The sequence below is a fragment of the Candoia aspera genome, chromosome 5 (assembly GCF_035149785.1).
Source record: "Candoia aspera isolate rCanAsp1 chromosome 5, rCanAsp1.hap2, whole genome shotgun sequence".
Classification (NCBI taxonomy): Eukaryota; Metazoa; Chordata; class Lepidosauria; order Squamata; family Boidae; genus Candoia; species Candoia aspera.
The window spans coordinates 63,366,133-63,476,363 of NC_086157.1; the positions used below are offsets into that span (position 1 = coordinate 63,366,133).

Genomic DNA, 110,231 nt, shown 5'->3' on the forward strand with positions numbered 1-110,231 from the left:
CATGCAAATGTGAGTAGATTAATAGGTACCGTTTCGGCAGGCAGGTAACGGCGTTCCGTTTAGTCATGCCAGCCATATGACCACGGAACTGTCTACGGACACATGCCGGCTCTTCGGCTTTGAAACGGAGATTAGTACCGTCCCCTAGAGTCGGACATGCCTGGACTTAATGTCAAGGGAAAGCTTTACCTTCACCTAACCTATAAACAATGGCTTGCAAAACATAGTGTCTAGGTTCACACAATATGTTAAGCCAAAACAAAGAATAGTAGTGCCACTTAAATCAGTGCGACATTAAACTTAGATTGAATCATCCTAATAAATGTGCATCTATTCAAGGCCGCAACCGGGGTGGGGGGCAACTGGGGCATGTGCCCGGGTGTCACACTGGTGGGGCACCAAAATGAGCACTGGTGGGGCGCCAAAATGTGTGCGGAATCCATGTTTGCCCCGGGTGACACAGACCCTAGTTGTGGCCCTGCATCTATTGATAAATAAGCTTGGGATAATAGATACTCTAGTACAAATCTTTCAGTTACATATTGTTTCATAAAATAAATGTGATAATCCATTAAGCTGTGCAGTGAGGATAACAATTAGGATCAGTAAGGATCTGAGGTTAGAAGGCACATCACATGAAACCTGCCAATATGTGAATGTGTATTACTGTACAGTATGTTACTTCCATAAAATTGGGTAACTATCTGGAACTCAAGTAATTTTCAGGCTTTCAGATAGCCTTTACAAAAAGTTAAGTTTGTAAATTCTGAACTCTGAATTTGTCTGCAATTAATAATACTTTAAATAAGTGTTTTTCAAACTTGGCAACTTTAAGATGTGTGGACTTAACTCCCAGAATTTCCCACCCAGCCATCCCAGAGAATTCTGGGAGTTAGAGTCTACACATCTTAGAGTCGTTAAGTTTGAAAAACACTGCTTTAGATAAAGATCTTTGATTCCCCCCACCTCAAATATAACTAGAAACAAGTGTATTTATTTTTCTTCTTTATTAATTTAAAAGTCCAACGGAACGAAAAGTAGTTTTTCCTCAGACATACAGGTTTGACTGCAGAACTAGAAAACCTCAGCTTGCGAACAAATATATATTGAAACCGCAATAAATTACATCATCTTTTGCTCCTTTGGGCAGCGAGATGACCTCCGCCGATGCCCCACAGAGCTCAGTCCGAGCGCCTGCTTTACTCAGGCTAGGAACCCGTCTCAGTCGTAGTTTCGCGAGGGGAGAGTAGGCGAGCCGGACCACTTCCGGCTGGGACAGGCAACCCCGCGAAGGGGAATCGAGCTTTCCTCCGCTCCGCCGGGCGTCACGGCGAACCGTGATCGCCCCTGGATATGGGCGTCAAACGCAAAAGCCCGGCCTCGGCCAAGCGGCAGGACCCACCCCCGGCGAAGCGGGTCCGCAGCACCGATGCCGCGGAATTCACCGGCGCCCAGTTCAAGTTCCTCCTCCGCGACCCCAGCGCTGCGATGAAAGGTGAGCCAGCCACCGCGCCATGCCGCTTTCACGGGGCCCACGTGCTGCCCAGGCCCGGTCGAGTTGATCTCTCTGCAGCCACATGTTGCTGATACGCGTAGCTGAATATTTAACGCAAATTAAGTCTGTAATGAATGTGTTACGGACAACTCCGTGGTGTCCAGAAGCAAGAGACAAGTTTAAAAGGAATTTTCTCTCCTTCGGTCCTGAGGAAAAGGATTCTTCAGTTGTACAATGATTATGAATTCTTTGTAGAAAGATCTGTTTTTGCGAATTACACTTGACAGACGATTACCTATTAGTATAGATCAGTATTTCTCAACCTTGGCAGCTTTAAGATGTGTGGACTTCAACTCCCAGAATTCTCCAGCCCCATGCTGGCTGGGGAATTCTGGCAGTTGAAGTCCACACATCTTAAAGCCACCAAGGTTGAGAAATACTATTGTAGACTATAAAAGGGATTATAGAAGGGGATGGAAAGGTTACCTTTAATGAACCTGGAAGGCAGGTAGTCTTCAATGATTGATTGATTGATTGATTGATATATGTGTGTGCGCGCGTGTATATATATATATGTATCTATCTATATCCCACCTTTATTATTATTTTTTAAATAAATAACTCAAGGTGGCGAACATACCTAATACTCCTTCCTCCTCCTATTTTCCCCACAACAACAACCCTGTGGGGTGGGGTGGGCTGAGAGTGAGACTGGCCCAAGGTCCCCAGCCAGCTTTCATGCCTAAGGCGGGACTAGAATTCTCAGTCTCCTAGTTTCTAGCCCATTGCCTTAACCAATAGACCAAACTGGCTCTCTCCAGTTTGATTTTGCAGCTGGATCATTGGTATCATGTCATAGTCTTACTAGAGGTTAATCCTACATTGTTCTAACACACATTACCAACTTTTTCTCCTTTGCTCCTACTATGACGTTTATTTTGTCAGCCTGCATTTGAGGGTTTTTTTTAAGCATCTTATTTCCCAAAGGCTATATTGGTAAGATATTAATGATAGCAAGAAGGAAAGAAAGCAAAGTACACTTTCCAGCTCTGCTATGGAGAAGGGGGGCAGTTATTAAATTGGGAACCTGAAATGCAAATTGGTACTTGAATAAAACCGATTTACCTATTTGGCATGCCAATTATACCTTGTTGAAGTAAAGAATAACATACCCAGCATGATTTGAAAGAAGAATCAAATGTATGTTTTGTTCCAGGTTTGGAAATGTTCATAGCCAAAGCTAAACTACTACCATCAAATGAAAAATATGATGTAGTGGAAGGATACATAAAAGTTTCTGTTGAATGTGTAGAAATTTTTAAACTTCTGGATGGTGAAAGGCGTCCTGAAAGTGAGGTCAGTGTTTCAACTGAGTACCAATCTTGTAAATTGTCTTTATGCTATTAAGACTGCATATGCATTCTGCTGTATGCCATTTGTGATTATTTTATTCATTTAAAAGTATCCTTGCACTTCTGCACTCACTAGGGAGTAACCCTTAGTGAATTTTATTTCTGAGTAAATATAAGATTGAATTGTTAGTAGTGGTTTACTCTGTGCAGTCCTTTCTGAAACACTCATGCGATGTTTTAAAAATATTTTTCAGCTTATGAATAATTAATTTCTTAGCTGTTTCCTACAGTGCTCAGATGCTTGTGCAGACATACTTTAATTCAGAGATGGACAGCGCATCCAGATCTTGCTGGACTGTAATTCCTGTTATCCCTCAACACTGGCCATGTTGACTAGGCTTGTCACAGGTTACTGTCCCTGCAATACAGTGTTGCAAATAGCAGTGTACCTTTGGGGGTAGAGGTAGGATATTACACTCCTGGGACTGGACTTAGTATAGGTACTGAGGTAAATATAAATGTGTGTTCTAAATGAGGTAGCACAGTTCTTCATGTATGGAAAAGAAGCAGGCAAGGATGAGCATTTGTCCTATCAGAGGAAAGGTTTCAGGATGCGTTTGTACTCTGCTAAACCTGCCTGTCAGCAACATCCTTTCTCAACCTTAGCAACTAAGATGTGTGGACTTCAACTCCCAGAATTCCCCAGCCAGCAAGCTGGGATAAAGGATAGTAAACAGCTTGATCTGAAGCTTAAATGGTGCAAGTGTAGAGCAAGGTGGCTGTCCACTGACTGGACGAACACTTTCCATGCCATCCTCTAGTAGTAAGTAGGCTAAGACTAGAAAGCCATCTGAGGAGGAGTCCCTTTGAGAATGAGGATTAGTTTGGCTGTCACTCAAGCTCACTTCAAATGGAAGACTGTCCAGTACCTTGTTTAATAAGGTATTTAAAGCGCTGATATAATTAAACAAAATAGGCAGATAGGTTTCCCATCCCTCCTTTAAATGAAAGCACAACAGTAACTAAATAGTAATTAAAACTTTGACTCTATGGAAATCTTCATTAGGATCATGTAATTGCAATCCAAAGCCCTTTCTGGGTACAACTTACTTTAACAGTAGAGGGTTGCAATAGGGCTAGAACACTGCAAAGCCTGTTTCCCTGTTGCAATACAGTTCATTTAGAATGTGGTTGCTCAGTTCCATTTGTATCTTAAAAAGAAAGTTGGGATGTTTGAAATTTTGCAGATGCTGCTAATTTTTGAAGCTCTAGAAAACATTTTGCTGCGAACAGCAAGTGATCTGTCTCATTTTCGTGTTGTGGGGATGAATATAGTAAAGAAATTGATCAACAGTTACATGAAATTAATTTATGCTGCCTTGTATTCCGAAAGTCATAGGTAAGTTCCTTGTTTGAAACAAAACTTGGTTTGGAACCACAGTGGAATAAAATGTTCCTTGCTCAGGACTGTGCTTATGCTCTGTTACCAGGACTAACAAAGCACTCTTTAATTCTGATTTAGAACTACCTCACAGAAAAGCTGTGGTTGCATTCTACATAGTACATCCTATGTTCAATCTGGAGACTGGATTAATAATTTCTTAAGTCCCTTCTGTCTCTGTTATTCTAGGAACATTTTTATTTGTATGTAAACATCTTCATTTTGCTTCCTGGTTCACTTATATATGATGATTTCTTTATTCTCCATAAATTTTGAAAAATCTAGATTAAACAATAATTTAAAATATATAGTTCAATATTTCCAATGTTCTGCAGGTTCTCAAATTATTTTTCCTGAAGTTACAAAATCCAGATGGTGCACCATTTGTAGAATTGCAAATGGTGTTACTCCAAAAATCTGCTATGTTCTGCCTTGTCATTTTCATATAGTAGGATCTGTCTTAAGATCATAATTTAATGAGTTTTAACCAGAAAAAAATATTTAGACTACAGTGTTCATGCATAAATCTTAAAGTAAAAATTCTCTCTCTCTCTCTCTCTCTCTCATACATACACAGAGGGAGAGAGAGGGAGAGAGATTTATGAAGCATCACTATATCCATGGCATAAAGTAAAAAAGAATCTGTGACAGGGTTGTTAAATTGTGGAAATTATGGATCCTGTTCCAAAGAGCAGTGGGCTTTACTTTTTCAAGTTTCAGTCCTGAACAGCTTTTATCAAATCTGTTACGATGTATTGTGAAAGCTTTAGGTTGTGATAGTCAAGATGCCTTCATTGCATGCACATCCATCCATCCATCTTTCTTCCTGTAAAATGTTTGGGAGATACTTTAAATGTAGAAAATAAATATTCCAGTTAATTTACCTAATAAATGAATATTAACATCAGCAATGCTGTTGGGGAGATACCATTCTCCTGTGTTATTATTTAAACTGGGCATATAACTGGTATATATGTGTTTTCATCATATACAATATGTACTCTTTGTAGAGCAATACTTATTTTTGTTGCTTTTGTGGTTAGCATATGCTTACATTTATACATGTAAATAACAGGAAATCCGGCTTGCTATAGTTAAGTTCCCTTGAAATTTTCTTGGGCTGGTTGGCCAAAAGTGACACAAAAGTTTGTAAGCTTATAGTCTTATTAGCAGCATACATGAGAAGAATAATACTTTATTGCACAATAAATTAAAGTACTTGTGTTTAGATTGACTATGAATGATACTAGGCATCTGCTGCCTTAGCTAACTGAGTTGAACAAACACCTTCATTTCAAAGGTGCCTGTTCTCACTTTTTAATTTCTCATTCATTAGTTTGTTTGCCTGTTCGTTGCTTCAACATTGCTCCCTGTTCTGATTGTCTCTCTTTACAGAATGTCTCGTCTGTGTCTAACCTTACTATCAGCAATGGTGACACAGGGACCAGATGCTGCAAGAGATGTCTATAGCCACTTTGACTTCAATAATAAATTCCTACCTAATTTAGTGAAAAAGAGAGACTATAAGGTAAGATAGCAAAAAAGTCATCCATGAGGGTTAAATGATGGCTTATGCTTTTTCTCTTTATTTTCAAAGTAAAGCTGGGGTTAAAAAGAAAAGCTCATATTTTTATTTTTGAGACTAGTACTGTTTGTTTCTTTTTTTTCAAACATAGATATTCATCCATATGCAGCTCAGAAGAAAGGAACTTGTGGTCCTCCACATGATTTATTACATTGAATTTAGTACAATATATCATTTGTACATAATAGCCCCCTTGTTTTTTTAAAAAAGTTGACAGCTACCGTTATGAGATAAATCTTATTTTTTAAAAAATCTTTTAAAGTAAAAAGATAATGAAGCAAAGTCATGATGAGATTTTCACAGCAAACCCATTGACACATGTAAATTCAGACACTGCGTTCATCTTTTTAGAAAAAGTACACAGTAGATTTTTGAAAAATGCAATGCTTGTCTGGAGAGATCACATTGAATACTGCTGAGAAAAGCTATCACTTCTAGAAAAACAGTTTAATCATATTCTTGATATGCTAGTTTTCTGTATGAGGGCAGAATTTTGTTCTGAATTGGTTGTCCCTAACCTTTGGCCATCTTGGATTATGAATATTGAAGTCCAACGTATTTGGATGACGGGCAATTAGAGAAGGTTGACTTAATACATGTGATGTCCTTGGGAGTTGTGTTACTTGAGTATTATGTAAGCATAATAGGCAACCAGAACAGTAGAAACTTTTACATATCTAAACCATTGTGGGCTCACTGCCAAGAACATGATTAGCAGACTGATACAGAAGTAAGATACTGATGAGTGCAAATCAAGAAGGTCAAGGCACTTTATGAAATGTACAATAGATATACAAATATTTTTGTCAGTTAATATATTGATAACTCTATGCTTAAATCTGCAAATACATATACGTTTATGTAGGATCCCATTTTTGAACCATTGTAACCTTGTGGCATTTAGGCTTCTCATACATACTGAACATTTCTTAATATTGTTTAGGGCAAGCCTGATATCCGTACAGCATACATCCAATATGCCATTTCCTTTTTAATAGCTGGGGACCACTCAATCCTTGTGCAAGTTCTGGAGTTAAAAGGTATTTTACAAGTATTCTTAAGGGTCTTCCTAAATTATTTGTTGTATGAATAAAATAGGAAGGATATAACTGGATCTCATAATGCCTGGACCAAAGTTCTGGACAATCATTGCTTATTTCCGTGTGTTCTAGTTTTGTTTTCCCAACAAAACAAAGTCGGTTCTTGAGGTATACAATGGAAAAGCTTTGGACAGCCTCTGCTGCTATTAAAGTGGTACGCTTGGGGTTCTGGGTCAAGCACTGATGCCACTTAGCAAAAGAAGTAGGGCTCCTTTAACTATAGAGTGTGCTAAGGGCTAGGTGAGCACCTGCCCAAGAATTGTAAATATTTCTGTAAGACACTATGGAATTAGTTCACAATATCAACTTTCTCTTTGCTGCGTTACATGCTCACTGTTTTCTTTGAATCTTCTCATTTTGGTTTAAGTTGTCAACATAACGTATTCTTATGTAACAGCGGCATAGCTTTGCAAAATTGATTTAATTAAAAATGTTTATGGTATTCCAGCTGTAATGTTAACCTTTATAAATATTTTTTTAGATTTCATTCCAGATATTATTAGGACAGGTTTAAAAGAAGATAAAATTTCTATAATTAACCTTCTGCTTTCAACCCTGGAAACTAAGGTATACTCTGCAAATAGCTTTATTTTTTATATCTTCTTTGATTGCTGAAATGGCTTCATTGTGGTTTTCTAGACAGTCTCTATTACTATTTTATTATTTTGCTGTACTTAAGAACTTATCAGCATTTCTGTTATAGAGCTTTTTGTTTGATTTGCTTATGCTTCTAAGTTTTTAAGTAACCAAAAAATTAAAGTTGTAAACAAATGCAACAGTGGCATTAGAATTATTTATTATACTTCTGACAGTTCCCATAAGTGCAGACTTATGGTCTCATTTAAGAATTTTTGGACTATTGTAAGAAAACAACAGTTTTGTGCCCCCTTACAATTGTGTTATTATATTGTATTATTTGTAGGTGATTCTCAATAAAAATATCAGTAAGACCCAGAAAGTGCACTTTTTTACTTCAGAAATATTGAACCACATTGCTTCACTCTACCGCTGGAATGGAATTACTGATGTCAGCACAGAAGATGTCACGGTATAATGTCCTGTCTCCATCTTTTTCTTACATCTAAATAGTGTTTAAGATGATCAGAAACATACTGTTACATGTCACCACTCAAAGGAGGAAAGTGGAAGGCCATACCAAACCCAAGTAAGGTGAAAATATTTTGCCATACTAGGAATAGTAATCTGGGCTATTTGTGGGAAAATGGCATCCAGTTTGGGCCAATGTGAGCAGCCCGCCTTATACAAGCAGGCAGAGTCTACACCAGCTTTCCACAATATGGTTGCCTTCAGATACATTGAGGTTGCACCACCCAGTACTCCCCAACCAGCATGGGGAAGCACTAGAAACATTTAAGAATAGAACCTGGGATCTTCTACTTTGTGCTCTGGAAATACTGAATAAGCAAACATGATAAGCCTGACTGTTTTTCTTCAATTTGCTAATTTTATGCAGGCTTCCCAAGATTGTGAAGAGCCAGGAAAGCTTTTAGTGAGAGAACTGGTTCATAAATTTTTAATGAACCTTTGTTGTTCTCTGAAACATGGCATTAACTTTTATGATCCAAGTCTTGGCACGTCTGGCAGGTAAAGCATTCAGGTTGTTCAGTGTTAAAGTCTGATTATTTTTTGCAGTTCTATTTAGGTTAGAGCTAAATTGTTTAGAATATTTTCTTCAGTGTTGTCTCATCTTTCGTGAATGGTAGAGTGTTGGTTATTCTATCGTATGGTAATTCTACAGAGCAAGGAGGTAACAGAACAAGACTTTTATCTCTTGGCCTATTTTAGAAGCAAAGCTTCTACTGGTTTTGGTCAAAAAGTCTTCATTGATTCCCATCCTTTAAACATTAGGTCTGGCAACTCTCTCTCTCTCTTTTTCCTTTCTCAAAAGCTTTCTGGCAACTTTTTCTTCTACAGTGGGCAATGTCTGAAGTCTGCATATGAAACCAATAGGATTCAGTTAATTAATCTGCATGTCTGTATGTAAATTGCAGTTACCATATAATAGTACAAGTAATTGAAGGTTCTATGCAGTATTAGTAAGAGATTTTAGCAGGAGTTGATAGCTTGTAAGAATTTTTTCTATGGGAAATCCTTATGTATCTTACAGTTGCAGATAAAGCAATACAGTGCTGTTCAGGTAAGAAGGCTAACAAAATTAAGTTTGAAATACATTATCTTTCCATTCCAAAGCTCATGAAATTTTGTTAGTTTAGAGGTTTGTTGCATGCCTTTCACTGCACTTGACAATAGAATTTTAGTCACTGAAGGTTCCTTCTGGTTTGGCATGATTGATCACCTGCTATTAAAGGTTGCTGACTTGCTGAAATATAACAAAATGATAATCATTTTCATACACTTCAGGTTAATTTTTGTTCCATTTCTTGTTAGACAAAAGTCTGAAAAACAGTTTATGAAATGGGTGGAGTCAGACTCCAAAAGGATACAAAAGTAAAATGTTTCATTGAACAGGTTCAGCACACACACACACACACACACACCGTATGTGTTTGTGATAATGTTCTTCATCCTGCCAACCTCCAAAATGGATGAGAAAGGCTGACTTACAGTAACTCCTGCCCACTGATAGCACTTGCAGAGTGAATTCTGATCACTGATAGCACTTTTGTTGATTATGTGCTACATAATACATATTCTGTCAAAGTGATGCTTCTTTTAAACTTTTTTTTTTATTAGAGGAGGTAATTTGGTACTGCTGCGCTTTCTTCTGAGTCTAAAAACTGCTGCAGAAGATGAGATGGTTGCTGATCTTATGGTGAACATTTTCAAAGTATGCCCAGATTTACTGAACAGATACTTTAAGGAATCCCAGTATTCTTTTGTTCCCAGGCTAAAATCTGCTTGGCTAGACAATATGAAATTGCTGAGAAAGGTAAGAACTACTTGAAAAGTATGTATTTAGTACATGAAAATGACCCTTATCAGCATTTTTCTTGTTATAATGACAATCATCGAAGTGCCTCTGTGTGAACATGACTATATTTGATGGAGAGTCAGAAAGAAATTCTCTTTAATTAAGGGGTTGCTCAAGCATGGATAAATGGCAACCTTGGGGCTCTCTTGTGCTTCTCTCAAGGCTTTATACAATGTGAGTAAATAACTTCTGATTCGAATTAAACTACATTTGTTTCAATGTTTCTGTCGGTGTAAATAATTCAGGGATTTTTGGTTGTTGTTTTTTTTGTAATTTTCACTGCAGTCAGATAAAATCTGCAGATATTATTTAGAAAAGGGAGGAGAAAGGAGCTGTCACAGGCTGAGATTTTGCCATAAATTATACTGTACTGTATTTGAGTAACTCTGAAACTTCTGAATTATGTTGCCATTAATTACTTTCTGTTTTGCTGTAATGTATGCAGGATAGTGCAGAGGAGATTGCAAGCTTGTATCAGTTTTAAATATGTAAATTAATATTGTGATCAAAATGCAAATGTAAAAGATCTGTATTCCTTGACCCTTTGGGATTATTTATAGTCCAGTTGTATAAATTTCTACTTGGAAAGAATTCTCAGTGAATTCAGTGGGGCTTTCCCCCCAGTAAATCTATAGGATTGCAAACTTAATCATTTAGCTTTTGTTTATTTTTGAAGGGGAACAAAGAGGGCCCCCCAACTCAGTGCCATTCCTATCTCTGACCCCACTCCCCCCCAAATCAGCATGGTCATATCCAGTAACTATGTATTCAGCCAATTAAAAGATCAGTTAGGCTTAGAAGCCAATTGGTACATTGTAGGCATCATGTGATTTAATAAATGAGCCCTCTCAAATATAGTACAACACCTGTTGAGTTTTACAAACTAACTTTAAAGGCAGCTCCTTGTAGAGTCCATTATAATAATCCTGCCTAGCTGTCAGTAAGACATGGATAAGCCATGCTGTGCCAACATTTGCACTGTAATTTTTTAGATTTTTTTCCCCTGTGGAAGAAGCTTCTGTTTTAATGCCTTTATCTCAGGCTATTTAGGAATTTCTTTATAATTTCTTTTTGTGATGTTTTTGAACTTTTATTGTTTAAGGATCTGGAGAGCATCGCTATTGCTATTTTCTGTTACAGATCTTCCCATCTTGCAGATGCCTCCCTGACTGCTGAAACTTTCCAACGGAGGAACTATTTTATCATGATGTTCTCCTTCTCTTGGGATTTAGTTGAAGTATGGGAAGCCAGGCAGGCTGTACAACAGCTAGAGAGATGATTTTTTACAGTGAAAGACAAGACATCTTTTGGCAGCCTCTTAATTAAATACAAAAATGCCACTCTTAACCCATGAAAAATTCATGCAGATTCTATTCTCCTTTGAACGCATTTCAAAAGCATGCTGTTTTTCATCCAACTGAATGAGAACTAAGAGAAAAAAATTCAGGGATTTTTTTCAGCACAATCCTATAGAGCAGTTTGCATTGCAGTTCGTTCATTTCAGAATTTGAAATGAAAAGAGTCAGAACAATAAACAGGAAGTGGGATTTTAATATGTGGCCAGCTAAATTTATTCTTGTGTGTTTTCAGCGCTTAATTGCTGTTATCTGCTCCTAGTCCTTTAGAAGGAGTGCACTATTAACTCAGGAGGGGTGATTAAATACAGTAGCAGCCAGTGTATGATTATCTTTCCCTGTATTTACTGAATTCTTATATCACTGTACCAGGTCTTCTCTATAGATTGACTGGTAAGCCTTTGAACTGAAGATTATTAGCTAGCATGTTATTTGGTGCTAGGTGTTACTAGTTATTTGTGGAAAATGTAGTCTGTTTCTTAAGCATCAGCCTGAAAGGTATTAGATCAGCCTTCCCTTGTGCGTCCTACCATAACTGATCACCATAATTTTATGTGAGCATGGTTTGTGAGGCACTGGCCTGGGAAAGGGTGATAAAAAGTGATGGAGAATGTTTGGGAAGGATCAGTAACAGAGGTCTCTCTTATTTGAAAGGTGCCATAATGATTTAGCTAAAATCTTGAAAATCGAGTGAGAATATAATTAATATGAAAGGATTTATATCTTTATTTCTTCTCCCCTGCCCCCCCCCATGCAAATACATTTTTGGTATACATTGAGGAGTTCTGTTTTTTTGTGTCTTGTCTCTTATGCTGCTGCTCACTGGTTTATGATCATCTGACAATTCAGAGAATGTATATGCAATATATTGAGAGATTTTTGATCAAATTTGTGTGTTGCTTATATGGCCCAAACAGAAGTAGCTTATGACAAAATCAGTTAAACACCATAGTAAAAGGCATAAACAACCAACATACTAAGTAACAAAACCAGCAATAGTAATATGATTACACATTAAAGGAGCAATACACTGTTTTGGCATATTACAGTGGCAAGAAAACCCATGTGTGTTCTGCAGTGCTGAGGCCTATTTTTGCTGATGGTTACTTTTTCTCTGACATATACAGTAGGCCTAGGTTGGTTTCTAGTGCAAAGGAGAAAGGAGGAAGTCATTTAGAAGTATAGCATTTGAATCCTGTGTTTGCAGATCTTGTAGAATATTGTTTTTTCAGCACAATACAGCAGTTGTTTTAGAATTGGGCCTGGGCTTCCCTAATTACCTTAAAACTAGTAAGAATTTTTCTGCTTCAGTAATGACCTCTCCTGCCAATTTTTTCAGTTCCACATTTTTTTCTTTTCATAAGCAGTTGGGCAATTTAGACCATTATGAATCCAGCTGAATTGATTACAGCCACTATTGTGTCATTTGGGTTTGTGTATGTATATTATATATTTATTTGTATATATCTGTGTGCTTTTTAAATTTCAGATCTATGAGGCTCAGCCAGAAATCTCCAATGCTTTTAAAACGACTGAGTTTATTCCACTTCCTAAATTGCTTTCTATGGTGAAAGTGACTACAGTACCTGCAGTGTGCAATAAAGCCATGCTCACCCAAGGTTTAAATGTAAGAGCTTAGCCCATACTCTGTGATCCTTCTCTCTCCTACTTCGCCTCCCACACTGCATGAGCAGAATTATCTTGAAAAAAAATTCAACAGAATTGCATTATGAAAACCAGTCCATGCAGTCCTAAGCTCATATTCTCCCATTTTCTCCTTCAGGGTGGCCAGAAAAGGCATATGAAATTTTTGTCTTCATAGCATTAGAACTGCCCAGCAGTTAATCTTAACAATGGCTTATTAGAATAAGGGAACTTTAAATTGTAGCATATTGTTTGTTTTATTAATCCATAAATAAGATTAACTGCAGGGTTAGAGTATAATGCTAAATGGTGATGAATTAAGAATAAAAGTCAAAGCTTCCAATTTCCTTTGAATAGCACCAGTAGAGGATTTCATTTTTGAACATACAGTGGTAAGAGTTCATTGTTAGCATTGTTACCGTAACTGGGTAAGGTCTACTGTATAGGGTTTGCATATTTTGAAAGTTATTTGGAAAAGAGTACTTCTGAACACAAGTGTGGCACTTCTTTAGAGCAGCTGCATATTTTTGCAGACTTCTGTACGAGCCTGAAAAGATACCACTGTTTTAATAAGTTGACTCATTAAATCAGTGCATCATTTTACATCCTTCCATGTATTCAACAAGACCTTTTCTGAGTAATTTTTGAAGCCTGCACACCCTACTGCTATATCAATGAAAAGCAATAAGTGGTGTGCATAAGAGGGGCATCCCAGGTTCATATACTGTAGTTCTTTGGGCAGTTTGAGAGCACATTCTCTGCTTAATCCACATGCAGGATTGTTGGCAAGATAAAATGGGCAAGTAGGAACTAAGTATGCTACCTGAAATTCTTGAAAGAAGCTAGAAACAGACATGTTTTTAAAAAGTACATTATTGTTAGAGACAATACATGTTACGTTTAACAGGTTAATCATTTCGATATTAGCTGAGAAGGTAGGTAGACAGGAAAGCTTATTAACTAAATACATACCCTCCCCTGCTTTGTTGTTTTTGTAAATTTCTATTATCCTGGTATCTGTGTCCATCATACAGCACCCATTTCTTCCCAAGTCTATCTTTACTTTCCCTTAAGAACTGCGGGTATAAGAGCATGTATGCTTTCAGATTAATATGGATTTTTTCATTCAATATCTCCCATAGCAACCTAAAGCATTGCACTGCATCAGGACTTTTTAAACCTAATTTATTGAATAAGCCCAAATGATCTGGTTCACATATTGCAGTAAGGCCATAAACAAACAAACCACATTATGGCATAGCACAGTGTAATCTAGCCAGCATGTCCAGTTCCCTGCTTTGCATCTTCTTTTTATTTTAAGCAGCAATTTATTGTAATATTCCATTTGGATCATACTGGCTGGGGATGATGGGACTGGCAGTCCAACATATCCAAAGGGTACTACTTTGCAGAAGCCTGGATAATAGCTGATTTCCCTAAGAGACGCACTGTGTCAAAACAGACTGACCATGCTACTTTTAAAAGTTGTTTTATTTAAAGAGACATTTTGGTTTTATATCTCTTTTTTATATCTCTTTTTTTTATTCTCCTCCACTTGATGCATCCATTTTTTTGTCTTTCCTCTTGCCGATGCATTGAGTTGACTTGTTTTCCCTTCATGTTTGTAGATTGTTTCTAGTTAACTGTAGAGAGCATTGTTAAAATGTGCAAGATGAAGATAAAGCCAAGTAACTGTTTCCATGTTTTTAAATTTTAGATACCCAATAAAACAGTGAAGCATACCATTTTTTCACTTATATCAACTATTCTGAAAAGAGCACTGAAAAATATTGACTATTGTCAGAATGAGAAGTTATGGGAGAAGTCAGAAATCTATACTCCACTTACCATGAAGGAATTTGTACAGCAGTACAGAGAAGCACTTAGTAAGGTACAGTTTTTCCAGAAAAGAAAATAGGCTTCAATTGCAGTTTAAGGAACAAGAAATGCTTCTGTCTTTTGATTCTCTTTGTTCTGGCAGCTGTGGATATAAATATCTAGAGGTATTTTATTGGGTGTTTATATTTTTCAGTATATTGGCTGATATATTATTCTTGATTTGGAAGAAACTGTAAAAGTTCATTTGTTTCAAATTCATTTGTTCATTTGTTTAATATTTAAAAGCTTTTCACAAATTTAGTTCCATGTTTATATTAGTGCTGAGTTAGGGTTCTTAGAATAAAGACTTAGTGGAGAAGGTAAAATAACATTTTCTTAATTATCCATCTGAAAGATTTGAATCTGAAGTTTAACTGGGATGAAGAAGCTACCAGATTTCCAGTTCTGATGAATTGCTGCAAGTAATAAAAGATAAAGCAACAGACATAGGCTTAGATCCAGTGGAGCTAACACACATCTTCAGTTTCCCCTGTTATGACTCCCTTATCCTAGCAGCATCTGCAGCAAACCTTGATGATTATCAAAGTAATGACATATGTCCTTGTGTCCTAAATCTGACATAGGTATGTGTGATAATGTCACACGTGGGTCCTTCATATCCCTTGCCTTCCCACCCCCACACCCTGGCCACAGATGACTATGCTTCAAGCCTTAGATGTTGTTTGGGAGCTACAGTGGAATGAATGTAAAAAACAAAAAGGAAATTAAATGGCAGAAGTCAAGCTTGAATAGGAGAACAATCATAACAGATTATAGTAATCTATAGGGAAAAAATACAGTCTTTCTTGTTAATACATTCAAAATGGTAATAACCTGCAAATTTTTTCATGAATGCAGATTTCTGTTTTTTTCTCCTGTTCTTCTGCTTTGTACAATAATCTTTAAAATCTAGCTTTTACCAGATATGACCAACATAATTGCCATCTGGCAGTCCTTTCTAAAGCAAGATAAGACTCAAGAAGGACAGAAAGAGAGAGGAAAAGATGCTGCTGCTTTTGTGAAGGAAACAAAAGAGGTCAATGAAACAAACAAAGAGCATGGTAGGAAACTTTGGTTAGATCTGTTTTTTTAACCAGTGGCTGAAAATACCTGATAATTCATAGTGCTCCTGAGCTGTCCTTTGATAGGTCCTATTTAATGCAAGAGTTATATTTTAGTAGCATCTAATAAAATTATTAGCTTTTGAATATTTCATCCAGTAGCAGTTATACTAGTACAGTTGTATTGGTGTTGGATTTGAATATAGAATTCAGCATTCTTGTTGTTTCTGAAAAGATTTTGCAGACTAAGTTACAACCCAGTCCTGTGCATAATTCTGAATGAAAAGATTCTTGCAGCAAAGTAACTAAGGAAGTTTTCTATAAAAGGCAAGCAAAAGTGTCCTAGCTCACACCTCACACTCATTCCTGGATGGTGTAAACCATTGTTGAATAAATTACAGTTGTCTGGGTTCATAGAATTCACTATGCAATAAACCATGGTTTATAACCCCACAGGGGCTGTGTTGATAAACCATGCAAAGTTACAAACTAGCAAACCGTATTATTTAGTACAATGCAAGTATCACTTGCCTCTTAAGACATACAGCATATCCCTTAACAGTCTTTCATTTTGCAAATTTTGACTTGGCACAGAAACAGTCCTGCCAGTGTTTTCTCCCTCCTCATATAGACATCAAAGTCGTATGCATCAATACTTTGTAATTTCTTTCTTTTTTCACCGAACAGTATTATAACAATGCTGGCAGTGATTACTGACCCAGAAGAAGGGGCAGAATCGGTTCCAAGCACCAAAAGGAAGAGCCAGGATTAAACTGTTAAATCTTTTTTTTTTAATAAGAATTTTATTAAGTTTCAAACAAAGATAAAAGCTACAGAAAAACAAAAAAAGTACAAAGAAAAAGAAAAAAAAACTAAAAACGTGTGGAAACACAAGAGAAAAATTTTTTTTTAGAGTTACAAAAAGAGGTGACTTCCGACTTTTAACAGAAAGGATACACAACAATTTTCCATAATCAATCCCTTACTCTATATTAAGCCAAAATCACATTATTTCTATAAATCATTTCATTGGCTATTAAACTGTTAAATCTTATCATTTTAATTGCCTAGATATGCTGTCAGTTTATTCTTTTTTAAATTACATGTATTGGTGGCCACTATTTTTCAGGATTGAGCTATGTGTAGAGAAAAAAATTGATATCATAAAATGGGATTTGATTTATGGCAATATGGCATTTCTTTGTTTTTTAATATCTGTCAATCTGTGATTTATCTAGGCTTGGATGATGTAGAGACCACTCTTCTGAAAGCTGTTTTACTTCAAGTTATATGCCTTTATCAACAAGTTGTTCCCCACTTAGTAGCACAGAGCAACTTTGATTTTAGCAAATTAATAAAAGGTAATGTTAAGTATACTTAGGATAAATGGGCTAAGGAATACACCGAAAGTAATATTTATAAAAGAGGGTCTTGTCCAGAGCTTTATTGAGCAGCCAGCAAGATGAGCATACTTAAGTCGCTCCATGAGATGGGCAGCTATATAAATTAGATAGCTAGATAGATAATAAATAAATAATGCCCAAGCCGATTATTTGTGCAGGGTATTTCTTTTTAACGAAATTTCCACATGAGCTTTGAAAGACAAAGGAAAGTGATTGGATGAAACAGGAAATGCCAAACATGTCTATCATTCAGGAGACCTGAGAAGAAAGGGAATAGGGTAATCTTGCAAAGTAGCTTGATAGAAATACTGCTTTGCAACTTCATGAACCACGGTCATGGTTGAGAGATGCAGATAAGTACTGAAAGAGTTGATTGAACTCTTGGGTTTGGTGCCCTAAAACTTTAGAATCTTCTTCCTAGGAAATCTTAGATTTGGTGATTTCAATCCCAGGTGCAGACTTTTTAATTTTCCAATTTTTAAAAAAATTCACATTAACATCAATATGGTGATGGACAAGAGGAGATATAATGGGAATCCTTTTAGTCATGTTTTAGGCTGGGGCATAGCAATAGGATGGCATTGATTGCATTGGGATGGTGGAGCTGGGGTGGGGGTGGTGTCACCATCCTGGCCCTTGTTGATGTCTTGGTGGCTTTTGATACAATTGATCATGGTATCCTTCTGGACTGAGTACAGGAATTGAAAGTGGGAGACATGGAGTTGTGGTTGATCTCCTTTTTCCACAGCCAGTTTCGATTGATAATTGGCGGGGAAGGGGAAGAGGTAAAATACAAAGCCCTACCATATGGGGTGCCTCAGGGCTTGATGCTCTTCCCCCTACTGTTTAATATCCACATGGAGCTGCCAGGTGAGGTAATCTTGTCAGTTTGAGTTCAGGTATGGTACACTGATGATAGGTCTTCTCCCAGTGCCTGGAGGCTGTGGGGCCTGGGTGGTGAGAAACAAGCTCAAACTCCACTAGCAAGAATGAGAGATTGTGGGTTCTTGGAACAGCATCTCCCCAGAGATTCAAACAGTACCTGCATTGCCTGCCTTTAAACAGCCTTGAAAACCTGGCTCTTCCCCCAGGCCTAGGGTGGTTGTCAGGCTCCTTTAGGTTTGTGTAATATGGGAGAGAAGGTTTTTATTGTTTGTCTGGGCTACTGATGTCTCTTTTGATACTGTGTTCTTTCTCCCTTTTTTAATTTGTGAGTGACCCAGAGTCATTCTGGAGTCAGGCAGTCCTAGGAATGTGTGAAATAGATAGATAGATAAATAAATAAATCTATTAATAAATAAATTATAATGTGATGCTGAAAAAAACCCCGTTAATATGTAATGCTGTTCAGTTTTTAAAATTTCATTTGGTGGTTTTATCTTATTTCTTAACTTTAATCAGTAACAGTACTCTTTTCAAATTATAGGTATTTTTACTGAAAAAGGACTGCAACAGGAAATCCCTCCTGTTCTGCATTATCATATTCTCAAATTGGCTCTTGAACTGCCTGCAAATAAATTTTCCTGGTTCAGAATACAGGTAAGAGTGAGATCTGTGATGTTTGGATATGTGATGTCTTACCCTAGTGTGTGAAACAAGCCATTGTGAAGAGCACCTCTTCCTGATTAAATTAACGGTAGGGTGGCTTTATCATCTGAAATGTTGTTTTTAGAAGATGATTTTGTGAATGTGTTTAGGTAAAGGGAATACCCCTACTATTCCTTATCTGCTTATTTTCATTTTAATGATGACTGTAGGTATTTTTTTTTCTCATTTTCACATGCAGAACGGATGAGTGCTAAATGAAAGAGCATAACAAATAAATGAAAGAAAAATGTTTTCCTCTTTGTTCTGTAAACTAAAACAGCTTTTTTGGGGGGGGTCACAGATCCATTAAGAAGAATATTCTTTAATTGACATTTTGAAATGAGAACAGATGTAATAAGAATACATTATGTGGATTAAAGGATTAAAAAGTTTAGCCAGAATGTCACCAATAGTTCAGATTTTTCATTTGGCAATAGGCTTTTAGGGAGAGAAGGGAAAAATTGGTTCAAAACTTCAGAGATTGCATGTATACTTTTGAAATGTAGATAGAACCGCAGCTTTGATAGGATTAGGTTGAACCAGGTATTATTCTGGTTTTAGATTGCATTTGGGATGAGGAAGCATTTACCAGCTGATCCCCAAACTAGCAGCCTTTACTTGCTCATCTACCAGTACTAGATGTAATGGAAATCAACGGAACATCAAATAGAATCTAATCCTATTAAACATGTAATTTCCATCTGCCTTTTGGACCATGGTCACATTTGCATCAAACAAAGATTTAGCACATTTTTTATGAAAACAGAGCAGACACTGGACTTTTGCGTTCTTTTTTTCATCTTTCCTTTTCTACACAGGCATGAGGAGGAATTGAAAGGCAGTTGCTTTTAATTACACTTTCCTATGTTGTTTGGATTCAAACCTGTGGTTAATGCTAGCCCTAGTCTGAAGTTCATTCAGAATTCATAATAGTTGATTGATTGATTGATTGATTGATTAGAGCTGGGCTGAGACAGAATGATGAGCCCAAAGTCACCCAGTGAGCTTCCATATCTGAGGTTGGACTTGAATCTGCGTTTCCTGGTGTCAGTCCAACTCTTAACCATTATACCACAATGGCTCTCAATAATTCAACCTAATTAAAAGTTTGCCCCCGCCCCCTCCAGGTCCTGCTGTGCTGCCTCATTGTGGCAGGTGGTGCTCCTGAGAGGATGAGCAAAGAACTCTGGGAGTGTATATGCCAAAAATGTATACTCCACCAGTGTCACCCAAGGTATGAAGTTCATCCTGGGTGCCCAGTTAAAACAAGCAGGCACCTATATTGGGCAGCAGTGGTATTGCCATGTAGGGGGAAAAAAACCCTTTGAAGTTGGGAACATGGAACATAAAAAGCATGAACATGGGAAAGCTCAACATAGTGAAAGATGAAATAAATCATCTACACATTGACATCTTAAAAGGTAAAGGTAAGGTACAATGTGTAAAGGTACACATTGACATCTTAGGCATCAACAAATTGAAATGGGCTGGTGGGTCTTTTTCAGTCATAAGAACTATTTACTACTCAGGATATAAAACAAAGAAGGGTGCTGCTTTCATTGTTGGAAGAATATAGTGAAAACAGTACTTGAATGCAATGCAGTCAATGCAGAATAATATGAATTAGACTTCGTGGGCAGCCTTTAATATGGCAATTATCCAAATTTATGCTCTAACCACTGATGCAAGAAGAGGAAGTTGATGAGTTCAGTTTGAAATCAACAACACTGAGAACATGCAAGCAAAATAGGCTGCTTGCAGTTGGAGTTTGGAATGCAAAGTTGGAAATACTGAGAAAATGTAGTTGGACTGTATGGCCTAGGAAACAGAAATGAAGCAGGAGAATGACTTACTAATTTCTACCAATCTAATGATTTCTTTGGTTCCAGCAACCAAATGATGTCTATGTATCTGGACCTCACCAGATGGAGTACACAGGAATCAAATTGACTATTGATACAAGGAAGTGGAAGTTACAACAGTGAAGATATGGCCAGGGGCTGACTGTAGAAAGCAGATCACAGACTGCTTATGTGCAGGTCAAGTTAAGCAGAAGAACAAAGCTAACCAGTCTCTCTGTGTGATCTTGAACATATACCCACCATTTTCAAGGAGAATGTTTTAAATTGCTTCGAAGTCATGAACATTATTGAGAGGGAACCAGAAGAACTATGGAATGTAATCAAATAAGTCAGGGATGAATGTGAAAAGAGATTGTAAAGAAGAAATTTGATCAAATTAGATGTCAGAGCAAATGGTGGAAATTACGTGGGAGAGAAGAGAAACCAAGGCCAAAAAATAAAAAGATCTCAGGAAGAAACTTAACAAAGAATGTCAGAGGGCTGTTAGAAGAGACCAGAAGCAAGCTCTACAACCACATGTAAAGACAATGAAAATGACAACAGATAAGGAAAAAGCAAGACTTCCAAAAGATGATTTTGGAATTCAGAAGGTGATTCCAACCTTGAATTGGTATATTAAAGGATGCCCATGAACAGATAGTAACTGATTCAAAGGGATCAAACAAAGGGGCATGCTGAAATTCTGTACAATAGAAATGTCAAAATCCAAGATACCTTAAAAGATATTCCAACTTACAAGAACTTTTAGTACTAGAAGATAAAGTTAGATCACTACTCTAGTCATTTCCAAATTGGAAGACTACAAGAATTGATGAAATCTTTACAAAAATATAACAAGCAACAGCGGAAGAATCTGCAAAGGCTATGCCAGCAAATCTGGAGAATGATGCATTGGCTTATAGACTGGAAGAGGTCAATCTACATACCAATACCAAAGAAAGGAGACCCACCAGTAGCCTACTCTATGCTGATGATGCTACTCTGATAACCTAAAATGCAAATGTCCTACAGTTTCTAGTAATGAAAGTCAAGAAGTGCAGTGAAAAAATTGGACTAAGATTAAATATGAAGAAGACCAAATTAACAGGTATAGCAATTGACAATGAAGATATTGAAGTGGTAGATAGCTTTGCCTTTTAGATTTGACTATCAACAGTAAAGGAACCAGCAGTTAAAAAACATGCCACAGACTAGCAATTGGTAAAGTAACCATGAAGGCCTTAGAAAGTATATTCAGATGCTGTGCTGTATCTGTATTTACAAAGATCACAATCATGCAGACAGTGGTCTTTCCTGTAAAACGATGGAAGCTGAAGTTGGACTTTGAAGAAGCAGGATAGAAAGAGTACTGATGCTTTTGAACTTTGGTCTTGGAGAAGACTCTTGAGAATACACTGGATAGCCAATGGCGAATGGATCATCAAACAAATCAACCTAGAATTCTCACTTGACGCACAAATGGCCAGGCTCAAATTATCATATTTTAGACACTTTATGCGAAGACCTAGCTCTCTTGCAAATTCTATAATGTTGGAAAGGTGGAAGGAAAGACAAGAGGGAGACAAGTGGCAACGTGGGTGGACTGAGTTACAGCAGCAATGAGTACATTACTGGAAGACCGGAAGAAACATTGGGAAACTGTTCAACTTGGAGGAAATATATCTATTTGGTCACTAAGAGCTGACACTAGCTTGATGGCACATAGCCAAGAGTTGGCAAGACTTGCAAGCTTCTTTTCTGTCTTGTGACATTTTGATTGGTCTTATAAAGATATCGTCACATTGTGCATACTGCATCGTTTTAGAAAACAGCACATACTTTGTTGCTTTCCCAGTTCAAAATATGGAATATTAAAATACTGATTCATGTTATGCTTCATTATTTTTTTAATTTGGTACTGCTATACATTGCCTTCTTTAATGTAAAATATTAGTTACAGGGTTTTAATTTCTGTGATGAGACATAGAAAAATTCACCAACTATAACCAATACAAATGTGTTCTTTAGGATGAAGCTGGGAAGGTTTGTGGTGAAAGATCTGTATTTTACCTACTGATGAAAATGTTTGTAACCAGCCACCATTCACAGCTCAAAATATCAACCAAGAAATTGATTATTAAGGTGAGTTATTATTTACCTAGTGAAAGCAGTTGACAGAGAACATGCCATAGAATAGTCTTTCCTTACCAGGTACTTTCCACATACATTGGAGTATAACTTCCATCATCTGTAGAAGTATTTGTAAAACCCTGGATTGGGAAATGCTGCTTTAGAAGGTTGGATTTAGAAGTTAGCAATATATGTACCCCCACCCAGCTTTTAATTTTCTGAAGAACATACCACTTGCTGTTTGCTTGTACTGTTCCGGGAAGAGGGTTCATTAAGCACTTTTAAAAATTATTATCTGGGTTGGGTTTTGTTGTTTTTTTTGCTTTTGAGACAGCCTTGACTCCTGGACAACTCCATGGAGTTTTCTTGGCAAGATTTTGGAAGTGGTTTGCCATTGCTTTCTTCCTAGGGCTGAGAGAGAGTAACTAGCCCAAGGTCACCCCGCTGCCTTTTTGCCTAAGGCAGGACTAAAAATCATAGTCTCCTGAATTCTAATCTGATCCCTTTAATCACTACACCAAACTGGTTTATGAGGTTAAAATATGCACATCCTGCCTGTCATGCCAAGCATCTCCAGACAGTATATAAGAGGCTTGCATTCTCTGTAGGTGGCTGGCTATAGGTAACCTCCAGACGTCTTTTTTGCTTTTTGCTTAACCAGTGGAAGTAGGCAAATATGCACTGGACTGTAATGTCTCCCCAAGTGATTTCCTTGATTATGCTTCCCATCCTAGTCTTCACTACAGCAGAGCTGTTTTGTATTTTCAATCCAAATCTGGCTGAGATGATGAAAGTAAAATTTATATAGTGTTGCCCTGTTGCTGCATTCCCTAGTTCTATAGGAGTCCTGCTTTGTCCTGAACAACAACAACAACAACAAAAATCATGGTCCAGTCCTACCCATAGAGATTGGCATATTGTAAAAATGTTGTTAAATAAAGTAGGAAGCAAAAACTCCCTTAAGCTTAACTCTGCTGTATAGTTGTCTTGACAATATACAAGTGGTTTGCCATTGCCTTTTTCCAGGATTTTTTTCAGTTTCCCACTCTAACCCATAGCGATGGATTTTATGGGTGATCTCCCATCTCAGGATCAGCCACTTAGTTTTGTCAAGATCAGCCATGGTTGGCTAAATGCTTCCACTTGCTGTGAGCTGGTTTTATTAGAACTGAAATTTCAGACTATTAACAAATAAATTAGATTATTCAGACTAAATAAAGTTTTAAAGAAACACTTAAAAAAAACAGGTGTCCCTCAAAAACCTGTTCTTTTCTTATTTGTTCATTCTGTTGTTGTTATTGTTGCTTGTAGCATATCTTCCTGATAAGCTGATTGCAAAATCAGGCTTGTTTTCTGCTGGTTGTCATCTTGTGGTCCAATGGGCTCTTGATATTGCCCACTAGTTTGCAGACTTTTTTTTTCCTGCAACTTCAAATGGAAGTTCAATTAAGAAGGATGTTCCACTCTTCTCCCTCTGTAGTCTCACAATTGGCTTCTTTTTTTTTTTTAAACAGGAATAGTTTTTAAATATAATTCTGATTTGTCCATTTCTCACTTTTAATGGTTTAAAAGACTTTCAAATAACATTTCAGTGTAGGGCTTCTTGATTATATTGAAGGAAATATAAGTTCTTAATAGAAACAACTATTTGTTTGAACGGTAAGGCTAAATTTAATATTTTTAGCATCTTTTGCACGTTTATTCAGAAATAAACTTCACTTAATTAAATGGTATCCCATTTTAAAAATACGCTGAGGATTGCAGCCTTAGAAAAGGAAGCAGCAGGGCTAAAAACAAACAGGACAAGTCAGAGCTTACCCTTCTTTTTTAAATCTGCAATTTTCTGGCCTATACCTAAATAAACTCCAGTGAAATCTGTGGAACATACATGGATATTTAGGATTGTTAACCTACTAATTAAATTGATAAATGTTTGCAGCCTTAGTATAACAAAAGTGACATATTGTTGGGACTGTTTAAAAGAAAAGACTTTGCCTTGACTTTTTCAATTAAGACTTTTAATTCAACTATTTTTGGCAAAGAATTAGTTGGTTACTTTTATTGTTCCCAACCAGAGTCCATAACCATTGGGACAGGATATAGTTACCAGCTGGGTTCATATATCAGGCAAATCCATAGCTTATTTTAACTGTGGTTTGGTGAATGATCAACGGTGGCTAGGTTCGCACATTATACTAAATCTTATTTATTTATCATTACAGTGGCTGGGTTCACATATTGCAAAAAAACAAATAAATTACATTATGACTTAGTTTGCTATGTGAAGCCAATTATTTATGCATCTAAGCAAGTAAAATTTATCCAGAATAATTCAAGTAAGGCATGTCCCCGAATTTCTTCCAAATAAAACTCATTCGACATAAAATATTTCCTTTATAAACTATACCTGTCTTTATCACCTATCAGCACATGAAAGCCTTGCATTTACATTTTAGTGAGCAATCACAGCCATTTGTGATAGGCTGTCTCGTCATCTGTTCTATCCATGTTAGGGACAAGTGGATTCCTTAATCTGGGTTTCTCTCAGCAAGTGAGTAAAAAAATTAAATAAGGTGGGAAGCCTTCCACTCCCCTGGCTTCATAGATGCCAAGATTGGTTTCACATACAGTGCTGGCATGCCATCCTTTAGGAGCCATTGTTTGCATAACCTGAAAGTGGCAAGCTGTGAATGCCTTCCTTAGCTTGCCAAGGGTAGTTTCAGTTGTATGGTGGCATTGAGACCATTTAGCAAATCTGAACTGAACATTTGCACAGAATATACTGAATGTTCTCTAGGGCTGAACTAAAACTGGAAGATGCATTTGTGGTGAACCTTTGGGGTGTTGGGTATTCCTTTTCCGCAGCATCTGGATGTGGAGGGGAGATGGTTGTTATTTCCTGCTGCCTGTCATCTAATAGATAGATGCTGCAGATAGGAGCTAAGTCCTTATAAACATTCAGACGGCTGATTTTGTAAGCTATCATACTTTAAGCAAGTAAACATTGGTTGCTTAACATTCATCATCTCCTTTGCTGTGAAAAAGTAAGAGTCTGGATGTAAGCACAACTCTTGACTATTGAATTGGGCTGAAGAAATGCTTGTGCAGGACCTATCTGCACATATGATCCTCTAATAGAGATGCATGTGTGAAAGCTGTATGCGTTTAGACAGATTGTTGGTGAATACCATTGCTTTTGTGTCTGTCTTAGAGATTTCAGTCGTTGCAGTTTGCATTAATCATGGGTAGAAACATTATAGAAACTTTTTGAAAGATTAACCTTCTGAATCAATATAGGTAACTCAAAATGATGAGAGAGGAGAAACAGAAGGCTTTCATAATTTTTAAATGGAATCTTTATTACAATAAACTGTTTTTAGCGAGGCATAGCAGACCTTTATGGAAAATGAATGAGATATAGCCATCTGGATTTTATTTATATTATTAATAATATGTAGTAATATAATGTATTTTATATATTTATTGTTTTACTGAGGATTTTGTTGTAAACCACCCAGAGTCCCTCCAGTGGGAGGAGATGGGCGGTGACAATTTGATAAACAAACAAACAAACAAACCTGCCATCAGCTTTTGTTCAGCAGCCAGTGTGAAAGTTGCTGTACAGAAATAGCAGCTAAAATATATGTATGATGCTTGTTTTCTTAATAGGTTTTGCACAACAGTGGAGTATTTGAGTATACCGGGAAGGAACTTGAACTGTGGCTCAGTCATTTGGATAATACAGTTGAAGTGAAAAAGGAAATCGTGATTCAGTTTTTGGAAAGGGTAAACAATGTGCTAATTGATCAGTTCAACAATGCCAAGAGTAGCATTTTGCTAATAGCAAAATCTTTCAAAAATTATGAATGAATTATGAGAACCTGACATTTTGTAGTCAGGGAAGATGGAACAAAGAAAGTGAGATTATAAACAAAGGCTTTTGTTAGAGATTTCCACTGTAGTGGCAAAAGTGTAGGCTCTCTTTCACTATCCATGTGATACTGTTATGTTTGGCAAAGTGAGCAAAGGACATTGGAAAGAATGGCAGGTTACATGAACCTTGTTTTAATTCTTCAAGTTAAGTTTTGATGCACGTATTCCTTCCTCTTGTGAAAGCAGTAATTAAGTTTGACATGCAGGAAAGACATAGTATGGCTCTGAAAAATTAGTTCTCAAACAGCTCACTGATTAAGAATAATAATACTCTGGTTTCTCTTCAGATCCTATAAATCTTTTGCCTTTTACTAAAGAATAATAAATAATCTGCTTAATTCCTTCTTATAGAACTAAATGATTAAGGATGATTAAAAAAATAAATTGCCATCTTCAAAGATAACTCAAGGTATTCAAGAATAATCTATTTAGAAGGAGGAGTGGGAAATAGTAGTAGTAGTAGTAGTAATAATAATAATAATAATATACAAATATATATACTTAGTTTTTATTCCTGGAAATATATTTAACTAAGACTTGAAATCACCAGAACATGAAATAGTTTTGAGTATGTAGTACCATTATGGCTCAGGATATCACACTTAACCATGTTTTGTTTTTACCATGGCTTATTAAATATATTTAACCTTGATTTAAACTGACTCAATTCACAAAACACAGTAAACCATAACCAAGCAATTACCTTATGGCTTAATATAATGTGTGAACTTGTATCTAATTATTTTTTAGTAATTGCAGTAAAAAAATCAAAACCTCTCAAAGTGACATATGGGCATTTAGGCCTTAAAGCGCCACAATGCAATTTAGTTTGTCAGTTTTACCTTTCTGGGTTGAATTGTGTTCTGGCAATAAAAATATATTAGGCTGTAGAATCACTCAAAGGATTTTCAAGGAATTACTTTGGTTGATGTAAACTTCTGCAAGAAATTCTGCAGGATGCATTACAGAATCTATTTGAAGAAAAGAGTTCATACAGATGTGGATTTCTGAAAGTTGGCTGCATTCCTTGTATTTGCATTCAACTGAGTTACATGTGTATGACATCAGTGGGTTTTACACACAGCACACTTCTACAGTATTTTTTTTATGTTGCAATTGGGGATTTTATTTCTTTGTTGTAGAAAAAAACTCTGGAGGATAAAAGAGTTTATTCTCTATAATACCTTCATTCCAAATGCCTTATTTTCTATTAATCTTGTATTTAAGCACTTTTGATAAATACTTGTTCTCCTTCCTAGGTCTTGTTAAAACTGGTGACCAACCCGTATCCATATACAGATAAGGCAGCTGACCTTGTTCAAGAAGCAAGCATTCTTCAAGTTAACTTATTTAAACAAGATGTTGATAATATTAGCATACCCATTTCTCACATTGATGGTATGCCTGATTCTTTCAAAGTAATTCTGCCAATCTTGCACTAATATTCTTGGAAATTTACAAAAAGCAACAATTTAAAAAGAGGCCATCAATTACAAAGTCTTGTATAAAATTTAAGCCATTAACTAATACACTGTATATCACTAAAGGTTGTTTTAGTTTCCTCTTCATGCTTCTGAGCAATTACTGATACAGATTTGTAGGATTTCTGGATGGAAAAAAGATGCTTGTGTATTAGCTTGTCTTTGCTAACATACATCCCAGGAGTTTATTTTTATTGGGCTTTTTCCAAACTTTGCTAAGCAACTATAATCAGGTTTCCATGTTATAGCTGATGATGAATCATAGAATGCTCTTTTTCCTGTTGCATTGTTTTTGCACCATCAGGAACAAACATGCATTGGATTTGGCCAAAGCAGAGCATGATAAATTAGAATAGATTTTCATTTAACTTAGGTGGATCAGATGGCTCTGAACAAACTTGATTTCAAATCTGAGTTTCCATGAAGCTTCAGTCCTAATCTATTCTTGTTGCTCTGTTTGTCCTACAACAAGATTTCTAAAAGATACATTCTTTCTTCATTTATGTAAAGTACCATAATGGGGAAGGGGAGTATTAATTTGGTGATTAACAGGGCTGCCTTCAAATCAGAGTGACCCTTGTGATCAGCCCAGCTGCACATCAATCACAGTGTTATAAGGAGGATCAAGAAATCTGGAAGAGAAATCCTTTGTTTGATCATTCACTGTGTTTCACTGCAGTCCCATCATTCTTCCTAAGCAGTGGTATGATTATGTTTAGCTCACAAACATTCTTAATAACTTGATTAGTGTAATGGAAAAGACTGGTGATTTAATTTCTTTATAAAAGAATTGAACCCTGTCATTCCCTGGGATTTTCCTTGTGATTATCCCTTTCCTTGTGCAACCTCCCATCAATTTTCGGTCTAAAATTTACCCCAGATATTCCTGTCCATTGGCACTAAGGTAAAGGTAAAGATTGCCCTTGACATTAAGTCCAGTCGTGTCCGACTCTAGGGGGCGGTGCTCATCTCCGTTTCAAAGCCGTAGACCCTTCCGTGGTCATGTGGCTGGCATGACTAAACAGAACGCCGTTACCTGCCCGCCGAAGCGGTACCTATTGTTCTACTCACATTTGCGTGTTTTCGAACTGCTAGGTTGGCAGGAGCTGGGACTAGCAACGGGAGCTCACCCCGTCACTCGGATTCGAACTGCTGACCTTCCAATCAGCAAGCTCAGCAGTTTAACCCGCAGCGCCACCGGCACTATCACTATTCAAATTTCATCATATTCCACCCAAAATAAAATACTATGGCACCTCAGTCAGATTTTAAGGGAGCATAGCTAAAAAAAAGTTTCCCTGAAATTTAATACTCTTTCTCCCCTCAAAATAATCTGATTTTTCTGCCACTTTGACACCATTCATGTGAAAAATAATTACAGCTGTTTTATTTTTCCAGTTCTAGAATATGAAGAGAGGAATTAAGTTTTTTCCAGTTCCAGATCAGATTTCCCTTTCCTCCATAGTACATGTATGGGATAGAAATAAAAAGCTGAAATTATCCTAGAAGGACCTCAAATGGCATATTGCATGTTACTATAAAATAATTAATTGTAAAATAAAATTTGAATTGTTAAATGTAAAAAAATAAGTTTGCCATATTACTTTACAATATTACAGACAGAATTTACAATTTTAAATTAAAAGTTTTGTAAGATAGTTGTATACATTCCATATACATGTTCCATATGTGCATTTGCTAATTGTCATGTTCACATTCTAATGTCTGGTTAACATTGTACCGTTTCACATGTCATTCTCTGTTCCGTATCCCTTCACCCGGGGTTTTTCCATTCTGTTGCCCTCCCTTGTTTTGAGGGCTTGGAATGCATGTTTGGGTTTGCGCTCCTGTTCAAGGTTACTTTCCCAGGCGCATCTAACGGCATTCAGCACCTGGGAGGGGGAGCGTCATGACGGGCGACCGGGCGGGACCTGCCCACAAGCAAGGCTTTTAAGTTTGTATTTGGCGCGCTTTTGCTCATTCTCAGCTTTCTCTGTATTTGCATACTATTCCTTTAATAAATCAGTTATCTTTAAGCCCGAGCTTGTGAGACTGAGTATTTGGGTTTAGGCAATCATTACATAAAGCTGAGAATCATTTTTTCCATTTTCCGCTGGCCCCATCCAATCCTTGGATAAGAGGGAACGCTAGCGATGACAGAACCTCAACTTCGCGTAAGTGAGGGAGGCGAAGAAGAGCGGGAGGTGGTCAAAAGCCGGCCAGCGCTAACCTCGAGAGCGCAAAGAGCAGCACGTCGGGAGTTGCGAGATACCCAATTGGACGAGCTGTTGACATCCATACAGGAGAGTCTCAGGAGTGAACAGAGATCTGTTATGGAAAGAACCACGGGGAGGGGGTCTCCCCAATTGGCCTGGGAGCACGAAGTCCCTCTGTCACCGAAGGTGGTGATAACCAACCAACCCCCGGAGGAGCCGGTCACTCCGGCCCGTATGAGGGCATTGGAAGATAAAATGGATTTAATAGTGACGATCCTCAAGGATCTACCCAGAGAGGATCAGCCCAGAGAGGCAGAGCCCACCCCGGAGGATTGGGAGGAAGAGCCGTCACAGTACCCCAGGCACAGCACCCTGTCCACCCGGGGGAGAAGTAAGACTCGATCAGCCCATCAAAGGGGAGAGCGAGAGGCAAGACCTCCTAGGGATCGACCACTTGTGGGGGCTCGGCGCACGCTGTCATTCGCGGCACCGCCACAGCCAGCTGAGCCGGCAAGAACCTTCCCACCATTTGGAGTGAAGTTTGATGGGGATCCCGCAACGCTCTCCTTCTTTATTACGAATGCCAAGCATTATATGGAAGATTGGGGTCGGAACTTTCGGTCTGAACACGGCAAGGTCAATTTCATTGCCAACAAGCTGAGAGGAAGGGCAGCGGATTGGTATGTGCAACTATGCCAAGCTGAGGCAACCGAGTTAGAGGACTTCGATGAATTTTTGTGGGCACTTAAAGAGCATTTCGAAGACCCCCTAGCTCAAGAAACGGCTAAAAATGACCTGCGGAAACTTTACCAAGGGTCCCTCTCAGTTGCCAAATATGCGTTGGAGTTTAAAGCTTTGGCAGGAAAAGTGGAAGACTGGTCTGAGCCAACAATCATCGAATTGTTCAAGCAGGGGCTTGAACCCGAAATCCTTCGATGGGCTCTGGGCAGAGATGATCCCAAAACGCTATATGGGTGGATTCAGTTGGCGGGAAGCGCAGAAAATGCCCTACGAACCTATGCCCATACCAAAGAGCTTAGACAAACACGTCTCGCTAGAGGAGCGCGCGCATCTGGACTTGCCAGCCGCCCCAAACCGAAAACCTGGGAAGAAGAGAGGGAGCAACGGTTCTCCAAGGGTCAGTGCCTCCGATGTGGGAAAGAAGGGCATCGAGCCACGTCGTGCCCGAGACGCCGTCCAGAGGAACGACAGACGAAACCCGCGATAAAGACGCCTGCTCCTGCTCCACCGCGAAAACTGAAGGCAGCCCTCGCGGAACTGGACCCCCCCGACCTACCCTTTGGAGAAGAAGAGGAAGAGTTGCAATTCGAGCAGCCGGCGGGAAAAGCCTACCACCTGCCCTAAAGGGCGCCCTAGGGCAGGTGGAAGAAACCGGGCGTAACCATGATTCGCTTACTCAAACCCTGCCTGTCATCGGACCGTTGGCACCCACAACCCACTCCTCCACCTCCCCTCATGATCGACAACCAGCAACACTTCGAGGTGGCATCTATTCTCGATTCCAGACGCCAGCGCTCTACTCTACAATACCTCGTCCGCTGGAAACATTTCCCTCATCCTGAATGGGTTGCTGCTCCAGACGTGCATTCTCCTCGTCTCGTCGCCCAATTTCACTCTGCCTATCCTGACAAACCGGCTCCCTAATTTCTTTTGAGGGGGCAATATGTCATGTTCACATTCTAATGTCTGGTTAACATTGTACCGTTTCACATGTCATTCTCTGTTCCGTATCCCTTCACCCGGGGTTTTTCCATTCTGTTGCCCTCCCTTGTTTTGAGGGCTTGGAATGCATGTTTGGGTTTGCGCTCCTGTTCAAGGTTACTTTCCCAGGCGCATCTAACGGCATTCAGCACCTGGGAGGGGGAGCGTCATGACGGGCGACCGGGCGGGACCTGCCCACAAGCAAGGCTTTTAAGTTTGTATTTGGCGCGCTTTTGCTCATTCTCAGCTTTCTCTGTATTTGCATACTATTCCTTTAATAAATCAGTTATCTTTAAGCCCGAGCTTGTGAGACTGAGTATTTGGGTTTAGGCAATCATTACACTAATACTATGTGTTATTTTTGTTCTATAAGATTAATGATTGCAATCTCTTTCTTTAGACAGTTGACTCCTTAATTCTTTTCAAACCCCATATAACTAGCATTTTATTATTATGTTTTCCTTACTAAACCAGATGTTCTGGATATGATTGATGTCCTTGTGGAAGACAGTGAAGGCTTAAATGAAGAAATTGGATGTACTTTAAGTGAAGACATGATTGTAAATACTTTTCCATTCAGTGCAATCGTCCCAGCTTCTTTAGAAGCAAGAAATAAGTTGCTTGTTGATGAAAACGCAAGAGGTATTTTTGCTTGTGTTGTGTTTGTTTAATTTCTACCCTGCTTTTCCACAAAAATAGTGATAAATGTGGCTTCCACATAAAATGCAGAATGAACATATTAAAACATCTTGTAAAAAAAACACAAAAAGGGAACTTGCACATAAATAGCAAAAAACCTAATGTTCAATTTGATTCTTATTATGCAAATTGAACATTATGCTTTTTTCCACAGATAATCATGCAGTTGTTAACCTTCCTGATAGAAGTTTGCCATAGATATCTCTGAATGAGGCTTTGAATAATCCAGTTTCAGAAGCCACAAGAATTTAGTTTGTTTTTGTTATAATTGTTGTTCTGTCTTTGTAGAGGAAAGCATAGTGGACTATCTCATTGCTGTATTCATTGACCTCCTGCATTCTCAACGAGATCCTTTAGCTCTTTGTCTGATGTTTCAACACTATGATAAAGAACTCCAGTCTGTCAGTGCACAGCTTTGTCAGTTCAACTATTACTATAACCTTTGGATACCACAACAAGCTAAGGAAGCTTTGGTAAGCAAGCCAAAATGTACACTAAACAGCATAATTTGCTCTTAGTTAAGATTATAACATATAGGGAAATTACACATAGCAAAACATGCTCTCCATTAATTTGGTTATAAAATTTGGTTATAAAATTTGAAATCCAGGCATCCTGTTAGCTTGCTCTTTTTTGATGCCTCTTTTCTAATAATCAAGCAGTGTTCCAGTGGAACTGCATGATCAAAAGTGGACCAATCTTTGTTCTATTTTTCTCTAAACCTTATTACGGCTGAGCTTGTGTGTAGTATAGGTCTGGTAGCAGGAAAAACAGGCTAAATCAGTCCTGGCTTTTTTCAGTAAACAAGTCTCCTTGTCCATGGACTTGCTTTTAGATTGTTTTAACTTGTATTTTTAATACCCAATTTTCCTAGCAAAATAATATTCAAAATTGTGTAGGATAAAAACAACAAAATGCATTTTGTTACAGATTTTGATGAAAGAACACATAATTCCTTTAAAAGTTAATTGGAAAAGAAAGCTGCCTGAAAAGTTAACCCAAAACAGAGTCTAGCAACCAAAACTTAATATTTATTTATTTATTTTTCTATCTCTCCTTTATTATTTTTATAAATAACTCAAGGCGGGGAACATACCTAATACTCCTTCCTCCTCCTATTTTCCCCACAACAACAACCCTGTGAGGTGAGTTGGGCTGAGAGAGAGTGACTGGCCCAAGGTCACCCAGCCGGCTTTCATGCCTAAGGCGGGACTAGAACTCTCGGTCTCCTGGTTTCTAGCCCGTTGCTTTAACCACTAGGCCAAACTGGCTCTGTCAAAAAATCATAACCTTGAAAAAAAAATCACATAACCTTGACCTTAATTTCAGGAGTATTTTGGGGAAGCAGAGAAAAGATGATCAGCTCCACTCCTTTGGTATACGTTTTGTAACATTGCATGCATGTACACAAGTTGTAAAGCTTGTGTTTCATTTCATTTTGACAAAATCCTTCAGTTTTGCAGAAGTCTCTGCCTAATTTCAAAAGTCTTCTGCAGGCAGCTTAGCTCTCTGGCAAGAGGAGTTGTTTTATCTTCTAAGCTCCTTCTGTTTAGGGAAAAGGTGGTGGAGGACAAGCAGTAGATAGCAGAGAAAGAAAAGAGGGATGTCAAGGAGGAATCAGAGAGAATGGATAGCCCTGCCCACTTCGGGCTTTGGTTCCTTTCCCTGTTTGATTCAGCTATGCCCACCACTGGCATGTGGCTTCCTACAGATTATGCCAATATGACTCTCCATAGAAAAAGAGATTGTCCAGACCAGTTTTAAAATCTAGTTAAAAGACAGAAAACGACTGACAAATCACTGGGCAGGCATCCCATAATTATGATTAAGATATTGAATCTAGTGGTGGCTTTTAGCAAAAGCATGTGGAAAACAGACAAAGTAGGCCAGTGGAGGTCAGGTTGGACTGAAGGTAGTAGATGTATAGTTCTCATTAGTTTCATTAATTTGGCATAGATTAAATCTTGAGTTTCCTTTACATACATGTAATTGTGTTTTTCTTTTGTTCTTACTCAGTTCCAGCAAGACAGGAGCGAGAGTGTGGATGAGCTGTGGTCATCAGATTCCTCCTTTTTCACCCTGCTAAAGAATAGCTATCAGAAAGGTGTTGCTGTTCTGCTGGAAGAGGATATTCAAACAAAGCTAAATGAAGCTATTTCCCAACTCCAGCCTCAGCAGCTCCCCTTGGCTTTAAAACATGTTCTTCTGTACCTAAAAACTAGCGTGGAAAACTTTGGCAGTGTGAGCTATTATTTTTTCCCTATGCTTTGAAAGCAACTTTAATAGTTATGTACAGTCCCTTTCATTAAGGGCCACCGCAACTTCAGACGGCAGCAAACATGCATTTTCTGAAGCAGGTGTACTGTATGTAGTTAAAACAATACATATAATCTCTTGATTCAGGCCTGTAAGACATGTACTTGTAGAAGGGTCCACTTGTAGGCCTTGATTACAGTGTTGTATGGATGTACAAAGCATGTTGCATGGACTTGCAAAACAAATAAATGTAACTTATATGTGGTGGTTAATATGTCCCTTTGATAAAATACACAATTGTTGTTTCATTGCTCAGTCTTCTGTTTTTTTCTCCTCACTTAGAACTCTGTATAATTTTTTCCAACAGTTTGGCAAAAATTCTGGCCTTTCCCTTCTTACTGTCTACATGGATCTGTTGAAGAGCTTGTTGCACCGAGGTGATGATATAGAGTTGCATAGTCTGCATGAACAGAAAACTACCCTGATTGAATCTGACCTTTTCATGGAAGCAGAAATTCTGATGCAAGACCCTGAGAATGACAAGGTGCTAATTTTTCTGGGTGGATATTCTGGAGGAGAAAAACAATCTTTAAGCATACTCTTTACTATATGTTTACATGGGCAAAAGCCATGAGAGAGAATATTTTGCTTAAAATTCCTGAGTACAATGTAAATTTCCTGAGTACAGTGAGAAAAAAACATTCCCTCATGCATAGGTTTTCTTAGATGCTGATTTGAAAAATGAAAGCCATGATCTGGTACTCTCCAGATGTACTTAGCTTACAAATTCCAAAATGGATGATGGGTGTCCAACACCCATCTCAGTGTAGAAGTCCAAGTTAAAGCATCCTTGACAGCTGTTTAGATTCTACTTGAACACATCCAGTGAAGGGGAGCTTAGCACCTCCCTTGCAAATTGGTTCTACTGTAAAACTTTTACTGTTTAAAAGTTCTTGTTTCATAGAACCATTTTCCCTCAATTTTTCATTCAAAATGGTTTGAGAAATACTCTTACAATTGTATCTAGATTACTCGAGCTGAATGTACCATCAGGTGTAAGCTTTCAGATCCCATTCCCTTAATCATACTGGGGAAGGTTGTTGCTTTCTTATTCAGTAAGTGAATTTTCCTAGGGATCTAGTTAGCCACTGTGGAAAACAGGATGCTGAACGGACACTTCATCTAATCCAGTAGAGTTCTTATGTTCATTGGACTAAGTCTTTTATTGCAACTGCTTCTATTGCAGATCATGGAAGAGATGCTCTCTTTGGTCTTCAGACACCCTACACTGGAAAATTGGTTCCTGGCTATAGAACAACATTCCCTCCCCCCTCACAATCTAAATCCAATTAAAGTAAAACTGCTTTCAGGTCATCTAAATCGCAACATTCTTGACTTGTTGAAAATGAGTTGCCCGTTGTTGCAACTTAGGAATCAGTTAGATGTACTCTCCAGATATTTTGAAGCCATCACAAAAACTGTTTTGGAAGAGCTGCGTGCTGGTGCAAAAGAAGGATGCAGAGTATCTCCCAAAAAATCTGTGCAGATGGAAGCTTTACAAGAACTGCACATTTATATGAACGTGGACCAACTGAAAGAAATCATGCTACAGTTTTGCAAGGCAAACCTGGCCACTTCAAAATCTGAAACTTTTGCTGGAAAAGAAACCTGCCTGACTATTTATGGACAGACTTTGGTGCAGCTGCTCACAGACGGCTACCAAAGAGGTTCCCTGAAAGGAGACTTCTTTTTTTCAAGAGAGCACATTCAAGGAATGAGTATTTTGTTGTCTGCATCCATCACTGAAGAGTTGGAAAAGGTCTTCATATGTGCGATACAGAAGGAACCTATCTTTGCTCAGGCAGTTGACATTGATGTGCAGCTTTTGTGCCTTAAACGTTCAACAGAAATTTCCCTTTCTATTGTAGCTTTGTTGATTCAGTATTGTCAGACTCATTTGCTACATTTTGAGCTTTGGTGTCTGAAATGTGGTACGGCCAAGTTTCTAAAAAAGAATGCAGCCCTTTTTATGCCTCTTGTCAATGTGTACTTGGACTGTCAAGAGAAGCAACATTTCGCATGCCTATCAAAAGGTAACCTTGCCAATTTTGATTTTTGACACTGTACTCCAGCCATGTTATGAATGCCTTTGGAATAATACTTCAGGCTTTTAAGCCTAACACTGTTAAAGGAGTGGGACTTTGAAGGGTTCAGACATTATTTTCTTCCTGATTCATTCATTATTTGAATGTTTTGTTCTGCATTACTTGCTTTGAAGCCATCTGCCAGGCTATTACATGCTTTTGTAATACTGCCTAAGATAACTGATGCAAGAAACCTGTATCTAGGCCTTATTCTCTGAGCTTCTTGATGTGGTGGTATGAATCTTCTTTCCAAGCATAGTAGATAAGCATTTCTCCAGAAACAGTGAGGTCTGTCTTGGCTAGAAATCCTACTCTTGTGTTGAGTCTATGTTTAAGAAACTCTTCCTAGGATTTAAGTTTGTTACTGTGGGTCCTGGTACATACATACTCCTCTGGATTTTGGACTTAGGAAATGTTGACCTGACTTGTTCCTTTAACTTTGTATATTTTTTTCAGCTGTTAAGTCTGTCTTGAGAGAGGCTTTATGGCCAGGACTGCTGAATAATCTTCTGAAAGTGGGTTCATCACAGCCTTTTGCTATGGAATATCACATTCTTTCCAAGTTATTGCCACTATCAGATACAGAGACCTTCATTGATCTAACAGAAAAATTAACTCTAACTCTTGAGAGACTTGGAAATCATGAACAGTAAGCTTGTATAATTCTTTCACAGCTAGAAATTATGTACTGTATGTCAGCCATTTAGTGTTTGTTTTTATTTCAAAACAAGAGTAGACCTTCAAATTTTTGTAGCCCAGCATTTTGAAGTGGAGTGTGGATGAAAACTGTATTGTAAAGTTTAACATAGATATATCACAGCTAAACAAATCAAGCCCACTTTTTTCCTCATGTGGCCCAATCCATGTTGCAGCCCTCTGCCCCCTCAATGTGATAAGAGCAATTCCTGACCACCAGAAAGTGTCTCAGCCTGCTTCAAGAATAATCATGCCTGCAGATGCAAAAGGTCACAAAAAACCTGAAATCTAAGAGAGTGGGTGAGAATTGTTTACCATGGAACTAGAAATTAGCAAAACTATTATTCTATGGAAGGGAGAAATGTCAGGGGAACAGTGTGTATAATTAAGACTGGCAAGCAAGATTTCAGAAATGTCTGAAATCATAAGATAGATCTGACTCTTACGGGGACACAGATTGAGAGACAAAAGTTCTGTATAAAGCAAGAAAACTGGAAGTTGCTGACTAGAGTGAACTCAGACTGTTTTATTTATAGATCTTTGAGGATCTAGTAAAGGCTTAGATAGTCTAGAAAAGGTTTTAGATAGATATTCATGTGGTGATGAATCCAGAAAAGATTGTTAGGCAGCTTGCTTACCTTTCTTATTTCATAGGCTCCCTCATAGTCTGTGCTGCGATCCCTGTAATGCAGTAAGTCATAACTTGGTTTCTTTGGTTTTGATTTAGTGCAGCTTCTGAACCCAGCTATGTAGTGTGTGTGTAAACCATGTGATTTAGACTATCATGAATTATGAAACAAATGTTTATCGAACAAACTATGGCTTGATCCAGTGTATAAACCTTACCAGCACATGATGTATTATCCAGCAAAAATACTTTCTGAACACAGTTTTACTTACCAGACACAAACAAAAAGGGCTACCATTTCCAAATGTCTGGCATGTTTTGTAGAAAATTATTTATTTATTTATTTCATATGGCATAGCAGAATGCAGCATTGTTGCATAAAAATCACAGAAACAATATATAAAAATGTATAAAATATAGGACACTGGGACAATAAATTATTTTAAAAACATGCAGTACAAATGAATAAAATTATGAATAAATTAAGTTATGTATGAGCAGTTACTAAAGTATCTGAGCCTATGGCTGGATATCTAGATTTAGCCACTGGACAGCAGTATCCTCGAGATGGTGGAGTTCTTGCAGGGAGCCAGGAAACCTTCTGAGGGGACATTCCATCGCGACTTGATATAAAGTTTGCGGGACGTTCCCACAGTCACAGTTAGGATTATCAACCAGCCCCCATTTATGTTTCCAATATCGGCACCTGCCATGATTAGTTGAAATCCTATTAAGCACAGTCCAGTTTTTCCTTGGGAGATCAAAGCCGTAAGGGCGTCGTGCTGGATCAGACACTAAATTAAACAGGTCTGGGTTAGAAGTTGCCCACTGCTGGTGCCCATGCTGTCTCAATGTCAAAGTCTTTTCTGACTAATTGCGTCCAAGTTTCCACGGTGGGTTCTGAGATTTAAGTCTAAATATTTGATCATGGCAATCCTCATGTATAGGTAATAATTGCTTATTAGAAAATATTTATAACATACTGAAATTTCTAAGGAGCACCATTGGAGTTCACCATTGAAATAATACTGTACTTACATTGAGCTTGTGCAATGGGGGGAGGATTGGGTGTGTGTGGAGAATTGAAATAAAGACATTGCCTCTGTTCTGTTACTCTTTTCAAACCTTTCCAGTTGGATAATTGCTGATGCTGTATCAAGAGCTCTGGAGGGCTCGGCAGAAAAATTGAATTCATGGAGGAAACATCTACTAGTTACCTGTATGAAGTGGTTAATCCTGTCCTACAGTACTAGCCAAGGGCAAGAAACACATTCAGAAATGGAGAGTACCATGCTATTGAAGCTAGAAAAGTTATTGGTGAGGACTGAGATTTTTCCACCCATTTGTGGTACATTGGTTTATAAAAAAATAGTGATATTTTTCAGACACTAAGGATGCTGAAGGGGGCAATGCATTTCAGGGTTCTTTTTCCCATTAGGAAGTATATATCCATAGGTGAGAGCCAGTTTGGTGTGGTGGCCACCCTTTGGTTACTCCAGACCAGGTTTCTGAATGTTGCCAACTTCCTCTATATCTCTGCATTTTGTTTCAAGGAGAGAAGTTACCCAATACTCACCTTCTGACTTTTCATAATTTTTTGTTAAGCAGCAACTACTGAAATGTATGTTTGTTACTGTTTTTAATTATGAAAACATGAAACTGAAAAAGGTAGAAATACAGGTTGTCTGCTATTATAGTTACATCATTTGTAATCTTCATACAGTATTAAAATTCTCTACAGCAGTACTTTCCATATTAAAAATTTGTAATTATGGAAGGAGATCTAATTCACATGAGACTTTATTTTAAATGACAGAAAAACCATCATAGGAGCCAACCCACACCTTTTTTGAAAAGTGTGGTGCCATCATGGTTTTTAATATTTGTCAATTTGCAACATTAAATTCATGAGGAAAGCATGGGATTATTCTGTGCATAGATTGTGATCCAGTAAAGAGACCCCCTTTTAAATGATCTCTCTTTCTGGCTCAGGCCAATCAGAAAACAAGTTCTGAAAATTTTATTATATTGCAATTTGTGTTATATTACTGTTTCTTGTCTATCCAGGATTCTGTAACTGAAGTAGTTCCAGACGACTGGAATAGTTTTGTGAAGCTGGGGCTGAAGTAAGCATATTTATGTTTATAGCAATGATGCATTGTCACATACCCTAGTTGCAAAAATTCTGAGTTAGAGCACACTTCTTCAATGTTGTAAATAACTCCCTGCTTCCACAGAAATCAAGTATTGGTGATGATGCAAGATACTGAATTATCGCTCTCTTTCTATCTGTGTGCATTTAGAATAATTTCTGCATAGATCATATGCAAGCAGGGTGAGAATTCTATTGTTTCCTGATTCTTCAGCCATTGGATGAAGAAATAGATTATTCTATTTCAGTCAACCTGAATAAAATACAGGTTCCACTAAAATTAGTCACTTCTCTACTAATGTGAACATGAGATTAAATATCTATAGAAGTGGCCTTGGGATGCATTGGTATCAATTGCTATGAAATATTATGATTGCCTGAATGCACGATTGCTTCCCAATCATGGAATTTCTTTTAATTTAAGAAACTATATCTGATACACCACATGTTATTATCCTTTAAAGCAAAAACACACAATCTGAACACCCAGAGCCTCTGAAAGCCCTGGATACAACCTCTGTAGACCTGCAAAAATTGCTATCAAGTGTAATTGCTAATGTGACAGGCAAGAACAATTATGAAATGATTGTAAAGGTAGTCCTCGTTTAGCATCTGCCTCATTTACAGTTATGATAGTGATAGAAAAGTCACCTTATGACCAGTCCTTGCATTTATGACCTTTGGAGGTCTGTTAAGCAAAGGAAAGCTGAAGTAAGATCATAAGCACAGTCACAGTTTCACTTAGGGACCACTTTGCTTAATGACTAGCCAGTCCCAATTGTGGTTGCTAAATGAGGACTACCTGTAATCATATTAAATGTTTAATTTTAATTAAATGTAAATTGAAAAAGTTTGGTTTTTGTTTTGGTCCAACCCACTAGGGAGCCCAGCATGAAACTAAAAAGCCAAGTTCAGGAAAAGTTGTTTACTGGATGAGTTGGATGATGGCTGTAATTATCCATTGGTTAACATGGGCATGGAGATGCAGTCTGTTCTTTCTAGGGGGCTCCAGGTTGGAGAAGGCAATTCTGAAGCACATTCATTGTTTTACGCAGACACAAAAATAGTGTCAGCATGCTGATCAACATCTGATATATAACTCTTTTTTAATGAGCTTGTTAGAAGAACAATCTGATTTTTGACTTAATGTCTTTTTAATTGCTGTCATGCAGGTATCGATATAAAGACCAAGCTTTCCTGAAAACTCTGAGTGCAGCTATAAATGCATTGTACCAGAAAGAAATCTCTTTTAGTCAGAGATTAACCAAACCTGAAGTGCTTTACATGATGATCACGCAGCATTCCCTGTTTTTGTCCACAATGCTGAGATCAGAAGAAGGCAGTGACACGAATGCTCATCTAAGAGGTCTCTCTCTTTCTCTCTGGTTTCTTTGATGCCTATGTATAATTTATATACTTGCAAACATTTTTCTGTACTTTCTGTTTGCTGCCCACTGATGTATTTTGGCAGTAGTATATATCTAGTATTATCTGTCTCTTTCATGATGATTTATAGACTTATATGGGCGGCATATACATTTAATAAATTATTATTATTGTTATTATTATTATTATCATCTTAATTTGTCTGTCTAAATGAACTTCAAAAATGATGTGATTATCATACAGTGCCTTTTGCTCTTAGAGGAAAGTCATTATATAAATGTGAGAAATGCTTTTTCTTCATAAAAATTGCTCATTTCCCAGCAAATTACTTTTCACCTTCTCTCAAGATCATTTTCCCAGAAGGTCCTGAACAAATTAAATTTATGCTAACCTTTAAAAAAAGGTATGCATGTGGGATTATTGTGAAATGTTGGTGTAATGTGTTTTCTACCAACAAACACTATCCTCGAGGTAGTTCTCCCCAACCTGATGGCTTTCAGATATCAGACTACAATTCCCAGGATATCCTGCCAGCATACAGTTGTGAAGACATCTAGAGGGCTCCAATTTAGGCACTGGAAAGTTCTGTATATAGCTTAACTCATAGAAACAGGAGCTCTGCAAGACAGTAGTGTGGTGCTATTGTGATGCTTTATTTATCCCAGCAGCTCCTGGCTAGTCAGCTTATTGTGCAGCATGATTATGTAAAGAAAGTGCTGGAAAAAAAATTCAATAGCTTTGTGTGAGGGAAAGAGCAAAATACCTTTCATTTTTGCTTTCAGAGGCATTAGTGAATCTCCTGTTGACTCTCGTGAAACTGTGCCCTGCAATTTGTGAGAGCAATCATTTTGCCGTGCTGCTTGGAGCATATGGTGCGACACTCAGCATTTCAGGTAAGCAAATTTTCTCTTGAAAGTGATGTTTATTAACAAAAATTCTTAATGTAGAAGAGGAGGGGGTATCAAATGTGCCACATTTGACTTAAGCCATTTAACTGTAGCTCTTGAATCATCAAGAAAATAAGAAATTAATTTAAAGAGAATTTGTCTCTTTAAGGGCTTGAATGAATCTTTCAATTTTTTGTTGTGCGTTTTTAGAACTAGGACTGAGCAAAAATATGAGAAAAGAAGGGCACAGTGATCAAGGCATAGCACTAGTGGTGTCTGGATAGGGGCTTGTTGTATTATGGGGTGGGCTGAGCCTGGAGGATATTGAATTACCTTGTAACAGTTGTAGAGGGAATTCAGGTGGGTTCACAACTATATTAAAGTCACTTTCTCTATTCCAGCTTCCACAGAAAAATGTTAGCATTCAAGGTGGTGATAGGATGTAAAAGCTCTGTTAAAACTGAGAATAAGACTCCTGTGTCAAAGAGGCTAGTTTTCACTTAAGCCAGGTTCAAACAGACACTTGAATGTACAGAGTGCCTGAAATGGAGAGAATGGGATGCACACCCACCTCTTTCCAACCTCCCTGCTTTTATTTGGGAACTCTGCATTTCTGTTTGTATGATTGCAAGTAAGAATTTCATGTGATCTATGACCTGAATAAAGTTGGGTCCTGGATCCTGTTGACAGTTGTGTTTTTTCTCTGCTCTGAGTTCTCCATGCTTTCAGGCCAATGTCTGATATGGCAATGCTGAAACGATGCAGAACTTATGTGATGATGTTTCAAGGCTTAGGAATGTTGCTTTCCTCTAGGTATATGTCATCTTCATATTCTCTTTCATTTATGTTTTTTAGATCAGAAGATACTGTTTCTACTTAAATTGTATGAAAATAATGGTCTAAGCCTTCTTAACTTCAGGTTTGTTTATATACATCTTGGTCAGTGTAACAGGTGAAAAATGTGCACGTCTTGTCAGCTTTGTTTCACTATGGTTTTGCGTAACAAGAAGTTGTTGAATAAAGCGTATATTCTGGGTTCACAAAATAGATTAAGATATAAACTATAATTTACAAAGTACAAAGCCTGGGTTTACACAGCACAGTAAGTCTAAATCAAGCAAGCAACATGATATACAACCTAAAACCACAGGCCACATGACGCCCTCAAGAAACCTTGTGACTCTGGGAAGCCTTCAAAACATTGTTATCAAACAGTAATTTTTAGTATGACAAAAAGGAAAATAATTCAGTATGTAACTGGAGACTAATCTTAATTGCATTTAATTTTAATTTATGCTATAAGTTTACTAAATGAAATGGTTTAGCTTTTGCCTGGCCCCACCTTTTAGTTTTTGGAATGAAGCCTTCCCCAGACCATTCAAAGGTCAAAAAATATTTACACAGTCTTGGAATACTGTGATACCAGAATGGAGTCCCTATGTCTATGGTCTTTCCCTAAATCATGTGCTGCTGTCATAACTGCCTGGGGCCACCAACTGAAAGCGCAATAAGTAGTATGAATCATCTGACTGCTACCATCTTCCTGCATCTGGAAGAAGCTACAGTGCATAATGGGACCTCCCTTACCTACCAGGTGTGTTCAAGGACAGATACGTTAACATAACAGGTTGTTTTAACTGCTAGGAAAATAGCAGTTTGCTTTCTCTTGGCTTGGAAGGCATTCAAATACTGGTACTTGGCTATGGGTTTCAGAATAAACTTGGTGAACAGGTACATTCAGAGACTGGTCTCTCTTCTGATGCTTCTCCCATTTACTTTAATGACCAAGAAACACTGTTAGGAAATCTTCCCTCAAAGGGATAGAGTTCTAGGACAGATGCTTGTTATCTCTCCTAGTCACAAGGTAGTCAAGAATATAACGGTAGCACTTAAATATTTGAATTGTTCTGCAAACTTCAGGACAAGCAATAGTAGTGATAGCTAGAAATAATGTTAGAACATGTCCCCTGTCTTGGACATATTTTTCTGAGTCATTAAAGAAGCACATCTTGAAGGCAACAATTTGGGTTCTGGACAGGCTGTTGTAAAGCTTCTGTTTGAATGATAAAAACACTGGCTATGAAAAGCCATCTGCTGACAGTGATTTTGTTGATATGCTGTGCAGGAATCAAGACTTTGTAAAGATAATTCACTGTGATCATCTCTTTGGAACTGTGAACAGTGAAGTAAATGTCATTTCATACTGGTTTAATTTTGTTTGAAATGACTTCAGAAGGGAAAGGAAACATGTTCTGGCTTTGCATTCTTATAAGTGAAGGCTTTGCATTCTTATAAGAAGTGAAGGCAAAAGCTAACCTTGTTTTACTGTTAATAAGTCAAATTAATTTCTTTAATTGCTGTCTTCCCTTCAAGTACAAATCAAAAAATACATGTTTTTCTCCTGATACGATTCTAGAATATTGGTTTGGGGTCCAGCTGCTGTGGAGCATCATAAGACATGCAAAAGTTTGGGGAAGTCATTGTGGCAGCAACCAAGCATGCAAGAAATTATGTGCCTTCTGGATCGAGAAATAATGATGAGGACCATACTCCACTTCCCCCAGCATAGGCGTCTTCTCTCCCCTGAGGTGCCTTGGCCTAACTGCAGATTTCTGTCCTTTTTATATGTAATTTAACTTGATACTCGGGGATTAACCACCAGATCCCTGTTCAGAGTCTGTTATTTTGTTTTGAGCTGACTATTGAGGAAACAGTTAAAACATATTTTTGTAAAAATAAAATCAGTCAAGCCAACATGTAGCAGTAACTTCTAAGTTTACAGTATTTTTTCCAGGGCTTGTGTGATAGGTTCTGGGGAAAAACAACCAAGGGAACTAAAATCCAAGAAGCAAATCAAAATTCAGGCAAACATTTTTTTATGTTTTACATTTTAGGAAGAGCATATATTCCAGAGCAAAGGGAAAAGTGAAGTGGCTTTTGAAGATCTCTATGATCCTTGTTTTCTTCTTCAGCTGTTCAGTGAATTGCTGAGACCAGGTATATGAAGTGGTTGTCTTGCATTGTCTGGAAGCATTCAGTATGAACCTTTGGACCAGCCTTTCCCAGTCTGGGCCAGCAACTGACTGACTGGCCATTCTAGGAGTTGCAATGTCAGCATTTTGGGAGAGCTGGGGAAGATACTATAAACACAGACGCCACAAAAAGTGTTTCAGTTCTAAACTCATGAAGTCCTAAGACAGGGGATCTTTCACAAGATCTTAGGGGCTTCTACCAGAGAACCCGCTGACTCAAACAACCCTCTTCTTGGGCAGCATGAATTTGATTTTGGAATTTGATTTGGAATTTTTCTGAAGTGCCTGTTTCAGGTTTATTCCCTTAGGGGATTTATGTTTCTTTTTCTGAATTAAAAAAAAAATTCAGGTTTGAGAAAATTTTCCAGCTGTCCCTTCATATTTTTCTGAAACTACATTACATTGTGGCATCTGGTTTTTACTCATCCAGCAGCAGTAACATCTTCTAAAACAGCTGATTAATTAGAAATCTGATTGCTTTGAAAAAAAGAGCAAATAGCTTTAATGAGCAGAGATAAAATATAGCTTTAAGCAAAATGGCACTGTTGTGTTTTCAATAGCAGCCATTTTTCCAAGGTTCTGTAAATAAGCTCTGTGTCCAACATAAAGTTATGTTAGCAACTGATCCCAGTTTGCAAGGTCAGGTCTTTTTGTAAATGTTTCTTTGTATGTCCTAGACCTATTTTCAGATTAATCTTCAGAAAGTTAATGTAGACCTTGCCCATAAAAAACAAGGTTTTATCCTTGATAAAACATTTCTTTTTATAAAATGGAACTGAATGGGGGATTAACTAGAACAGTTTTTCCTTCTGGCTCTGTCCTCAAAATTGCAGTGTTTTCATTAGACTCAGTGCTCCACAAATGTATGTGAACTGATGGAATAAAAATACAAATCCTTCCCTGAAAACAGTGCTATTTTCCACAGAATACATACAGAAGTGTGGTAAAAGGTAACTAATCTCTTCTTACTAGCCATGAATATGCATCCTGATAGAGGTGAGCAGAGTGAAAGGGAGGAAAAGTGGTATTTGTGCCAGAATGTAGAATCCACTAGAAAGGGTGCAGTAGGGAGAACATTAGCTGACATAAATGCAGTTCAGTGGGTTTCAACTTTATACAGGAGACGGCAACTAAGAAGACCTTTTTTTTTTTCCTAATCAGGTACTCATTAATTCTGCCAATGATTGCTGTGATTTTAATATGTACATCCATATTTTATTTTCTTAAGTTGTCTTTTGAAAGAGCTGCTTCTCATTAAAAATGCATATTTCTTTTCTCTCTGATATCTAGAATGTGTTGTGGCATGTCATAAGTTTGTTGAAGTCAATGCATTGGGCCTGACAGTAGCTGCCCTTAGCAGCTATGACAGTAACATCCGTGCAGCTGCCTACCATGTCCTGAGTTCCTTTCGCTCTCATCTGGAAGCAGCTCGGTTTCGAGAACAGAAGCAGGTAAGGATGAGTTAACCTTTGTACCACTTAACAGAAGAACAAACTTGCTAGATTAAAATGAAATCCAGTCTATTCCAGTAATGTACAGTATATGGAATCTGTAGAATACTTGGCCATTATATTGTTAAATTAAATGCATTCTGGAATCAAGCCTCAGGGTGCTTATTTTTCTCTGTCAAATATGTAAATGTTTTCAGGGCATTATCTGTCTTCCTGAAAATCAAGGTTCTGTATGAATCAACAGATAAGTGAATCCAAGTATGGATTAATATCTTTCATGCAATTTTAAAATAAGGTTTATACTAGTAATTTCTATTTTATTATGCCTCCACATTTATCTTGTAATATTCAGATGCTTTGGTTTCAGTTGAGTGCGTTAGTCAGAGATTATGATAAATACCTATTTCTTTGCAGTGGTTCTAGAGGAAAAAAAAATTGTTCTATGAAAAATAGTCTTGTGAGTGTAATTAAAAGTTCCTAAGTGGAATTTTTAAATATCTGTTTTACAATTGTTTCTCTTTTTCTCTTTCTTGTAGTTGCTATATCTTATGGATGTTGTGCAAAATGGAATTAAACAACCAAACCTCAGATTTACTTTCCCTTTAACACTCTATATATCTAGAGTTGCCCAGCAAATTCTGAAGCCAGGTACTATAGAACTTTGGGGAGTTCCTGTCTATGATTTTCCCATTCCATAAAACAATGGAAATATTTGAAATCACAACAAAGAATGTGGGGCAAATGGTCATTTTCCATTTGAGATATCCACGTGATAATGGCTCCATGACAGAAAGGATAGGAATAGAGGAAGAAATACAGGGAAGTGTAATTCTATCTTAAGTAATATTAACATATATGTGCATCAAATTGAATTAAGAAAATGAAGATGACAGTTGATACCTGTGATTTGTATTACAAGTTTCAGATTTTTTTTATGCATGAAGAGATTCTTTGTTTTTAAGATGAGAACATAAAATAAACCAAATTATGTAATGTGCTTTTATAATTAATATGAAAACATGCAGTCTTATTTTTCATGCTATAATATTCAATTATGTGGTGGTGTTTTTACAGAGGAACACATGTACACAAAGCTGAACAGGTTCCTTCTATCCCATCAGTATTTGGATTTGAGGAAAGTGCCAGGATTTTTTCAGCTTTTCTACAGTTTTGATTCAGAGGTAAAGATACAGATATGGAGATTTCGTGTCCAGCATAGCCACTCGGCTACTTTTCTGCTGCTGTATTGCCATTTCAAACATGTTCTCCAGAAAGTCGTATTCTAAAAAACCTATGCAATGTATACATTTTTATTTCAGATAAAAAAAATGTGTAACACTGATTTATATCCCCATGCAATCAAAGGTAAACTTTTTGATGCAAAATAGGTTTGATTTTGTAATATGTTAAGTACAGAATTATTATAAAAATCTTTGAATGGGCTTTATGGATTGCTAATATTTATTGAGTTGAATCTGCTGATTCAAAGAAAGAGGTAAAATTGGATGAAGTTTGAGTACCTGAACTGTGAGTAAAAAAATATGCTAGCATATCTGGGATTTAGGTTATATGGTTCAATTTGCAGCTTAAGGGTTTTTATTTTTTTGAAGCACACTTGTTACCTGGACTCATATTATTCTCTGTATATGGAAAAGAACTGTGATGTAATTTTGCTTGGTTCCTTGATGGTGCTTTATGTGTTTTCTCTGTTTTCTAGCACAAAATGGAGCGTAAATGGGTTCTAAAAATTATTGGAGAAGGTCTCAGGGATAAAAACTGCTATGAGCTGTATGATTATCAAAGAATTTTCCATGTCATTCTGTCCTTCTTCCATAGCCCATTGTGTGATGAAGCCACACAGGTAAAATCCTAAAAATAAAAGCTTTTCATTCACAGCAGGAGTTGTATTTACACTTTTATCCCAAGATAATCTGATTTTTGTCAGTATGAACTGGAACCTTGTCTATACATTCTGTAATGAATGTAACATTTGAAGCAAAAAAAATCTAGAGGCTTCCCAAATGTTGTTGCAGCCAGTTGTGTCTCCTTGGATTTTTCAGCCCAGCAGAGATGTTCAGTTCTACTGCAGAAGGTTGCAGTTTCTATGAAATACTGTGGAAGATGGTAGAGAGAGGCCAGCAGGAGAAATAAGCAAGTTTGAAGTGTTACCTCCTTTCCACTCCTGTTCACAGGAGTGCCCTTTGGAGCAAGAAGCTGCCATAAGCAGAAGTATATAATTGAATGCAGCCTTCAGATTAGTTTGGGTGAAAATATAGAGAATGCATACTGGTGTTTATTGTCCCTTGCATTTTTTTTGTTCTTTGATGCTGCAAACTGTATATACAAGTATGTCATAGAATCTACATGGACATACAAGTACCCCAGGAAACAGAAAGACCTCCAGAAAGCGTAGTCTGACACGCATATACCAATATGTGTGGGTACACACACACACACTCTTCAGCCTGTTTTGGTCTACTTGAGCATTCATTATCCCGGACTCTTGCATATCATTATCCAATATACTGGCCCTATACTGGCTTCTCTCTTAGTTTGTGCTTGCTCCCACAAGTGAAGCTCAACCTGGAAAATTTAAAGAACTCTGTGACAACTGCAGCACCATCTCTTTATTCTCCTTCTCCCAGTGGAGTGTGATAGTACATGAACATGAATCATTAGTGTTTCCCCAAACTCATAAATAAGACTGATTTCTGATTTCTAGCCACTGTTATTAAGTCATTAGATGCTACCCTGGTGTGTATCAGGGTGCTAGAAAACTCCTTTTTACCATCTTCTTTTACTAATGGTATTGTTTTGCTTTGCTTTGCCTTTCAGTATCAGATTCTGGAAATACTTCAAAATGCCGCATACATCACTAAAGCTGCTTATGAACTGATAAGGGATCATAGCCTTTTAACCTGGCTGTTGCCTGTTTTTGAGAAAAGGTACACAGAAAACTCTTCAGGCCTCTGTGCTAAGCAGGGATGTGGGTGTTTTTGTTCGTTTGTTTTGTTTGCACATTTAAAGTAATACAACCATAAGAGATTAAGATTAGATTATTCGTTTATAAAGAACAGAGTATGCAATAAAACAGTCTAAATGCTTTACAATTTATTTATACATTAGTTCAGGGGACGTTCCATTTGATGTATTCATGTTTTCTTCTGACCCATATTCAGATTTTTTGATATAACGGAATAATAAATCAGAAAAATGTCTTGGTAAGGTTTATTAAAAGCTTAAGTACTTCCAGAGCTAAATACAAACTCAGTTCAAAATATGCTGCCTCTTTTAAAAACTAAACTATGAACAGGATCAGACCATCACTTAACAAAGCAATAGTCCTATTCAAAGTTTTGTTTGCTAACAGATTCTGAAGAATTTAATATTGTATAATTGAAATTGCTATAAAAGTAACTACGGTAACTATTGTATTAACCTGGATGTTATTATGCTTGTGAGTAATTTTTTAACCCAAACCATAAGAGCTCATATTGATAAATGAAAGAAAATTGGATTCAAATGTTGCCTTCCCATTTCCAACTACTTCGTCAGTTCCTAAAAAAATACAATTTTTTATGAACTACCTCATGACATTCCATAAATGTAGTAATAAAATTAGATGTTTTCCCCAAAGACTTCTGCAAAATAATGGCTTTTTATTTTTAGGTTTCTAGAAAACAAATTGTTAATACCTATAATCTCCTTAGTCCATGCTCTCTGGATAACTAATTTAGGGAATAAGCAAACTTCACTCAGCTCATCTAGCAAGGCGGAGTTAAAGGAGAACCAGAAATTCCTTCCCATCCAGCTTATTAATGAATTTCTCCACATTCTGCTCACACTTCTTAAGCACATCCGGTAACTATTATCTGTTTTTAAGGTATTGTATAGTTGTACTACTTTGGCATATACTTTTCCTTTACAAAAGGAATTACTTTTTCATTATGAATATGTGTCATCATCATCATCTACCCCAGTCTAGGCAGTCCAATAATATTTTCTGCTGAAGGCAGGCCTGTCTTCGGTAATTCATGCTTTGTATCCTTCGTGGAATTTTAATCTCACTTTCCTAAAATGTTGTTTTCTGGGTGGAGACTATTGATTTGGGAGGCTTTTCTGAAGGGTTTTTCATGTTAGGTTTGGATCCTGTTAACAGAACTGAATATTTAGGTATCAACTACTGCAGTTCTTTCAAGCCTTTGTTCTAAGTGGGTTTTTGACAGCTCCTGACCCCTAGAAACCTTTTTATCTCAACGAGATGTCACATCTGATTTTAGTTCTTAATGAACAATAAAACAAATTTATCTTTTTTTTCCTAGGAATGTTTACACATTCCTAGGAAAAGCTTTGGAAGTTAAGATTATAAGCTTTAGAGAATGATGCTCATCTGTTTGCTGGATGGATGGCCTTTACTAGAAAATCTGCAGTTATTTTAATTAATTTGATTTGATTTATTTAATGTAGGCACCACCGGACTCTAAACTGATTCTGGGTAGAGTACAATAAAACTAAACAAACTAGAAACTACAGTATAATAAAAGTATAAAAGAAAAGGAATAAGACGAAGAATAAAGAACAAGGCCTGATGGCAAGTCCAGCTAACAACATCAAACAAATCCTAGAGGGGCCCCAAACACCCTAACCCAAGGCCTAGGGGAACAAAAGGTCTTTAAGGCTTTCTGGAGTGCCTTTAGGGAAGGAGCCACATGAATATTAGAGGAACCTCATTCCAGAAGGATGGTGTCACTACAGTAAAGGCATACTTCCCGGGTCCTGAAAGATAACACTGTTGAATTGAGGGGACCTAGAGCACACTCAGGAGGAGAAAGGCGGGTCCTATGCCAGGTACAGCTTTGTAGGACTTAGAATTGCCCCATAACCAGCACCTTGAATCATAGCCAGAAGCATACTGATAACCAGTGCAGCTTGTAAAGCAGGGATATTCCATGGGCATATGGAGACATGCCCATCACTGCTCATGCTGCTGCATTCTGAACCAGTTGAAGCTTCCAAGTGGTTTTCAAGGGCAGCCCCATGTAGAACACATTGCAATAGTTGAGCCACGAGTTGACTAGGACATGAGTGACTGAAGGGCCTCCTGATCCAGGAAAAGATGCAACTGGTGCACCAGATGGAGTTGTGCAAAGGCCTTCCTGGCCACAGCTGCCACCTGCTTATCGAGCAGGACCCCCAGACTGCACACCACCCTTGAATGGGAAAGTGCAACCCCATCCAAGGTTAAAGATTGAATATTCTCAGATCCAGGTGGCCCTAAAAACCCACAGCTGCTCGGTCCTGGTAGGATTGAGTTAGAGTTGGTTCCCCCACATCCAGGAAGCAACAGATTCAGAAGCCATGAAACTGGATAACTCATTGATTCCAAGTAGCATATTAATATTAATCTTCTAGGAGATTAATAAATAGATAGAATGTCTGTTTATTTATTTATTTATTTATTAAATTTATATCACTGCCCATCTCCCCCAATAGGTGGTGCCGTATCCATTTATGCCGTATCTCTAATGTTTTTCTGTATAAATTATCCATCAGTTTCTTGTTTTGCCTTGTTCAGAAATGAGATTAACCAGTTGCTGCCTAACAAAAGTCAACAGTGAGTTTAGTCATTATTGTGACTAATGTGAGATCATATAAATAACTTGTCCTAACTTTGTCTTCTGTCTTCTGCTAAATAGGATCAACTTGGATCCTGTTGAGCTTATTCAGTTTTTCAGTGTGTTAAATTCTGTATTGGAATACCGTATTCTGGTTATTGAAGCCTTCAGGGAAATGGGCAGATTCATTGTAAATGAACATATTCTTTCAAACAATGATGTTTTGCTACTTTTGTACAAATGGAGCATAATCAGCAAAGATATGGAGCTTCAGGATGACTTGCACATTGTTGCACAACAGTACCAAATCAAAGAATTGCTTAGTAAGTTCTACCATTACTGTTAAACAACTTTCTTTTTGTTGATTTTTAATTCTATTAAGTTGAATATTTCAGAGAGTTACCATGTTATATGAATGTCTAGATTCAGCAAATGTTATAAAAACAACCACTTATTCTGAGATCAAAATAGATTCCTGCATTTGTAATAACTCTCCTAAATCAATATATTGTTTTCCAGACAAGGTACTATAGAATATTGAACTCAGTAGGTATATGTCTGAAAAACATCTCCTTGATTAATGATGGCAAATTAGCTTCATGTTCAGCCTCACCAAAAATCAGTGTCAAAGACTTTTTATATAACATGAAGGCAGTGGAAATAGGGACATCATCAGTGCTTATCTTTGGTTTGTCAAAGATTAATCCAGGAAATGAAATCCCTCTGTAGTCACATTCCCTTATGAGGGAGGAATGACTGGGGAAGAACTGTAAAGGAGTTAAAATACTTTGAGAATATGTATGGATCCAGTGTATAAAATAACTCCATATTGGGTAAATCAAGAACACACATTTGATTATATTTAGCTGAACTGTTTCCACTATGTTAAAAGACAGAATATAATACTTGATATAATATTTGGTACAAATATTTTTGCTGCGCTGAGTAGAAAAATGTGTGCTGTCCCAGAGATCTCAAGTTAGATATTAACATTTGTTTTTTAGTAATTGAAATGTGATAGTTAACTTGCTAGGATTTGTTTAATATTTAATCTGCTACTTTTTGAGGTGATTAGCACACCCACTAGGAAGTTAATGTGCGTGTCAACATCCATCTATTCTTTGCCTTAGTACTGTTTAATTACTCATTTTATTGATTACCCTTGTTTCATTATTTATAAAAGTGTTGTTTGCTTTTATCTGCTGCAGAAAACAAAGACAGAAACAAACGATTACCTTCTCAAGCTGCAATCCGACTTGCTCAGAGAAAGAGTGAAATTGAAATAGAGGAAGCTGCAATCTCTGTATGGAAAGAAGTTTATTTAAATGAATGCAGAACTCTTCTGAGATCTATTTTTATCCACTGGGAACCCTTATTACTGGAAATATCAGCAAAATCTCCAACAGAGCAGAAAGGATATAGTAATTCAGATCTTACATGCAAGATTGTTTATTTAGTATTTAGATGGCTCGTGACATCCCTCACTGATGGCAACTTGAACATTCAAAATGCACTCCTGACTTTCTGGTGGTTTAAAAAATGTGGTTTTGGAAACAACATTGTATTGGATTATGTTCTTAAAGATGGAACACTGAAAAGTGCTATTTTTAAGCTTTATAGTAGCATCTGTAATGCCTCTGAACCAAAAATTGTGAAACTGAGTGACCTCTCTGTGCTTAATGGAATGATGCTCCATCTACTAGAATTTCAGGGCCTGACAAAAAATAATTTTCATCAGACTGTGAAAAGATTCTGCCTCACTGAAGTGACAGAAGTGAACAAAGGTAATTGTTCTTTTACAAAAAATACTCTGGCCTTTCCCAACATGGTGCCTTTGACATATGTTAAACTTCAAATCTGTTAACTTATAGCTATGATTAGAAGTCATCAAATTGGAAAAGGGTGTTCTGCTCCATGAAACCTTGGAATTTGCTATATAGTATAATACAAATTAACATTTTCCGAAGATGGGTTATAGTCAAGGGTTAGTTTCTAAAATGCAAATAACAGTTTAGGACATTGGGTTTTAGTGATGTAAAATATCTTTAATATCCTTAAAAATACAAAGTAATGTTTAAGTTTGAGCCTTCAAGTATTACATTTTTTTCTGCTATTTTAAGTCAAGGCAATATAACTATTTTAGTATCTCTTCCAATATTATTTGTTTAGGGGTTGAGGTTTTAACTGGGGTTGGTGGGTTCTACTGAAAGATGTTCAGTTGCAGACTTTTTTTTTTGAAAAGTCTCTAATTTTAAAATATGCGGACTAAATTAAGTTTATAAGTCAGGGTTTTTTAAAATATATATATACTTGAGTGCTTGTAACTAGGAATATCCAAACCATTCTCTATGCAAACCATTCTCAGTACAGAACAAAAAGGAGCTGTTTCAATCAGGGCAGAAGTACTCTGCGGGAAGCCTGTGAAAAGCCAAGACATCAGCAGCTGAGGGGAGGGAAGGTGATGGGAAAATTCCTGGGTGTCCTGGTGGCATGTGCCATACTGGGACCTTAGCAGAGGCTGCGAGGGGAGGCACTGGGAAGATTGGGGAGCAGGCCAGTGGGATATGCTGTGTTGGGAATTGCTAAAACGTGAACTGTGGTGGGGGGGGGGGATAGCACATACAAGCCTTGTCTTACCCATCTAAATTTTGCTTTGTATGAAACCTAGAAGAACCAAAGCATTATGGGTTTTGGTCTCCCAAACCATGGCAGAACCTCTGCAGTAGGATGGGTTGCTTTGAGTTTGAAATAAAGCCGTTTTCCCATGTTTCTAACTACTGTTTTCTTTTTTCCTAGCTGCAAGCATTTTCCTTACTTCAATCTATATCGGAGACATTTGGCTAGGAGCAAAGCAACCAGACATGTTTATAACACACATTAAACTAATATGTGGAGCAACAGATACTAAACAAAATGACAAAAGAAGGTTGGAGTTTGAAGACTCGATGGTTTCTCTCTGCAAAGACATATACTCATTTTTAAATCTTCATTCTCCTTTTCAGTCTTAAACATCAAACACGTGTCAAGATTTCTACCTCGAAATTTAAAAGAATAAAAAGAACCATTGCGTAGAAGCCCACAGGAATTGTTTCAAATATAATGTCTATTTTCATATTAGTACAATTATTAAACAAGGTTGGATTTCAAATAAAGCTTTATATTTTTTCAGAATTTGGCAGCTGGTTTTAGATGCTATTTTTATTTATGCTTTGAGGGGCTTGGGCGCTGGAAAAACAATGAACAAAATATTGGCTTGAAGTTGTTAATTCATGGAATAATGTTTACTGTTGTGTAAAATAAAGATATACATTAGAGTTGTGTATGCTTTGAAAATGGTTTAGAAGTGGTGCTTTGGAATATGCAGGAGTACAGGAACACCGCCACTTTAAAGCAACTGCATTTCCTTTCAGGCTTGTTCTTTTAATGAATCTGCTTTAATGAGGTAGTCTATTAAAAAACTGTATCTTTCTATCAGGTTCATCATGTGGAAGCCTGACAAAAGGCATGACAAAGAATCTCTTTCTGAATTATATTTGGAGCATGCACAGCCCTAGTATACATACATCCACACTCCAAATTAAGTTTTTCCTTCTCTGAAGCTACTAAACTGTTCATAGGAATAGTAATGTTTGAAATATTTTTTTTTAATTATGTCACTGCATAATAATTTCATATGTAAATACTGTAATTACTGTTGAGCATTCATTTCATGTTAGAATTCTATCGTGGTTTAGAAAGCTTATAACCTTGCCCATAATGTAGGATAAAACTTCAAAACAATACTGTATACAGAAAAAAATATTTTATTTGCTTCAGTAACTTCACAGCTACACAAACAGAAACTACTCCTTTAATTCAGAGGTACACAATGCACAAGCGTCTCACAGTCCCATACCTGGATCCAGAAAGGGCTGAAAGAAAACAGGACAAGAGTTGTACCAGGATGATACTTTGTGTTAGGTTTATTTTGTCATGTTACCAGGCTAGTCTGCAATATCCATTTACGTTATCCAAAATACTACAAGAAATTGCCAAATTATTTTACAAAAGTACTTACCTATTTTCTGTAAGGGTGTAATGAAGTCTGACTTCATCACATGTTATGAATTAATGTTATTTTTATTATATATTCATTGTTTTTGAGAAAAAAAGGGGGGAGGGGACAAAAAAAATCCATGAAGTGAATCATAGGAATTTACAAGCAACATCAGGTTGGCTAAAACTAAATTTATTAAGGTAAACATTTTCAATATTAGTTTTATATAAATGAGTATCCTACATAGTTTGAAAAACTGCAAGTCATTGTTAAGATCCAAGTAATATATAAATAACAGCAAGAATCAGCACAATATAAATCATAAAGTAACAAAGAATTATAGTAATTTCTGTCCAAGCAGATCACTGAAAGTTGGAGTATTAACACTTTATGCTAAGAGAAACTAAAATTTTGGATGCGGTGCAAACCCCATATATAGAATTATAATCCTTAAATGGTTTCCAAATTGATTTAAATTCTGCGCCAGATTTATTTTTGAAATACAAAAGTTATTTTGGACATCCAGATGTACTCCTATAGCTTAATTAGCCATTCTTCTGAGAAGGAATTCTGTTGTTTCCAATCAGAAGTGTAAAGTGTGCTTGTAGCTGTTAACATGTACAAAGCTAGACCAGTGTACTTCGTGGGGATATAAGCTTTAATAATATTTAATTAAATTAGTTGGAATGGAAATTAAGCTTTTATAAATTATTTCTATTAGAAATTATTTTTTCAATATTGTTGAGCTTTGTGACATTGCTACCAAATATGGAAAAATGATCCAACCTGATTATTACCTTTCCAATAATTTTTAGAAAATGAACTATACCTGTCATTGGAAAATTTTGCCCAGCAGTTAACACAAGGGCTAACTGAATAGTCAAGTCTGTTGTATATATTGCATTGCAGAAACAGAACAATTTTTTTTTGATTTTTTAAATAATGCTTCTAATACATGATATACTCTGTGCAAACAAAGGGTTGTGCAACTTTAATGTTGGTATGTGTGTGTGTGTGTATGTGTATGTGTATGTATGTATGTATGTATGTATGTATGTATGTATATATATATATATATATATATATATATATATGATACAGATATATATATAATTTTTTTGATGTGCATTAAATCTTTGTATTTTACAAAGTGAGTAATTTATAATATAGAGCCACTGTATTTTGTGCCACTGAATCTCAGACGTGACTAATTTTTAATTAAATATTGTTCAATCACTACATCTTATTTGCAATTAGGAACAAAAGTCAATCTGTAAATTTGGACGTTTTTAACAACAATGTAAATAGTGTAAAAAATACAAATAATGAAATACGTCTAGCAATGCTTCAGTAGAGCATCTGATTCTGGCTTTGTGCAGTTTCCTGAGTGATTCTGAAGCATGACTTTGAGCTAATCTGTAATTTGTATATATAATGTGCACAAGGTTTTGTCTCATCCATGTATAAAATATTTGATAACTTTTTTTAGGAATTAAAGTATGGATTACATATTTATTTTCCAGTAAATCAACACTTTTGTATTAGATATTGCAGTGATTGTTATATAGCAAAAAAGCCAAAGTCATTTTTTAAAAAGGAATGATTACATGTTTTTTATAAAGGTATTCCTCCTAGCACATTGTAATGTAGTGGGCTTCATATTTCACTTGTGAGGAAATTTTAAACTGAATTGTTTATATTGTGACATGGTAACCTATTATTTGAACAAAGCCCTTCAATTTCTTCTCCTTGGTTATCTACAGATGTTCGTACAGTGTCGTTATTTACAAGATTTTGATGAATAGTTTCTGAATAATTCCAAGGAAACATCTTCTTTGATCCTCCAGTCCTGGGAACAAGTAAAATTGCTAAATTAAGTTTGACTATCTTTAAAGTATTATCAGGTAATATAGGAGATCAGTAATAACTGATAACTAACCCAAAAGTTATTGTAATAAATTTATTGGCTCAAATTGCACTGAACCTTATGACTGTGTGGATTTGAACCAGCATGTTTTCAATGCTAAAACAGGTTTTAATCACAATGTGTCTCTCTACAATACTGAGTATCAGTAATGTTTGTTCGGTCAATGACCAGCAATACAGTATTTGTCTGTATGGAACTGTTGTTCATTTTCCGAGATAGGTTGTCAGATCAATATATTCTGCAAGCTGATAGAGCACCTAGTATGTATAAGACATATAAATTCCAAATAGACGTGCAGACATTCTTCCCCCCAAAAACTGATGTAAAAACCCGTTTGTAGAAGTTTTGTAAAACATTGGTGTAATCTTTAAAGTAAAAAAGCACTTAATGCCTATTATCATAAATAAAATAAATACAGAAGCTGGAACCAAGATTAAAAAATACACCCTGTCCTCAATGGAACTTACTAGTTTTAACTAAAATAAATTGAAATGAATAAATTTGGATCTAACCTGCCAAATTTGCAGGGGGTGAGGGGGTGTTCCCCAAACTGTTTTGGTTATTGGCCATATTTCAATTATTCAAAGATAATAAATGCAATATGTAAATAAATAAACCTAAGCCATTTATACATTTATTGATATCTTTAAATACTCCAAGCATTAAAAGGAGTTTACAGTCCTTAGGGTGTTGAAAAAGGTACTTAGAGAAAAACTAATTTACCAATCATTAGGAACTCTCCTGACTGTTTAGTCAATTGTTCCATACTTTAAATCCAGTGGTTTATTAAATCAGATATAAGTGTTAAGGCCACACAGTGTTTTCAGTATGTACCACTCTTCTAGAGCTATACAAACTTAGCCATTTTTCCATCTGTAGAATAAAAAAACACTTCACTCACTTCATGGATGTTGTACCAGATCGAGACACATAGAACAAAATAAAGAAGAGGAATGCCACAAAAGAAACAAGCCCAATCCAAAAGGCTATGATGATTGAATCTGTTGAAAAATAAATTAGAACTCTTCAAATGAAATAAAAATAAAATACTGCTTAATCAGCATATTTAAATACATTTAATACATGTAGCCTTTATTCTGTTTAATTATTCAGTAAGATTAGTTGTCTTTAGTGCAGTATTTAAAATGTATGCAACATTTCCGCTGTGAATGGAAACAGCTATCATCCTGAGTCTGGCTCAAAGTAGGCTTATTGAGATCTATAGGAATAAGGGTAGTTGTAGCAAAAGTTAAATGTTGATTTCAGTAGGTCTGCTTTAAACATAACTAAGGTTGTAGTCGATGCCCAGTTACTTTTAGAGGGACATACTTTTCTAGATCCAATTCCATTAAAATTAATTACATTTTTATTTAAAAAAATAAAACTTGCTTAGGATCCAGTTCCTGTATTCCAACTGTAGCGCTGGCCATCAAAAACCTAAATGCTGCCTCCATGAAGGCAGGGAAGGAGATTAAACTTGCATCCACCTATTGCATTTAAGGTTTCCCTGATCTAGATTTATTCTGTCCTAATATTTGTATCTTTATTAAGGGAGAATAAAATATTTATTTCTGCATAGTGGAGAGAACAGCAGTACTTACATCTGTTGGCTTTCAGCTTACTTGCATCAACCGGAGGTGGATCTAAGTAATCCAGGTAATATTCATAAGGCACAGTATAATTCGTTGCATTAGCCATTTCAGTAATGCAGCCAAAGTAGCTTAGGACTCTAATAGACCCAGGACTCTAATAGACCCAGCACACTGTAATTGTGCAAATAAATTTTCATTTGACAGATCCTTAGATATGTTCAGATAGCAGAAATGAAGGTCAGCCTGAAGAATTCTGCTATGACAAAGCTGCCAAGTGCTAAAATGACTGTGATCGTCCCTTGTTTTCTGTACTAGCCATGGTTCACTCTCATTTATTGTTTGTAATCTAATGCCAACAATAAAAACATACCTTGCATCCAAGATTGTTAAAACAACTATTACAATTCATTTTAAGTGTCAGATGCTGCTTGTCAAGCGCATGCCTCCCAAGAAGTTTCTGAAATAAAATTATTTGACAAGAAAGCACAAGAACTGCATAATGGATTTATTATTACAAACTTCCATTTTGGGGTAGGGTTAGGGTGATTTATCTGTCTGCATCCCAAGAAGTATAAACATATGAGAGTGCAGTGTTTGCTGGCCCAGCAGGGTCCCTATAACTCTATCTCAAATCGAGGGTCCACCTAAAAGTCACATCAGATTGTAAGAAGTCACGCAGGGGAACAAACACAGCAACCAATGCACACAGCAACTGAGTACTCCACAGAATCTATTGTTAATAGATAACAATATATAACAAATTATACTTAAGAGGCATCTCCTACTAGAAACTAAATCTTAAAGCTATTATATTCATAAGGCACAGAGGTGTGTTAATTAAAATCTTTGTTCTAAGATGGAGTACAGAATTATAAAGAGAAAATATTTCCTGTATATATTTCTAAACAGTGATTCGCAAAACCTTATATAATAATATATATTTCAGGCTTTACCACAAGCCCCTCCTGCTTTTTATACATTTACGCTGCCTTTTTAAAAAATATATAGTATCGTACAGCCTAAATGCAAGCCACGATTCAGAAGTAAACGTAGCTAGATTCCCTATTTCCTGCTCCTCAGATGAAACACGCTCGCGCACGCGCACAACTCCTCCCTCCCCTCCCCAGCCCCGTGACTGCTTCTGCCTCCTCTCCTTGGGGAAGAAAAAGAGAAACACTCTTGTTGGTGTGCTAGAGAGGTGCCGTCCATTTTTCCGGCATTGAGGCAAGAGAGGAGGAGTTCGGCGCGGGTGGCTTGGGGAAAAAAAATGGCGGCACTCCCAGTTGACGAGAGTTCTCTGTCGGTGGTAGCATCCCCCGACAGTCCAGGGCCTGGTAACCAGGAAGGGCCGGGTGCAGAGGACCTTCCCATGGTGTTCCTGTGCGCCGGATGTAAACGGCCTGTAGGAGACACGCTCAGCTGGGAGACTAACGACGAGGACACCAACTGCATCCTGCTCAAGAGTCAGTGGAAAAAACGCGCGCGGCTACCTAGCAACATTGCGCGCCCTTGCTCGAAATTCTTTTCCCGCGCGTGCGCGAGCGCTCCGCTCCTCGACGCTCGCACAGCCTGCTTGTGGTCAAGGCGCTGGCGAAAGACTCCCCACGTTCGCGTCTTTTTTTTTCTGGGGTTGAGCTGCTGTCTTAACGAGTAACCTGGTGCTGGTCATTGTCTGCGGCGGCCCCTTTGCTTCTGGGCTAAACTCTTCTCCCTTTCTCAGGTTTGACTAAGAGATTTTACAGAAAACATTATTTAGGGTTCTTTTTTATTAGAACCTGATAATGTTCGTCAATTGTTGAACTTGAGTTGGGGAATCCCAAAACTAAGATAAATTGCAGGCTGACGCTGCTGCTGCTGAATTTGTGAAGTGATCTTCTGCAACAGATTTAATCTTCCACAAAGCTGGTTTATCTGTTGCTTAGGCTGCATTTGCTCTTTTTTTTCCACCCAACTTTAGTTTTCTATGTTACATGTTCAATTGAATGGTGCTTTTTATTCCCCCGGAATGGAATATAAATGTTTTAATTGTTAAAACAAACCTTTGCTACCTTTCTTGGCCAGAAAACTATCATACAGTCTTGACAGTGCTTTCTGTGTTCTTTGGTTTGTTAAAGTGGCCTGCCTTCTTATGAGAACATTTTGTTTCTGGTGCTTTGATTTGTATCTTTCAAATTTCAGGTGTTACACTCAATGTCTCAGTAGACAAAGAACAAAAACTTTCAAGCCAGGCAGGTGAATACGGCTGGTAAGTTGTGATGAATGAAAGATCAACTCCAGATCACAAAATAGTACATACACTTTTCATATTTTGAACACTTTATCAGGCAAGATGTAAAATCAAAAGGCAAGAGGAAAGAAAAGTGGATAATCAGACCCTGAAATCAGCATTTAAATGCGTGAGGATAAAATCTGTAAAGACGATACTTCTTTCTCCTATGATTCTCAGTACTATTTCCTTCATTTGTGCAGAAAATTCTAGATTAGAACATACACATGTGATTAAAAATAAGTTCAATGTTTTGCTTTACAGCATGCTTGAAACCTTGTTTTGCTCTGGCTGCAACATGAACCTTGGAAACATTTATAGATGTACCCCAAGACATCTTGACTATAAACGAGATTTGTTTTGCTTAAACGTAGACTCCCTAGAAAGGTAAGAGGACCTACAGCAGAGATTGTTAATCACATTTTCCTTATAATCTCTAAGTAGGTTACTTCGAAGATTTAACTTCCTCAATTACAGACTTTTTTTGTTTCAAGGGCGATGTTTCAAGTTTAATGGGATACTATTTATTATTTCTTCCTTTAAATTTATGAAGCATTCTTTACGCTACTGGTTTTTATGTGGAAGAAGAAAACTACATGAGAAGTGTCCCTCGTTTTTGTTTGATTTCAAGCAGCAGTTAAGAGATTCTATTAATTTCTCTTTCCCCTCTCAAATAGTATATATCTCTATGAAAAAATAAGTTTATTGAAATAGACATAAGTTCCAGAGATGAGAGTTATTATGCTTCATATATTTTTATTAATACTTCAAAATTTTTGACACTGTGTATATATTGTTCAGTTCTAATTTTAGACTTGGTGCTTGCAGAATTCTAATCACCATGATTTTTTCTTCTAATATTGAACTTTTTGGTCCTAAATCTTGTCAGTGTGGGAACAAAATAGAGCCATCTGCAAATGAGAAAATGATTTCTACCTGCTTGGGTTAAAATGAGTCTAGTAGCACCTTTTGCAACTAACTAATGTCATTAAAATGCAGCTCACAAAATCTTATGCCTTTTAATAAAATTGTAATACATTTTAATAAAATTTGTTAGTTGGAAAAGATGTTACTACACTCCTCCTGATTTTTTGCCACCATAGATTAACACAGCTGTCCTCCTGCATTATCTACATAGCTGGGTGGGAATCATTCCTCTATATTTACAGAATTTACTTGGCCAACAAAAATAAAATATTCTTAGTGACCTACAGGAAAAACAGAATATTACATAGGTTGGTCTTGTGGCCGTTTTTAAAATGAGATTGAGTTGATTATTTATTATGTTTTGAATTCATAAGTAGAATCATTAGTATTAGTATTAATTAATAGCACTACAGAAGTTTAAAAATGAGGTTTGTTCTCTTCTCCTCTTTCTTCTACAATACTTCTGTTTTAAGCTGACCTGAGCCTTGAAGGGGAGCACTCATGGGATTGGGAATTCATTTGATATTGGTTCTCTCATTTGCAATGTATGCAGGATATATTAACATGCCCACTTTGTGTAATTAACCTTGTGTTTATGCAGGATATATCAACATGCCCACTCTGTAATTAGCCTTGTGTTTTCTGGTTGTAATTCCATAGGTCAGTTATGCACATACTTAGTCAGTACTTAGTAAAATATTGGGAGGGAGTTAACTGGTTTATAAGCAGCATGTGCATTATTGCCATTGATTGACTTTATTGCAATAAGTACTACAGACATGACTGTTCCCATAAATGATTATGGTACTTATTGTGCTACTTATAACTATACAAATGTCTAAGTTATACCCTAGGGTCATCAGAACAGAAAGCTGACATCGATGAGGAACCCCTCACGCTTGAAAGTCGAGCTAGTTTAGAAGAATCATTAGGAAGGGTAAGATAATTATTCTTTATTCATATTTTGCCTTTCATAGTTATTATTTATTTAGATTTATTAGGATTAATTCCTTCTTAAAATCTTTCATTCATACAGAAGTAAAATCATTTAGTCAGTAGCAGCTAAGAAAAAATTTGGGTAGAAAAGACATATTTCTTTGTTCTTTCCTGTGTATTTTTGAATGAGAATATAATTGTTTCTCTGAGGAAACATATTTTAGCACTAGTTTTATCTGTTCATGCAGTTGCTTAAGCTCTTTGCATAATCCTGGTTTAAGACCAATGTATCATGCAATTCCAAATAGAACATCCCTATTGTATTAGTTATAAGATATGGGAGTGAAAGGTAGTATCCACTCTGACTATCCTCTAATTGTACTGATGAAGTAGGAGAAAAGTGGTGTATTAAATTGATTTTTTTAAAATTTATTTAACAGGCAGAAACAATACTGAAAGCATTGGAACAACGATTATCTGTAGTGGAATCAAGTTTTGCATCTCTTCACAATATTAGCTGAAAAAATTGGATTATTGCTAACAATAATATTTCTGCATAATTTTTGTATTATTTACTCTTGTAAAATTGTTGGGATTCCATCAAGAGTCTTGTTGCAAATTACAAAACTCTATTCAGTCTTCTGGTTAAGAATACAGACACCTGAGGGAAAAAAAAACATCTCTGGAGTTGAAGAAATTTCTAGGAAATCTTGTAAATACATCTGGGTCTTTTTACAATATTTTTAATCTCTGACATTCTAAATAACTGAAATTCCATACTTTCGTCCTTTCTGTTGCTTTGTATACCACATACTGTTTCTGACTTGGCTTGGCAGCATAGGTTGGAATGTACGTAATCTACTTTTGTGGAGAAGATGATGACTTTGGATACCTAATGGATTCAGGGCATTACAGTTGAATCTTCTATGTGTTGTAGCAGCCATTTAATTCTCTGCTAGTTAGAGATACCAATACAGTGTGTGTAATATACTGGCTGAGGCCACATCTATACATATTTCTTAGCTTGTGTTGTTCAAATGATTTTTTTTACTGTACTTTGAAATACCCAAGAATAAGTAACTGTCTAGAAAATTCAAACTAATATGGCAGATATTTTAGAAAATAAAGTAGCAAAAGTTATATAATTTAAAGGTTTGTCATTGTATTTAGGAAGAATTGTTCTCTAATACCAAGAATGTTGTTTAAAAATCAAAATACTTGAATACAGTGATGTAAATGTTTCAGTACAAATAAGAATTTATAATTGAATTGGAACTTAAAATTCAGTAAAGTTTCATTGAAAGTCTTTGTGCTTATTCATTACTTTATTTTGTAGAATAGAAGCTACATGTAGTTTGCCACATTGAAATGCCTTTTATGTTCCAAATAAATCTAGGTGGAATTAGTCATCAGAGATCTCTCATTATGTTGCAGCACATTTTGTTCATCTAAATAGAACACATCATGCTGGTTTGTCCTTATTTTTTCTTCTTTAAAAATGGAAAAAGCAACTACTATTCATCAAGCTATAATTTGACACATAAGGTGTATGTGTGTGTATGTGTATTATATATGGACATTCAAATACTGGTTATTTCTATTTGTTTAGATAGAATGGGTTATGTTGAATAAAAACAGAAAATCTGTCTATTGACGTGAGTTTTACACTGCTTTACTGCTTCAGTACAAAGACTAAGTGGCCAACCATTCCCAATTCCAGTAATTAGGTTTAAAACCATAGAGTATCATACAATAATAAACAATCCATTTAACACTTCCAGAACAGGTAAATTCACACAAATTCTATAGAAAAAACAGGATTTAACTGTTCTTCAAAATATCAACAGGAATAAAGCTGTCCTTCACTCTTCAAGCATTTTCTTTCCCACAGTGCTGATCTGGATCAGTACTCAAAAATGCCTTGTGCTGGTGTTGTTCATAATTTAAAAATACGAAATTTATAATTGGGCTAACATTCCTGATATTAGTTGTTAGGTGGAGCCTAAATAGTGTCTCTATGAACAATATAAGGGGGTATCTTATAAATTACCTTTTATGAAGGCAGCAAAGGCTTGGTATCTTATAAACCTGTTACTGGCAGGGGTTTGGGATTTTTGGCATGCTTCCCATTCTTACTGTTCTCCCTGTTAAATTAGAAATGCAGTCTTATGGCTCCATGGGAATAAGCCTCATTGCACTGGGTAAGTCTTAATCAGTAGTATGCCCTGGATTGTTCTATAAACCTAATGATTGGAATACATCAATTCAGTTTAAAAAATGATACAGAAAGGGACGTAAGTGCATTTTAAAATACGTTAATATAAATTCCAAGATGTGTGGGCAGAGGTAATCAAGGATAACCTTGACAACATGCATGAAAACTTACTAATTTTAATTGTGGTTTTTGTGGATTAATAGCATAGACTTTGGAGGGTGGGTGGGTTTTTTACCCTTTTGCACTAGAGATTAACGGTAAATCTATGCCAAGTGTTAGGATGTACTTTGCTTGTACTGTCTCTGCTGAAAGCTTTTTAAAATTTACAAAGGAGTGATGATACCCCATAGGGAGAATATTTTTCTGTTTTTTTCCCTAATGTGCAATAATAACAGTCCTGTTAGTTTTGAAAGGTTATAAAAGAGTTTGCTACTTGTTCCCACCATAAACAAATCATTGTGAAAGGTTTCTTAGGAAGACACTGGGGTGCATTCAGATGTCCAGCACAGATAAATAGAGGACAAAACAACTGCAGCAGCTATTCTGATAGAATTGGATTAACACTTTATTATGAAGTCCGTTCTGCTCTCTGCTTTTCTCAATATCCAAGCTGGATGGCATGTTCAGGCTTTGGCCTCTTTTTGTTTAGAGGAATAATTGTTAATTAAACTAAGCTACTAGTTTTTGCATAAAATTATAAAATTCATAATTGGCAGGTCAGTGGGAAAGCCATCAATTAGGTACATGCTTATAAATACCCTGTTCCAAGCTTAGTGTCCTGGATAAAACATTTTTATACCCAGGAAGTGTTGCTCAACATAGCTTCTCAGCTATCCTGAGATTTTTCCACTTGAAAGGCACCCATTTTATCTTAATAGCCAAGGCCATCTCCCAGCTACTCTATGGTATCCAAGTCTGCTTTAAAAACATTGACATCCTTGAAGCTATGCAATCTAAGGTCCCTAGTGCTACTTTTGCAGTCTCAAAATGCATTAAAAATGCTGCACTTTGCTTAGATATGGATTCTCCTGTCTGACCTTTGGATATATCCTTCCAAGATGTCAAATTCTGCATTTCTATATGTACAGTACTACCTTGGGTCTATCTGTGTACCCCTTAGATCTGGAAAATTGTATTAAGAGGAGAAAGATCAGCTTTGGACCATAGTTGGTCTAGTCATCATCTGTCTGAAAAATACTCTACTCACCCCCAGGCTCCCTGTTCACAACTTTTGTTGACTTTAAATGAGCCTTTGACTTAATCCCAAGGGAAAGACTGTGGGACAGATTAAGGCAATCCATCATTGACGAAAGTTTGCTCTTAACTATACAATCTCTCTAACACCTCTCTGAGAGTTAGATGTTCCCTCCAAGGCTATCTCTCTGAAGCTGTACCATCACATAGAGGGGTAAGGCAAGGCTGTATACTAGCCCCTTTACTTTTCAATTTCTACATTAATTCAATAATACAGGCACTCGTGGTCCCTGCTCATCATCCTCCTGTTCTAGTCCAACCAGTGATTTTGGCGCTTTTATATGCAGATTATGTAGTTCTCAGGTAGGAATGAGAAGGGCAGTAAGGGCCCTGGCATTTTATACCTAGAAGAAAGATTATTAATAAATTAAAGGGAAACCAAAGTTCTAGTATTTGCTTGACACCATCATAAAATCCATAAATGGCAAATTAATGGGACTCCAATTGAGCATAAAAACCTTGGAGTTCTGTTCCACACCTCTCTATCTTGGAATGTATAATTTGGGGTATTTCTTCCAAAAGAGTTTGCACCAGCCTCCTATTTATCATCTATGACAATATTGAAATTTCGTAGGGCTTTAAAAAAAGAAAAATTATCCCACCTTTATTATTATTATAAATAAGGTGGCGAACATATCAAATACTCCTTCCTCCTCCTTTTTTCCCCACAACAGCAACCCTGTGAGGTGAGTTGGGCTGAGAGAGTGACTGGCCCAAGGTCACTCAGCTGGCTTTCATGCCTAAGGCGGGACTAGAACTCTCAGTCTCCTGGTTTCTAGCTCGTTGCCTTAACCGCCTTAGCCAGGCTAGATGCAGTGCCATCACCAATCCACTTTGGACACTATAAGAATACTCCAGTGCATGAGTGACTGTGCCCATGTGGGGGTGGCTCAATAGCATCTTTGAGCCATACGTTCCTCTGTGGTTCCCTTTACAGGATGACTCTCGTGACTTTCTAGGATGACTTTCATCCAGCCCATCCTGAAGACATTTCTGGGCAGAAAGCACAACTTCTATTTGTTGCTCCCCTTATCTGATAAGAACACAAGTGTATCCCCCCAGGTTGCCCAGTTTTGTGCTTCTATTTGTGCTATTCATCTTACTTGTAGTTGAAGATTCTGATTCATTTACTTGTATTTTATGTTATTTATTCTACTTTTATCCCTGTACTTTTATGTTCTATATTTCATACTTCTCCCTTCTCAGTTATCTTATATTTATACATACTACTTGGTAATTGATATATATGTATATTTGTATTCCCTTACTTTTTAGGTTTTATATTGCTATTTTCTGGCCTTATGGCTGTAATAAAGTTATTTGATTTGACTTGTATTAATTTTCTTTCTTTTTGCATTTCAATTTTTGCCTTTTTATTTATTTATTTTTGACTGCTAGTCTTATGGCCATAATAAAGATTTGATTTGATTTGATTTGACATTTTACAGTTTGTATATTTTAAATGTGATTGGATTTGTTCATTAAATATTGATACTATTTACAATGCTACTTCACAATTGTATTCAACTTATAAGATACCATAGTCCATATAAGACCATATATAATGAAAGACATTTTTTTTTTTAGGTTTGGACCCAAGGAAATAATGTTCATTGAGTTACTATCATTCTATTCAGGAATATAGATTGACCCAAATTGCAATTAACCAAACTGAACGTTGCTCTTCTGATTATATCACTTCAAATCCACTTCATCTGAACTGGTTTGTAGTTTATTTCTGAATAAATTAAAAGATTAGGCTCATTATACTAGGTCATGGGTTTATCAAATCACAATTGGCTGGGTTGATACCATGCACTAAACTGAAAACAAACTATGTTATGTCTTGGCTCAGTGCATGAACCTAGTGAATGGCATGTTTCTTACCTGTAAATCCCTTTACTATGGGATTAGGCAATTTAAAAAGTGCTTCTTACTAGATGGTTGTGCTCACTTTGTGCTCGCATAATATACAGTTATCATTTGTCTAACTATGGGTAATTGAATACTGTAAACCACAATTGGCTAGCTTAAGCCATAAACTATGGGTTACAAAATACAATGTTTGCATGAAACCTTGAATTGAGTGCGGTCAACCTGTATAATGAGATTACCATTTCAATATTTAGTGGCACAATTGCTGATTTTCATCTGCACACTTTTTTTTCATCTCCCCCCCATCTAGATTAAGAGTGGGGATGGTAACAGGAGGATTCTAGAAGGCAAACCACATCCATTCCCATTCCTAAAATACCCCCCAAACACACAATTGCTCCTAAGCGTGCTGGTGTCAAAAATCCAAGCTGCAATTTTAGGCTATAATTAGGTGTTGGATGGGTGCATTTTATCTATCTATCATCTATCCCACCTTTATTATTTTTATAAATAACTTAAGGCGGGGAACATACCTAATACTCCTTCCTCCTCCTCTTTTCCCCACAACAACAACCCTGTGGGGTGGGGTGGGCTGAGAGTGAGACTGGCCCAAGGTTACCCAGCCAGCTTTCCTGCCTAAGGTGGGACTAGAACTCACAGTCTCCTGGTTTCTAGCCCAGAGCCTTAACCAGTAGACCAAACTGGCTCCCTTGATGGGAATCAGAATGATTTACCTTTCAGAGGAATCTTGTTTCCATTCTCATCTTTATTTTGCTACCAAAATTGGAAAAAGGAGCAGACATATTTGGTAAAATATGGTAAAATTGAGAGTTGGGACCTTATCTTCTCAAACACTGTCTCCTCTGCATGAAATCAAAACCAAACCAAAGGCATTATGATACACCATTCATTCAACAATGTCCACTGCTCTCAGATCTGTTGTGCTTTTCCTGTTAAGCTAAGAGAAAGTGTGTGCTACAACCAATTCAAAATAGTATAGGTATTTTATATTTGCTGGAAGTATAAATTATCATACAAAAATATTGGTAGTTCATGATGACCCTTTCCAATGGAGGACACTGCAGGCTTAAAAATCTGCAAAACATAAGATGACAGGAAAGTAGGAACATCTTAAAAGCGAAATCAATGGCTGTAAGTTTCACTGATGTTCTTCTTTGTCATAAATACTTTGGATTCTGTTTTATGACCAGCTGGAAATTAGGATACTTCTAGTTTCAGAACAAAGCAGTCTCTGTAAATATTTATGGAAGATATTTATGGGACATTCCATAATGTGAGATTCATATTAAGCAACCAAGGGAAAACATCTGTACAAAGTATATTAGCAGTAATTTAAGAAACATCCAAGGAAAATCCCAATAACAATACTTTAAACACTATAAATACTAGTTAGAAAAAAATAGTGATAAAAAGAATAGAGTTACTCAATGAGATTTAAAAAAGAACTAAGGAGCTGTCCAGGCATTACTTGGTGCAAGGGACCAGCTAACGCAAAAATCCTGCTTGTAGATTTTCAGAATGCATGTATTTAACCCTTATGTGCAATTTTTTTTTTTTTTTGCTCTGTACTGTACATGTCCTTAAAATTTCAAATGTCTTAAGTTTAGCAGAACATTCTTCAAGGTAAATGCTCATGGGATTGCAGCCTGAAGATGGTATTATAATTAAAGCCTTTTTCTGCACAGCATGGATTTTTGCAGGTTATAATTCTAGCACATCCAAAGACAGCCAGGCTAGAGAAGTCTGGTCTGTTTTGCTTCTGGAAACACAAATTTTGAGCATATGGATTCATGTTCTGGAAGGAGGGTAATGACTTTAGTGTGACTACTTAGGAGCATATCAGACTTACGTTTGTTGATATGGTCACTGCAACAGCAATTTCTTATTTGTTTACTGTGTATTCTATTCTACCACAAGATGGCATGTTTGCTCTCTAACCATTTTGGCCTTTTAATTTTGTTATTGCTTCATTATTTCAGGTTTGATACATGGCCCATTAATGTATCATTAGTTCCTCAAACTTACAGCTAAATCTAAGTAGGAAGCATTGGGTCTTTTTAACAACCCACTACTTAGCTGGAAATGTTTTGTGAGACATTTCTGTTCAATTTAGTTGTATTCACATTTTTTCCCTCAGTAAAAACAGGTTTTTACTAGTCAGTTTATTTTCTGTATTCTCCTTTTTTATGATTTAATGTATTATGCCAGTTTATCTGTGGAAGATTGCCAATCAGTATATTGCTGGTTAATGAAGGCATTTATTGCAAACACTACTAACACTAAGATTGAGGGCTAGTTCTTAAAAACAGCAGGTGAAGAGGTAAATCTGCACATTCTCAACTTCAGTTTATAACTGGGGGTTCATGTTGATTCCTGCAGTAAATCCACCCTTCATTTGACACGTGACTCACTTGAAAGCCCCATTATTATAATGATCAGAAATTGTATGGCTTGATAAAGTATTTCATTTAGCTTAACCAAGTCTATCTAATATAAGCTAGTGCTCTACAGATGTGTTGAATTCCTGACCAGTAGGGCTGCTGACCATGTGGGCTGCAACTGTCATTCAATGCCTCCAGATGGTACCAGGTTACAAAAGTTTCATCTAGTGTTACAGAAGAAGCATGTATTTCTCTTAGAAAAAATACTGTCAGTTTATATCTTATGTAAAAATAACTGGACAAGTTTCTGAGGTTTTGTAATGTGACAAGCTGATTATAACCCTGTTCTTATAACCCCTATCTTCAAATTAGATGCAAAACTTCATATAAGTGTGAATAATATATGTGCATTTATGGCTGTAGATTTATCCTCCCAAACTAACCATTCTTTTCAATGTCTACTTCTTCTTCTTTTTTTTTTGGTTTTGTAATTTTGTTAAACTTTCCATAGGTTCTAAAAGGAAAAGTAACTACCTTTTTTGGAAGCAGAAATTAATCCCATTCATCTTTTTAAAAACTATGTTAAAAACGATTAAATCTTGGATTATTTCACTTTTTTTGGTTTGGTCTGCTGCCTCAGTATATTCCTTTTAATAATAAAGGTGTTAGATTTGATGGGCTTGGAATACATTTTAAAAATATCCTGCTGAATTCTAATTACTATTACTATTCAACTGATAAGTCTGATAAAGACTGGGTAACTGGAATGATTGTTAAAGTAAGAACTTCGATCAGCATTCCAGACAAATCTTTGTGTTCCTTCACTTCAAAGGTAGGAGAGAAACTAACATTATTTCAAAAGGCTTAGATCAGCCCCAAATAAAATGGAGTAATCCTGTTGAACACAGGCCACATTTCTTTCAGGCTCACCAGCTACTCTTACTGAGCATTTCTAAAGAGTAAACCTCTACATCAGTTATCTGATAATCCAGTGTTTTACAAACTTTACAGCTTTTCAGCAAACTGTCACTGAACCAAATTTCCAGTTTTAAAAAGATGAGTTATCAGTCAATTTAATTTTACCCTGTTAAGTGAGAGTTAGCTATCATATGTATCTACCTAGTAGTTAATAGCTCAGAAAGCTGTTTTGATGGGCACCAATGAAGGAAATGTATTTTCCTCATGTTCAGAAGCTTATGAAAAGTGATACTATACTTTTTTATTGTTCAAAGGTGCAATCTAGAATCAAAAACAGAAAATTGGGCTGAATAGTTGTGAATAGTGTCAGAAATTAAATCCTGACCTGAACATTTCAAAGGCGTTATGTATAGCATAAATTGAAAATCTTAGGTGAAAGAAAAAATAAATCATTACTACCAAATGGTGAATAAAATAGATATCATAAGAAATGTGGGTGCCATGTAAAATTTAAAATAATTGCATGGATTAAGTTTTGAATATGGTCATTTAGGAAAGATCTTGGCAAAGAGGAACATTCAGTTCATAAACAGAATATTCAGAACAGCAAATTGTAAAAGGAAGGAAACCTAGGGGGATGTAGTTTCATTTAGGATCAAACTACATAAAATAAGAGGCATCCAGCTCCTGAGAGTTCTGCTTTTACTGCAGGCAGGCACATTACTAATTGCAGCCTTGTACTGGAAGAAGAGGATTTGACCTTTTTTCTTCACATCATTTCTCCAATGTAAACTTCCCATTCTGACCAAAGTTACCACTTGCTCTGCTTTGAAAACACAGGTAAAAATCAAAATACTGTCCTATCATGGATCTCTCAATTCTCTTGGATAGTTTGGTCTCTAGACAAAATTAGACTAAAGAAGCAAGAAAGAAGTAAGTTGGCAGTTGTTAGGTATTTTAAATATTGTCATTTAAGGCATTCAGGAAAAAGGTAGAGAGGAAGATCCTCAAAATATTTATTTTGGGTATTAAATTGGTGTCAGGACATGAGACTAGATTAGGTGTTTTGGGTCAGTTCTACCTTTCTGATTCTCCTAGTATAAACTGGTGATTTTTTCCTCCTAGGTACCTATTTTAGGCAGTGGTTTTCTTTTTTCTTTTCTTTTCTTTCTTTCTCATTTTTTAAAAACTAGAAACAGGTATAAAAGGAGAATTTTTTTACAGGATATATCAAGTGGACAAAGATGTTGCAAAGTTGTACAGTTAGTGCTCAGCATATTGTTGATAAAAAATTAACCATAAAAAACAAAATACATTAAGCCATTTTTAACAAAAAGGAAAAGGATTTAAAGATCTTTCTGAATCTCTGAGCTGAATGCCAATATCTCCACTATTTTATTATTTAAAGATAAATCACCCACCATAGAAGAAAAGAAGAAGAAAAACTACTAAAAACATTAAAGGTAAATAGTTTCTAACTTCTCCTTTTTGTACTCAGACTGATATACAGTATTTATAAACATTTAAAGTTTTCATATATTTCTCATGTCAGTTCTTTGATCAATTGTTTTTCCCCTTGGAAACCATACTCCAAATGCTTAAGTTTCTCTTTCTGCATAATATGTAATATATGTGGAAGCCATTCTTGCTTAAATTTCGTCAAACTTCTATTGTGAATATGTGCTAACTTTTATTGATATAGGACTTTGAAAGCCCTTTAAAAAATAATTTTACCCTGTGAAAACACAGATCTTTCTCTTTTGAGCATGGGAACCCTGCACTCAGATGTACCTTATAACTATAACCATTTATGAAGGCATTGTCTCTCCCAGTGTGCCGTATTTAAGTGTCCTGATCAATATGGTAACTTACTCTGACATTTGCTGTGATTTAATTCTTTCTATTGTGTGGTTTGGGTTACTACGTGAGTCATCTAAAGCTATTTCTCAATAATCAGCTTCCATCATAGACACCACACCTTGAAGCCTGTTGGGTGGTCTCTAAATTGATCTGTAATGAGCTGATAAAGGGTGTTTTGGATCTTCCAATTCATTGATCTGTTTTTGGATAAGGGCTGCCTCTATCTCTGTGCATTATATGTGCATACAACTGGAATTCTTATGGGACAATTGATGGGACTAGCCATCAATATAGTATATAATTTGTGGTTCTTTCTACAAATTTTATATTTTTTCCAAATAAATGTGGCTAGTGAAGCAATAATAGCCCAACTGTTACTTATTTTTTCCCTACAATGGATGATAATTCCATGTTTAAAATAACATCCTACAGAAATCTCTTCTAAGAATAACTCACTTTTATTTCCTTTTCAGATTCACTTTTCTGTGGCTATGCAGTGTAATGCATACTAGGCCTTTTGACAAAGAGTATTTTGTGTTTTCTGCAAAGCAGAGAGAACCTTCCTCTTTCCTAACTTTAAAGATTCATATATATAAACTGAAGCAGCTAGTTGAGTCAATAAGCTAAATAAATAGCACTCATACGGAAAAAGTTAGACGTCCCTGCCAAGCAGAAGGAGATAAAGGAATATGCATTTGGTGATGATTGTAAACTAAATGATTTGTGGAGGGCTGGGCAGGTGAAAGGTCAGTTAGTTAAGTTTGGATAGTAACTCCTGTTTGTCTTACTTCTCACAGAGTCAAATTGCTGAAAATAAAGTATGCTTTCATTTGTCTATATTTCACATCATAGGACACAGCTCCCAGTTTACATAGACAGTTTTTACTTAGATATTTGATTCAACAATGAAACTTTTGCTAATCTTACTACCCATTAGGAATGAAATAATTTGACCATTTTGGTTTTTCTGTTTTTCATGAATCTATCAAGTTAGGTTTTTTCCCTCTATTTCTCTTTTTTTTTTGAGAATATGACAAGTCTGCTTCATTGACCCTGAGAATGTCTAAAAGTTGCAACAGTTGTATATAGTTTGATGCACAGTTCTCCAACAAGTGCATTCTGAGTTGAAGTTTGTCTAATTTACATGATTTTTGCAAATATTTCTCTTATATAGTGCTTCTTTGTGTGATGCCGTTTTTTGAGCAGGATAATCACTTTGCAAGCTGAGGTCATTTTTACTGTATATGATGGTCAATATATATACATTACATAAAAAACATACTTTTATGTTAGGCATATATGAAAACATGAATGTATATTTTCATTCTAATTCTAATTAACAGTGCATAATACTCTCTCTCTCTCTCTCTCTCTCTCTCTCTATATATATATATATATATATAAAATGGAATGAAAGCACACAGTGGTACATGTTACAACTTAAACATATTTTATAGAAGTATGTATGTCTGTGTCTTGGCTGGTTGGGAGCACTTAACAAACCTGTCTTGGCTCTTAAACTAAACAGGGTCAGGGCCTGGTTAGAACTTGATGGAAATCTCCAGAAAATGTTAGTGCTGTAGGGTAGACTGTGAAATTGGAAAAAAAAAAACCCAGAAGAAGGCAATGGCAACCATTTCCATACTGTTGCCACGAAAACTACATCAATCTCCATGAAGTTATCATGAGCTGAGTTCAGCTGGAAAGAAACTTTACTTGTGAGTATTAGTAAACTATAATAAAGTATGACTCCTATCAGTAGCCTTTCTGCAATGAAAACAAAATTCCAGTTCTCATCTTTATATCTCCATTGTGAATGGACAACTGCATAAACTTCAGTGGAAATTTTTATAAAAGATGGAAATTTCTTTAAGAGGTAAATAAATAGTGTGAAGTGTAAAAGCAATTTATTGAAATGACCACATAGATTACAAGTAAGCCACAAAAATGTAGGGTTGCATTCTGTTGATGAAAAGAATATTATGCCTCTGATTTATGAACAAACACAACATCCTAGCAGAACATACAATGTGAAATGAAGTAAGTTGTTATTATTAAAAATAAAAAAGGTGATAGCCATGAGAATTCAGAAACTGAATACCATCTGTGATAAATATATATACTAATGAAAATGCGATTTCCTTTCCAACTCAAAACTTTGTTTTGTAAGATATAATTAAGGTCCCAGTCTTAGTTCTGTATCACCTTTCTATATGTAAAATCAAGTAAATTCGTGAAGGTGCTCCAAAGGCACATCTACACAGCTTCAAATCCTCAGTGGTATTTTCATACAATCTCATGTCTTCACCATTGCTGTCCTCACAGTGCCCATGAACTAACTAACTAACTAGCTGACTAGACAGGGAGCCCAAAACTTTACCAGCAGTTTGGCTCTCCACCCTCATTCTTGCTTTGTCACATTTGTTTTTGTGCCTCTACCCCACCGAAGAAAGCTGTTCTCTGGTCAGGTAAAGAAGTTCCATGAAATTGTTTCAAGGCATGGTGGTACCTTATCTTCAGCAGGGAGGAGAGGAGCTGAGAGGTGGGATGAGGGATGAGGGGAACTGCTCAACAATGGGATCGGCTTGCCTCACACGTACCAGCATTAATGTTATTTTCTCAGGATCTCCAATACCACTTAAGAGACAGAAATTCAGATGCTTGGGTGTGTTGCAGAATAAAGGCAAATGCTACATGTAGAGAAGTCCTAAGTTCCTTCTCCTCTCCCATGATGAAAAGTAGCTTGATGACTGATAATATGAACTGTATTCTATTTAGAGGTTATATGAGCAATATAGTGCTGTAAAATGTTTTGGTGTAAGATTATTTAAGGATATTCCCATGCTATTTTCTGTTATCTCATTCATACCATACATTGTGCAAAATAGAGCAACTGACCTGAGCCAAGATGAGGATTTGACAGGTGGTAAATTCCTCTTCATAAAAGGCTTGCAAACCATTCCATGTATTTTAGTGATCCCATTTCTCACATTCTAAGTCACTGCTGGTGATTGGTATGAATATTATACATAACTGACAATATGCTTCCTTTTATTAATAGTATGGCATTAAATTGTTCCATGCAACTCTTATTAGATAAAATTAAAATCTCTGCCTAAACAAGAAACATCGTAATACAATACAGTAGCATTATGTATTTTTTCACATTTTCTGTTCTACAGGTCAGTTAAAATGATACAGTTTTAAGAATAAAAAAAAGCATTAGGAAAAACATGTGAAAGCCCGCACATGCTAAAGCAGGGAGCTGTGAAGGCACCTAATGTGTCACATGTGTAATGAGAGCCAAGTGAGCAGAATACATTATCAGCAAAAGCAAAATTTTGTGAGACCAAAATGTTATTTCCCCTCATATAAAAGCCTTTACTTGAAAGCCTAAAGCAAATGTTCTCCATATGCACCCTCTGATGTCCTGGGAATTAGCCTACTAATTCTACTAATACAATTCCAGATAGCCATATCATAGATTGGCAGATTATTATGTACTCTTGACTACCCTATGGCAAACAAGGCCACACAAAAGTAATTGGCCTTTTGCAGCCAGAAAATGTAATGGTTTCATTCAGAAATTACAGATGCCAGTCATGAGAATGACTCCATGTAAGGTGCATCGTCCTGTATGTTCCCCATCCTTCTTCTTTTTCTTCAGACGTGTGACTGATATTTCTGGTTTTGCTTTTGAATAAAATACAGCTCTGTTTTATGTCCAGTCTCTGTGAAACTGGTTTGTGGTACCAGTAAGAATCACTGCAAGAGTAAACCAGTTGGACTTAACACAGAGAGATAGGACTGTGGCTTGTCCTGTCTCTTCTCACTTGTGAGAAAAATGAAGACAGGGAGAATCAAGCTGATAGCTCTTGAGACTCATTTTTGTAATGGGGAAAACTTGCCACTGTTCATTGAGCACCCTTGGCTGCAGTTTAACTCAGCTGTCTTGCTACTAGAGGAAACATCAATAAGTGCTAAGAAGATTACCATTTTTAGTCACTTAAATTTTTCATGCTTCTAATATAAATGAAAAGTTGGACTGCACATACAAGTAACATTTCAAGCCAAGTGGAAGTTGGAATTTGTGAGATGCGGTTCTATAGAAGAGAACTGAATACCTGCTCAATAATGAAAGCTTTGTCAAAAACTTGCAGGATAGCAATTGATGGTGAACGAACTATCAGCTTATTTCATCATACTCTTTTGAAAACATTTCAAAAGTGCATTTAACTTCATGCACTCGTTACAAATAAAGGCAGTGCTCTTTTAAGCCCAAAATATTGCTTGCACAATCATGATGCACTACTGGAAGAGGTGGAAAAAATTCGGAGAACAAATAGAGCCTTCACAATAATTTCCCACAAGATCTGAAATCTAATATGTTACATTAGTGAAGAAGGGCATTGATGGACACCAGACAGGTGAAGCAGAGTTGGAAGGTCCTGCATAAGGATTTTGATTGATAACAGGTGGTCCATTTACTTAAGCCTTAATTTAGTGGATTTTTTCCCATTAAAAAGGATGAAGAAATGTTTAGCGATTCTTAAGGATTTTGAAAAATTAATGTATTGTTTACACTTATACATTTATTAAACTGACTTCTCCAAACATTTCCATATATTTTTCTGTTGCGATCTAATTTTCCAAACTAATTACGCATCTGTCACTATTTCTTTGAAGAATATACATATTAAGTATATGTTCCTTCTTCTCCAGCCAATGTGCCTTTTTTTTACAGCACTCTAGAAAAATTCAGCTTTTAGATGAACTGATTCTGGACTTTTCTATGTTAAAATTTGCAAGTATAATCACTAGTTCACATAGATATAATTCCGCCTTTTTATGAAACAGTGTTTATATCACAACACTCATTCACATGTTAAAAATATTGGCTGGGTAAGGATGGATTCTGCCAAGGACTCTGCACTTAGCTTCCTCCCTCTCTACCAGCTAAACTATGAAGTGCCAGAGTCGTCCTATTTATTTTTTTACATCCTTGCATATACTATCTATTCTATTGACTCTAGATTTATCGTATATAAAATCAGAAACATCCATAAAATGTTCATTAAAACAAGAAGCAGTTATTAATAAAAAAAATCAACTGTTACTGTCAGAAGAATGCTTTACTGTCTTCACCATTTTCAAAAAGACGTAAGGGTAGGGTCATATTTGATCTCAGGGAGCAGGCTGTGCCAGAGAGAGGGAGTTGCTAATCTCCAGGTCCTAACCCCAAATGTCTCTCAAGATGGGCACTTGGAACATTCTCTCCCTGCTAGACTGGGTAGAGCAGTGTTTCTCAACCTGAACAACTTTAAGATGTGTGGATTTCAACTCCTAGTGTGTCTGGCTGGGAAATTCTGGGAGTTGAAGTCCACACACCTTAAAGTTGTCCAAGTTAAGAAACAGGTTCTACCTGAAGAAGATGATCCTGAAAGTGACAAAGGCCCGAGTTATAAAGGGCTTTATATGTAATCACAGCTGCCTTGAACTGAGCCTGGAAGCCTACTGGTGACCAATGCACCTCCTGTAGAATGGGTGTTATTCTGCTGAACTAGCTCAGGGTGGTCAGCAAGCAGGCTTCCATATTATGTGCCAGCTGCAGCTTCCAAGTCATCTTGAAGGGCAGCACCATGTAAAGTGAATTACAGTGTTATAGCTGAGAAATTGGAAGGATGTACAGTATGTCCACCATTTATTCCACCAGTTATACCCTGGAGCAAGAAAGGCATACTGAAGATGGCCAAAGGCTCTTCTGGCTGTGCTTCTACCTGCTAATCCAGCAGCAGCTGTGAATCCAGGAGAACCTCCTGATGCAATAGTGCCTTCAGAGAAAATGCTACCTCATCAAGAGCTACATACAGAACACCCATGGAAACATAAATAATTCTATCTTGCTGGGATTCAGCAATATTCTATTTCACTCCATCCCAGTCCCTCAGAGCCTCCAGTTGTATAACCAGCCTGGGGCTTATTTATTTTTATTGCTTTATTCACAGGGTTTATAAGCCATTCCAGTTCAAACCAACTTTAAGTGCATTGAAATGTAAAGCCGGGTACCATCATCTTATTGAATTGGTTGGAACTGTACAAGCAGGAAGGAATGAAACCATTGTAGGAGCCGGCTTCCAATTCCCTGCTCAAAAGGATACCATGATCAATGATACTGAATGCAGCTGAAAGTTCTAATGAGACAAGAAGAAGTGCACCAGCTCCCTTCAGGTTCCATCCCATGATATCCACGTGAGTGACCGGTATATTCCCTATCCCAGGCTCAGGCCTAAAATCCAACTGAAAAGGAACCAGATAATCTGCCTCATGCAGTGTCCTCTGTAGTTGAAGCCTACATGACATAACTTGACATGCCTATACTAGTACCTCCAATGGCTCCTTGCCCTTAATGGGCACCTGCAAGTCTGAGAATCTTAAAGCTCATCCAGTCTAGAATGAACATGGGAGCCCAAAGAATAGGAAAACTTTAAATTTTATTTTTCTCTACAATTTCCTGTACATCATAAAACTGCATTATGTCTTAGAGTGAAGAATCTAAAGTTATTTTGGCCAGAATAGAATCTTCCAAAATGTTCTAGAAATCAAGGTTGCAAAAATGTTTGCAAAATTAATTGGCAACAGAATTGTTTTCAGAGTTATTTCAGAAAAGAAAATAAACAATATAAATTGGGCAAGATATTTTATACATTTATTTATTAAAAGTCTGCTAATAAATAAGTCTGATGTAAGATAATAAAATAACAAACAAACAACATGTGAAATGTTTTACTTTAGTAGACAGTGCAATTTTCTTGAGAATTCCATGTTTTAAAAATCAAGAGCAGCTTTGTGGTCTCTAACTGGGAACAGAGGAACAACTGAATAGGAATTGCCTCCACTTATATTCCTTTTTTATTTCACCTTTGGGAAGGAATGAGTCAATGGACAACTGCTAGGAAAAGTCTTTTCTTCCATTATCCGGTATGGAATTATTTAGAATGAGAAACATCATCAATGACATAAAATACAGTAGTAACAGCATCTGCTAATAAAACCAGGCCAAATAATAAAATGGCTATTAAAATATTTACTTTATGCTGTAATGTGTGGGCAATTCTTTTAAAAAAATTATCATACTAATAAAACCTTGGTGTGCATGTCTGACATGCTCAAATGTGAAATCCACAACCAAATACATGAAGCTTCTTTTTGTGTCTCCTGCCTACTAGCAAATCTTGGTGAGATCTTTTAGTAGTTAAATTGTGTGCATATTTTATTGTGAAATAAAGCTAGCCTTTGCATAAAGACAAGTATGATCAAAGAGAATTGAAACAGCTCTTTTCCTAGTTTTCCTTCTCGTTAGCAAATGATGAATATGATCTTCCTAAATCTGGCACTCTGGATATGCTCAGAGGACAGTTACTTATGCCCTTGTCATCTCTGGATTAGGTTGCAGTAATTTGCTCTACATGGAGCTTCCCTTGAAGACCACCTGACAGCTTCAGCTGATCAGAATGCAGCAGCCTGCATGCTCCCTGGCCAGTCTCAGAACTATCATATTACACCATGGCTGCTGGAGCTGCACAGGCTGGCAGTGCATTTCTGGGTACAACTCAAGGTGATGGTCTCTACCTTTAAAGTCCTACATGATTCAGAGCATGGATATCTAAGAGACTCCTTTCCCAGTTGGTCAGAGAACACCTATTAAGAGTCCCCAACTACCAGGAGCTGGGCAGGAGGATGCCCAACTTCAAATGTTCTTGGTGGCAGCTCCCCTCCTATGGAGCAGCTTGTCCCAGAGGTGAGGACAGCCCCCACCTCCATGGTGTTCCAGAAGCCCTGGCTTTTCCAGAAGGACTTTGGAGACTCATTGTAGAGCCTCAGGAACCTATATGCATTATATTTTTCTTATTAATTGACATTGGTATAATTTTGTTACTGGAGTTTTAAAATATAATTTTGTTTTATTGCTATTTTAATATCTATAAACGTCCTCTTTGGGTGGTGTGGTTTCTTTCAATTTATTAGGATGAGGAGCCATAAAGTGCTGTGGCATTTCTATGAGAGTCTCACCGTGACTGCAGCTTCCCTGGTAGCTCCTGCATCTCAATCCAAAAAAGCTCTAAGACAAAAACGCCTCCATGATGTTTTCCTTGCATTTGAAGGTGGGGAGGCAGTGAGGCTGGAAAGGTGACTGCACAATGGAGGACAAGACATATGTTCCTCAGCCACTTCATAACCAAGATAAATGAAACATCCTCACCCACCATCTATGAGGATGTCACTGAAAAGTTGTTCTCTTTTGAAAAAACAATGGAAAATATTGAGAGGAGTTGGAATTAAAGAATGTAGAACAAAATTTTAGCACAGCACTATATAATACAAAGTCTTGCAATTTCTGATTTCTAGGAAGATCCACCTCACTCAAGCTTCTCAAATTTTCATTTAGAATCCATTTCCTAGAAGTGTGTTCTGTAGTACCAACCACAAAGTTGAATATTCAGGGCAATGTTATATTACTTGCATTAAATGAGATGTAACACAGTGGTAATTTCATTGTGCTAGCCATTTCCCTGCTTAATTCAATAAACTTTCTGTCCCTTGAATTATTTGTTGGAGCTTCTTCCAGATTTCCTGTTTGCTGCTCTTAGAATATAGGTCTTCTCTTGGCTGCACTGGCTAGGCAAAAGAAACTGCTTGTTTCCAAGTTTACAAGGACATTTCATCTCAAGCGGAATCTTCCTGGAAAGACAAACACAGACACCAGTGCCTGAAGTGAAAAGGTTTATGGTTACACAGGGCCAGTGCCTCTAACTAGCCTATTCTATATGCCCTGAGTATTTGCCAGGGAAGAAAGGCTGGATATCAAATCAATCAATTTTTTAATTGATCTGTTTCTAAATACATGATTATATACTTGGCTTATAAGCTACTTTGAGAGGATGTTTCAGTCCTAAAAGATGAAGCAAAAGTAATTGCAGTACATGCAAGTATAAATAAATGCCCCTGCTGAAAGCAAATACCATGCTAAACTAGGGTTGGGAAATTTTGGCCTTCTAGATACTGTTGGCCTTCATGTCAGCCAGCATGCCTTGAGGCTTAGAGAGCTACCCTTTGAGAGTAAACAATTTAGTTTGTATTCAGTTTAATCAGAGATCAAAGGTCAGCATGACATCAGGAAGCAACCATCAGCCTTAGCAAGTCCAGGGCATATATATTCTTCCCTCCCTGTTCTTTCTCCATGTAACTACAAGGACTTTTGAACTTCTGTTATGTCATCTCAGTCAACATATAATGCACAATTTGATTCAACCAGAAAACTGAATTTGAAAGGCAGTGATGAGGAGAAAAAGAAGCCAGGAATGTTTGGAAGAATTATCCAGATTGCCAGTACCCTCAATGTGACCCTACCCTAATTAATGTTGGAGGTATCAGCAAATCAGCATGCCTCATTAGCATGTGGATGAATTCATTTTAGGAGGCAAATTCTCCATGTGCTTCTGGAGGAAGCTGTTTGTTGCCCCTCCCACATTCCTCCCTTCCTTCTCTTTCTGGGTAGAAGCATGTGGCTGGAGCTCTTCCATCTTGGGCCATGCATGGGCCTAGGATAAGGAGTTTCCCCTTTATCCATGCAGCCTTCAGCAGCAATGAGGGCTGAGGGTAAATTAAGTTTAGGGAACAGAAAGAAGAACCAGAATAATCAACTTTTCTACTGAAATGGATGTAACTGGACCAAATAAATCAGACTCTTTTTACTTACTTTAGAACTTACTTTGTCTAAGTGTGTAATTCTTTATGCTTGGGTGGGCTAAGCCGATATTTCTCTAACGTGCTCATTAATGCTATTTTAGATAATATTCTTTTTCTGTGCACATCTTTCACTGTGTTAAGCTTTGCTCCATTCAGTGGTCCTAAGTGTCCACTAAGGGCTTCAATTAAAAGTCTGGAGAAACATGAATCAAATTTAGCCCCTGGCTTAGTGCCAGCTGTCACTTTGAACAGATTCATCAGTATGATTATTGGTTCACCAGTGGCACAGTTGAGACATGCTCCAAATCTCCTTTCGACACCATTTTCCTTCAAAAACTTGTTTCCTTGATTGTTTTTATGTCTTTTTAAAGAAAATTGCAACTTTTGTGGATAATATCTTTGTAATGACTGTATTACTCAGCTTGCCATTAAATTCGATTCATACTTGACTGAGTTAGAAATCTCTTTAATGGAGTGTAGCATACAATACAGTGAAAAAGTTGCGAATAATGGTTCCTGTGTTTTCCCCAAGTTGAACAACCCAATGAGCTCAACCCCTCCCCTCGTTCGCATGCAGCTCCCCCTTTCCATGCCAGCCAGTTCAGTTTTCTGCAGATGTCTCCAGTGGCTCGGCAGCTCGACCGTGGATGCCAGAGACAGTCCAAACAAGATGCTTTCACACTCCTGGCGTGTCCCCTCCTACTTTTGCTGACTCGCCAGGAGTGTGAAAGTCTTTCAAAGATGCAATGCAATGTTTTACTTGTGGGCCATTACTAAGGGAAGGTGCAAGCTACTTATAAGCAGAGAAAATCAAACTAGCCAGTTGTCTTTAACACTGTTAAGACACTTTAACACACTAGGCATGTGACATTGCCTAGAAGAGATTGGATTACTTGATGAAATTGTTTATGTAATAAGCCCAATGGAGACCAGAAGAAGAGGAACATCTAATCTTTGTTTCCTGCAAGGAACAGATGATCACAAAAGGATTGTTTCTTCTGTTAAAACCTATGTCAAATATGCAGAAATTAAAAGACAATTGTTCAAATCTATGTAAATTTGCAGACAGAAAACTAGACTTAAGTCTTTAAAGAAACAGACTGTATGGCAACAACTGGAGTCCGCAGCTCTGGCTCTCCAAATCATCTGCTCTCTAGCACCTCCCATTTCTCCCACAGTTTTGAGGCATGTATCTAAAGCTCATATTACCAGCCAGTGGACAATATGCCATACAGTGTGCCACATGTTTACTGAGTAGCAATTGTGTTTTGGAAAACTACTCCCACTCTGGTCCTTGTGCACCAAACGAGCTCCTATGTAGATCCTCTCTCACCTGAACTGTCATATCTGAACTGGAGATGCCTGTCCTAACTGCCAGGAAACACACTGAGACAAGGAACTGGTCTCTAATGTTTTATTGCTTGTACATAACAGGAATCCTAACAAACTGAAGAAGCGTGGGAAAACCCCAGCCATATAAACCCCAAAGGTTAAGGCGGTCCCGATCTGTGTCTCTTTGAATGGCTACCTAATTCCTCAGTGCTACGCATGCGCTTAACAGTCTGGATGGGAGCCCCCTGCTCGCCATCCTTACTCATGACAATGCCTCACACATTTGCTGCTGTGGTTGACTCAGTGTGAGAGGAGGAAGAGCTGGGAAATTCCTGTTCCACCAGCCCTTTTCCATATGTGTATTTCTGCCTCCAAGCCACTATTTCTGAATGGAATCAGTGACTAGATACTACTGTAAAGCATGAACATGAATATATATATACTGTATATATAGAAACAACAACAACACACACACACACAACTGTGTTTAGCTTCTTCTGCACACCAAGAAGGCAGAGGGACAGCTTTCAGTTCTCTCAGTGAATATTCAGAGATCATTAGCCTTCTAATGTATTGGAAATGTAAATTGCATTTCGCCATCTGTCCAGTGTGGATGAGATATGCAGCCTGGTTCCAAGAGTCCTTTGTCCCTTTGAGGTATATTAGCTGAGAGAAAGCAGGAGACCACCATCGCTTGACTGCATTTGCTATCATGTTTGATATGCTTACAGTTTTGCGTTGCGTATTTACAGGACATCTTTTTTTTTTAGATATTTAAAAATAACTCTGCCATTACTGTACAGTTTATTTTCCATGAACAGATGTGCTCTGAATAGTGCAGTTAGTACTATGAAACTAATATATTGATTTGTAACTTGGGGCCGAAAGAACCAAGGCCTCTGAGCCAGTCTGAAAACAGATCAGATCTCAGATCTCTGCTCTGAAAAGGGCTCAGCTGCTGGCTGCATCCACTGCATTTGAAACCACAATAAAACAGATCCTTTAAAAATGCCATGGATTTCCTCTCCCACCACCCCTCCTGATTCCTGAGGCTCAAGGAAAAGGTAGCTTTGTGGCTTTCCTCTTGTGAGAGTTTTTTTCTTTTTCTACACAGACACACACACTATGAAGCAAAAGGCTAGGTTATACAAAATTTATTTTAACTCCCTTTTGTAGGGAGTGGAGTTGAGTCAATTTTTGTTACGGTATGACTAGCAGCAGCTCGGGGTGGGGCCTTGGGTTTTTCTCCTTGCCCTCAGCACTGTAAGGTCAGCAGATTTGAAGGCATTCATGAATCAACTGCTTCTGAGGGTCCGGGGAGTGGAAGTAATGGCAGTATCAGCTTCCTGTACAGAACAGAAAACCAGATAGTGTGGCTGCAACTGGTACGGTGGGGATATGGTTAGTGTCTCCTCAGGACTGTGATTAGAGCATATTTAACAGGAAATGGTGCAGACCGGCTGGTTTAAGGATGCCTTGGCATGAAGGACACCTTTCTAGTCCTCCTGCTGGTCTCAGCTGGATGCAATCAAGCTGCAATGGCTCTGGAAATTTTCACAGCTGATGGGAAAATGTGTGGTGGGTGACCTGGCAGTTTCCCAATTTAATGGATCTGAGGAGAAAAGATAAGGTTTTTCTATCATCTTAAACTCCTTTGACGCTTTTGTAAAAAAATGATTGATATTCTTGTCTGATGTAAACTTCCTCACATAAATCTATATCTAACAGGCTTGGAATTTCAGATTATTAAGTAGATGACAGCAATATTTTATAGCTTAGGTATACTTCTTGATTATATTCAGCATCTTCATTGAAATTCTGTTAAATTAGTACAGAATTTTTACCATGCAGAAAATTGTAAAGAAATTTTACTCTCTTTCAGAATAAATGGGATACATAGATATCATGTGTCTTTCCCCTTGCTTGTGATTCAATCATCATTAACTCCAATTAACTAATGCTCACCAGGCAGTTATCTTCATCTAATATGCCCACCTGGTATAATATGTAGCCTAACCATTTGACTTTTTAAATTACACCCTAGATGTAATAATTTGAACCCTAACTAATACAGGTAGATGCAAACTTTTATAAAATAGGAGACATTCCTGCTTTGCATAGAATTCTGTCCACAGCTATAGAGAAATAAGCCATGGCATGGTCTTTGGGTTACTCCTTGGCACATTGTTTTGGACTGCATGCTATCAATGCAGTCCTACTCATCTATTCTGAAATAATGCTTACTGTCACATAAGGGGTCTAAGCAGAGAAGAGGGGTCCATTGGAATCAATAAGACCAGTATATAGTATACAGTAATTTAACTCTTTAAGGTAAAGGTAAAGGTTTCCCTTGACGTAAAGTCCAGTCGTGTCCGACTCTAGGGGGCGGTGCTCATCTCCGTTTCAAAGCCTTGGAGCCGGCATTGTCATAGACACTTCCGGGTCATGTGGCCAGCATGACTCACGGAACGCCGTTACCTTCCCGCCGAAGCGGTACCAATTAATCTACTCACATTTGCATGTTTTCGAACTGCTTGGTGTGCAGAAGCTGGGACGAGCAACGGGAGCTCACCCCGCCGCGCGGTTTCGAACCGCCGACCTTCCGATCGGCAGCTCAGCGGTTTAACCCGCAGCGCCACCGCGTCCCTTTTATTTAATTTAATTTTATTTAATTTAACTCTTTAGTTTGGTATTTATTTGCAATAACTTGATTTCATAAGTAAGTGAATATGACATATCTAAAAATAATTTCTAGCCTCATTCTTTGAGGATGCCAGTTAATGTGTCTAAGTCATCTTGGTGCCATCCATATATATTAGCCGACAAAGACCAGAATTCCAAGTTATCTTAGAACAATTATTTTAAAATAATGATGTTAGAACTGGTTCTTGGAAATGTTGCATCCATATGCTTGTGAAACTGAGAAGATACATATAAACATAAGACTTGAGAAATATAATAAATTGCAAGACAGATGGCTCTGAAAATGTTGATGAGTTTAAGGATTAACCAGGCCATAAGAAAAGATATCACCAATTTGTTAGTGTTAGGTTGTTATTTATTATCAGTGAATAGTGTTCTCTTTTAGCTATTGAATGCCAAATGCTTAAATACATAGAAACCAAGTTGTCCGCTGCCAGCTGCTCCCATTTCAAGTGCCAGATGTGTTCTCTCATTTATTTAAGACCTGCCAAAAATTAATGTGCAACATTATACATCTCATGTTGTCAATGAGCTTTGATTAAGCCCTATCATGGGGTTATTGATCTGATTGTCTGAAACTAATCTCTGTGTTCCATATTAGTGTTGTGATCTTGGCAGCCTGGCATATGGAGGTGAGGGTATATCACTCCAGCACTTTCTCTCTGTAAGGCTTCATGGTTGTGATTTTTCTCCTAACACAATTGCTGCAGATTAGGCACATGCCACTGGATGCAGCTTAATATCTGCTGTGCTCAAAACAATAACATGGACCACACACCAGCACAAGTTGGGAGATTCACCCTTGCTAACCAAGAGTTATTTAGCCTCCCACAATTATCATCCTCCCCCTCTCCCTGCATTTGTTTATTGCATGGAATATTTTGCATCAGTGAAAAAAGCCCACAGCTTTTTCTGTTACTAACATTTTTTGAATCCTTGATGGTACACAGAATGAAAACATCAGAAACAAATGAAGACTTGCTAATTGGCTGCCTGCAAGGCCCTTCTTTTCTCTAGACCAACTCTGAGCAGAATAGTCTGAATGCACACCATGGGCATGTGTCTCTGAGCCAGATCTCACAATGATGGGGTTCAACCAGAAGTATCTGTAGGATCTGATGCTTTTGTCCAAATGACTGAGCAGTGTTGCACTGTCACAACACAAGCTCTGCTCCTTTTGTATGTGCATGCAATGTCATGACACACAAAAGACTGGTGTTTGCATCATGATGGTGCAATCCTTGCTTCATCTCCTCCTCCCAGCCCCTGCCTCTGGATACCATACTCGTGTAATTCCTACTAGATTCGCAGAAAAAAACATACAACTCAGAGAAATTACTGATAACTTGATACTTATTTTATCTAAAGGTTTCCTTAGAAATGAAATAACAAATAGGATGAACCTGACGTTTGTACTTCCATTGGGACACACTGTGGGTATTTCCTCACTGCTCTATTACCATTCGCCAGTCCCCTGAAACTATTTTGAAGCCTCCCATGTGATCCTCACTCGAGGCACAAATGACCAGGCTCACATTATCCTACTTGGAGCACATTATGCGAAGACCCAGCTCTCTGGAGAAGGCTGTAACGCTGGGAAAGTTAGAGGGAAAGAGAAGAAGAGGAGGATGACCAGCAGCAAGGTGGACGGACTCAGTTACAGCAGTGATGGGGGCAACATTGGGAAACCTGAAAGACCAGGTTAGGGACAGATCATCATGGAGAAAATCTATGTGGTCGCTCAGTGTTGAAAATGACTTGATGGCACATAATCAATTGATCAATCATGGGAGCCTCTTCATTGTTGCAAGTTCTTGGAATGCAGAGAACTGGGAGGGGACACTATAAACTCAGTGCTTTCCCTCCAGCTGGCCAATAAGAAAGTGCAAATATTCAGCCAATCAATGACCTACTTCATGTTATTTCATCCCCTCACTCCTTACTCCATGAAATTAAATAGAACAGTATGAAATGCAAGGCAAGGCAAGGGCTCCTCCCCATCTACATATCTGAAACAGATTGTGTGCCTTCTGAACCTTCAGATTGTGAAGCAGTGTTTTTCAACCTTGGCAGCTTGAAGATGTGTGGACTTCAACTCCCAGAATTCCCCAGTCAGCTTGCTGTAAAGAAATAGCTGTAAAGCCACCACCTAACCATAATTCCTCCATTGCATTTCAAAATCTATTGCTAGGAAGGATTGTGGGTCATCATTTTGCAAAAGGCAGTTTCTTTTCTGTGGTTATAAGGATGGTAGTCTGTTCTTACAGTGGTTGGAGTAGAAAAGATAGGGAGATACATTCCAAATAATGCTTGCAGACGTGACAGGAAAAGGTTCCAGGGATATGGGTGGAAGACATGCAGTTCTACAGCAACAAAAATTTCCTTGTCTTCCCTGCAGCTCACAAAAATATTAGCATGCGCACATACACAGAGTCCAAGAAGCAAAAAGTTTCTTTATTTCTGTCATCGACCAACAAAAGAAAACTTTGAAAAATAGGATTACAGCCATCTTGTTGAAATAATAATGTAACCTATCTATGGACCAAAATTTGTTTTGTCAAAACAAAATAACAAGCCTGGCATTTTGCAGTTGGCTGATCCCCTGTTGAAGAGAAGGAGGAAATAACCAGCATGCATCAGTTTTAAGGATTTGTAGTTAGAAACAGTTCAGATTAACCCCAGCTGCATTTTAAACTGGAATCATCAAGGTAGTTTTTGGCTGCATGAGAAAAAGAAAAGAAAAAGTTAAAAAATAAACCATCTGAGTAGTTACTCTGATGGGAGTCCTGTGAAGCTCTGGACCCACCTTTCCCCTTTAAGGTCCAATGAACAGAATTTTACATCAGCTGAAGCTTGGGACGTGTGGTAAGTTTCAACTAATGGGAAAACAGACCACCTACGTTCTGCAGGGCTGTATTGCCGCAGATGCAAATATCTTTGCATTCTTATATTTTCATCCAATGCAGCTGGGCCAGAAACAAATCAGTTTAGCTCCTGAGCAGAGAAGATGGCATAACACACAGGTCCATATCTGATTTTGAAGCAGTGCTCTGGAAATGGTAGTTTAGCACTATCTGGAGAGCCGCAAGATTGCTGTTCTGCAAAGAAGATGCGTAACCTCACCATATGCCCCAATAAATACATCGGTTGAAAAATAAGAAGGAACGAACACATTAGAATATTGAGACATTAATAGGTTGCAGGCAAGAAAGGTGATTTGTTGATTGATTGATTGATTGATTGATTGATTGCCTGCCTTTCCTCTAGGAGCTCAAAGCAACATGAATTTCTCCTCATTTTTTCCCCTCAGCAACAACCCTGCAAAGTAGGCTGAGCTGAGAATTAATGACTAACCCTGAATAACCCAGTGAAATTCCATAGCTAAGGGGGGATTTCAACCTTCCCACTATTCCTTACTGTAGTTATTTTTAAAACTTGGCAACACTTTAAGATGTGTGGACCAACTCCCAGAATTCCCCAGCCAGCATGCTGGCTAAGGAATTCTGGAAGTTGAAGTCCAAACATCTTAAAGTTGCCAGGTTTTAAAAACATTGACTTACACTTGATCTTAGCCAAAAGGCCAGGAAGCGATATTGACTTAGTAGATGAGACTTCAGATGACAAGCAAATACCAACTTAAATGAAACAATAATTTCAGCTTAAATGAAATAATATTTTCACCCATGCCCTTCAGGATACCTGAGAGACCATCTTGTCCCCATTACATCTGCCCGCCCCACCCGATCATGCAGAGAGGGCATGTTACAGACCCTGTCTGTAAGAGAATTCCATCTGGCAGGGTCCAGGAGGCGGGTCTTCTCTGCAGTAGCTCCCGCCCTTTGGAACATCCTTCCCCCAGAGATAAGGCAGATTCCGTCCCTGGTGGTTTTCCAAAAACAACTAAAATCCTGGTTCTGCCATTTTGCCTGGGGGGAGGGAGGTAATCACTCTTGGAGATGGCTGGTGCCCTAAAATGTAAACCGCCCAGAGTCCCTCCTTCGGGGGGAGATGGGCGGTGGCAAAATTTGATGAATGAATGAATAAATAAATAAAATAAAAATAATTTTAGAGAGAAGTATAAGAGAAAAGAATACGGGGGCACTGCCAAGATTGCAGTAAATATTTCTGTGACTATTTAGCCGTTCTAGGCCTAGAGGTTTTCCAAGCTGTAGGCATAGTTAGTCCTAAAAGCTCTTCAAACAGTAAAGGTAGGTTTCAATTACCCTGCTTATGAATGTGATGCTGCTGTTCTGCTTCAGAATCTTGCAGAGAAGGGGGGCACCTGTGTTATTTGATCAAACAAATATGCAAGGCCAATGCTCTAATTTATGGGCAAACATCTGCTCTTTACCAGCTGTTGTCAGAAGCATTTTTGATGGTAGAGTTTTCTTGTCATTAGCACAAAAATAGCCGTCCAACTCATCTTTAAAATCAGGGGCTGGAATAAAAGTTGGGCTATTTTTAGAAGGCTTGCATTGCTCCTCCCTAGCCACAAGTGACTTAGGCTGCATTTTGTTGGGCCTCTGTCATTTGTCTGTGGTTGCCTTCACTTATGGGTTGCACATGGATTTTACATCTCTTAAATAGCCTTGCAAATTATGAACATGCTGACTGCTTTGTGTTGTTGTTGGACACAAAAGATTTTCTTCTTTAGTGTGGAAGACAGGGACTTAATTATGTTGCTTCTTTTCCATGAATCCAACACCGTGACAGGAAGAAGTATGGGATACTCAACACGTCTTTACCTGCAAGGAAGACTTCCTCATCTTGTTTTTCTGAGTATGTGCCTAAATTCATTTGCATTAGAATTACGCATAGAAAAACACATTTACACATTTTTCATGCTATCTCTTGTGACAAGCCAGAAGCTTACAAAAGCAGTTCCCTTTTGTAAGAGTTCACTGAGAATTTTAAAAGTCTCCACAGTAATCAGATCACTTTTTGACATTCATTTCAAACAAATATTTTGGATATGTACAGTCAATAGAGAGACAAACATCATTCCTATTTCCAGGCAACTGCCCTGATTAAAAAAAATGTAATTTTAGTTAGATTTTCAAACTGATCCTTCCATTATTATTATTTTATTATGTAGCATGCTTCCAGATGGAAGGGACCTGGTGCTAGCAGTGAAAAGGCATTAGGCAGCCATTCCATCTTTTTCTTCTTCAACCGATATTTGTGTATGTGTACACAAAAAAGATGGAAGAAGTGTTGAGAAAAGAGTTACAAGTGAGAGGTGACGCTGTTGGAACCCTCATAAAACTGGAAAGCTTTCTCTGGAAGGCCAAACAGTCTCTTAAGGAGGGTAGTATGAAGGGTGTGTGAGCCCTTGAGTCAGTTTTTGACTCCTGCTGACCACCTGGACTGGTCCCTGCAGTTTTCTCGGCAAGGTTTTTCAGAAGTGGTTTGCCATTGCGTCCCTCCCAGGGCTGAGAGAGAGTGACTGGTCTCCCGGTTTCTAGCCTGATGCTTTAACTACTACACCAAACTGACTCTCAGTATGGAAGAACTGCATATTATTCCACAATCTGAGTGATTACAGTAGGCATTATTTGACTGAAAGTACTCTCATTTTCTAGTGCAACAGGAGTGTCCTAAGAATGAAATTGCTTGGAATGGTTCATTTTTTAAAAAATAATTTTATACTGCCATAATCAAAAAGGTTGTCTGGATATGTTGGCTTGGATATCACAAATAGTTATAAAAATTATTTTCATTTAAGGGAGAAATGGACGACATGAAGACCTGACTAGTGAGGGTTTTTTTGGTTTCTGAAGAGCCTCTCTGACTATGCCATCAGATTTCTAGAATAAAAGCCTGAGTACTAACTGCACAATTTCCCATCAACTGCAGAATTATTTAAAAGTTTTAGGAAGCTGGACCCACCACAATTCTTTCATCCCCATATGTCAAGGTCAAAAATACTAGTGCAATATACAGGAACCCACAGTATTTGCTGATGGTATAAGTCCAAATTAGCCAGAAGAGATAAGAAATTATTTTTAAACAAGCAATGCACGGAAGTGGAAGAAGACAATAGAATAGGAAGGACAAGAGACCTCTTCCAGAAAATTAGAAACATTGGAGGTAAATTCCAGGCAAAATTGGGTATGATCAAAAACAAAGATGGCAAGGACCTGACAGAAGAAGAAGAGATCAAGAAGAGGTGGCAAGAATATACGGAAGACCTGTATAGGAAGGATAACAATATCGGGGATAGCTTTGACGGTGTGGTCAGTGAGCTAGAGCCAGACATCCTGAAGAGTGAGGTTGAATGGGCCTTAAGAAGCATTGCTAATAACAAGGCAACAGGAGACGACGGCATCCCAGCTGAACTGTTCAAAATCTTGCAAGATGATGCTGTCAAGGTAATGCATGCTATATGCCAGCAAATTTGGAAAACACAAGAATGGCCATCAGGTTGGAAAAAATCAACTTATATCCCCATACTAAAAAAGGGAAACACTAAAGAATGTTCAAACTATCGAACAGTGGCACTCATTTCACATGCCAGTAAGGTAATGCTCAAGATCCTGCAAGGTAGACTTCAGCAATTCATGGAGCGAAAATTGCCAGATGTACAAGCTGGGTTTAGAAAAGGCAGAGGAACTAGGGACCAAACTGCCAATATCCGCTGGATAATGGAAAAAGCCAGGCGGTTTCAGAAAAACATCTATTTCTGTTTTATTGACTATTCTAAAGCCTTTGACTGTGTGGACCATAACAAATTGTGGCAAGTTCTTAGCGGTATGGGGATACCAAGTCATCTTGTATGTTTCCTGAAGAATCTGTATAACGACCAAGTAGCAACAGTAAGAACAGACCACGGAACAACGGACTGGTTTAAGATTGGGAAAGGAGTACGGCAGGGCTGTATACTCTCACCCTACCTATTCAACTTGTACGCAGAACACATCATGCAACATGCTGGGCTTGAGGAATCCAAGGCTGGAGTTAAAATTGCTGGAAGAAACATTAACAATCTCAGATATGCAGATGATACCACTTTGATGGCTGAAAGCGAAGAGGAACTGAGGAGCCTTATGATGAAGGTGAAAGAAGAAAGTGCAAAAGCTGGCTGCAGCTAAACCTCAAAAAAACCATGATTATGGCAACCAGCTTGATTGATAACTGGCAAATAGAGGGAGAAAATGTAGAAGCAGTGAAAGACTTTGTATTTCTAGGTGTGAAGATTACTGCAGATGCTGACTGCAGTCAGGAAATCAGAAGACGCTTAATCTTGGGAGAAGAGCAATGACAAATCTCGATAAAATAGTTAAGAGCAGAGACATCACACTGACAACAAAGGTCCGCATAGTTAAAGCAATGGTGTTCCCCGTAGTAACATATGGCTGCGAGAGCTGGACCATAAGGAAGGCTGAGAGAAGGAAGATGGAGCTTTGGAGCTGTGGTGTTGGAGGAAAATTCTGAGAGTGCCTTGGACTGCAAGAAGATCAAACCAGTCCATCCTCCAGGAAATAAAGCCAGACTGCTCACTTGAGGGAATGATATTAAAGGCAAAACTGAAATACTTTGGCCACATAATGAGAAGACAGGACACCCTGGAGAAGATGCTGCTGCTAGGGAGAATGGAGGGCAAAAGGGAGAGGGGCCGACCAAGGGCAAGATGGATAGATGATATTCTAGAGGTGATGGACTCATCCCTGGGGGAGCTGGGGGTGGTGACGACCAACAGGAAGCTCTGGCATGGGCTGGTCCATGAAGTCACGAAGAGCCGGAAGTGACTGAATGAATAAACAACAAAATAAGTCCAAAAATGAATACAACCAAGCATTGGTATGAGCTGATGTTTGGACATACTAGTGGCAATAAAGGTGGCAAAGTATGTGTACTTCTCTTCTGTTGTTGCATCTGCAGAATCTTGCCTGGCAACCCTAGTTCAGAGTGATCCATATCCTTAGAGGAGGATGTTTGGATATAACACCTGCAGGCTGCCAGATGAGTTTCTTTTCAGATAAATTTGCTTGTATTTGCTCGGATCTGATGTTGGTTGGACAGAGTTATGGGATATAAATGGGACAGTGTCTGGCACTGTGACTTGGTATTCACTTAAACTGTGGAACTTGGTGAAGGGAGTAGGGTGCTCTGCAGTAAGAGCTACATTCCCTGTGGACTGGACTGGTGCTTTGCCTGGCTTCTTTGGCTTGGATAAGATGAGATGATTGGATCCAGGAGATGTTTAATGCATCAGTAAGGAAAAGTATGATGCCACCACCTGTCCTGAAAGTGGTGGTGATGCATCTTCTCTTGAAGTGGCTGTCTCTTGACCCAGTTGCCCTCTCAATAAATCTGATGAGAGGGCAATAGAAATATAATAATTATATTATTAAGATGCTGTGTAAGCTACATGAACTTCAATGTTGTGATCGAAGCACTTGGCACCATATTTCTGAAGGCCTACATCTTCCACATAAATTTGCCCAACTTTGCCCAAATGCCATCTCCATTAATAATGGAGCTTCTTGTAGAGGATAGCATTCATTTTTGTTGTCAGTATTGCTTCAGGGTCTCTGTTAGGGCAAAATGCAGATGATTACAACTTCTCATCATTAAGATATATGACATCATTGGAGTCCTTGATCCTTGTTCTCCTTGTGGAATCCTGTTCTTTCAGAAGCTTGGTTGGTTTCCACTCTATTTTTATTATTAGATGATAGGTCAAGCATTCCTATTTTTTAGGCTTTGAGATTCTTTTAACTTTCCCACTGCTGCTTTTACTTCTGTGTCTTTGAATGTGAGTCCTATTATTGTGATTTTGTTGCATGTGTTTATAATCTGTACCATAGACCACCCTGGACGTTCTTATAAGCAAATGGAGGAATATAAAACTTTTAAATATATATTTATACTTCAGATGTCTGAAAGAAGCAGTCATATAAAGGAAGGAATTTAAGAGATAGGGTGACCACATTGACAAGTGACACAGAAAGGCCACTGAAATGTGCTTTTCTGTTCATGGAACTGCCATTGAAAAGAATGGCTAAGAGAGGGAATAGAAGTTGATGAAGGTAACTATGTGGTCAGGATTTCTTTTTATTTTCTCATTGGCGAAGTATGTCTGGACTACCCAGAAGCAACATGTGGCTTTAAAGGTACAGTTTAAAAAACCCTAAATAAAAAGTTTCGAGGCTTAATAATATCAAACTCTGATGTACTGTGCCAATGGAAAATTTCACATGTCAGAGAGTAAGCCTGAGGAGTATTTTAAATGTTTGTTTTCAATGTTGAAACATTTATTTACAGCCCAAAGAATTGGATGTGTTTCTAGCCAGAGTTAGAAATTCTGTTGTATTCGATTTTTTCTGCCCTAAAGTATAACCTTGGGGTAATATCTCATATTTATATTAGGATTAATGACTTCAGTTTCTGCTGTTTTGGAATTAAAGCCATCATTTTGTTTTTATAGCTAGGCAATTTCCAGGCATGTAAGCAAATGAATTAATGGTGCTTAAGATTTAAGGTATTAAAGATGAATTGTTTAAAAAGCTCTTTTGTTCCAGCCTACTGTTAATTTTTACATAAGTCATAACCCAAAGTGGCTTGTGGTTGATTAGATCCTACTTGGTGTCCAAATGGTGTTTATAGAGCTTATGGCACCCTTTCAAATGAAGAAAGGGATACCCCTCCTTATTTAGGCTAGCATTTCTCTCTCTCCCACCCCCTGGATTTACACTCAAGTGTAAAGGTACTGCTAAACACAGTTGCTTTGATTGCCTTCACAAACAGTACTATTTTTTTCTTACTAGGCCTTGCAAAATGTAAATGGAAGCACCTTGCTTTGCACACCCAAATCTCAGCCTGGTATACTAGAAAGATAAATCAAGAAAATATTAGGATGTTTAATGGTTTAAAAGGGTATGTTTTATGCTATCATTCAACAATCAGCCTGAACCATTTTTATGACAATTTTATTGTGTGTGAATCCTTCTTGAGAATGAAGTGCTTTAAGTTCCAAATATTTGATTTCATGATCGCAGAATATATATACAACAATTTAAGAGAAGTGAGAGTGTTACTTTCAAAATTAGTTCCACCATTTTTATTTACAACTGAATTTTTCAGTGTAATTGTTTATTAAAAATTGTAGTTTACATTTTAGAAAGTTATACATATTCCGGATTGCCCCAGGGAATCCTTTTTTTCACACAGTCAGAAAGTGTTAAAGTTCCAAGTGGGAAATTCCTTCTCTCAGTTTCATATAGCTGTTACCACAACAGTCCTGGGCTGCTTCAAGTATCTGTAGCGAATACCCCCACTTATCAAATACATTATGCCCCTGGCGCATTTGCTCACTGTCTTGATGCTTTGCTGGGCTGCTGCTCCTGTTACACAACATAACATCTCTAAGTTTAAGAGAGCCATCAATGACCTCTTTTCATGCTATTCCAGTATTTTAAGTATTTCAAGCACCTAGCCAATCTGATCTCGAAAAGTTAAGCAGGGTCAGACCTGGTTAGTACATGGATTGGAGAACACTCAAAAATCTCAGGATTGTTAAAGCAACATCTCAGTGTAGTAGTAGCGGTAAACCATTTCTGCATTGTTCTCAAGAAAATAACAAATGTCCATAATGTCACAAGGTTTCGCAGTACCGTATATGAGTGTGAATCAGTTCAGTGCAATGTAGACTAGCCTCCTCGTGGTGCACCCTGGGCAACGTGGCTTGTCACGGCTAAATAGTCTACACATCCGGCTGCTGGACCTCACAAGGATTTCCCAGCAAGAAAAAGCAGCCTGAACACCAAACTGCTATGCCATACGATTAAAAAAAAAAGTGTGAATCAGTAAACATGACACTGCAACCCTGCATGCTTTTACGTGGTAGTAATTTACTTCTATGTAATGATGCCAAGAACTGTGCTGTGTTTTTCTCTCCAGATGGGATTGGTTCCATACACTGTGATGGAATCCTGTAAGACATCCCATTTCAGCCATGAACATTTATAGAGCATGGATATGTTTAAAAAATTACGACCACCTATTTTTATGTGCTCAGCATACTTTCCCATGATCTGGCCTTCAAGAGCTTTAAGCAAATACACGGACCTCACTGAAATTATGAGATAATGTGTGCCTCTTCAATTAGAAGCATATACTGTATGTCAAGCAGAAATTTCCAAGACGCTTCCTGCATCTTTTCCCCAAGGCCCTAATCACAGCAATTAGGTATTTGTGTTAGTCTCTTGAGGAAGCTGGAAATGAAACGGTTAGTTTGTCTTTGGCTTGATTGAATTTGTATCTCTTTATTTTTTCAAGCCTGCCCATTTTCATTTCCTGAACCATAAGTACATAAAACTTATTTGATTTATACACACAGAAAATCTCTCAGGGAGCATTAAAACCACTGCAGCCACTCCTTAGAAACCCAAGGGCTGGATATAACAAATGAGCTGAAGTTGGAGTTGGACACATCTGTTTAGAGTACCAGAGGAAACTTCAAATTTCTTCAAGTCTGGCTTGTTATCGTGCCCAATCTCCATAAATGTATTTTTATTGTTTATTGTATTGTGAGCTGCCCAGAGCTGGCTTGGAGTCAGGCTGTGCCTAAATAAAATTAAAGAAATAATAATAATAAAGAAATGATTTCCACTAGAGAACCGTTTACATTTTTTCATTAGGTTCACAAGTATATTGTACTTCTCTATATAAATAAGCAGAAAGATGAAAACAAGTAAGTGGTCTTTTAGGAGGCAGCTAAAAGATGAAAATTCCCTTCAGTAAAGTTTGACTCCTCATGACAAATCAACTAGTTTCTAGCAACAATACAAAAATGGTTTGCTATTGTTCTGTGAGTTTTTTTCCCCCCAGCTGCCTAGTCTAGGCTACAGCCCTACAATTTGCTGGTGGCTTCCCATCCAAGAAATAACCAAGTCTAATCCTGCTTGGCTTTTTTGGATTTACTGAAGTCAGCTAGGCAATGCCAGTTATGTAAAGGAACAAGCTTACCTTTTTGTCTTCACAGGTTAGCTGACTGCAGCTCAAACCTTTTCCTAGGAGAAATAAATGCTGTTCCATTGCTGTAACTTTTTGAATGGCCAGTTAATCTATTTTAACTTAGAGAACATTTGTAACCAATTGCTATGTGAAAAACTCCAAGGATTAGTGTGTACATATCTATTACAGTAAAATCTGCTATGGCCTATTTAAGCTGCTATGGCCTATTTAGCAAACTTCAGCCTTTTGAAGACTGGTAGATTGTGAACATTTCTGCACTGGAAATTTCTAGAAATATCCAGCTATTAGTACTGTATTATATCACCAATTAATACTGAGTTTCTATCACCAGAACTGATGAAACTATATCTCACTGAGATGAAGCAAAGCACAGCGTAGAATTGGAAAGAAGAATTAGCAATAGTAGGAAGAGAACAACGGAATAATATAATTTTAAAAGTAATAATTAAAACTTTGTCTCGGGAAGATTCAGAAGCAATGAAATATTCAGCCTGGAAGAAGCAGATTTTGGTTAATCATATTATATTCTGCTATGAGAAATAAAGGAACAACAACAACAACAACAACAAAAAAGAGAAACAAGATTTACAAGTTGTAAAAAACTGAATAAGAATTTTCAAAGAAATATTAGATTAGTGATCTTATATCAATTTAACACTTTAAAACCATTATCAAAATCAAATTAATTGTCATGAGTAAGGATGGCGAGCAGGGGGCTCCCATCCAGACTGTCAAGCGCATGCGTAGCACTGAGGAATTGTTCAGCCATTCAAAGAGACACAGATCGGGACCGCCTTAACCCTTGGGGGTTATATGTCTGGGTTTTTCCCACGCTTCTTCAGTTTGTTAGGATTCCTGTTAAGTAATAGTAATAAATATTTGAGACCAGTTCCTTGTCTCAGTGTGTTTCCTGGTTGTTAGGACATCAATAATCAATCTAGCACAGACAGCAATATAATAAGAATCCTGCTCCCACACAGAGGTGGTCCAGAAGGATACAGTGATTGATGGTATAAAATGCCTCTGAAAGATCGAACAGAACCAGGAGGGCCACAGCACCCCTATCCTGGTTCCACCAGAGATTCAGAAGCAAAATTAAGGCTGTCTCAGTGCTGTATCCAGACCTAAAGCCTGACTTAAAAGGTCCAGATGATTTGTTTCTCCCAGGGCCTTCAGAAGTTGTCACACCACCACCTTATCCACAACCTCACCTAAAAAGGGGAAGTTGGAGACAGGTCAAAACTTATCAACACTGTTGGGTCCAGCAATAGCTTCTTGAGGACAGGACATACCACCACTTCCTTTAGTGCAGGTGTCACAACCTCCTCACTCAAGGATGAATTAATTAGCACTTGAGCCACTTGTCACCTCCCAAGAGTTCTTAACCAGCCAGGATCATCTCATATACTGCTGGCAGTGCTAACATCTCTGAAGATCCTGTCTACTTCCTTGGGATTCATAGGCTCAAACTCTTCCCTCCCTTGGTAGACTAAGTCCCTCCCATAAGTTCTACCCAGCCAGAGTCCAACTCTGAAAGAATCCAAAGGACTTTATCCATCACATGCCTAGAATTTATAACTTTAAAATATTCCTCCTGTTTCTCAACCCCTGTTTGGATGCAGTAAGGGTGTAAAAATAATACATTTTGCTGCCCTTATTCACTACTATGTAGGCCCTAATATGGACTTGTACAAGTGTACAATCGGACTAATTTTTGATCTTTCTCCAATGGTGCTTCAGGCATATTTACTGCCACTTCATTTTCCAAAGCTCTTCAGAGACCTACGGATCCTACCAGGATCAGAGGACTCAACCACCAACCTGGCAATAGCATCAAGCAGCTCAGGTGGTGATGCTGCAATACAGCAGGAAAAGCCAGTACATGGACAACAATCCCAACTCTTCCTTAGTGCCCAGCTTCACAAAAAGGGACTTACTTTTGGTTATCTGCAATGCAGTGCCTTTAGATGCCATAGAAGTCTCCTGAATGACAATAAGTATTCCATACCCTGAGCAATGAGGTGCCAAACCCCAAACCTGGCCAGGATCTTGGACAGATAGGCCTTTCTCATTTCTTCCTGTTAATTGAAGATGCCAGAGAGTGAATTTTAGAAGTTTTGCATGAAACGACAGTATATGAACTATCCCTGAGCTACAATCCCTCTGCTCAGGACCAATATATTCTTTAAAAAATGTCTTTGCATAGTCTACTATCTATGGGAGTTGGAAGTGTTCTGTATGGTCTGTCATGGTTGCACATGCTGTGGCTATTTGGTGAGCTATCTTGAGGCAACAAAAATGAAATGAAAAACAAACGTATATTCCCATGCGCATTATCCCAGTTTGAGCTGTGCCCCTCCCAGCTGCTTTTCAGCTGATGAGGTACAAAGTGATCTCAGCAGGTAGATGGTGGTGGTGGTAGGGTTAAATCTTCCTATTTGTACATGTTGAGAAAAAGCGAATGTATATGAAGTGCACTTATATACAAGCATGAGGAGAGAGCCCTAATTCTGCCACTGAGTGCTCCTGTGTTGAGTTCCTCTCCTCTGTTGGTATTTAAAATTTAAATTCTGATTATGGAAATAAAAGCAAGTTTCAGAGACCTTCTCATCAAGAAGGAATAACTTACCTTTTACCTTTATGAATATGGCAAATGGGGTAGCAATGTATGTCGATATTTGTTGTTGTTTATTCGTTCAGTCGCTTCCAACTCTTTGTGACTGCATGGACCAGCCCACACCAGGGCTTCCTGTCGGTCGTCAACACCCCCAGCTCCCCCAGGGATGAGTCCGTCACCTCTAGAATATGTTGATATTATCATATCAAAACCACAATCAGATTTCTTGCTAACACTTAGAAACAGGGGTTCCAGACAGGGTTGTCTGCACAGTATGGTAAAAAAAAAAGTTCAGATAATGACTGCAATGGTATGATTGAAGCTTTGGTTTTTTTTTTTGTGCAATGCACATAAAAAATGGGCAGAGCTTCGATTGCACGTCAGTCAGGGCTGCCAGTGTGTGACCAGGGACAAAAGGAGAAGGCTATGCATCCTTGGGTATAGAATCTACCCTCCTATTTCCAGGATTTTATTTAATCCATTTTACTGATGGAAGTGTATTATTTTCACATATTTCTCGGCAAGGCAAACTATGGAAATCTTAACAATCTTTTATTCCAGTTCTATATTAAGCTATAAGCATTGTATCGGATGTTCAATGTCCTTTCCCCTCTATCTGATTTTTTTCTCAGAACCATCTATTTCTATAGTGAATACACACACACACAACATAGACACACAAACATGCTCATGCTGAGAGAGAGAGAGACAGAGAGAGAGAGAGAGAAGCATACAGAGGCATGCAAAACACAGTCAAAGAAGGAAGTGTCAAAATCCTTCTTATAAATTCACGAGTACTGTAGATATCGAGCAGCTTTGTTTTGTAACTATAGCACGCTCAACCAAAGTGTCACGTCTCAATCGTAAGATGCAATCTCCATTGGCTTAATGCCAGCTAAATAAAGAACAAATCCTTTCTGCAAGTGACAGCCTTAGATGAGTACTTAAAGAGTGAGAGTGAGCCAAATGCCAGCTTAAAATGTGAGAAAATATGTATGATGTCATGAATTTGCTTTCTGGTCCCCCGCCCCCCGCCTCCCATGGGGTCTGTGAGCAGGACAAGCAGATAATTACAATTTGGCCTTCACGGAAGGATCCCAGAGCATCCTGTCTAGTCTGCTGGGCACTTGAGGGGGTCAGAAAGCTGACAATAGTAATCCAAAGAGAGTGTATTTAATGGTCTAAAACGGCTGCACAAATTGTTTGCCAACAAATTGAATGCAATCCATTAGCAACAAATTCTGGCAAGCTAGAATTTGATAGGTTTCTGTTTTTGCAGTGCAGCAGAAATAGAAAGTGCACTGGGCTGTGGATCACAAGTGTAGTGGAAACTTACTTTAAGGACTATAGCCTTCAGCCAGCACAATTTTTAATAGCAGCTGTTCTTATTCGTCCATATTGTGTCTTCAAATTAACCTAGTGTTTTTCCTGATGTGCCAGATGAATGTTAACTCTTAACTAGCCTGCTCAAAGAAACCAGACCTACTGTAGGGGGCCTATTTAATTATTTGAACAGAGTAATGGACAACATTGTACATAGCCTCACTTTGTCCTCAACTGATGGAATTGTTGTACTTCAGTATCTAGCTGGGGGAAACTGCATTTCATACTCCAGTGAAGTTTTGGAATTTATCCATTATGACTCATTCAGGGCAAGAAGAGGGAAACAGATATTTTCATGAATGGAATAAGTATAAAGACTGTTCTCAGTCTCATTCCATCTCCTCTTCCCCACTAATTCCTAACACTATGATATATTTTTTTTTCAATTAGTAAATTTGCAGTGGTTTCCTTCTCTGTTTTTCGATTATCTTCAATGGTAAACCTTCAAGCCATAGATTTTCAGTGTCATTGGATTGTTCTCCCTGGATGGGCTGAAGTCAAGGTTTCTAAAATTAATAAATTATTTCCATACCAGTGGCATCATGATGGCTGGCAGTTGATCTTAAAAGAGAGTTGGATTAGATAGTGCCATTTACCATTAGCAAATCATGGCATACTTTGGTTTATTAATTCAATTATTTCATTCTGGTAGGATTCTGACAGTGGCTTGTAGTAAGTATTTAATATAGTATCTTATGCATTTATAAACAAACAACCCCCCCACACACACACACAGTTAAATAGCAGAACATACAAAAAAAAAGCGAAGGAAATCAATCAGCAGAAATCTCTAAATGGTACAGGAGAATTTTAAAAACAGCTCCACCTGGTGCTGAAAGTTATTGAATTTTATAAAAGATAGGAAGAGAATGTCTAAGTCTGGATGCCACCGGCAAAAAGGCCCTGCCTCTGAACAGCAGGGCAATGAGACCCCACAGAATATCCTCTGGAGAAGACCTTAACATGAAGACAGGCTCTTATAGGTCAGGATAGTTTTTAAAGTAAGTTGAGGCTTTTAAAGCTGCTCAGCAGTCCAGTAGGCATTAGTGTAATTAAGGTCACTATGATTAGGGTTATCAGACGTCCAGCAAAAGAAGGGCATGTCCTCTGTCTGGCAGCCATAGACTTAAAATCAAATATTGTCTGGCTTTTTGAGTGTCTTGGGTTTTTTTTTTAAATGGACTGTTTTCACAACAGTAGTCATTAAAACTTTCATGTATTGTGAACATGTAAATTGTCTGCTTCTTTCTTTCCCTCATCTGTGGAGAGGCTCGACAGCCTAGATTTCTGTTATTTAATTTATTTCCTGATTCCAGCAATTGGCTTCAATCCAGCCCCTTCAAATCCATGATCACTGTAGTCTGTAGATCACATGACTCATCATTCGTTTCTATGGTGAAATTTGAAAAGTGCATTGTCAATTCTATATTATTGCTAGCATATGTTCCTGAAAATAAAGATTTGTTGGAAAAATATTGTGATTGAAAAACCAATCTTTCTGATGCTGGAAAAAGTAATTTCATATACATGTAAGCCTAAGAAATTTTTTTGCAGTTTTTTGCTGTAATTTTTGTCACGGATCCCAAGAAAGTTAAACAGTGTATCCTTCTTCCCTCCATTTGTCATCCTTTCCAATTGTCCATGTCCTTCTTTAACTGTTCAGATATCTAGTAACTCTAACTGTGATATATTCCTTACACCCTGACTAGCTGCTGTATTTTGCAGATAAAGATGTTTTTAAACATTCTTAAAGCAGTTCCCTGCAATATTCCAAATATGAAGTATGACTATATTGTAAAAGCAGTAAAGAGATTCCTAGTGAGAAAGGGAATGTCCCATTAGTTCCCAGTGACGAGGCATTAGTTGGTCATCATGAATTATTAAGAAGCAATCGAAGTAATATTCCTTAGTATTAATAAATATAATATACTCAAAGGAGCAATGAAAGCAGATAGGAGGCCATCTTGACCTAAAAACCGATGTGCTTTGAATGAAGGATAAAGATGTACATACAATCACTGGAAGAGACTACTATAAATATACAAATATCCCAATATGTATATTTTGATTCTGTTCTTTTGACTCCATATGTAATGTGTTCTTGATTAGGGATGTAGATTTTTTTTTCCGTTGCAAGTAGACTGACAGTATGCACGTATTTGGTCTACGAGGTATTATTCCAGATGCTTCAACTGTTCATATGGGACAGATCTTCCATGCTGCAGATTCAGAGAGTGAAGAAATAGAAACAGAAAGCAGAATGCACAGCCTCTTATTAGCTGTAGCCTAGAAGACTCACTAAAACATCAACATCAGTTATGAAATATAGTTTACAATAGGACTACTAGTATGTAACAATTGAGCAAGGGAAGGCCATATGATCTCCTGTCATTCTTAAATGAAAGTGGCAATGGAAACTACTGTTCTTATCCAATCTCACTTTAGCCTTGGAAGGAACGTTTCATGCACTGATGAGGAAGGAAAGATTCTGGTTGGTCACTCTGCAAAAATGAAATGCTAGTGCCAAATTTGTACGGGAGTTGGGATCTCTGGCAATTGTTGCCACCCACCCTCTCTCTCTCTTTGATCCTTTGAGGGACTTGTGGGCTGCTAAGAGGTGCTGAAAACATTGATTTGAGTTGGCCCATTCCCACCCCACAACTGCATCTGTTTCAAATCTCATCTGATTGAATGTTTACAAACTAGTAAGTTGAGCCCCAAGCAAACATTAGTAAAGCATTATTCTGATTCAGCAGCTCAGGATGACCCTTTTTATTTTTACATTCTTTTCAAAGCTTTTATCTTTCAAGCTTTTCTTGCTCCCTATGGCTGAAGAATAACTTGGAGGAGAAGGGGTTTTTTTGTAACACTAGTCTTCTTGCAGTTGGAATGGGGAATGATATTTTAATAGCTTTCATCATACTTCTGTATGGAACAGCCAAAGTTACCCTCTTGTATAGCCATGCTGTCAGGACAGGAAGTGAAAAGAAGTCCCATGAAGGTCAGAGGGGAAATAGTCAATATTGTCCTACATTCTGAACATGGAGTGCCTTCTGTTGCTGTTTTGGTCCTGTTGACAGCCTACCAGCCCAGATTCCTGCCTGAACTAACCTTGCAATGATGTGTGTCAATTTCTTGTAAGCGATAGTGAAGGATTGATATTTTTTAATCTTTTATTCAGATAGCCATTTTTGCAGTGCACATCTTACATCAAAAATATTGTGTTGTTGGAAAAGTGAAATTAGGTCTTCAAAGTCATCAGCCCCCTGCATGGCATTATTGCTTTAAGCAATAATAATCTCTCCACTATTTTGTGATTTTTTTTCCTACATTTGCCACAGCAACAGAGAAGTTCATTTAGCTCTCGTCAGAAAATCTGTCCACATTTCACTCTGCTTTTTATTAATTGTTTGGATGAATCTCCCAGAATTCTCCAAGACAGAATTCTCAAACATTGTGGTTTCCTACTTGGAGTTACAAACTCAACACATCTGGAAGGCACCAGGATATAGGAGGCTGTTGTAAGGGGAAAACCATACTATTGTTTTCCCCTTTAGGTATTTAAGGAAATGTATATAAACCACACAAGACAAAATTTCTGGAAACTATCACTGATGATCCAAGCTGCAGCATAAGTTTGCAAGAACTCAAGCAGTTACTGACAGAGAATCCTGGCTAAATGACCACAAAGAGTGAAGTGTCTGAACACTGAACAATAATATAATCTGTTTATGTACATAACTATGTATATAGTCAGCAGATGAGAATAATGGTGGTGGTGATGATATGTTCACAAAGGCAGAGAAAAATCTACTGGGTATTATCAAGTTCATCATACTTAAAGGCACATCTGAATATTGAGAATGGATTGTGAGAACTTTTATAAATAGTTTGCTAGATGGACTTGCCCAAATATAAAGTGGCTGGCTGCCGTGAAAAACACGATCAGTTACAAATTTCTCATTTATCTGCCACCAATTCTAGCCTCAGGACATTCACAACTATTTCTTGTTACCACTGTCCTTTTTCTAGACATACTTCCAAGCAAAGAACTGAACTGAAACCACCAATTATTTTATATATCCAAGAATGTTTATGGGCCAATGTGAGCCAAGCAACTTTCTTGGAAATAAAAAGTGATGTGGAAGATGGCACCTTGCTTTGCAGTTTGCTGGCTTCTCAATCTTTGATTTAGTATTTAAAAAATATAAAACGTCTGATGGAACAGAAAGACTAAAAGGCATCATGGGAGATGACTGGAGACCTGATTACTTCCCTTTTCCACTGTTATTCCCAGTAACTGCTTCAGAGAATGGAGTTTCTATTAGGAATTGCAACTGATAGCTATTGATAGGCCCAATCTCCATGAGTCTAATCCCATTTTAAAGTCATCTGAGTTTATTAGCCTTTATAGCAGGGAGAGTCATACATTTAAAAAGCAGTTCTTTCTGAACAACAACTTTCTTTCATCTGTCTAATGTGATGGGTTTCTGACAGACATATGGACATAATATACAAGATACTGTATTTTGGCTATTAGGAAAAAGTGGCCTCTACCTTCTTCACTGAGGCAGCATCTTCAAGGGGGAGAGGCTGGCTGTGTGCAACACATGAAAAACACGGGAGGATTTTGTGTAAAGAGTAATTAATAATGCAAAGGGCTATCAGAAATCTGCAGCGTCCAAAGCAAATGACAAACAAACATTTTAGTTTACCTCCCAACCACAGTAAAAATTAACACATAAAAACTAAACAGCGGTTAAAAATTATACAAAAAGGACAAAGTTAATATATAGCACAATATATTCACAATCACATTGACAATACATACAATTAAAAAAGCCCAAACCTACCTACCATCTAACTTTACTAATACAATTTACAAACTCAAATCTTTTTAGTTCCTGTGTCACTGTTGTGATATGGGTACCAGTTTGGTTAATAGTAACAATTATTACTCTGGAAAGTGGTGCCTGCAAACACAGAATTTTTAAATACAAATCATTCAACACAATAATAACCAACATTAATAACACATGCCACAAACATAAGAAAACCCAGAAGAAGGGGAAGAAAGAAGAAAAGGAAAAAAGAGAGAGAAAAAGTAACAACACGTGTACAAACTACTTGCATTTATAC

General features: G+C 37.5%; 3 protein-coding genes across 3 annotated transcripts; 2 read left to right on the plus strand and 1 right to left on the minus strand.

Annotated features, from left to right (window-relative positions):
- Positions 1 to 1,288: 1,288 nt before the first annotated feature.
- URB1 (URB1 ribosome biogenesis homolog) lies at positions 1,289 to 58,079 on the plus strand. The gene is made up of 39 exons (XM_063305442.1): positions 1,289 to 1,495; positions 2,712 to 2,851; positions 4,095 to 4,246; positions 5,684 to 5,816; positions 6,817 to 6,913; positions 7,455 to 7,540; positions 7,896 to 8,021; positions 8,448 to 8,578; positions 9,689 to 9,884; positions 12,771 to 12,908; positions 14,643 to 14,816; positions 15,717 to 15,864; positions 17,103 to 17,225; positions 18,694 to 18,806; positions 22,724 to 22,837; positions 26,495 to 26,611; positions 28,018 to 28,156; positions 32,652 to 32,819; positions 33,165 to 33,349; positions 34,893 to 35,117; positions 35,500 to 35,676; positions 36,379 to 37,225; positions 37,733 to 37,925; positions 39,734 to 39,917; positions 40,668 to 40,726; positions 41,925 to 42,118; positions 42,921 to 43,031; positions 43,881 to 43,944; positions 45,442 to 45,613; positions 45,920 to 46,022; positions 47,348 to 47,508; positions 48,045 to 48,156; positions 48,583 to 48,689; positions 49,226 to 49,369; positions 50,344 to 50,453; positions 51,178 to 51,369; positions 53,205 to 53,446; positions 54,332 to 54,907; positions 55,920 to 58,079. The coding sequence occupies exons 1-39, from the start codon at positions 1,354 to 1,356 to the stop codon at positions 56,129 to 56,131; spliced, it is 6,807 nt and encodes a 2,268-aa protein (XP_063161512.1). The 5' UTR covers positions 1,289 to 1,353; the 3' UTR covers positions 56,132 to 58,079.
- A 187-nt stretch (positions 58,080 to 58,266) lies between these two features.
- Positions 58,267 to 61,754, minus strand: MRAP (melanocortin 2 receptor accessory protein). Its single transcript, XM_063305435.1, has 3 exons — positions 60,688 to 61,754; positions 59,988 to 60,087; positions 58,267 to 59,008 (listed from the first exon to the last, which is right to left on the minus strand). The coding sequence occupies exons 1-3, from the start codon at positions 60,782 to 60,784 to the stop codon at positions 58,840 to 58,842; spliced, it is 366 nt and encodes a 121-aa protein (XP_063161505.1). The 5' UTR covers positions 60,785 to 61,754; the 3' UTR covers positions 58,267 to 58,839.
- Positions 61,755 to 61,862: 108 nt separating this feature from the next.
- Positions 61,863 to 66,461, plus strand: MIS18A (MIS18 kinetochore protein A). The gene is made up of 5 exons (XM_063305434.1): positions 61,863 to 62,141; positions 62,857 to 62,923; positions 63,209 to 63,331; positions 64,715 to 64,808; positions 65,248 to 66,461. Exons 1-5 carry the CDS (start codon positions 61,946 to 61,948, stop codon positions 65,326 to 65,328), a joined length of 561 nt encoding a protein of 186 aa, XP_063161504.1. The 5' UTR covers positions 61,863 to 61,945; the 3' UTR covers positions 65,329 to 66,461.
- The last annotated feature ends 43,770 nt before the right edge of the window (positions 66,462 to 110,231 follow it).

Coding starts and splice junctions, on each gene's coding strand:
- MIS18A (XM_063305434.1), top strand. CDS start 61,946: ATGGCGGCACTCCCAGTTGACGAGAGTTCTCTGTCGGTGGTAGCATCC. Junction 62,924..63,208: donor CAGGCAGGTGAATACGGCTG/GTAAGTTGTGAT, acceptor TTTGCTTTACAG/CATGCTTGAAACCTTGTTTT. Junction 64,809..65,247: donor TAGAAGAATCATTAGGAAGG/GTAAGATAATTA, acceptor TTTATTTAACAG/GCAGAAACAATACTGAAAGC.
- MRAP (XM_063305435.1), bottom strand. CDS start 60,784: ATGGCTAATGCAACGAATTATACTGTGCCTTATGAATATTACCTGGAT. Junction 60,088..60,687: donor TAAGCTGAAAGCCAACAGAT/GTAAGTACTGCT, acceptor ATTTTTCAACAG/ATTCAATCATCATAGCCTTT. Junction 59,009..59,987: donor TCTGGTACAACATCCATGAA/GTGAGTGAAGTG, acceptor ACTTGTTCCCAG/GACTGGAGGATCAAAGAAGA.
- URB1 (XM_063305442.1), top strand. CDS start 1,354: ATGGGCGTCAAACGCAAAAGCCCGGCCTCGGCCAAGCGGCAGGACCCA. Junction 7,541..7,895: donor TTTCAACCCTGGAAACTAAG/GTATACTCTGCA, acceptor TATTATTTGTAG/GTGATTCTCAATAAAAATAT. Junction 43,945..45,441: donor CTAAGCCTTCTTAACTTCAG/GTTTGTTTATAT, acceptor ATACGATTCTAG/AATATTGGTTTGGGGTCCAG.